The sequence below is a fragment of the Protopterus annectens genome, chromosome 8.part0, assembly GCF_019279795.1.
Source record: "Protopterus annectens isolate FY-2018-M chromosome 8.part0, PAN1.0, whole genome shotgun sequence".
Lineage (NCBI taxonomy): Eukaryota > Metazoa > Chordata > Ceratodontiformes > Protopteridae > Protopterus > Protopterus annectens.
Window position 1 is genome coordinate 284,375,804 of NC_056741.1, and position 144,179 is coordinate 284,519,982.

The window sequence follows — 144,179 nt, forward strand, 5'->3', positions numbered from 1 at the left end:
CAGAATATGACATATGGGGTGGGTGAACACAATTGACATGGACGGATGTTTGGAAATCACAAGCACATGAGCCCACCAATGGTAACAGTGGAACTGAGATCCCCACCCATGGGCAGTCACCACTGCATCTTCACAGCCCTGAGGGTGGCTGTGCTGGGGGTGTGTAGGAGGGGCAGGCTCACCCGTGAGTTGCGCCACTCTCGCCTTGAGCTGGTATAGGGGATCAGCGACTGAATGCTGGATCTCCCTACGCACCACAGCCCGGACCCTTCGGAGGGTGACAGGTGGCCCTTCTCCACCCACGCTTGCATGGGGGATGAGCCCCATCCCCTGCAGTGCTTCCACCCGAGGGTGGCACAGGACCAACGGAGGAGGGCTGGGCACCGGACCCGCTGATTCCAGGTACAATTGCCAGCTGAGGAGGGACAGGTGGGTCCGCTGGGACTGGCCTTCCCATACATTCTGTGTTAGGTATGTTTAATTAAAACATAGACAACAGCACTCCAAATTAGTTGTAACAGCATGCAGTAATATTCCCATTAACCCAACACACCAGGGTTCCAACAGTTGAACAGCAAGCATAACACATGCATATGTTGAACGACAGTGGACATTCCAACAGCATGCAGGGATGATTGGTGGCAACAGGCCACCAAGGTTGTGATGTTTGAACAGGGCACATGCATCAAAGTAAATGTAGATATTTATAGGACAACAGGACATATGTCCCAACAAATGTTTTGAGATTAGATATACCCATTGAGGTGTGGAATTGCATTGTTTATGCACATACAGTAGGGTGTAAAAAGATACCTCCATTAACATTTTATAAGTACTTTTAGTCTACACTACATTCCTATTGACTGCAGGTGTATATCCCCTACATGTATTATTACACTAGGCAACGTGCATTAGGTTGTGTAATGGGTTTGGCTAGTTCATTATATACCTGACCTATATCTGACATACTAACTGTCCAAGATGCAGATGTTACTGCTACATAGTTATATATTTTATTTATATTTATATATCTACATATCTGGATGTGTTCACATGACATTTTCAGTTATATTTCTACAGAAACCTACATTTCATGTAGCACACTCACATTTCTGGGGAACACATTAACAAGCAACTCATGTGCCAGATTTACCTTTGCATGCCAGCCATTAACCTACTGTTGAGGACTGTATATATGCTTCACATCTACTGGCACTTCCTTCATCCACTTTATATGGGACTGCCCAACTGTGGGTTGACAGCACTTAATACAACAGTACTATTTGTATAATGCAAGGGTACGACAACATTTCAAAGTAAGTGACACAGACACACTCCAAGTATTATACCTTTATTAATTACATTACACACTTTTCTACATGCTCTCTCATTTATTTGATATTACAGCGCATACAGAAGACTTATTCAATATGTATTATACCTTTATTAATAGGTTACAACACTCTTTGTCAGGCTCACTCACTTATTTTATATAACAGTACATGCAGAGATATTATTCCAGACTTATTTTACCTTTATTAATGGGTTACTACACTCTTTTTCTGGCTCTCTGACTTGTTTTATATAACAGTACATGTAGACCAATTATTCAGGGCATTTTATGGCTTTATTATTGGGCTACAACACTTTTTTTCAGGATCTCTCACCTATTTTATATAACAATACATGCAGAATAATTACTAACCTGCCTGGTGGCGCAGCCTTAGCAGCCTATCTGCATAGGCTTGCTGATTCACAGCACGGACACCTGCAGCTGTGAAGTAAATGAAGGGATATTGAGATATACCTATCCATTATATAGACTAAATTAGCATGTCTTACATACTTCATTCCATGGCTACCTACTCAGTAGTGGGGCATCTTGCATGTCACGGGCCTCCTGTATCCATCGGTTCAGTAGGTCCTGCTTCCATCTCTTCATGTCTGCATGGTGGTGACGGACCTGCTCACCAGTCTGAGGGACGCCTGTGGCACTGGTGAGCTCATGAGCTAACCGGTTCCAAGCCTCTGCTTTGTACTCCTTCCCTTGGAACTGGCCCTACAGGAGTCTTGACTCATGACGGTGGACAAGGAGCCAAACAATGTATTTTGACTCCTCGATGCCCCAGCATTGTGCTCGAAAGCGAGTACCCTCTCCAGCACCAGCCATTCTGACTGCAGATGGGAGCTACAATCAGTTATGGCGAGTATTCCCGCCTATGGAGCTTAAATATGCCGCATTTCCTGCACTTTTTTGTGATTGGCCGTTTTAGAAAATTCTCGGCTGACTGCAGATCTGCTTAGCAATGGTTAATCTTCCATTTATAAGTATATGTATGTTAACTGTGCATGTTTATCTTAAGCTGTCATGGCTTAGTGGTTCAGTACTTTGATTATGGTGCACAGTGTCCCTGGTTTGAACCTTGTCATAGCTTTTTATTTTACTACTGTCCAGACAGGCTAGGGGGTGTGTCTGTGTTTAGGCCACTTTGCACTGCGTTGCTGCACGTTGCCCGACGGTGCGCTGGTTAGCATGGCGCACAGCTCCGCACAAAGGTATTGCGCTAGGTAAAGTGCTACTTAGCTATACGCAATGATATTGAGCTAGATAAAACCTTGTTTATCTATGGGCAATTTTATTGCGCTAGGTAAAATGCTGCTTAGCTATGGGCAATTATATTGTGCTAGGTAAAACGCTGCTTAGCTATGGCCAATTATATGTCAATATCCTCAATGCTGCTCACCTTCTTATCTTTATATGTATACATTTTGTTCACTAATACATAGGCCATCTCAATGTTTTTTAATAAGATTTCATTCATATATGTCAGGAATTATTTTATATACTAATTTAAACCATAAAATAGGGGAGTGGTGGGACTAGAACTGGGAATGCCTCCTCTTTGTGCGAACGCTCTACCACTACGCTATTGTGATTTGGCTTTATTTGCATAAACATTTCTTATTATGCTCTTTGATGTCGAAATTGCTAACTGCAGTTAAGCAATGGGCACACCCGCGCAAACGCGCAATTACGGGCAGCTATATCGGGAATTATTAAAAAAAAATTAGTTTACATTTTACATTTACAAAGGGGTTTAGTATGTGGGGATGTGTACTGTTTGCTATGTGTACATTTCAGCTGACTCGTTCATTGCATTTGTCTTTTTCACTTTATATAGTTGCAGGGGCATCAATATTTGGACTGCTCTTCAGTCCAACACACCCTCTGCAGTCTTACATGCTCCATGTAAGCCTTCCAGTTGAGTCAGCGCCCTCATGCATATGCATGACGCGCTGACATCGTAGTCTTAAATGGCAGTCTCCGAGTAAGACTTGGTTAGTCTTACTTGGAGGATTACTGAATCCCGGCCAATATCTTTTTAATCTAGAGAGGTGGCGTTACTATTAACAAGCTTTTTTAGATTATTTAAACAATGTTAGTGCTTGGCTATTCCCAGATTTGACTTTTTTCATTTATGCACAGTTTCATCATCAGCTGGCCTTTGCTTTCTCAGTAATGTTAGTACATATTTAAAATGTACATCTAAATCAGATGTCAGAAGTCTGCCTTTTTTAGATGTTGTTTTTAAGCACAATAATAAATTATCAATGAAAATGTACAGAAAAAAGATATCCAAAATAATGCTTATTTAAACTATGCCAGCTTGCATTCCAATAGAATCAAGTACAATCTTGTGAAAGGTCAGCTTTTGAGACCATGTAGTCTCACTAGAAATAACCATGATTTTTTTTCTTCTGCTACAAGTTCCTGAATAGAGGCTAAGGCAGTCGAGCAAAATTCTGAGGATGTTTTAGAATTTACAGATAAACCCAACAGCGGTAATATTATTACCAAGAACCAGAAGTCCAACAATAATAAATATATGAAACTTAACACTTCTTAAACATAGTTTAGACCAAAGATATATTAAAAATATCATTAAAAACAATTAGCAAATTCTCAACAGTTTTCTGGATGTTAGAAAAGTAGTTGGTGAAAAAAACTTTACTTGTCTCTAAAAGAGGAAAGACTTTAAAAGATGTTTTCCAGTCTAGGTTAAGCCTCTCTTTTTTAATATGTGTAAGAAATCAGGGATGTTTAAATGTTTCAGTTGTAATTTCTGTCATTTTTTTTTACTTACTGAGACCACTAATATTACTGTTAACAATGTTAAGATCAACATCAGGGGTCATTTTAATTGTAAGTTTAGATTTATAGTTTATTTAGCTTTGTGCATGTCCTGCACTGTTTTTTATGTTGGATGTACTTTGAGGGAACTGAACCAAAGAATATAAAGCATAACTATGCAGTGACAGTAGGTGATTGTAAAAATTCCCTGAGTAAACATTATAGCAATAATAATGTATGCAAAGTTGCTTCTAGGTTCATAGTTTTAGATCGTTATTAATTATGAAACAAGACTTGATGCTAAGGATGAACTTGATTGGAAAGAGTATTTGTGGCAGGTCAGACTGGATACTAAGTTTCCACCTGTACTCAATGAGAGAAAATTTCAAAGTGTTTCTTAAATGGAAGAGAGTTAATCTTTAATAGTTTAACTGAGAGATGTAATTTATGCTGTTTTATAAATGTCTGTGTGTGTACAATTCATTCAGTTTGGTGAAGTCTTATGTTCAAGATGAAAGCACTTACTGGATACAAATAATGTTCTTTTTGAGTTTTATTTTCTGCAACGTTGTGAATTATTTTACTAGATAATTACTAGCTAAAGCAGGACAACATGAATTGGTGTTGATAATGGGTGACTTGAATGCACATATTGGGACCAACAGAACAGGATATGAGGACTGCCTGGGTCCACATGGGTGAAGCAAGAGGAATAAAGAAGGAGAAGTATTCTAGACCTCTGTCTGGCAAATGAATTGATAGTAGCCAACATACGGTTCAGAAAGAGAGACAGTTACAAGATCACATACAAGAGTAGCCAACATGCAACTCAGGTAGAATCCATGATCACAAAATCATCCCCAGTGAAACAGTCAGCCCACAGCATAAACCACTAGTTGCCACAATCAGCTGCAAGCAGTGATGAGACAAGGCTCTAAAGTCAGCAGAGACCAGACCGAAGACCTGGAAGTTGACTGGAGAAAAAGTACAACAGTTCAAGGAATTACTCAGGGCTCTAGCACCCCAAGAAGAGGAGGAAATAGGTGGAGATGAACAAGAATGACAGCACCTAAAAACAGCATGTATTAGAACTACAGAAAAGATATGCAGCCTAGCCAGGTATGGAGGTAAGGTACATAAGGATGCAGAAGTCCAGGAAGTCATCAAAAGAAAGAAGGAGTACAGAAAGAAGTGGGAGATAGAAAAGACTGACCGGGCTAGGAAGGACTACTGGTTGGCTAACAAAGAAGCTATGAAAGAAGTTGCAATAGCAAAGAAATAGGGCATGGGAGGCACTCTACCAACTTCTGGAAAGTGACTCAGTAAGCGGCACAGAGAAACTATATCAGGTTGCAAGGCAAAGACAGAAAGATAAAGAAGATATTCAGACACCCTTCATAAGGGATTCCAGCAACAACCTGCTCACCAGTCCAGAGGACATCAAAGGCAGATGGAAGGAGTATTTCCAGAAGCTTCTGAATGAAGAAAACTCCACAGAAGCTGTACTGCCCCAGAAACAGCCTATGATGAGAGAAGAAGAGGAGCCCACCCTAAAAGTAGTAAGAACAGCACTAAGGAAAATGAAGTCAGGGAAAGCAGCAGGCTCAGATGAGGTCACAGCAGATATGATAAAGATGCTGGGTGAGATAGGGGAGAAATGGCTCCTGAGGGTACTAATAGCAGTGTGGAGAGAAAGGCATATCCTAGAGTACTGGAGAATAAGCATACTCATGCCAGTGTACAAAAACAAAGGGGACAGCCGCAACTATGGGTAGTACAGAGGCATCAAACTCCTATCGCATTGTATGAAAGTTCTGGAAAGGGCAATTGATAAACAGATATTCATAGTAGTAGAATGTAAGATGAGAGATGAGCAGTTCTGATTCAGATGAGGATACAACACAATTGACCCGATGTTTGCAGTGAGACAGATACTTGAGAAGAAGCTAGAAATGAGGAGAGAGTCTAACTGGGCATTCCTAGACTTGGAGAAAGCTTATGACAAGGTCCCATGGAGCTGATCTGGGCAGTACTGCGGTAGTTTGAAGTCCCAGAAACATTGGTAGAATTATTGCAGGCTATGTACAAGGACCCAGTGACTCATGTACGAACAGTGTTCAGCCTCACAGTGGGGTTCCCAGTGGGAGTGAGTGTATACCAAGGTTCAACTCTGAGCCCACTGCTGTTCATACTGGTGTGATGGACTACATTAGTAAACAGTTCAGAGGGGACAAATCAACAAAGCTGCTGTGCAGACTATGGCATTACAGGCAGACTCTGAGCTAGAACTTCAGCAAAGGATAGGAGAATGGAATGCAAAACTGAAGGCACAAGACACATGGGATGAAACTAAGCACAGATAAGATAGTGGTAATGGCAGCAAACTGGGGATATCAGAAGAAACTGAGACTAGAGATAGAAGGGAAGATATTGGAACAGGTAAACATCTTCAAGCATCTGGGGGCGGTGGTTGAGGTGAAGGGAAGTCTGAATGAAGAGGTCAAAGCTAGAATCAGAGGGGCTGCAGCCAACTGGCATAGAGTGTCAGGTGTAGTCTATGACAGAAGAATTCCAATTAAGCTGAAAAGTAAGGTGTACAATGACCAGTACTAGTGTATGGTACAGAAACCTAGGCGATAAAGGCAGAACAGTTGAAGAAGCTAAAAGTGATGGAAATGAAGTGGTTGAGAAGGATGGTAGGATGCACACTGTGGGACAGATGAAGAAATGAGGACATAAGAGCAGCAGCCAAAGTAGCTCCAATTGCAGAAAAGATCAAACAGAACAGATTACAGTTGTTTGGGCATATGTGCAGGAAAGCAGAAGACAATCTGGTTGAGGAAGATTTGGGACAGACAGGAAGAAGGCTAGAGGAAGCGAGGATGTCCAGCAAAGAGGTGGATGGATTGTGTGAAGAAGATCTGCGACAGTCAGACATAAGTGTTGAAAAAGGCAGGAGTGTGACACTGAATCAAGAGAGTTGGCAACAGTTAGCATGATACCCTGAACCCATGTAGGAAAAATGGGAAAAAAGGGGGCTGATGATGATGATTCATGAATTATTTTATGGCTTTTTTTCTTTTCTGCTTCTTCTTACATGTAATCTAACAAACACTATAAGTACACTGTGGTCACCATCTTTGCTAGATTCAACATGGAACAGTGGGTAACAGTTGTCATCATCATGTTCAAAAACTGATGCCCCTACATCATCAGAATGACCAGTCACACTATCTTCCAAGGCTATACCATAAAGCACCTTATTCTTCCCTTCTGGGCTGGACATTGAAACCAATGCAGTGCCCAGGTGCCCATGGCCATACTATCAGAGTAAGGTACATCACATCCCACCTCAGGATCAGTGGATGAGGTATTGCAGGAAGCAGAAATTCAATGTATTGCAAGTACAGACAAATGAGACATATCATAAATACATTTACAGAAGTCAAATGCGGCAGGATATGACTGACATATTTGAACAAATATTGAACTACACTGACTAGCTATAAGGATATGTACTTTTCAGTGGTGTAATGACACTATATATCAGGCATAAGCCATATAAGACCCATTTTAAACAAGTATGAAGGATAGTGTTAAAACAAACGTACATGAAAACATATATGACATGTCATCCTCTGACTCCACTTCCAGTGGTGATGAGGGTTAAAATGACACTGTGATGTAAAAAGAGACACATATACAACTCAGTACTAAGCACATAGATGGCATGATGCAGCACTAAAAGTGATGTATACTATAAAGCATATAAGAGGTATGCATATTGGATGGCTGACAGTGTTTTTCAGACTGCAAGTGTCCTATGCAAGTGAAGAAGCCAACATTAGTCATGAAGGTTACTGTTGTACTTAATGATATTGCACTACAGCAACCATATAGACTACCTTACTGGGTCTGTCATCCCAGATGGGAAGCAATCATCTTGCATAGTGCAAAATATGTAGGTCATAGTGGAACACAAGCAGCAAGTGAGTATACATCTTAGTCATAACAGCAAGCAGTGCAAATCAAAGGCTATCCTGACTACAGAGACACATGCATGGCATGTGTTGATGACAGGCTGACGTTGAGGGCCCTGTGCAAGTGAACAATCCAACATATCATAAAAGGCACAGCTATAATTAATAATATTGCATTATAGCAACTATATATAGGTTCATATGTGTGTACTAGGCTAAAGGCCCTGGAGCCTTTCCAAGCCTAGCCCATAGGATTACCCTGGCAACATGCCACTCGACCTTAGTTTGCAGTGCCTCTGTTGAGTAAAGCCATTAGAGTGATTCCTGGGGTGAATTTTCTATTTCCCATCCACTCATCAAGATTTCTGTTGAAGAGGGCCAGTGAAGTGCTCTGTTTGACATGTATGGGAAATCTATTCCATAGCATGGTCAGTTTCTGGGTTATGAACCTGTCCCTCCAGCACGTTCTGTTGATTGTGATAATGAAGTTGAGGTCTCTGGAGTGTGTGGTGCCAAGGGATTGGGATTTCTTTAGATGTAGCATTTCTAACAGAGCTGGGTCAGACATGGCTTTATAAGTCAAGCAGAGATCGCCTCTAAGTAGGCAATATGAGACAGAGAATAGCTGGAGTTTTTTTGAGTCTGTCCATATAGGACAAGTGTTTAAGGCCTAGGATCCTCCTTGTGAGGTACTTTTCTGGCCTCTCCAGTTGTTGCAGGTGTCTAGTGAGGTACATGCCAAATGGGGCATTGTACTCGATGATTGGCCTAATGAGGGAAGAGTAGAGGGAGACAATGACCTCTTTCTTCCTGGATGCAAAACCCTTAGTAATGAGATATGCCACATAGAAGGACTTTCTGACCACAGTGGCAGTGTGGTGGTCAAAAGAGAGGTTGCTGTCAACCTGTGTTCCCAGATCTCTTATAATGCCTTCTGTGTTCAGTGGGTAGTTCATGGGAACTGGATTTTTCCTAAAGGGGATGACAACGCGTTTTTTGCCATTCGGCTTAAGGCCATGATTCTGACACCAGTCATTTGTCTCAGTGAGGCCTTTCTGTAGGATGTCAACTTCACTTTGGGAGTTAATAATGGCTCCCAACTTGCAATCATCTGTGAACTTTGTCAACCAGAGTCCCTTCGTGTTGGACTGGACTTCTGAGAAGTAGATACCAAACAGGAGAGGACCCAGGACCGATCCCTTTGGGACTCCACTCGTGACTGGTCGGCAGTCTGACTTGGAGTCAGCTACTTTCACACTGTGGGTTCTATCTGTGAGCCAGTTTGCAACCCACCTAGTGATATAGGGGTTGATGTCTATTGCCTAGCTTAGTGAGTTTTTCTATGATTCCTGAGTGGGGATTGGTATCAAAGGCCTTGGCCAGATAAAGGTAGGCTGTATAAGGCACCTTGCCTTTATCCATAGCTCTGATAGCTGACTCAAAGAAGTCGAGCAAGTTGAGCAGGCATGATCTACCCTTCCCAAAACCAAACTGTGTGGGATCCAGAGTTTGGAGATTCCCTATATCCTTGTTTATTAGGTCCATGATGATACTTTCCATAGCTTTGCATATCACACTTGTCAGGCTATTGGGGTGATAGTTCCCAGGGTCTGTAGTCACTCCTCCTTTGTGGAGATGGATGACTATAGCAGTGCACCATTTGGTAGGAACAAAGCCTGAGGTAAGGCTGTGATTGAACAGGGCACACAGGTGAGGTGCCAGTTCACTCTGTAGTTCATGTAGAACACAACTAGAGATATTGTCAGGTCCCATAGAAGCTGTATTCTTGGCTTTGGACAGTACTGTTTTAACCTGTGCAGCAGTAATACTGCATGCCTGGCAATCTACTGGTATTGTGATTGGTCCTTTGGGGGGGGGGTTGGTACTGAATCTGTCAGCCAGTATATTTGCAATATCTGTTGGCTCGGTATAGGAGGTGTCATTGTGCAGTAGCTCAGAGCAAATCTGGGTATTGCCATTGAGGTTCTTTACATAGCTATAGAAGGCTTTGTGGTTGTCTTTAGTATCTGCTACAATTCTGTTTTCATAGCTAGCTTTAAAGAATTTGATGAGGGATCTCAACTATTTGTTGAGGCTGATAAGGGAGTTTTTCCAGTCTTTGGACTTCATCTTATTCTGCATCAGTTTCCTCCTTCTGTTATAGAGTTTTATTATGGCAGGGGACCACCAGATTGGCTTCCTTTTTTTGGAGGAGAGCATCTTGGTTCTAGTGGATATGGCAAGATCCATGCATTTGTGTACATGTTCGTAGAGTGCATTGATGTATGATTCGGCGGTCATGCAACTATTCCCATTTGCATGGGCGCCATGAAGTTAGCCACCTCTCTTCTGAGGAGCTCAAAGTTAACTTTGGAAAAGTTTTTCATGGTGGTTACCTTTGCGGGGGGTGGAGGGGTGAGAGGGATGTGGATTTCCAAGGTGATTAGTTTGTGGTCGGATCTAACCAGGAAGGAGTATTGGTGTAGAGCAACAGTCACCCATGTTAGTAATGATCAGGTCAAGGATGTTGCTACCTCTAGTAGGGGTAAGAATGAGCTGGTCCAGAGCATTTGAATTAATGAATTCCAGGAAATGTTGGGCAAGTGTATTGGTACATGAGTAGTTTTCCCAGTTAATGGAGGAGTAGTTGAAGTTTCCCAGTATGAGTGTGTTAGGTTGGACCCTAATATTCTCCAGTGTGCTTAGGAATGTGGAGTGAGTGTCATAGGACATGGTAGGGGACCTGTAACAGGCTACGACCTGAATCGCTGTCTTACCCAATGTTAGCTGCACTTGAAGTATCTCTGATGCATTATGTTGGGCTACCAGTCTGGAGGTGTGCACATCCTTTATGAATATGGAAACATCACCACCTTTGGAGCTTCAGTCCAAGTTCTGGGGCCGAAACAGGTGTGGAATGAGTTATAGCCTGGTAGTGCAGGGGTGCTTTCTGCTGCCTTGAACCAGGTCTCTGTTACAGCACAAATGTCAATGTTCTCCATTTTAAGGAGTGCTTCGAGTGAGTGCATTTTGAGATTTAGACTTCTACAGTTGAGCAGCATGACCCTCAGATTGCATGTGTTTGTAGCTGTTACCGTGGTAATTTGATCTTTGGAACACTGCCTAAAAAGGCACTATATGGGTGGAAAGAGCATTGGCCAGTATCCGGAAGCCCAGGGGTGACAGATGCAGGCAATCTCTGCAAAGCATCGAGGTCTGTCAATCATGTCACCCAGGCAGACAGATACTGGATCCCTTTAGAATGACACCAGAAACTTAGCCAGTTGTTGAAATCAATCATTTTGTGCTAGTACTGTGGTATGATTCTGGGTGATGGTAGGATGCTGCTCTGGGCAAGGGTCATGCCTGCCTGGGCTACATAATCTGAGACCTCCTCCATGTCTCTTTTCATGCCATGCCAGGTCTGTCTTCCCCAGATGGGGAACAGATCATCATGCGAAGTGCAGAACCTAGAGGTTATAGTTGAACACAAGCAGCAAGTGAGTTTACATCTGAGTCATAACAGCAGGTAGATGTAGGCAAAGGCTATTGATCATCCTGGCTGACAACAGAGACATGTACCTGATGTGTCAATGTCAGACACTGCTAACACTGTCACCTAGGCATTCTTTAAGTAATATAACATGCTGATAGAATTACAGGTCTCCCCGCATCTGGGATGTTCAGGCGTACATGATGTTGTGCCACTGTGACATTCATAATAAAAGGCAAAAAGTGTGAATGAATGTAAGTGAATGACAACTGGATTATGCTGCCATGTTTTTGAATGGTGTACATACATGTACATCCTAAACACCTGCCTCAGTCCCTTCCCCATGTATATGACAGTCCTGGCTGGTGTTATGACGAGAGGCCAGGAAGATCATCATCTCATCTGGGGGAGATAATGGTGACCTACCTCCAGTGGCATTTCTCTCCCTCTCATAATGGTGGTGTCTGTTGGCTGCATGCAGGATCATGTCAAAGCAATGGTGATGACAGTTCTCCCTGGAGTGGTCGTAGCTACCCACAGCATTCACCATGTTGCCAATGTCCCACAATGTCTCTCCACACTTGTTTTCTACAGAATGTATTGCCTGTCCATCCACACAAATGTCTGCTATGTTACCACAGTGCCTCAAGAATCATTTTATTTTCTTGATGGGAAAATGTGTCTGATGACATCAGAAAAAACAGAGATTTGCAGATATCAGATGGTATGTAGGAATTGCACTTATTGACAGATCAACTTTTAAAGTATATGTCATTGTAATGCCCATAATATACATTATAATGCAAACCAAGAAAAATGCCATCATGTTTATTATTATTATGTACAGATAAGCATACAGACGTATATCAATTGCTAACCGTATGTCATAATACATAATGCCTACATGTGTAATGCAATTACCCCATTCCACATTACAAGGTATGACATATGTGTTCATGTCGTATTAGAACCCAGCTCTGTGGAAATGTTGACAACAAATCACATAAACACTGCACCACCAGCTCAGCATTACAATATCAACCATGTGGTATATGTCACAGATGTCAATATAGTCAGTAACAAAGATCACCACAATTGTGTCACGCCCACTAATCTTAAGAACATATGTAGCTGTCTATGTGAACAAGCAAATCTGAACAATAGCAGCATATGAAAATAAATATTTTAGTGCCAATGGCTAGTTATGAAAACAACAGACAAGTCGTATGCTAATCCATCTTGAGGTCCCTCTCAGGGTCATTGAAGGGCATAACAGCTTCCAATGCAGGAATAACCATCAGTGAATATCTGCGAACCATATTTGTAGATACTCACGTAAATCATTATTATCCAAAAACAGTTATATAGACATACAGGTGAAACAGCATTATGAATGAATATTGCCAGATTATTTCCATATCCACAGTTTATCTGTGCTGGTGTGTTCATAGACATTTACTTGCACACAGGGAAAACCTCAGTAGTAATGATAGACATGTATTTATATGCATGCATATTGCTGAGAGCTACCCCTAACCCATATGTAACTAACATATTTATGTGCAGGTGCTTTCACATTGAAAACTACATGAGATATGGCTTGCAAGGTGCACACAGGACACTATGAACTTAATCGAGTAATACTGAGCACAGTTGTTTAAAAGAGCACTACAAAAAGCTGACCTCATGACAGCTTATTACCTTATGGTTCTAACTTGCAGTTAGGCATCTATCCCTAACAGTGAAGTTAGCTCAGGGCAAACAGCTGTTAAGTACCATTTGGCTATACATAATTAATGAGGTTGATTGGCATACAATGGTTTGGAATCATATCAGCAAACACTTAAGTAAGTTCTTGAATCTCAGCACAATAACTAATAGCTCAACGTAAGTGTACAGTGTTCTATGTAGATTCCCAATAGTTATCATTACATGGGAATATATGGATCACATTCCTGATGCCCACCAATAGACTGCTACCACCCTATGTGCAAAACTTTTAAAATGTGAAATTGATACATTTTCTTATCATACCATTGCTACCCGCTAATTGAGTGGTATCTCAATGTGGAATTTTCAGAACGCATTTGTGTTCACTGCTTTGACCGATTGCAAGAGGAAGTTAACTGAGATGGGGCTGCGGTGCATCTGAGTACCTAACTGGACCAATAAGGAGTCCCAAAATGGTGAGAGTCTATGTGAAACATGAGCAGAAGATGCAGACATGCCAGGAAAACTGATGTATGGAACTGGATTGCGAGGGAGCTTCAAGGATGCACTTGAATCTATAGAACTGGCATACAAGTCTGCCATCAACAGGAAAGAAATTCAATGTTGCTGTTGAGCTTTAGTTTTCCTTGCATCCTTTCAACACACCTTTCCTGACCAAGACAGCACAGTAATAACCATTTAGGAAATAACTCAATTAAGCCAGGTGCCCTCAGAAGTCATAGGGGTTATAGTGTGTTTGGATTCATTTTAGAGAATTTTCCCAACCTTTTAATGCAGTGGTGGCTGTTAGAAAAATCTACATGCTGCCTAGAAAAATATATTTACAATGTGTGCTGCTTAGAAAATATATTTACATACATGCTGCCTAGAAAAATATATTTACAATGTGTGCTGCTTAGGAAGATGTGTATTTAATCATTCAAACATATATAAGTTGTGTGATCAAATATATAGAGAAATGTGTGCTTTAGTTAGGAATAAATGTACTTAAAATAAAGAATAGAGGTTAGGTAATGCATTTAATTCTGTCTTACTAGAATAATAGTAGAAATAAACCTGCATATTATTGCTTGAAGCACAAGCTGCAGTGTAATCAGAAATTTGACCTTGGCAGCTTGCAGATGCAGTCTGGCTCATGTCTTTCAAGTAAAGATTATTTTGCAAAGTTAGAAAATAATAAATCTGTTCGCATGTGTGTCCTCTTTCCTGCCTCCACCAGGAGAGTAGCCTTGTGCACTATCTCTGATAGTGCGCAGCTGGGAACAAGAAAGACAAAGGGAGGCTTTAAGGAAGACATACATCTATTGTATTTGAACTAATCAGAGAACCTTTGAATTGGCTACATCCTCAGGAGGTCATCGTGACTGACCAGCTGCTTGCAAGGCTGCAACATTCTCATGGGAAAAGGACTTTTTGAAAAACACAAATTCAGCACTTTTTATGAATTACTATGATGTAAAGACCCTGTCACTGACCACACCAGTAAGGTGGGCAAAACTGATAATGAAATGTATATAACCAATGTGTTTTGGTCAATAAAGCAGTCAAAATTCTATACAAACTTTGTGTATGGTTTTTTGCCTCCTAATGTACATTAGAACTTTAAGATACTCAAGCTCTCCTGCATTATTGTTTGTTATTAATTGACATTGTGTTTGAATAACTCAATGATTTTTACAGTCTGACTCTAACAATTTATTTAACATCTTGGTCCTAATCGTGCGGAATTCCCTTGGTAAGCTACAGGTCAGAATATATAGGTGGTATTGAAGTCTGCAGAAGAAGGAAAGACCTCCGACTGAATTGTCGTGCCTAAAGAGGCTGTCCACTTGTCTGATCTGTGGCGAAAGCGGAAAACTGGGTCCTAAAAAGCCTATCAAACATAAGCAGGAGGCTCGGGTAAGCAGAATTCCTCTCTTTGTTTTTGTTTTAGATCGGGGACCAGGTTACACTGTGCTATTGCTAAGGTTTGTGATAGCAGGGAGAGAGGTAGTCGAAGTATTGTATCTTGAGTCATAGATCAGGAAATAAAGCAAAACAAAGTAAACAGTCATTCTAGACACTACTGTGAATACGGGGAATAGAGATACCACGTGGTACAAGAGAAAGGGTTACGTAACAGTTCTGTTGTTTTTTTCTCTCTCTCTCTCTCTCTCTCTCTCTTCTTTTTTTCTCTTTCAGAGACATGGGAAATGAATGCACTAAAGGGTCACGTGACCCGCCCCTAACAGAAGATGCAAAATATATGCAATTACAGAGAGCAGATAATGTGAGATATTTTGCAACATGGGTTAACAAGTATGACTTTGATGGTAAATTGGATAAAATGTCATTAGTAAAACTTTTGAGACAGTTAAAATCTGACGCAGAAGGTCAGGCAAAAAAACAACGACAGTTGGGTGTTCCTCAAGCACATAGGTGGATTGAGGAAGCGAACCGAAGGGAACAGAAAAATAAAAATGCAAAGGCATTATTTTTAGACAAAGAGGATAATAATGTAATAGTAGCATCGGTCCCTCCCCTACCACGCCCACCGATGCCTTACTCAGAATATGAAGCGGGAGGGCGGGCTGACCCCCCTCCACGTTACCCAGAGACAACAGGGATATTAAGACAACCGTTTGTAAGAGAACCTATCGGGACTAGATCCCGAACACGCCAAACACTTGTAGATGTTCAACCAAGCGGGAATTTATTAGATGAGGGTGAGGAAATCTGTCCATTAATAGAAGTACCAAACCCGCAGGCAGGACAGGAGGGCCAGGCCTCAACTCTCTTAGTGTATAGACCATGGACACCGGAAGACATCCGAAAAGCTACAGAAGGAATTCCCCATCCAAAAATTAACTTTGAGAAATTTCTACAGGATTTACAGGGTATGAGATTGAGTTACCACTTAAATGGGGAAGAGGTAGAAAGAGTAGTTAGACAAATTTTAGGTCCAGACTGGCACATGATTTGTGGCACCTGGAATGCCCATGACGCACAACACAGGCCACTCCCACATAGTGACGCAGAACTAGATACTAGATTGAAGGGTCTTACAGACCGCATTACTGAAAAATGGAAACCTAGGGCAGATTGGACTTGCATTAACCAGTGTGTACAACGAGATAATGAAACTGTGGATGCATACTATGGTAGATTATTAGAATGTTTTAATAACCATAGTGGCATGCCTGTTCCTGAAAATCAAAAGAATGATAGTTCATATGAACAACAATTGAAGAATGCATTTTTGAAAGGTTGTATTGCCCCTATCAATAGCTTCATCACGAAGCACATGATAGATCACCGAACAAGTAGGCTTCAAGCCTTGTTAGAGTATGCTAGACATGCCGAAAAACATTTTAACAGTAAAAAGAAAAAGAAAACGCAGGTCTTCACAGCTGAAGACGGTGCGGAAGTTTTGTAGTACAAGCAGCCAAAAAGGGTAAGCAAAATATTCAGGGTAACAAACGCTCTGACAAAACTCAGAAATTTATGAGAGCAGAAAGAAAAAAGGTGAATGCTTCAATTGCGGTAAGAAGGGACATTTGGCAAGGGATTGCAGGAGCAAGGCACCTGCGGAAAAAAAGGATAAGGAAGATGAGGATTGACTATATGACAGTTATGCTGCTCAGCAGTTATCAGAAGAGACTAATGAGCAGGGGGATGATGTAAATACCTTAGAAGAAGCAGATGACATGCAACTGAATGTAGAAGTTGGGGAAAGTGAAGTTTTAGATCTGGCACTACTGAGCTTAGAACTCTATTTAGCAGACACGAAACCGGAAGTTACACTTCTGGTAGAAGGGAGAGAAATCAAATTTTTGTGTGATTCAGGAGCATCACGAACTTTGATACATCCTTCAAAGTTACCGGAACATTCTGAGTCACCTGATTACATATTAGTGAAAGCAGCAAACGGACAGTTGTACAGGGAACCATTTTCCCATGATATAGCAATAACTGATCCAGTCTCGGGCATGACCCAAAGAAGTAAAATAGTGCTTTCTGCCAAATGCCCCATGAACCTATTAGGAAGAGATCTTATGCAACTTTTTGGCATAGCAGTAGTCCCTACCATGAACGGTATGGAGGCACAGAGACAAACTGACACCTTTGTAGTACGGTCGGAGGGGAGGCTTATTATTGGTACAGCCAGGATCTGGTTACAACCGACCAGGGGCAGTGACCGAGGAACTGATGAATGTAGCCACCAGCAAGGTGCCTCCCTCGATACTGACCAGCAACATTTATTACATTGTACCCTATATTATTGTAGCACACCAGGACCTGATAAAGAATACGAACAAAAGTTGTTCAGGAATCCTGCAAATAGACTGATATTACGGACCCTATACTGGGACACTGAGGGCAACAGTGTGGTGAGTTGTTCGTTACCTCAGGAGTTTTTGGAATTGTACAAATCCAATAAACTACCACACGTTAGCCTAACCAAAAGCAAGAATGTTAGGTGGGTAGACTTGGGTGACAAAGTGACAGGATGGGAGAGACTAACTGACTCAGAATTATCAGACTTAGGAGTACAGAAACAGAAACTGAATTGGTTAACGCAAGCACGCCCAGCTGTACACTTACAACAGAGTGAAGACAGCTGAATGGCGTTCTTGATAGAAGAAGAAGAAAAAGCTTTGAGTGAAATACCAAATGTTCTTTGGTCAACAGGAAAATCAGATGTAGGACTTATTCGTACAGCAGGGCCAGTAGTTATTACACCAAAATCAGCCTTTAGACCAAGAAAAAGACAATATCCTTTGAGCAAGGATGCAGAACAGGGAATCAAACCTATTATAATGGCATTACTCAAGGAAGGGATACTGGTGGAATCTTTAGATTCACCATGTAATACTCCTCTATTTCCTGTAAAAAAAGCAAACGGGAATGGCGGATGGTACAAGATTTACAAGCTGTAAATGATGCGGTAATACCAAGAGCACCTACGGTGCCAGACCCACATACCTTATTAAATGATTTGAAGCCGCAACAGAAATATTTCACCGTGGTAGATATTAGCAATGCATTTTTCTCAATACCTATCCACCCTGACAGCCAGCATTGGTTTGCATTCACATTTCAGGGCAAAAGGTATACGTACACCCGACTACCACAGGGATATAGTGAAAGTCCAACGATATTCGCACAAGAGATGGCTAGCAACCTGGCAGGGTTTTCTCCACCAGGGGGCAGCCAAGTACTACTTTATGTAGATGACATCTTGCTTGCAGCCCCTACCCAGCAACAGTGTAGGGAAGACACAATAGCATTATTGAAATTCTTAGCTGAGCAAGGGCATAAAGTGAATAAACATAAATTGCAACTTTGGAAAGAACAGGTTAAATACCTGGGATATGTGATATCCAAAGAAGGCAGAACATTAGATGAAGAACGAAAAACAGCTATTTTACAAGCACCCAGACCAACTACCAAGAAGGAAATGATGTCCTTCTTGGGAACGACTAATTTTGTCGGGTTGGATACCAATTATGCTTTAGAAACGGCTCCATTGGCTGATTTAATATTTAAAACACCAATGGCAGCACAAGAAACACTACACTGGACTCCGGAGGCGGAGGCAGGCCTTTGCAGGCTAAGAAAACTGATAGTTTCATCATTAGTTTTAGGGCTTCCAATTACCATAAGAGATTTTTCCAAACTGTAGATTGTAGGCGGGGATATATGACGTCAGTACTGACGCAACAACATGGCGGCAAGCAACGCCCATAGCTTACTATTCATCACAGTTAGATCCGGTGGCACGATCATTACCACCCTGCGTACAAGCAGTAGTCGCAGCAGCTATGGCAGTGCAAGCTTCAGCCTCAGTGGTGTTGTTTCATCCTCTCACGTTGAGAGTACCTCATGCAGTTGCGATAATTTTACTGCAGGAAAAATAGCATTTTATCCCCTGCCAGACATCTTTCTTGCATGACCATACTATTGAGTCAACCCCATATGACAATTGAACGTTGTACAACATTAAATCCGTCGACATTGCTTCCAATTCCTGTGGATGGCATACCACACAGCTGCCTACAGGAAATGGAACAAATAACCACACCCAGACAAGATCTTACTGATGTACCTTTAGCTGACGCAGAGGTGACATTTTTTGTGGATGGGTCCTGTAGACGAGGTCCTACAGGGAAGAACCTAGTGGGCTATGCAGTAGTGACTGATGACGAAATCATAGAAGCACAACCCCTGCAACATAACCTGTCAGCTCAAGCAGCAGAATTGATAGCTTTGACACGTGCTTGCACTCTAGCGAAAGGCAAATGTGTTAACATATATACTGACAGTCAGTACGCTTTCTCTACAGTGCATGTCTTTGCACAACAATGGAAAACAGGGGAATGATAACATCTACTGGCAAGCCGATTAATCATGCGCAATTAATTCTGAACCTGTTAGATTCTATTCAGTTACCCACTAGAATAGCTATCTGTAAATGTGCAGCCCATACAAAACAACAAGACAGAATTTCAAAAGGAATGCTCGGGCTGATGCAGCTGCGGCAAGCTGCCTCAGACCCAGAAACTGTGCTTTTACATGAAGAACTACAACCTTCTGAGACTCTAGATTTAGAAATGTTAAAAACAATGCAGACATTAGCTACAAAAGCAGAAAAGCAAAAGTGGATAAAACGAGGAGCAATCCTTAAAGAGGGACTGTACATCTCCAAAGAGGAAAGCCCATATTGCCATCTAATTTATTTAGATATGCAGCTTTGTTGAGTCATGGGCAGAGCCATGTCTCAACAGGGGGGATGGTACAGTTAGTTAACAAAACATTCCAAACATATGGATTTACGAATTATACACAAAAATTTTGTGCAACATGTCATATTTGTAGCAAACATCATGCACAGGGAGCATTTAAACCAAAGCGAGGGAGTTTTCCAACACCACCCTATCCGCTCCATACTATTTGTATGGATTTCATAGAACTGAACAAATGTGAAGGGAAAAAATACTGTTTAGTAATCATAGATATGTTTTCAAAATGGGTAGAAGCTTTTCCAACTAGAAATCCGGATGCAGCAACAGTGGCAAAGGCCCTAGTGAAAGAAATCATTCCTAGATTTGGCATACCGGAAAGAATTTATAGTGACAATGGGACACATTTTGTTAACCAGACGATACAGCAGCTTGGGAGATTTTTTGGGATTTCTTTGAAAAACCATTGTGCTTATCACCCTCAGTCAGCAGGACTGGTGGAGAGGTACAATGGAATCTTGAAAAACAAGTTGAGAAAATTAATGAGTGAGACTCAAAAGACTTGGATTTGCTGTCTGCCTTTAGCACTGCTGAGCATGAGAACTGTTCCAAATGTAAAGGGCTTGACCCCTTTGAAATAGTGTTTGGAAGGGCATATTGTGTGCCACAATGGAAGGCCCTCATGCCTGCAGAGCTGGAGGCCGATGGCTCATTAGCTAGTTATATGAAAAAGTTATTAACAAATAAGACTGTTTTGCAGTTGAACTCTTTTCCAGATAAACAAGAAACAAAACCAGAAGCCGTGCTGACCCGGGTCCTGGATTTGGCTGAAAATCATAAAGAGAAAGAACTGGGCGAGTCCAAGGTGGGAAGGTCCGTACCAGGTACTGTTGGCAACACCCACTGCAGTGAAAATTGCTGAGAGATCATCTTGGGTTCATTTAACCCACTGTAAACCTGTTAAGAAATTCAGTTTGGACATACCACAGGAACAGGATGGCCAGAGGCAGAATGAATAAAATGTGAAACAACCCCAGAGACATTGGTTCACTGGCCTACTGATCATACACTTAATAACTATGTTTGTAGTAACCTTTTGTTGTTATGGTTTTTCTTGCATATAACTGCAGAAGTGAAATTAATAAAACGTGATGAAGGACTGGCTACAGACTGGCACCCAAACTTTAACACATACCTGGCTATGAAACGAGTTTATGTAGAGACTATGAACGCTTCAAATTGCTGGGTCTGTACTGCAATACCCACAGCATATGGAGGACTTTTGATGTCTGCTGTCCCCTTGGGAATAAATGCAACTTGGGAAAACCTGTTATTTGACACAGGCACTGTGAGATCACAAGACAAAGTGGCATTACATTTGCCTGTTACTCAGAAAGGAATCGTTTGTTTTGTTAAAATGATACACTCCAGGTTGGTTGGAGTAACTGTAACATAACTGTGTCTTACAAATGTTATATAAAACCTATAGACCAAGGTACTAGTTGCAGCACAATTATGATTCATATTTAAGCTTGATGAAAACAACATTGAGAAATGTGCAAAAATCTCCTGAAATATATAGACAATTCTCTGTTATAGATAAGAAAATGTTTCATTCAGGGTTAACCCGCATCAGTACAAAAGTAGAAAACTGTTATTTTGTTTGTGGGAAAAAGGCCTATAAATGGTTACCTGAGAATTGGTCCGCAGTTGTTTTTTGGGTTATCTGGTTCCAGCCATAAGACATACTGCAGAATTGCCCCTGGGTAAAATACGTAATGTAAGAGATGTAGCTCACCGAGCTGAAAATGCAGTCAGAAAACCTACTAATCCAGTGGGTAAGATTGAAGCAAGCTGGAAGGATCATTCGTCTGTGAAGGACAAAGAAAAATTGACCCATATGGACTTGAGTGATAGTGTTATATCCTGGGCTGGAATATTCCCAACCTATGGAGCAGTCAAATCGATTTGGGAATTGAGAAAATTGTCAAAACTTCTCGAAGTAATGAGCAATGCGACTTTTTTCGCTCTTGAACTTGTGACTGATGAGATGAATGCAATGAGAACAGTTGTATTACAGAACCGAATGGCTCTCGACTTCACCCTAGCGGCGAGAGGTGGTACGTGCGCGCTTATCAAAGAAGAATGCTGTGCGTACATTCCAGACAACCAGCATGAAATTAATGATCACCTGGAGGTAATACAGCAGGTGTCAGCAATGGCAGAACCAGGCCCAAACCCACTGACGAACTTTTTCCAGAATCTGTTTGGGGGGTGGGGGTCGGTCCTTATGAACATTCTGATTGCAATTTGTGTGGTACTGCTCATAATTGGAGCATGTGTCTGCTGCGGGATACCCTGTGTGAAAAAATTAGTTAAAGACTTAGTTGATGTATCAGTGACTGAAACTATGTACCAAGATATAGAATTTAATTTGTTGATACCAAGTGAAAGTCTATCTGAAATATAAAACAAATGACTTACTTAGCTGAAAGTCCTTGAAAGGAAAAGGCTAAGAAATGAACTAATACTGTTTATGTTTCACATAGTATTAAATGCATTAAAAGGAGGGAGAATGTTAGAAAAATCTACATGCTGCCTAGAAAAATATATTTACATACATGCTGCTTAGAAAATATATTTACATACATGCTGCCTAGAAAAATATATTTACAATGTGTGCTGCTTAGGAAGATGTGTATTTAATCATTCAAACATATATAAGTTGTGTGATCAAATATATAGAGAAATGTGTGCTTTAGTTAGGAATAAATGTACTTAAAATAAAGAATAGAGGTTAGGTAATGCATTTAATTCTGTCTTACTAGAATAATAGTAGAAATAAACCTGCATATTATTGCTTGAAGCACAAGCTGCAGTGTAATCAGAAATTTGACCTTGGCAGCTTGCAGATGCAGTCTGGCTCATGTCTTTCAAGTAAAGATTATTTTGCAAAGTTAGAAAATAATAAATCTGTTCGCATGTGTGTCCTCTTTCCTGCCTCCACCAGGAGAGTAGCCTTGTCGCACTATCTCTGATAGTGCAGCTGGGAACAAGAAAGACAAAGGGAGGCTTTAAGGAAGACATACATCTATTGTATTTGAACTAATCAGAGAACCTTTGAATTGGCTACATCCTCAGGAGGTCATCGTGACTGACCAGCTGCTTGCAAGGCTGCAACATTCTCATGGGAAAAGGACTTTTGAAAACACAAATTCAGCACTTTTTATGAATTACTATGATGTAAAGACCCTGTCACTGACCACACCAGTAAGGTGGGCAAAACTGATAATGAAATGTATATAACCAATGTGTTTTGGTCAATAAAGCAGTCAAAATTCTATACAAACTTTGTGTATGGTTTTTTGCCTCCTAATGTACATTAGAACTTTAAGATACTCAAGCTCTCCTGCATTATTGTTTGTTATTAATTGACATTGTGTTTGAATAACTCAATGATTTTTACAGTCTGACTCTAACGAATTTATTTAACAGTGGCCTAAAAATAATGAGTGAAAATAACATTTCAGTCTTATTTTGTTTTTCTTTCAAGAAAAACCTTACACATACCTTAATGTTCAAAGCTGACAAAATTGTAGCTCACAATAAAATAATAAGACAATTATTGTGAGGATACACGGGTCCTATCTGGGAACATTGCCTGCCTCCCTAACCCCCCCCCCCCAAAAAAAAAAAAGACAGTCACTGCAGCCCTCTGGTGTTACATTGGGATAAAAGGAAAGGTTCAAATGGCCACAGTCATGTATTTCAATTGACTGCTGCCATACATATACATCGCCTGCCTCCTCACACTTCACCATAAACCCCAAAGACAGCTACCTGCTTACATGCCTGATGTGCAATTGTGAGAAAAGTGAAAAAATAATGATTACTGTAATGTATTCTACTTTATTGCTTCTAGACAGCACTACCATTACACAAGCTATAGTAACCTTCTTTGTACAGCTCTGATGTCTGTGTCTGTGAGAAAAGTAAAAGAAACAATATCCACACTGTCCCTAGCCCAAACACAAGCTATAATGATCTCTTTAGGACACATTTAAGGTTTGATTGTAATAGGTTCATAGGTAAATACTAGACTATGAGTCTGCAAACTATTACAAGCCTAACTAATAACCAAGGGTCAGAATCAAACTCTGTACTTTCTGTCTGTGAGGTAATGACATTAACCATTATGCCAAGTGATGAAAATTAAAGAAGTAATAAACACACAATCCCCAGGATTCCCCCCCCCCTCCCCACATAGCCTGCAGTAATTTTCTGTACACACACATCTCAGCAGGGCTGGTTTTAGAATGGGAGCAGAGGCTATTTTATCAGTTTTATTTTAACATGGTCATAGCACAACCCTATTCAGGTTACAGAGAATAATCAGAAAATTAATATATTGTTTTCTCCTCATTTTTCCCCAACCAGCAATAGGTTTTGTGGGGCCCTCCACAAAGTCAAGGATGATTAAAGGGGCCTCACTGTATCCATTTATGTAGTCTGGGACTGGGGACCACCAGACTCCTAGAAGATCTAAGTGTCTGAATATTCTGTAATATATATTTTTTGCCTTACTTTTGCAAATGCAATTACTTTTAGCTGCATTTTTTACTGATACCCAGAATAATGTATGTGTCCTGGCAATATTGGGTGTATGCATAGATAAAAATCTGTGATATGTTTACACACACACACACACACACGCACACACACACACACACACACGCGCGCGTGCACGCGCATAAGCCATAGCAATAATTCCTTTGAACTTATTTCAGCAAATAGCAATGCATTGTGTAACACTGGTACTACCACACCAGAACAGTGACTGCCGTTTCCCAGTTTTTAAACAGTAGCAGGGGTAAGTCACCTTTATTTACCTGATTAAGGAGTAATGCATACCTCTCACTGTCTTGGATTTCACAAACCTTCCCTGATTTTGCCTCATAATTTTACTCTGTCCTCTGTAAAAAAGTTTGATTTTCTAGTAAATCATTCAGGATTACAGACAGTCAATAAATCCAGACATCAGATTTTTATACTCCACATTGTCCAAAACTGCATGTTGATGCAAAAGGTGTTGTTCTATTAACTTTTTAACTGAAGTAGAGTAACATTTAAAACATATCCTGATGTTAAGCTTTTATTCTGCTGTTATATTTGGCATTGCACAGAATTCTTGAGCAAAGAAGTTGAGAGTTATATTATCTGGTGTTCTTTCAGTATTTATGAAGATCGGAAGCATCAGCTCTTTGTAAAATCCAAGGTAAACACTGAGATCAGACACTGTGGGCTGCTGATCTGTGCTTAACTTGCTCATTGTTCATTATCAGCTGTATCCTAACATGGTCATATCATAGCCCTGTTCAGGTTAAAGAGTGTAATCTTGCAATTAGTACATTTTTTTCTCCTCATTTTTCACCGACTGGCAGCAGCTTTTGTAGGACCCCCACACAGTGAAGGATGATTATAGGCTACCTCCCCCCTTGCAGCCACTGGTATTCAGCTACTTAAAGCTGGCTATGTTGTTAGTTTTAATGGAGAAAATGTCCACCAGCAGGGTTCAACTAAGCCAGGAGCACTGTCACTAGTAAAATATTTAATGGAATTGTGAAGCCTGTTACTTGATAAAACACTGTTACTATAACCAGAAATATCTTTGAATTTTAATGGAGATATAAATAAGAGTTATTATTACCCACTTGGTTTATTAATTATACAAGATTGCTTTACTTTTTAAGCTGGTTTGACAGACATGTTACAAAATATCAAGATAAGATAACTTGCTGTAGTTGGGGTCTCCCAGAAATGGGGGGCCCCCAGTGACCACAGGGTTCACAGGTCCCTAAAGCCGGCTATGCCCTTACAGTACCATTACCCATACCTCACTCTTTTTCCATCTTACCCGATTTGATGTACTAGACATCACTCCACTCCCCTATAGCAGTGGCTCTGGACAAATTACTTTGTGCCAAAACTACATTAATCTGTGTAAAGATGTAATCCATATAGTCAAGTCCCATTATGATGTAAGTATTTTATAATGTTATATGTTCCCCATAAAGCAACATTAAACTCCTCTGCATTAATATCACAATATACAAGCATGCATATGAATGGTGAATTTCATGAAATCACATATTTTGCTATCTCAGCATATATTAGAAGTTGCACATATTACTGGTTTATCATTTCGCGTTACTGTTGTAATGACACCTCAACAAATATGTGTCTGTTAATAATTGTAGTCTGAATCTCTCTCTCAATTTCCTGTAATGGTGCTCACAACCTGCACAGAGTGGCTTGGCCTATTTGTAATGGTGTTTATTGCTGTTGATGTGCAGTGCTCCTATGTATGTGAGCTACCCAGAGGTATGACATGCTGCTACTTACTAACATGGATATGTAGCAACAGATGATGCCCTAATCCTCCTATGTCCTTTATTGTAATCTATGTTTTTTTGTAATTTAGTTTACCGTTTAGATGAGCAACTCAGTCATTTATATGTGTCTACCTAGACTGTTGTCTTCTATGCATAGTGATGATGTCATTGTTGCATACGACCTCATGTCAGGCATGAGAAGAACACAACCTATTAGCTTTTCTTCTGAATTTAGTAATCATCCTTATAGGACAGTAATATGACTCGCAATACATCCTTACAGGACAATAATGTTAGGTAGACAGCTGTTACACACATCCAATATCTTAATTGTTGCTGTTATTCATTGGATGTCATATATTTTATATTTATTTGTCTGCAGATGTTAATTAATTATACTCATTAGATGTTACAGCTGTCCTTGTTTAGTGATGTTTGCATATCTTGCTACATACTGTAGCTACATATTGTTACACAGCATTTATACATCTGACCATACTATTCCGTGCATCGTGAATTACATATAAACATATTACAATATTGATGTGTGTGTCCTCCTTTACAGGCAGTTTTATATACTGATCTGACATGTACTCTGATGGTTCATAGTTCTGTTACACTTCCAATATGCATATTATTATAGGCAGTCTTTCTTAAACAATGTTGGTAGTAGCAGACACTACACTGTCACATGACTACATGATATATGTTTCTATATATGGAGACAATGATACTGTCTGACAGATTTATTCAGTTATCTGACTGTATTACATATGACATGGCTGTATTGCAAATGTATTTATTTTTGTAACAATCTGAATTACATAATAGACAAGTTTGTAATACATTAATGTTGGATGCATTTCACATAACAAAAACAGTACAGGTGGATTAATGCTCATATTAATAACACATCACATACATAAGACTTAGATACCATACACAGTCTATGAATCATTAATATTGTTATACATATATACTGTACACAGTATATGAATCATTAATTCTGTAATACATATTGCTGATTTTTTAACTGTTAATGCTCTTTTAAGAATATTTAAGGATGTATAGCTATTCTCATGTTTAAGAGTACTGAACCCATGTCGGTTCATCCATCCACCATAGAAGACACTGACACACTTGACCGTTTTAAACAGAGTTGAACTCTGAGAACCAGGGAGATCACCAGGATGATGATGACCAGGACCAGCATGGGCAATCATTTCTGTGGAGCAACAGAACAGCAATCTCTACCACACCAGCCCAAAGACCCGAGGTACCAGATCCATGATATTGTCAACAATGTACTTCAGATGCAGATGAGAGACATGATAGGCACATTCTTCCAAGAGATGCATGGGTTATGTGGACTTCTTCTGGAAGATCGCAAGGGTGATCATTCGAGACATTCAACCCCATCAAGGAGATCCTCAGGAATGTAAGTATTGTCTGTCTTATCCAGTTATATAATGCTGCCATCATGGTGTGTTTCTACTAGGTTATCTTTCAGTAGTTTGCACACTCATTTGTGCTCATTTCCCATACTGCAATCATATGTTTCAATGTACCTTGTGATGCACACTTCACGTTAGGTCATTTAGGGTTATATAGTATTGATACTTTATGACACGTCAAAATATGTCACTGGCATTATCACCATTGTGTCACATGATCATCAGATGCCATCATTTCTGCAGACAGGGTTACAGAGTTCCAGAAAATGTATTCCTGCACTCTATATGTGACTTACCTCATCTGCATACAGTGGCCCATGACATTGTTATTTCTGATCCAGTTTGCCTTTGTATACTACAGATATATTTGATACAATTAGCTGTCTGCCAGTGTCACACAGTTGTCCTGCTGACAGTGCTTACATGACTACATGGAAAGATGATGATATATGCAGCACATTACACCTGCTAAGTTTAATAATATTCCACACACATACCACTGTAGTGCAATCCTCCTATACTATATGCACATGACTGATATATGTGTATAGTTTGCACACGGTTTTACAATGTTGGTTTTTGGTATGCCTTTTTACATACATGACATTTCATACTTACAAAACACTAAGAGGAAACAGCAGTCCAGGAAAACTATCTGAAAAGTATATCACCAAAGAGAAACAGGTACGTGTAAGAAGAAGGAAGAGTGTACAACAGAACTAGTCATTGGACAGGTAGGATTTCATCATACAAAGTTATGTCATAGAACATTCCCATCCAGTAGCCATACCCACATGAAAAATAAGGGCCATGATGTATATGGCAATGCACTGGCATATGCATACACAAAACACTGGCTGTACAGTAACAGTGCTACCTCACCTACACATGGTGTCACTGCACTGTGTGCCATTTCCATGTAATATATGTGCATATACGCAGAGCAGCAATGACACTGACCACACAACATACCTGCAACATACATCCATGTTGCTGATACAGCAACATATGTATATTTACATCTATGTGCAGATTCTGTCAGATATGGGAAGGCATGTGTGTGAAGTACAAGTTAGCACAGTGAATGAAAATGGAAACAGGTACACAGAAAGGCAGTTAGTTCTGGTGTTAGGCATGTGCAAGATCGTATTAAAATTTCATACATGACATAGGTATGTTACAGAGGCATAGCTGTACATGTATGAATGGTGGACAGCAAGGCAAACTATAAAGAAAACATCAATCTTATCTGTTCACTAAGAAAGATGCAAACATTAAAGCATGACATCAAGTACTGCATTATTGTTGTCAGTGTCATCGCTAACATATGTCAATGTGAATCATGTAATACATATTCACAAAAGGCTCTGTTCACATATGTCATAAAATATAAGAAACTTCTGTGGCATCAGACATGTCAACAGACAGAAATATTGCTGTGTCAGTGGTCAGCACAATGTTCATCTTTGTGAGAGGGTCAGAATGACAGAACAGGACACACATTGGATCAACAGTCAGTGCTACACTGACACAGTCAGGGGCACCTATGAAGAGGGCTCACACTGCACTCCTGGCTGGCCCTGATGTGTCTGGAAATACTCAGTCAATGCTGCTCAGTGTAGGAGCTGGATGTAGTGATACCTTCAGGTGTAGTGCAGGATGTAACATGATTGTGATGTGACTATCTGGATGTGCCAGCCGGGCTCACAATGGAGTTGTTATCAGTAGATGTGTGTCCACACTGCACTAAAGACATCAATGTCCAAGGGGGCCAGCTTATGCCCACTGAAGGTACTCTGCTTAGTATAGCTAGAGCAGTTATACATAGTTAGAACTATTTCATTGATCTAACTTCACTGTAAAAATACTTTGAATGAAACATGCAACAGACAACACACTGTCATGTCAATGCAGCCATGATCTCACTATGACTGTCCTCCTGACCTTCATGTAACAAAAGCAGCTGGTGTGCTTCACCATCAGTTGCACAGACAAGAACATGAAGGTCAGTTCCATGATGTCAATGGGAACATTTATTTGTCTATGATAGTAGGTTGACACCCTCTGACACACATCCATACACAGCAGTAACACTCACATGTGCCCTGTGAAGGGCAGTATCTTTCAGTCATGGGGAAGAGTCACCCTTATCATTTGACTCTGCATAGGAAAATGGCTGATGGACATCATAATGTCCAGCAGCTGCTCTACCATGTCATAAGAATGTCCGGTCACATCATCCTCAATATCTGAGAATACAGCATGATCCATACTGCTGTCCCCTTCTGGGCTGGACAATGAACCCAAAGTTGCGGTCTGTGTGCTATTGACTGTGCTATCACAGTTATTCACATCACATTCCATCTCAGGACCAGTGGATAGGCTACTGGAGAAGGCAGGTAGTGGAGAGGTACAAGAAGAGAAAAATGACACAGGTTAAGGTTAATTACATCACAAACAATACATGATGCAGGTTAGTAATGATTTATGGGCCAACTATATGACTATAATGTTAATGTGAATATGGACTTACCAGGACGTTGTGCTTGGGCAAGGTTCATGGACCCTATATATCAGAGAGATTTCATGTATGCTTCATTTTGCGCACAGATGACAATTAGGAATAAATAAAATAGTAAAACATACCTGTCATGTCCTGGTGGGACTCCACCCCCAGAAATGTGGTTTGAACTTAGACTGTCATGGAGAAACATATACACCAATGCATCATAGTAAGCAAATAAAGGCCATCATGCTGCATTCCAACAGAGGTATAACACACACAAGATACTATAGACACACGCTTTTGTCTGAGGCTGATGTGAAGGCTGCTGTTGTCATAGGTAGGTGATAAAGAATACAGTAGTCAGGAAGTCCACAGACATGATCATCAATACTGAAATGCATTAAACATATGGATTGTCTTGCCATTTATGTCATCCTTATTTGCATTTTATCCAGGGAGCTGCCAGCTACTAATTGCTTGCAATCCATGTTTCTAGAATAACAACTAACTTGATGCAAAGGTAAGTTTCTGTGTTTTTACAAAATGTTGTATTTCAACCTTAGTGATGGATTACATTTCATAATACACCCATAGCTTAGTGTATTCATTGTCTGCCCCTTGCTTTTGGCATAGGCATGTAGATCAGTTATTTCTTACATTGCAAAAATTTTTGAAGAATGTAACATGTCATTATGTTACATTTTCTATGCCCATCTGGCAAGTCATTGCAGAAAAGTGTTGTATCACTTTCTAGCAAAGCCTGGGGTTTGACATTTGTAGCACACAAATGTGTTAAGTCTGTGATACATGAATGACCTCCTTGCAAACAAGTGGACATCCAAGAACACTTTTTTTACCCATTTGCACTGTAAAAGTGTACATTGCTTTATTTAATGCTGCAATGTACTACTCAGTTACACAACATTGTCCTCATTATGTGACCTGTCCACTTGCCTTTCATTTTCTTTACTTTTTTTTTGGGGGGGGGGTGTATTTACTTGTGAGTACTGATATGGAGCTTTAATTATTTACTTATTTTTGTACATTGATGTTGGCTCTGACATTGAGAACAACACCAGGGGGTATACTGCAGAACTTTCAAGTAGTCAATACAATTCAATAATTTGAATTCACTTCTTTGGTGTTAGGTTTGTCATTGTGTATTCTCCCCCATGAGCACCTTATAGGTTCATAGGTTCATAAGATGATACTAGGCTAATGGCCCAGAGGCCCTTATAAGCCTAGCCAAGAATTTCATCCATGTTCCTTCAAAGTTAGCACCTGTTTCCCCTGTCCAGCAGGGACACAGGTGGGATCTCAGTGGTATATTTTCTGTTTCCCATCCAGTCGTCCAGGTTCCTCTTAAACAGGACTAGAGAGGTACTCTGCTTGACATGGAGAGGGAGTCTACTCCACAGACGGGGGAGTCTTTGGGACACAAATCTATCCCACCAACAAGTTCTATTAATGTCACAGACCAAGTTAAGGCCTTGCATGCTGGTTGCGTGAGTGGAGTTTGTCTTATGGATATGCAGCAACTCCATCAAGGCTGGGTCTGAAATGCCCTTGCATGCCAGACACAGGTCACCTTTAAAAAGTCTGTATGAGGCTGAGTAGAGGGACAGAGCTTTAAGCCTATCTGTATAGGATAGGTGTTTGAGACCGTGGATTTTCCTTGTCAAGAACCTCTGTAGTCTCTCCAACTGCTGAATGTCCTTGGCAAGGTACATGCCAAAGGGAGCATTGTACTCGATAATGGGTCTGATAAGGAAGGAGTACAGGGATGTTATGGCCTCCTTATTCCTAGATGAAATACCCTTATTTATGAGGTAGGCCATATAGAAAGCCTTCCATACAACGGAGCCAGTGTGGCAGTCAAAAGTTAGGTTGCTGTCAACCTGGGTGCCCAAGTCCCTCACGACTGATTGCATGCTTAGTATGTTGTTATTAATGTGATAATTAGGGGGGATGACATTTTCTCCAAAGGGGATAATGATGCATTTTTTGGCATTCAGTTTGAGGTCATGCTTCTGGCACCAGTCATTAGCTTGGGTAAGGCCCTCTTGGAGGATGTTCACATCACTAGGGAAATTTAAGACAGCATCCAGCTTGCAGTCATCTGCAAACCTGGACAGCCACTGACCACTGGTTTTGGCTTGCACCTCAGAAAAGTACATCCCAAATAGTAGAGGTCCCAAGACTGATCCTTGGGGTACACCTCTCATTATGGGTCTACTACTAGAGGTGGCATCCCCTACTTTGACTGAGTGGGTTCTATCAGTGTCACTGGCAATGACTGTGGACTGCCCTTTGCATATTTTAACGTAGTTATGGTTCCATATATGTGTGTGGGAAAATAAAATGCTTGATGCACATTATTGTGTAAAGTCCATAAGTGGATGTTGCAGACATCACTCATACATTATTACTGACATTACTGTACACAAGACATATAATAACCTGCATATGGAATTAAACAGTCAGCTTTTTTTTTTCCAAACAGGTTCCACAGTTACCTTGGGCCTCAGATGAGGATGGGAGAGATGTGTGCATATGATACTGTTTCTCTGTCTATCCAGTTTGCTGTACAATTTTCTGTGTCATGAAGTCCATACTAAGTCAAACAGGATATAAAAACCCTCCTTCCTCTTGGCAGAGATCTAGCAACAGCGGCGGCAGCAACTTTAATTAAAGGTTGTTACAAGTGTAGCTTTCTAAAGACAACAGCAACTGCTAACATGTTTTTTCTAAGTGTAATCATGGCTACGACCAAAAGAGTTTTAGATTTCAGGGCAAATAGCTACACTGAGTGTAAAGATTGTTTTTTTGCTTCCTGAATAGCTCAGCTATGTCGGATTGATTAATTAGCATTTAATTTAACTACTTATGTTTTCCTTAGCATAGTATACTTTTACCTTTGTTTGGCAGTGCTACACTAAGTGTAGAGCCATTTAATGAATACAAAATAGCGCAGTATTGTGTGTGAGGTATGCCACATTATGTGCACTATAGCTACACTTAGTGCAGCTGTTAATGAATCTTGGATTGATTTGCAAAAAATAATAAAAGGATTTTGGGAAAAATTTAAAGATAAATATAGATAGGAAAGGGTTTAAATTCATAAATACGATAATAATATTATATGGGAAGTAAGATAAAGTAAAAAAAATGTGACATTGAGGAGTTAGATAAGTACTGTTCGTGACAATATGGGTGCTGTGAAAAAAATGTGAACATTTGTTATATGACAAAAAAATGGAAGAGGATGATATATTGGCTGAAATAAGAAGTTGGGTGTGGAAGAAAGGGTATTTTCCTTGTTTTTTTTTCCTTCCAAGATATTTTGCAATACATTTCCCTGCACTGAATCTAAGCTAATGTATATTCATTAATTCCTGCAGTTTTGTGAAACCTTATTTCATGTGCTCCACAATGTGGAATAGCAAGAAATGGCGACAAAAGCACTGAAAAATAGTGGTCAGCTATTATGGAACACCATTCACTGCAAATCGTGAATTGGCAGTGGTGACGGGCACCAGCAGCCTGTGAGAGCAACGACCTAGCTGTGCTTAGGCTCATCCGGTCCCCTTGCAATGTCTCCATCTTTCCTTTCACCTCTCCCCTTTATAGTGTGAAGAGATTGTTTTTGCAGACACTTTACAGTATTCTAGTGAGGACGGGGAACACAGGGAGGGAGAAAACAAATAATGTTTAACGGACTCACAGTGTATGTTATTTTACTACAGGCATTATATTTTAGCAAGTTCTGAAAGTGTGTGAAATTATTTGTTAAACATTTAATGGGGGTGTTTTCCCATATTTATTTTGCTATATCTAGTAAAACTCAGGTATGTCTGCTATCTAATAGTTCAAATGGTTTGACCCCAGCTGAGACTTGGGGTACTTTTGTTAAGCCAAAGAACTTTTATGGAAGTATTTGGTTGTAGTTTCTCCCATCCAGTTGTATAGCCTTTCATAATACAGGGTTTATAGTTTTATTGCTCATCTAGCTGTCTGTTTAAGTGTGGTATACAGGTATTTTAGGCATTTCACTTAAAACATGATCAAGTTCATGTGTTACTCTGGACATGAATGTGTTACCTTTGTCAGTAAAAATTTATCAGGAATTCCTACTCTTGAAATCTATGGATTTTGCATCAGCTCATCATATGGGTAATATCTCAGAAAATGTTGTTGCATAATCAGTGATTAGCAAGATATATTGTTAGCCCTAACTCAAGTTTTATAAGTAGACCTTTTCCAAAAACTGATGAATAAAACTTCCAAAACTCATAAAAGACAAAAGGCAACATGACTGGAACAACTACTCACAAATTTATTATTAAGCGCTTTTCGTCCAAAACATATGGTTGAACTTCATCAGATAAAAAAAGACATTTACCATACTAGTTTAAATAAGTCATGTGATTTCCTAGCCTTTCAAAATTTAAAGAAACAACACTTTAAAATCCTGATTAAATTGTAAAAAAAGTCTTCTTTCTTTTTTGTTTCTTATTGTTAGTTTAAACCTAAGCAGCAGCAATACCATCTTAAAATACATATAAAATATAAGAAATGTGTATAATAATCACATATTGTATAGTAAAATAAACAATTCATCTTAATAAGCTTTTCAGTTTTAAACAGCATGCTATAGAGCACATATCATTTAAACCTGGAAAATTATATGAATTTAGGCGAATTTGCCATAAAAGCTCTAGTTTTTCTAATTCCACTGTAAATGGACCACCCCTTGGATTAATTTCTACTTGGTCCAAGATCCAAAATTTAAATGTGTGTTCTGGATAGAAGTTGATATGTTTTGCCAAGGCGTTATATAATTTATGTTTATTAATACAATATATATGCTCATACGCCCTATCTCTAAGTCTACGCTCATTTTTTCCGACGTAGAATGATTCTCAACATTGATATTTAGCCACATAGACTATCATTTTGGAATTACAGTTATATTTCTTCCTACTATTTAGATGTAGATTATTTACATATAATGAGGAACATACCACAATGTATTTACAATAAGGACAATCACCACATTGCCTCATCCCTATTAAATTAGAATGTATTCTCAATTCACATTCAAGAAGATCTTTTAGGTTTCTACCTCGTCTAACAATAAATTTGGGTTCAATACCTAGTTTATCCACTAGTCCCTTATCCTCCATAAGAATATTCCAGTTTTTAACAAGAATATTTTTTATATAGCGATAATCTAGATTAAATGTAACAAAACTAGAAGTAAAATTAGTTCCAGTTTTATCCACAACCACACTAGATTCATACTCAGATCTACCTATTACTGAGTTTATTACACATGGAGGACTGGGATTTCTAGTGTTACTAAGAATAGGTCTGTAAAAACCATTAAGTCTTTTATTTTTGACCTCTTAAATTATACTTTCTACAAAGGTACTAGGGTATGCCCTTTTAATAAACAATTGTTTCTGATCCTGGCATTCATTATAAAAATCTTCATCCATGGTAACCATTCTGGCAGCTCTCACCAATTGTCCCTTTACCACTGATCTTTTTTTGGTGGTAGGGGTGTGCACTTGTAAAATGTAAGAATGTATTAGAATAAGAGGATTTTCTATACATTTTTGCTTCATGCCTCTTATCTACATAATTCTTAATTAAATGTACATCCAAAAATGAGGTTTCATGTTGGTCAAATTTATATTTGAATTCAAGAAATTCACTGGTTTGGTTAAAATAGTTGGCCAGATTTTCTGCTTCTTCTGTGTTACCTCTAATTAATAGGAAGATATCATCCAGATAGCATGCAAAGTACACAATTTTAGAAGCAATCTCATTTATATTAAAAATATGAGTGCTCCCAATAACTCATCACTAAGTTAGCAAAGCTGAATCCGCAAGTGGACCCCATTGCTACTCCCTTTCTTTGAAGATAGAAATTCTCCTTGAAATATATATAATTATTAGACAATACAATATCAAGGAGTTCTTCTACCAAGCCTATATCATGTGGGGGGCACCCTTACTTCTAAGTGTGTGACTAATCCACTCAGTCCCCAAACTTTGTAGTATTGATGTATATAAATCTCTTAAGTCCACCGTAAGAAAATTATGATACTCATTAAATTCTAATTAATTTACTTTTTGTAAGAAGGACCAAGAATCCTTACATATTGCATTTTCAGTTGACACATTTTTTAAGGATGGAGTCCACCACTTTTGCACATGCATATGTGGCAGAACTCCTACCATCCACAATGGGTCTAAGTGGGGGGGTTGATATACTTTTGTGAATCTTAAGGACTCCAAAAACTAACAATAAGAAACAAAAAAGAAAGAAAACGTTTTTTTTACTATTTAATCAGGATTTTAAAGTGTTGTTTCTTTAAATTTTAAAGTGCTAGGAAATCATGTGACTTTTTTTAGTCTTATTTAAATGAGTATGGTAAATGTCTTTTTTATCTGATGAAGTTCAACCATATGTTTTGGACAAAAAGTGCTTAATAATAAATGTGTGAGTAGTTGTTCCAGTCGTGTTGCCTTTTGTCTTTTATGAGTTTTGAAAGTTTTATAAGTAGACCTACAGCATCCATTCTTATTCTTTTCAATGGGATTTGCAAGACAAGTAAGTGTATCAAAGGGCTGTTAAAGCCTGGGATGGGTATTGTCTTTTGAAATTCTGGGAAAATTGCATAAAAGTTTTCTATGTCCTGCATAAAACCAGCATAGTAAAATCTAGCTAAAGTATTAGATTTTGTTGTCTTCATTCCTAATTGATCACACAGAATATGGCTATGTGCTAACTTCATTACGAGTATCATAAAAGGCCTTGGAACTAATAACTGGCTCAGTGCCTAGACTCTGTCATTCACTCTCCTGTGGAGCAGGTCATGTGTAGTTCAAAGTATCGGTATGCAGTGGGTCTGTTTTGTTCTCTTGTTTGCTCATCTACTCGTTATACTCTCTCTAGCTCTGCTTAGTGTTTTGTTTTTTCAGTGAACTTTCTTGAAGTTGATATGGCTTATCTGGAATTTAGCCAAATCTACAATACTTTCAGCAGCATTCTGATGTGAAGTGAAGACCATGACCTCTTTTCCTAAAAATGCAGGTATAGCTTACTCTTCTTCATCTAGCCCATCCTCTATAAATGCTAAATCACAAAAATAATTTTCGTCTACCAGTGATAGAGGTAATTTCCACCAAGTTTCTTAGAAATAAACAGCTTATACTATTTACATGAAGTTCTAGATGCAGTTTCAAAGTGCACTTCAAATCAATCGTTTGTTACTTTATGTTATCTTACTTTATTTACCGTTACAGTATTTTCTGATAGTTATCTGTTTTGATTTAGCAGACAGAGGATTAAGACTCCTAGCTCCCTTTACATTTTCTTCTGTATGGGATTCATCTATTTCTTCCTATGGGCCCTCCTCTTTCAGTATCCGCTCACTGACCTTTTTTATTAGTTTAACAACTGAATTCTTCCGGTAAGACTCAGTTTCAGAAATATATAACACTTCCATCTGGAACCAGACCTTAGCCCCTTTTATGTCTTCCTCTCACATGGAAGATAAGCATTTCTAGCAGTATATTGGGGTGAATCTCCCCCATGTCTTCTATACCTCTTTGGATTGTGAAAGTTTTTGACCAATTATCTCATCATATGTTGAGTAAGCTGCTACTGTGTGGAACATGTTACCACATGTTGAGCATTCCCTTTTTTGTCTCCATGTGCACATATTACTTTGTCTGCTTCAGGACTGTTTTATGCATATAAATAATGTATGATGTAACTAATGTGATAATGCTCTCAGAGTCAAACAATCCTTGCATTTATTTTCCTTCTAACACTCTTACATTTAACAAAAGTTTGGTAAAAGTGCAATGACAAAAAGACAAATTCTACAATTTCAGGTGTCAAAAATCACATTCTATAAGCTAACATTAACATTTTCTATGGGTAGAGCATTACTGTCAGAAACTCTTCAGTACTTTTCTGTATGATCTTTTCTAGAGAATTTAAAATAAAACTAAATCAGATGGTAATTTTTTTTTTCTGATTGTAAGCAGAAAAACAAGCTTAGGTGTTATTAATACTTGACACATGCAAGTCTGCATTGGGATCTACAGTCTTAGTTGACAAGAGGGTTTCTTTTAAAACAACTAGCTATTCACAAGTTTTAAGGTCACTGAAATACCCACTTTCTTCAGTAACTATGGAGTGCTCTTTTAAATGTATTTTTCACCAAGGTTCTTAGAATGCTGCTTATACTATTTACACAAAGTTCTAGATGCAGTTTCAAATTGCACATTAAATCAATCATTTGCTACTTTATCTGTCTATCTATACTGAACATCCAGCTGTAAAACATAAGGAACTGTACTTCTGGTGAAACCCCACCCCTAGCCAGAAATTCTTGTTTTAGTTTTTGGCACTTGTATGTATAAGCATCTTTAAGTTCCACATATGCTTTTAGCAAGCCCTCTATAAGATGAGAGGACAATATTCTGGCGCATTCAGCTTGGAGACAGTTTACTCTAGCTGCATAGCTCTCAAATAACACTAAACAATCATCCATGTCATCTCCTGCAATGAGCTTTTGAAGGTCTGTAATCAGTTTAAGGATTCCCAGTTAGGTAGATGGCTGGTACATCATTATGATTATCTGTTGTTAGAGCAGGATCTAGTCATTGCCTGCTCATCATTCCTGAAGGAAAAAAGAGCAGCTTACAGTTTCAGAACACTTTGATGTTAAGTTGTCTATCTCGCCTTCGTATCTTGCTTGTTGGGATCAAAGCTGATCCTCGTCTCTGACTCGGCCATCTTCTATAGCTCAAGAGCTGTTTACTGGCTTGAGGCTACCCCTTTTCTCATGATGCCTAGCGCTAGCTACCCAGATCTTGTTTGCCGCTTCAGCTGCGAGGTTCATTGTTACTGGCTCAGGCTCGTATAAGTTTTATTGTACTACTTTTTCGATCAGATTAGGGTTCTTTTTTGATAGCTTATAGTTTTCAACATAGTCGTTAATTAGTTTGTTGTTGTATTAGTGTAATTGTAGTTTTCCCTTAGAACTCATTTAAGTTAGAGAGTTCCCCCCCCCTCCATATCCCTCTTGTAGGTAGCGTTTTAGTTTAAGCCTTTCTTCTTTTTACCTCCTAGGTAGCCGTTTAAGTTAGAGGCCTCCTAGTTTAAAAAAAAAAAAAAAACTTCTTAACTGAAGTTTATTGAGTTTTTGGTTAGTGCCTGTAGTTTTTTGCTGTTCAGCCCTTTGGCCAAAAACAATTTAGTGTAAGGTTACTTGAATATGTCTAAAGAATCCAAGGTGTCTGGATTCAAGAAGTGTGACTCATGCTATCAGAAAATGTCTCTGACAGATGGGCACACTTCTTGTGTCTATTGCTTAGGTGCAGTGCACCTGCAGGACTCTTGTTCTGCATGCCATGCATTCAGCCCAAGGGTTCTGCAGGAGTGCAAAAATAAGCTTATCTTGAGGGGTCTTCTTAAGCCCCAGGATTTACCGGCCAAGGCTCAGCTGGTGAAATCTCCTAAACCAACCAAATCGTCGGCTCCCAGCTCAGAGCCGTCATTGGCCCAAGCCTCACCTACTACTTCGGTTCTGGCTGGAACTGAGGAGACTGCCTCCCCGTCGACTCCACCAGTACCTTCGGAGCCATCTCGGACCCACAAGAGACTGAGGTACCCTTCTCTAGAGTCTATACATTCAGCTCCTCGGTCTCCCCTGTTGCAGAGTGACTGCAGTCACAGATCCTCCCATTCTTCTTGGTCCTCTAGACTCTCGGATCATGATGTGGAGAGAGTGGTCAGTAGGTTGTTGAAGTCGCAGGCACTGGCCAAAATTTTATCCAGCCCTCCTCAACAGGTGTCAGCTCTGTCCGCTTCCATTGATGTTCCTCTACTGACTCCATTGAGCTTGGAGCCGGAGTTTGTTGGGGTTCGAATTGTGGAACCGTTGGCACTGATAACGATTTCCCCTTCAGTTCTGTCATCGGCTCTGATTCCCTCGATGGTGCCTTCCATCGAGGGATCTGGGTGCCGAGACTCCCTTGTCAGCTCTGAGGGAGCGAGTGGCATTGGACCCTTGTCTGACACCATTCTCCCTCTCGGAGCGTGGGTGCAGGTGAGCTCGGCTCCTACATTGGCCTCAGAGCCATCTTCCTTGGTGCAGAGGAGGATTCCGATTTCCTCAGAACTGAAACCTTCTTTGCATTGTGGCAGGGATGCCTTCGATGTCATGAGGAGTGTACTGGCCTCTGAGTCAGCTCCATGTTCGACCCCACTAGCTCCGTCCCCTGTAGTGCCTGCGTCAACCTCTGTCCCTCCTCCAGACCCCAAGCATGGGGAACCGGTGCTCCAGAGCACCCCATTGGGTATTTCATCTTCTTCTGAGGCCTCCCCTGTTCATTCAGAGGAGTCCCCTTGGAAGAGGAAGTGCAAGAGGAAGTGCATTGACTCCCCTGAGTCTGTCACTTTGGATACAGATTTGGATGAATTGGAAGTGTCCCTGAGATCACCCTCTGAAGATGTTTCCTTTTCAGACATCCTAGAAATGCTTAAGCAGAGGGGAAACTGGACTGCCCTAGCCCCTACTGAGGATGAATCTGTATTCCTGGATGCGTTCGGTTCCCGACCTTCCACCTCCTGGGTGTCTCCGCCCTTCGATCCACTAATGTCAGTGATGGCTTGAAGGGCTTGGTCAGCCTCGGATACAGTGGAACCAACCCCGAGGAGACCCGGCAAGTTTATCACTGCACCTCCTGATAAACAGTTCCTTACCAAGGGTGTTCCCGTAGATGCCATGGTAGTAGCAGTGGCCACTAAAAAGGAGTTAGCGGAAATTTCTTCCTCTGTCCATCCTCCTAACAAGGAGTCTAGGACCATGGATAGATGCGGGAAGCATATGTTTGCTTCAGCGACATTTTCTATGAGGTCGCTGAATTACTTATGCCATTTTACCAGGCTTCAGAGGGATCTCCTGAAAGAGCTTGGAGATACCCTCCAGGATCCATCAGCTGAAGGGGCTCAAGCTAAAGTGGCTTCTCAGCTGGTGACCCTTAATTTGGTAGTTAACTCTTCCATGAGGCTCATTTCCTATGCAGCTGATGGTGCGAGTGGAGCCACAGGTACAGGCGTGGCTCTTAGGAGACATGCATGGATGTGGCTATGTAATTTTGCGGTACCTTTTAAAGCGTCGTTCACCAACACTTCCTTTGATGGTTCATTTCTCTTTGGACCACAGGTGAAAGACACTCTCACTAGGTGTGAACAGGAAGGCAAGACTCTCTCTGGTGTGGGAGTCCATTTTTCCACTCCTTCCAGACCATATCCCAAAGGTCAGAAGAGTGGTAAAATGTGGTTTCAGAAATCCCAGGGAGCCTCACCTGATACACGTAGTGATTTTTCCTCCAGGGGCAGAGAGGAAACAACAACAACAGATGCCGCTCTCAGGGCAGAGGGGGTCCGCAGAACCAGGGCAGCAGAGAATCCTTCTCTGACAAGCCTTTCCAGCATCCCTGAAGGGTTGCCCAGCTGCCCGCCTCTGGAGGCAGTTGGGGGTAGACTTTCACTGTACCCAACAGCCTGGCAAAACATAATGCGAGACAAATGGGTACACTCAATCATATCCGGAGGCTATATAATTCCCTTCTTCCAACCTCCCTTACCGTCAGGCAAATCCCTTCCAGATGTTCCACCCAGTCTGAGGGACAAGCAGTCATAGAAATTGCAAGACTGCTAGAAAAAAAGAGTCATCCACGAAGTCCCAGCAGACCAACTCGGATCCGGAACTTACTCAAGGTTCTTTTTGGTACCAAAAAAGACAGGGGGCTAGAGACAATATTGGATCTCAGCAGACTAAACAAGTCTGTTCAAAGAACAAGGTTTTGGATGATCACACTACAGTCCATTCTACCCTTTTTGGGTTAGGACAATTGGATGTGCTCAATAGATCTTCAGGATGTGTACTATCACATCAAAATGGACAGGTGCTCCAGGAGATTCCTTTGCTTCTGGCTGGGAGCCAGTCATTATCAGTTCAGAGCTCTGCCCTTTGGTCTCACCACAGCCCTCAGGGTGTTCACCAAATGCATGGCAGTGATCATGGCTCACCTGAGGCATCAAGGATTCCAGGTGTTTCTTTATCTAGATGAGATGACTGGCTCCTTGCTGCTACTACCAGGCATTAACTCCTTCAAGCCAGGGACTATACAATCACAATTTGTGCCCAGCTAGGCATTACTATAAATTTCGAAAAATCTGCCTTGTTGCCTTGTCAATCTATTACCTATATAGGAGCAGATTTAGATACAAGAAGTATGTTCGTAAGGCTACCATCAGACAGGGTGGCCACGATTCGGCAGCAAGTTCATATCCTCATGCAATGCAAAAGGGTACAAGTCAGGTTGGTCCTTCAAACTCTGGGTTCTATGGCAGCAGCAATTCTTCTGATACCCCTGGCCCATTTTCACATGAGAATCCTTCAGTGGCTTCTCTTCACACAGTGGTCCTTTCAACAGCTCCCCATGTCTCACATGATCATGATTACAGAAACATGCAAAAGACACCTTTCCTGGTGGATGGTCCCCCCACTAGTGTCTCAGGGCAGACCATTCATCCAGCCCCCTCCGGTTGCCACAGTGACCACGGATGCCTCACTGATAGGGTGAGGAGGCATTATCAGGGCAGGACAGTCCAAGGCACTTGGCAGCCTCACGAGTACCTTCTGCACATAAATGTCTTGGAGATGAGAGCCGTGCTCCTAGCAGTCCAAGCACTTCAGGACTCCCTCCCTCCTGGGACCATTGCAGTTCAAACGGACAACATGTCAGTAGTGTGGTACATCAACAAGCAGGGCGGAACCAGGTCCTACCCCCTATGTCGAGAAGCACTCAGACTCTGGCAGTGGGTGATTTCCTCCCATTGATTTCTGATTGCGACGCACATCCCTGGGAAGTCCAACGTCATAGCAGACAGGCTCAGCAGAGCTATTCTCATGCCTCATGAGTGGTCTCTAAATCAGGTAGTTGTGGATCTGATCTTCTGCAAATGGGGACAGCCTTGCTGTGATCTGTTTGCCACTCCCTTCAATACTAAATGCAGCAACCACTTCTCCCTTTTACTGCTTCCCGGTCACCCTCCCAGAGATGCTCTAGTCCACGATTGGCCTCAGGGACTTCTTTATGCCTTCTTGCCGTTCCTGCTTATACCCAAACTCATACAGAAAGCTATATCGTTGGGTTGCAAAATGATCCTCATTGCTCCCTACTGGCCTCGACAGATTTGGTTTCTGTTCCTGCACCGCTACCTCCTCGAGCAGCCCTGGACTCTGGATCCTATTCCAGACCTGCTGATTCATCAATCAGGAGAGCTGCATCGATCCCTCCAAACACTCCAGCTCACAGCTTGGTTGATCCAATTCCAACCCTAGCCAGGCTTCCCAGCATTTCCCCGGCTGTGCGTGAGATTATTGTCTCCTCTCACAAATCTGCTACTAGGAAGACGTATGCTAGCAAATGGAAATGCTTCTCTTGTTGGGCAGAGGCTAGGAACATAGATCCCTTTTCAGCCCCAGTTCACGAAATCTTGGAGTTCCTAAAAGAGCTTTTTCATTCTGTTTCCACTTCTGCCACAATCAGGGTTCAACTAGCGGCCATCTCTAACTTCCATATTGGCTTTTCCAATCTAAATATTATGTCTCATATGCTGTGCAAAGCTTTTCTCAGAGGGACTACACTCCTTAGGCCCCCGTGAGAGATCCCCCTCCTCCTTGGGACCTTAATTTGGTACTAACCTCCTTGATTATGCCCCCTTTTGAGCCAGCAACATCCTGCTCCCTTAAGTTTTTATCTTGGAAAACTCTCTTTCTAGTAGCTATTACCTCAGCCAGACGTGTCTCAGAACTTCAAGCAGTAAGTGTTCCTCATCTGTACTTAGTTTTTCATAAGGACAGAGTTGTTCTGAGAACCAATCCCTCCTTCCTTCCCAAAGTCTGCTCAGAAAATAATCTAAACCAATCCATAGACCTTCCAGTGTTTTTCCCTAACTACATCAACAAGGCAGAATACAAATTACACCTTTTGGATGTTCATAGACAACTGCATTTTTATCTGCATAGAACGAAGGATATAAGAAAGTCAGATCAACTTTTCCTTTCCTATGCTAGGGGCAAACAGGGTCTCCCAGTCTCCAAAGTGACCCTGTCCAGGTGGTTGTCTCACATTATTACCTTAATCTATCAACTAAGAAACAAAGAATTGTCTACCAAACTGAAAGGTCATTCTACTAGGGTTTTGGCCACTTCTGTAGCCTTCCAGTCTAGGTTGCCCATGGACTCTATCTGTGCCACTGCCACGTGGGCAAATCCTCATACCTTTATTTCTCATTACAAGTTAGACATGGTCTCCAGGAATAGAGCTAACTTTGATTCCACTGTTCTGAAGAGTCGTTTCCAATGAGCTGCCCAGGATCATAGGTGCTAGGGACGCTGTCCCAACAAGCAAGAAACAAAGGTGAGATAGACAACTTAACATAAAGAAGTTATGTACCTACCATAATGTTCCATGTTAGTTGTCTTCATCTCGCCTTATTTCTTGTGTCCCCCCCCTCCATCCCCCTGTCCTATTGGACCGAGAGGAGTTCAGGTTTCACTGGCTGAGTGTTTTCTGGTCTGTTTCCTCTGCTGACTTAGAGAGTATGACAGGTATGCTCAACCTGTTAGTTTGGACAGGTTGATTTTTTGGCTATGTCTGGGGTTAGCTATTACAAACGAGATCTGGGTAGCTAGCGCTAGGCATCATGGGATAAGGGGTAGCCTTTAGCCAGTAAACATCTCTTGAGCTATAGAAGATGGCCGAATCAGAGCCGAGGATCAGCTCCGATCCCAACAAGCAAGAAAGAAGGCGAGATGAAGACAACTAACATGGAACGTCATGGTAGGTACATAACTTCTTTTTTTTCTGTATTCATTTTGCCACAAGGCTCCTTTTTGCCAGAGCAAATCCATACATGGGTGTAAGAGATTTTGGCTCCGATCCCAGCAAGCAAGAAAGAAGGTGAAATGAAGACAACTAACATGGAACATCATGGTAGATACATAACTTCTTTTTTTTCTGTATTCACTTTGCCACAAGGCTCCTTTTTGCCAGAGCAAATCCATACATGGGTGTAAGGGATTTTTATGCTTTGTACACAGTTTATCACTCAAGTTGTGTGGAGACACTATCCCTGGTCAGTTTTTAGCCAATAAGTATGACTTTAAGCTGTCGTATTCACTGAGGAATGCTACTTTCCTTTCTAGGGTAGGAAAAAAAATCAAAGTTTGTAACAAAACTAATTTTCTGCCTGTTGCACCCACCAATACAAGATATAGCAGAAGTAACAGTCTTTGCAAAACATTTTTCCATTTTTAAATGGAAGTTTATTTATAAGGAAATCACAGCATGAACAGTAACATAAAGAGCAACTGTTCCTGTTCCTTTTCCAGTTTCAGAGACTGCTTCCAGACTGTCGTTGCCTTTTACTTTTTATTCTTTATAACTCTCCTCAGCTCAGAGGCTAGGAATATCACCTCCTTCAGAGGTAGTGATCCTAGCATATCACAAGAGGTAACTACTCCCATTTAGTTACCATGACGCATATTCTAAAAGACTCTTGCCATCACATGCCCTGCCTTCATTCCTTTTGCATCCTCCTTTACTGGATTAATTTCTGAGATCATAATTATGTGAAGTTATTTTCCTCACCCTGATGATATATTTTGTCTCCTCTCTCTCTCTCTATATATATATATATATATACATATATATATATATATATATGTATATATATAATGCACTAGAAAGCCTATTTAGAGGGATAATAAGCCAATTCTCATACCAATACTTTTTACTAGATTCATAAGTGTCCACTATACTACTCCTATCATATTTTAAAGTATGCCATTAACCCATAAGTGCAGTCTCTAGTAGAGTTTGTCTACTCTCCTGTTGTTTTGTTCCTCAGTTGTGCCTGGGTTCTCCCAAGATGCTTGTCTTTGCCCCATAGTCTCCCTCAGTGTATTCCCTCAATGACAACTCCAGGTGTATAGAGGGATAATGTCCTGACTATGGTCTCAGCAACTGTGCTTTGATTAGTGAGACGTGCGTGACTGATGGAGCTGCAGGGAGGGATGCGTATGCCCATCCTAGGGGAGGAGGCATTTGTCAATGATGGTCCCCAAGGGGATGCATGGTCCAAAGGGTTAGTTACCCTTGGACATGTGTTGATGAGCACAGTGGAGGGGGTATGGAATGTGGGTAGGTCATGCATACCTACCCCAGTTAGCAGATGGGCAGCAGACTCTCCAGGACTCTCTTAGGTTCCTCTCTGACCCCAGGTTAAATTCGGGCATTGGGCTGGGGAGTGAACTGGAGTGCTGTTAGACCCAATGTATGACTTGAGATCGCTGTCTCCTTACTTTCCCTGCTTTTCTCATTATTATCCTTCATTTATGAGCCCTTCTTTTTCAGTTTTATTAAAGTTCTTCTTAAAAGCTCTTCAGTAAATTACACGGACGCCATGTACCCTCCTTCTAACATTCATGGTAGTAGATCCCCCATCTATACCCTTCAGTCACTTCAGCCATTTTTGGTATCAAACTATAGGTACCAGTAACCTTCTCCATGAAGTAGTCTTTGTGATGTGTGCATGTGTGTGTGGGTGTGGGGGTGGGGGGGCACTAAGTAGAATAAAGTGCTCCACAAAAATCTAACTGAAATAGTCTTCCAGATCACATCATATAAAACTCAATTAGGGGAATAAACATTTGCATGCGTTAACTTGATACACGTATGTTTAAAGGAAAGGAAGGGGGCAAAACTCTTTAATTTCGAAAGCATTTATGCAGTTTCTTTAGCTGTCCTTAGTACTAGTAAAAGAGTAAGTTCAGAGATGAAATCACAGAATAAAGCAGCTATATCTGCCTAGACACTTTTTTATTTGTAAATCATTACTGTCCATATAGCTATCCTGAAATATGCCACAGTCCTACCATATGCTCTGGTCCTACTTAAGGTCACACCAAACTATAGCAATATATTATTCCTTAAATAGAAGGCCATGGTCCCTCCACTGTGGCAATTAAGAAACATGGATCTAACATTCATGTTCTACTCTGATAGCTAACCCATGAGGGCCAGCATCTAAATTTTGAGCATCCAGCAAAGCTCATTGATTAGTACTAAGCTAACTGCCCTTGCAAAGCACTGTAAGCCTAGTTAATTATTCCTTGGGGGGCTCAAACGCTGCACCTTGTATTTGTAGGGCAAACACCTTAACCACTAGGCCACCCTCTGAACACATCAATATTGCCTCATTTTCTTCTTTAACTTCCAACAGCCAAAATTCCAATGTTGAACTTAGCCTCTGGGTTTTCCAAGCAAATATAGATTAAAGCACAGGAATGAAAGGGCAGGTGTTTACCATAAGACAAACAAATAAACAAACAAACAAAAATATCACAGAAGGAAAAAGCAAAATCTACCCTGATTTTAAACACAGGTTGTACCATCTCCTAAGTATCAGTCTTTGATACAACTTCAGTTTTAGTCTGTAATGCCATATGACAACTGTTCGACTGCCTCAAAAAAATAAAGAAGCCAGAAATAGGAGATATAGAAGGAATGGATGTTCCTACCTTAAATCTTTCCATCTAAGAACTGGAACTTATAAGCAAACTGGTGGAGAAGGAAGAACTACTGAAGATATGTTGCTGCACTGGCAGATGGATGACAACTACGTGATATTTTTGTGCGCCATCTTTATATCTTCTCTCTTGCTGCTACCCATTGCTTTCTGATCAGCTAAGGATGTTAGAGCCAGGAGAGCAAATTCAGTGAATGCTGTGTGGCATCCTCTAATAGACAGTAGGCAGATGGTAGGAGGAGGCAGGGAGCAACAACTCAAACGATTCTGTGGAATTACTGTTAAATGAGTTTTATCCTAATATTTGACCTATAGCAGACCTACTCATTTAAAATGATTTGCCTTTTTTTCTTCACTGTAATTTGATGGTATGACTAATAATCTCACTTTATAGTAGGCATGTGGTTTAGAAGACACTTAAGGAGCCTAGGTCAATTTCCCAACTACCATAGAGCACTGCCTGGTTAAGTGGCTAAGAATCACACTGTACACAAATGTAGGTTAAGGGAATCAAACCCTGGACTGCAAGAATCAGCCTATTAACTGCTCATAGCTTTAATCCGTTGCATTAACTGCCAGATAATAACTTTAGAGATGGCTACTGATAATAGCTGTAAAAAGAGATATTCCCCACTCATACTGTATGTCAAGAGGAGTGTTAATCCTCTCCATTAAACAAGTTAATGTACATATAAGCAGTATGTTAAACAGAAATGGTGGAATTGTAGACTAATGTGCATATTAAACCTGTTATTTTGACCAACTGCAAAGATATTTAAACGTGGACGTGATATATCACTGGTACTACACGTATTTTATTTCATCCAATGCAACTATTTTTATAGCTGAATTCAATTATGTTGTGATAGGATAGAAAGTAACTCTTTCCTTGGCTGAAATCCACTGGGTAGAAATTAAATGTTTTGGCCTGTGGAGCTCCACTTGTGTACTAGGCATATATGAGTATCCTAGTGGGTACCAGTTAAACAACAACATTCAAACAACATCTGGATTGCATGCATTTGTGTGTGTGTGTGTGAATGTGTGTATGTGTGCGTGTTTATGTGCATGTGTGTGTGTGTGTGTGTGTGTGTGTGTGTGTGTGTGTGTGTGTGTGTGTGTGTGCATGCGTGTGTGTATGTGTGTGTGTGTGTGTGTGTGTGTGTGTGTGTGTGTGTGTGTGTGTGTGTGTGTGTGTGTGAGAGAGACGCACCTGCACAAAACTCAGATGCAACATTTTTTGCATTACACAGCTCCTGTATGGTTAGACATAATTCCTTCCATAAATGACCTGGGGTACAGGTGGTGGTGGTGGGGCCTATCATTTTATGAATAAAGATTACATTTTATTTTGTCTTTTAAGGGTGGCAATGTTATAATAAATAAAACTAGTTTAGGATTCTACAAGCCACACAAAATATGTCTGTTATACCCTGATAGTAGTCACTGTTCCTCCTTTAAATGCCCCCATGTTCTATAGAAATAATGCATTCCCTGAATGCTACAAAGGCCAAATGTGCCAAGAAGAATAATGACAAGCCTTAGTTTCAGCTCCCTCAATATTTAACCTATTGACTTGCATAGATAAGGTACCACAAGTCCTTCAACTATATCAGTGAAGTTCATTTGACCCTGAATGAACCCCCCTTATCTATTCTTTAGATTACTGTTGCAGTAGTCACTTGAAATAAGCCTAATTAGGCCTGTTTCTACTGTTGCACTCTGCAATGGGTGTTTCACAGTACAGGTAGACATTCTAATTAGCCCTGTTTCTACTGACCATCAATCGTATGGTCGATTACTTGTTGCTTGACTCGTTGTTGCTCAAGGTTCATTGCTTAGTGTAGCTTACTCTTAATCATGTTTGTTTGTTTCAAGCACAAGGGATGTGTTTTACTTAGATTATAGTTTATTTTCACTTCACTAAGAATGCAGGCTCCCAGAGAAACAGCAAGGTACTTTTGCATTGTTTTTAATTTTTTGTAACTTGTCTAACATGCAGTAACATCTAGGTGAGAATATTAATGGTGGGGAAATGAGGGAGGTGAAGCCTCACATAAGGGGGGCAGTGGAGTTTTCTCCTCTGTGTAAAATGCTTTTATGGAGTTTTTATCACATGTGAGTGCAACAAAGCTTGTCTCACCCCACCCCCAAAAAAATGTTTTTATGAAATTTTTCTGTGTGGCACATTTGCTGCTAAATTGGTACCTCATGCACATTCATTTGAGTATATGTGCACTTGAGCTGGCAGTTGTGAGGACCTTGTTTTGGACAACTGTGTTTTAATCTGGCCTGCTTTAAGCAGATGAAATGGATCTGCTACTACTACATCTGTAGTTTAAGTTTATTTATTTTTTCAATGTCTTTGCTAATAGTCAGCTGTTCTGTTCCTTCATGTATAAGGTGGGCCTGTTACCTTATTATACAATTGTACTCCTGTCTACTGGTTTTATACATTTTGTAGTATTATATGGTGGGTAATGTAAAGCAATCTTCTGAGACCCAATAAAAATACAGTTCTAGCAGGAGATTTCCTTGTAGTAGTCTCCAAAGAAATTATGCAACAGAACAGATCACATGGAATGTGAAAGGATTGGGAATATTTTTTAAGATAAATATGTTCTTGTCGCCAGCTCTGTAAAACAGAGGGATGGAGCTAAGACTATAACCAAGGAAAGTTAAGTTAGAGTCAGTAAAGGGTTAGGGGTGAGCTGCATTTTTGTCAGCTGATGCATCCTGGGAAAGGGGTGGGATTTTCAGCCAATGGCTTTCAGTTCTCATTGGACACCATGGACTCTAATGCAGCGGCATGTGCATACTTAATGACTGAGCATTGAGTGGGACAGTGCATGGGACATACCAAAAAAAGACTTCTACAGCTGTCCGGATGGCACAGTACTTTATGCTCTCTCTGTCCACTTCCCCAGTCACCTGCACTAAGATCTTTCTGCTTGCATAGCCCAAGTTCATTACATAAGCTTGGCAGGTACTGCAGAAATTTGTTGCAAAGACTGAGGAGGGACTCCATGTCACAGATGATGGCAGACAACTGTGGGAAAAAAGGGTAAATGTGCTCCTACCTGTTTTATTTATTTAACATTTGTTTACTGGGAAAGTCTAACTTGGAACAAAGCCAATTTTCAGCAGAGGCCCAGGGAGAAACACTCCAGATGCATGTTTTTTTTGGCATGGGAGGAAACCCACACAAACACAGGGAGGACATGCAGACTCCACACAGAAGGCACTCCAGCCAAAAATCAAACCAGAGAACCTCTTGCTGTAAGGCAATAATGCTACCACTGTGCCATCAAACTGAAAGCACAGGTGGTGTTATTACATGAGATTACAGGAAACCAGACAGTAAATGAGTGCTCTAAACAATGTTTACAAATACTGTAATGAATGATGGTTTTAGAGCTTCGGCAGAAACGACAAGAGAGGTGCACTTATATTGCTTCATCAGCAGTTATATTGGATAAAGTTATAAGAATGTTGTCATAAGCAGGGAAGGTTGGTAATCTGTAAGGTTCAGACACACTACTAATGACCTTGTAGTGAAAAACGTTTATCTGTTGAATGAAGATTACAGTAACTCCCCCACAGGAACATATCTCTCATAGGTTCATAGGTTCATAGGTTCATACTAGGCTATCTGCCCGAGGGCATTTACAAGCCTAGCCCATAGTTTTGTGGCTTACGCCACCCCTTTAGTATGGGGAACTATACCCATTATTTTGCTGTGCCTCTGTTGAGCAGTGACACTGAGGTAATCCCTGGGGTATATCTGCGATCTCCCATCCATTGGTCAAGATTTCTCTTGAACAAGGCCAGCGAGGTGCTCTGCCTCACATATACCGGGATTTTATTCCACAGCATAGGGAGTCTTTGGGTGATGAATCTATCCCTCCAGCACGTCCTATTAATAGCCGTGTCGAGGTTTAAGTCTCCCGCCCTTGTGGCTCTGATGGATCTAGATTTTTTGAGGTGAAGCATATTCATCAAATCTGGGTTTGACATGGCCTTGTATGTTAGGCAAAGGTCACCTCTGAGCAAGCGTAAGCGACTGAATAGAGCTGGAGTTCTTTCAGTCGGGCAGCATAGGACAGATGTTTGAGACCCTTTATCCTTTTGGTAAGGAACTTTTGTGGCCTCTCCAGCTGCTGCAAGTGTCGGGTCAGATACATTCCGAATGGGGCATTGTACTCAATCATTGGTCTGATGAGTGATGAGTATAGGGAGACTATGACCTCCCTTGATCTAGATGAGAATCCCTTCATGATAAGGTGGGCAATGTAGAAGGTCTTCCTAACTACTTTAGCTACATGGGTGTCGAATGACAGACTACTATCAACCTGGGTCCCCAGGTCCCTGATAACTTCTTCTGTACTCAGTGGATTGCCACCTATTTGGTAGCTAGGGGAGACCTTCTTTTTCCCGAAGGGTATGACTATGCATTTTTTGGCATTTAACTTTAGGCCATGGCTCTGGCACCAGTTATTCGTTTCTGTGAGACCCTTCTGAAGGATATCTGTGTCAGATATGTTTTCTACTATGGCGCCCAGTTTGCAGTCATCTGCAAACTTTGTCAGCCATAACCCTCCTGTGTTTGCTTGTACTGGAAAAGTAGATGCCAAACAAGAGTGGGCCCAGGACTGAGCCCTGTGGTACACCACTTGTGACAGGCTTTGAGTCTGACATGGCGCCAGCAACTCTGACCCTGTGGGTTCTGTCACTCAGCCAGTTTGCAACCCATCTTGTGATGTATGGGTTAACATTTAAGCTGATGAGTTTTTCAATGATACCCGAGTGGGGTATTGTATCAAAGGCCTTCGCCAGATTGAGGTAGGCTGTATGGACTGCCTTTCTCTCATCAATGGCTTTGGTGACTGTTTTGAAAAAGTCAACCAAGTTTAGAAGGCATGATCTGCCTTTGACAAAGCCAAACTGGGATGGATCCAAAGTCTGCAAATTCCCTATGTCTTTATTTATGAGGTCCATTATGATCCTCTCCATGGCTTTGCAGATAAGGCTTGTCAAGCTAATGGGCCGGTAATTTCCAGGGTCGGTGGAGGCACCGCCTTTGTGAAGTGGGACCACAGTTGCAGTGCGCCACTCCCTGGGTACGTATCCAGAGGTAAGACTATGATTAAACAGCTGTCCTAGCTGTGGGTTTAATTCCTCGTTGAGTTCGTGGAGCACACAGCCAGGGACACCATCAGGTCCCATGGATGCTGTGTTTTTTGCTTTGGAGAGAGCAGTTCTCACTTGGGCGTTGGAGATGTTTGGGGGCTGCAATCGCTTGGTATAGCTATCTCTCCTTTTGCGGGGGGGGGGACGTTTGCACTGAACCTGTCAGCCAGTATGTTGGCAATGTCTGTAGGATCAGTAATCTTCACATCATTTTGAACTAGTTCTGAGCATATCTGGGAGTTTCCTCCCAGGTTTCTAACATAGCTAAAGAAGGCCTTATGATTGTCTTTTGAGTCTTTAGCTATTTTTCTCTCAAAATTTGCTTTGGATGATTTTATGAGAGCTCTTAGTTTTTTACTTATAGTGATCAAGGGTGTCTTACCTTTTAAGGATTTTGCTCTATCTTGTAGTAGCTTCCTCCTTTTGTTTTAGAGTTTGTTTATGGCTGGGGTCCACCAGAGTGGACGCTTGCCTTTGGTACAAAGAGTCTTTGTTTTGCTTGGGATTGCCTTATCCATGCAGTCCTGCAGGTGCTGGTAGAAGGCATTTGTAAGTGATTCAGCGGCTTGAGTACTGTTTTCCGTCGGCTCGGGGGCCTTAAAGGAGACCACACTAGTCTTTAGAAGTGTGAAGTCGGCTTTCAAGAAGTTCTTTACTGTGGTCTTTTTTATTTCAGGTGGGGTGGGATGAGGACCTCCAGCGAGATTAGTTTGTGATCTGATCTCACCAGTGAGGGGTATACTTACGGTGTTGAACATTGTGCTCCCATGTTCGTGATGATGAGATCAAGTATGTTTTCTCCTCTTGTGGGGATGGTGACTAGTTGTTCCATGGCATTTGAGTTTATGAATTCCAGGAACTTTTGGGCTAGGGTATTTGGGCTTGAGTAGTGTTCCCAGTCTATATTAGGGTAATTGAAGTCACCTAGTATGATGGTGTTTGGTGATACATTTATCCCCTCTAGTGTTTTCAGGAAGGCCATGTGAGGTTCCTGAGTTTGTGAGGGTGGCCTGTAACATGCTACAATTTGCAGAGCAGTCTTGCCTATGGTTAATTGCACCTGGATGGTCTCCGATGCATCGTGCATTGCCACCAGTCTTGAGGTGTGGGTGTCTTTGATGAATATGGATACCCCCCCTCCTTTCTTGGTATTGTCCGGATTTTGGGGCCGGAACGCATGATAAGAGGTAAAACCTGATAGTGCTGGGGTGCTCTCAGGAGCCTTGAACCAGGTTTCTGTCACTGCACAGACATCGATGTTCTCCATACTGAGAAGGGCCTCGAGTGCGTGCATTTTGAGATTTAGACTTCTGGCATTGAGCAGCATTACCCTTAGTTTTTTCCTTTTTGTGTTCTAGGGTGGTAGGTTTAGAATTTGAGCCTTGCCTAAAAAGGCACTATGGGGTGGCAAGAGCCTTTGCCAATATCCGAATCCCAGGGTGACAGGTGCAAGCCGTCCCTCATGAAGCAGCGTGGCTTGTCCAGCATGTCATCCCAGGCAGACAGACAAGATCCCCTTTGAATGACACCAGAGTTTAAGCCAATTGTTAAAGCTAATCATCTTATCTCTGTATTGTGGCATCATTCTTGGTGAAGGTAGGATACTGCTCAAGGTCAGGGTCATACCTGCCTGGGCTACATAATCAGAGAGCTCCTCAATGTCTCTTTTCATGTAGTCCAAGGAGGTACGTCTCAGGTCGTTTACACCAGCGTGGACAATGACTGAGTCATATTTGTACCTGCTGTTGAGAGACCTGAGTGCTTGCGTTATGTGGCGGATTCTAGCGCCCGACAGGCAGCTTACTGTGACCTTCTCCTTACTCAGTCTGGTGAGCGGGACGTCAGTGTGTCTGACTATGGAGTCACCAATGACTAGTGTGTCTGGCATTGTGTTTGGCCTTAAGGGCTGTGACTGTTTGACACTCTGACTGTGAGGTCTATGTGTTGCAGGTGTTGTGTTCTGAGGTGGTGGTTGTTTGGGTGTCTGCTTTGGTGGCCTCTGCTGTTTTGGTAGATTTTGATCAGAGCCGCCAGTATGTCTTTCTGTGTTTATGTGTATGATTTGAGGTTGTGATGGTACTATGTGAGACTGGGTCTATAGTGTGTGTGGTAACCTTCTCCTCCTGACTGGTCTTGCCAGTCCTATGTTGAGAGAGCTCAGCCTCCAGTTTGGCCGTATAGTTGCATCTCTCGCATGTATTTGTGTTTTGTGGGAGGAGGAGAGGGTTGTCTGTGTACATGAGGCAATTGTAACATTGCCTCAATATTCCCAGGTTCACCAGCTGAGCAGGAGAGGACACTAGCAACTGATCCTCGACATGCTAGAAGGACTAGACAAAAAACTTTAAAAGAGATTCCGGACGTGAGTGACCGAGAAATGGGGGTTTGCCTTTTGGGGTGCTATCTATAAGAGTGCCGTATCAAGGTAATAAGTACTGTAGGAGCAAGTGCTAGGTTTAACAGATAGAGAAAAGTCTACTTGGAGTCAAGTAGAGATGATCTTTTAGGTATTAGAGAAAGTGCTAGTAACAGGGATGCTTAAAGGTAAGATTGAAAAGAATGCACTCTGCAGTGTGCACTAGAGAAGTTAGATATGAAAGTAGGTAACTTGAGTTTTACCTGTTTAAAAAGTTAAGGTTTAGTGGAGAGTTACTATTTTTAAAACAGCAAGATGGACTGAAAGGGGTGGTTACTTTTGTATTTTGGTACTATGAAATACTGTAGGATGGTCAATAAATTTAAATAATTGAAGGGTGGATTTCAAAAGTGATGGTTTTGTGATTACTCACATAAGCCAGTGAAAGTAGAGAGAAATTAGATATATGGTCAGATTAACATAAGAGGCGGGCAACTAGAAAGACAGTGGTATTTAACAAGACAACTTAAATGGGTGGGAGGGAGAGGGAAAATTCTGCCTGACTCAGAACAGAGAGAGCTGTGGTCTCTTTTGAAGTTTTAATATGCTGTTAAACAGAATGCAAGCAAAACACAAGGTAAAGAAAACAAACTACAGTATTCAAAATATAGGAAGGCAATACAGAAATACAAAAAATAACAGCAAACTAACCTTTCCTTCACAGCAAAGTGTAGCAGAGTCTGGATGAGCCTTTCTGGTAAAGCTCTGAAATGTTTCACAGGGCATTTAGTAGGGAAGAACAATCCATCTGTCTTTTTAATTTCTCTTAGTCCATCTGTCCTAAGTGGGTGTTTTAATGTAGCAGTAATCTTGATATTGGGGCTGTACCTGAAATTGTCTGGGCTGAACCTTAAAATTTCTGAATATTATTATTTATTTACATTTGTTTACTGGGAAATTCCGACTGGACACAGGTCCTTTTTCAGCAGAGGCCCGGGGAGAAAAGTTCCACAAAACAATAAATGAGCAGCAGAGTACATGAAGAACAACTGATTATACATACAATAGCAAATAATATGTACTATAGCAAAACATTATTTATACATACAATATGAAACATAGTTATGAATATGCTATGCCAATATCTAGCTAGAGACTAAGAATAAAGGTAGAATGTATATACAGATAATGCTAAGTTAAAACAGATACAGTTATGAACTCATATATCTATGACTTATATACAAATATGGCTATAAATTCAAACAGAAACAAAGCAGACATTCCACTAGAGGGTGGAATAAGCCAGGAGGGCTAAGAGGGATGGAAGGGGGAAGATAGAGGAGTAATTGAGGAGACTGAGTAAGTAGTAGACGTGGTAGTGAGAGGAAGGTAGGTATAAGTCAGCTGGGAGATATATTTCGAGTGGAGATGAAGTGAGGTAATTAAGGATGTTATAAGAGGGTCTGAGAGATTGAGTGAGTAGGGTAGGGGAGGGCCAGAGCCCACAGAGGAAGGTATGCAATAATCTGATGGTGTGAGGCAGGGTGGCTAGGGGAGGTGAGAGGAAGGGGAGGTTAAAAGGTGGGTCACTAGTCAGGACTGGTGCATGGACATAACCAGTGACTTTTTAAGTGAGTTTTTAGTGCAGTCTTGAAGTGATTGCAAGAAGGTAGTGTGGTTATAGGGGGGGTGTTCTTTAATCTAGATATTATGCAGGAAAATATAGCTTCTCCAGCTGAGTTCTTGGCTTTGGATACTAGAACTAGATTTTTGCTGCTGAAGCATAGTGGTCTAGTGGAGCAGTAGGGCTAGAGAAGGTTTTGAAGGAGTGGACTTTAAGAGGATAGTTTACTAACTTGTGGGCAAGAGAGAGTTGATTCAGGTGAAGAAGTTGAGGGAGTTCAAGCCAGTCAAGTTCTCTAAGTCAGATACAGTGGTGGCTGCAATAAGATGCACCAGCGGCAAACTTTAGCAATTTTGTTGTAGCAAGCCTCGAGCTTGTTTAGGCTGTTTGTCTAAGGTAGGTTAAATATAGAAGAGGCGTAGAGTAAAGTGGAGATTAGGTGGGAATTGGCAGCAGAAAATCTGCCTGTCTTGGTGAGGAATTGTTTGTTTCTATACAATGCCCCTAGTTTTTTGTGAACTTTTTTTATGGTAAGAGAAATGTGAGGGTCAAATATGAGATTGTTATCAATCTCAACACCAAGTAGTTTGGTGTGTTCTGTTGGGGAGATGATGGTATTGTCTTTGGCTAGAATATTAATGTGGGGGTTAATTGGGTTAGATTTGTGGGTTGGAAGATAAGGAGTTTAGTTTTGTTCGGGTTGAGTAATAACTGGGCATGAGATAGCCAGATTTCTACAGAGAAAAAGGCTTCCTGTGTGATGTTGTGAAGTTCAGGTATAGTTGGGGCTCAGCAGATGAGGGTGGAGTCATCTGAATACTGTGTAAGAGAAACATGCTTGGTGGCTGTAAATACATCACTGGTGAAGAGTGAGAATAGTAGGGGACCAAGGATGGAGCCTTGGGGAACACGGAGTGTTACAGGAAGTCGAGGAGCTAAGTCATTATGCCAGACAACTGATTGTTGGCAGCCAGTTAGATAGTTGTGAAACCAATCAGTAGCCGATTGGGAAAAAGATAGGTTAGTAAGAACAGAGATTAGTAATTTGTGTGAGACCATGTCAAAAGCCTTGGATAGATCCAGAAATATAGCAGAGGAGAAAAGGCCATTAGTTTTATGATGAAGGATAGCATTAGTGAAAGAGAGCAAGGTGGTAGTAGTGCTGTGGTATGGGCTGAAGCCATGCTGGGTGCTAGAGAGGAGGTTATTAGTTAGGAGGTAGTCTAGGACTTGAGAATGGATGCATTTCCCAAGTATTTTGGAGAGTGGAGACAGGATGGCTAAGGGGTGGTAATTGGAGAGTTCGGTGGCGGAGCCACCTTTATGGAGGGGAATGCTGTGGGATATTTTCCACAGTGTGGGGACATAGCTTTCTGATAAGGACTGGTTTATTAATATAGAGACTGGATAAGCTAGGATTTCAGCTGCTATTTTTAGATATTCACAAGGGAGATTGTCAGCTGCTAGTTTTGTAGGCATAAGTTTTAATAGAAGTTTTTTATATAGGAGGCTGGTATTGGTGAAAAAGAAAAGACTATGGGCAGAGTATTTGTTTTTGATGTGGAAAGGGTGTGTAGGAAGTTGTGTTGTTTAGACAGAATGGTTTCAGTAAAGTATTGAATGAGGCAGTAATACTGCTGGGGGAAGGGAGACTGGTAGGTGGGGATATTGGGGATAGGGTAGGAATAGTGTAGGAATATTGATCAGTGAACTATCCTGATAAACAAATATATATAAATAAATAAATATAGAAGGAGAAGGATTCATCCTGAAAATCATGAAAGTTCTGCTGAAGGTTTTCTCTGTTGAGTGATGTATGGCACCCAAAGGTCCAAGAATTTATATTTCTAGGGTCAATTAAAGTGACTGCCAGAATGTCAGCTCACACTGGTTTATTACATTTGAGACTTTTACCAGAGGCAATGCCACCAGATGGACAAATAAATTCTCTTTTAAGATCCCTGATTTATTACATGAGATGGTAAGATTAACAGGCCCTCTCCTTTTGTACTGTAGGGGTTCAATCGGCTGTTTATGAAACAGTTACACAAACAGGGAGTATACTGTACTGATGCAGGTATTTTAGTCAGGTAAAATCCCTACAAGGTATTTATATGGGAATTAGGACTATCACCTAAGACCCATAAACTGTAAAAGTCTATACTGAAATTTGTAAGGGATAGCTATCCACCATAGTTATTAAGTAAGCTGATGACTACAACTAAGAAGGGAGGCCTAGAACTGCATAACTTACACTTTTATAGAGTTGCAGCCTGCAGGCTACAACACATCCTAGGACCGAGACCAATAGGTCTTGTTCTAGAATTTGCAGTGATGCAAAGAAAGACAAGTTGACAAAATTAAGGAAGAAACTGAATGGAGGACCCAGGGAAGAAATTTTGTACGGTATTTGTAAAATACATGACAGAAAGAAGTAACTAATGCAATATGAGTAGAATTTTGACTCTGTATTAGTAGTGACTGAATCTAGCCCAATTTATTGGCTATTTGACTATTTATTTGGTTGGCAAATATCAGGCCAGGGACAGCAGTTTTTTATCATTCGCACAATGTTTAAAGAAAAGTATGCAAAATAATCTCTAACACTGGCAATTCATACACATTAAATCAATTTCCTATGTTCAAAACCTAGATCCATATCCCTCTCAAAGGGAAACATTATCATAGCGGAGCAGCGAGCTGCTCAGATTACACAGAATGTTCACTTTTTGCATTGGGATTTATCAAAGTCTACATAGCTGCTAGTCCACAGCATGTGACACCCTGAGATAAACAAAAACAATAATATATCTTACCAGGTATGGCAACAAATATGTATCTATAGTTAGTCTCTACAAGATTTAAACTCATTGGAAAGTGGCATCTTATACCAGTAAGTACTATGCATGGGATATTACTTCATGATAGGCTTGTTTGGAGATGAGTCAACACACAGCAATTATTTACACATGGTTTGAGAGTGCTCTCCAGTTAAGAGCAACTGAGACAGAGGGAAGGAGGGAAAATATTCGCTCCTGTATCAACCTTTTCCCTTGATGGATGGCAAACGTTTTTGGTTCCTAGTACTCCCCACAACTCAACTAAATTTATACAGGATAGCACTCTAATAGCTAAGGTACAAGTGTACAGTATAGTACAAAACCTTCCACATTTAGTTTGTAAATGTAATTGATGTGTTAACTCCAATAGTATTCTGGAGTAATAAGATATTGTGCATGCCACAAACAGACAACTGGATTTTTATATGCAAATGGTTCTCTGGATTGTTGTAACTTGTTATATGACTGTTATTAAAACTATCCCTGTCTTCTCGTTGATTCAATGAAATTAATTGGCAAAAAGTAAATACTTTTATTTCTGGGAACACATCTAATATAGGTCAGTGTTATATGAGGCTGGGAAACACTTCAGAGAAATGATGTTGGTCTGCATCAACATTGCTCCCTTGTCATCCCTGAAAAGGGACTTTGTGTCCAGTGGATCTACCTGGTTAACAAAGGGTGGCACATGCTGGTTATTAAGCTTTATCCTGGACAGAGGCCAGTGGTGCAAAGGCTGTGTGCATGAAATCAGAATACTGCAGCATCTCTTCTGCTATCATTCTGGGATAAGCTCTTACAATCTTCCTCAGAAGCTCAATAGCACTTTTCTTATCCCCTTAACACAACCTTCTGTTATATAAAAATCAGATCAGACTATATAACTATGTAATAGTGGGATTTTTCAGGGGTCACCATTCAGTTTCCTATGTGTACACCAACACCAATTGCCTGTTACATCACCAGAAATGTATCTTCAATCCTTGCATTCCCTGCCTTCTTGCTTTGAACTAATTTATTAAGTAGATTTTTTTTTTTGAAATAAGATGTTTTCTGTCTCTTTTAAGACTCCTAGTTAGTACATCACTAGCAATCTGTACTTTATCAAAATCTTACTGTCTTCATTTATCACATGCCCTTATTTCTTCTCTTGTGAACCTTCCCTTACATGTCATTCACGGTACACTATTTTTACCTTCCTTTGACACTATGGAGCATCGCGTTTGCCATAAACCTTTCTATTCCACCTTGAACTTAAGTTTCTAATTTAGCAATATTAATATATTTCATCTTCTTACTCTGTCATTTTCAGCTTAAGTTTAATCAAATTTCCTGCCATTGTGAACAGTTTTCTCTACTGAAATCCTGCAACCCCCTCAAACTCTCACTTATCTTAATGGATTCTCTCTCTCTCTTGCTGTCATTTACCTGTATGGTGCACTTTACTGTATTCTGAATGCCTTTCCCTGCCCCAAAATAGCATACATACGTGTTCCTGCTGTGTAAAATTGAGATCAGTGTCTCTCTAAGCTTTCCTGGTGTACCTGCCATGCATACTCCAGAGTCTCTCACCTTGTGTATATTATAGGTATACTTTGTTCCTTGGCAGCTGCTATGTAAATAGCTGTGCCATACATGCCCTCTGAAACTTTTCTTTTTTCTGGTGGGTATTGGGAAATTGCAGATGATGTTGCTGAAATGCATCAATTTACAATGAATCCATTTATTTGATCACCAAATACATAAGTAAAATAAAAAAAGCTAATGTAGAAACCCAGCTGCAATTATTAACATAACTGGAGAATATTTCCAAGATTCATGGTTTTGCAATACCTGTGCTGTCTATGAAACAGATTCAGCAAAAGCTTTTTTTGACTCATCTAATGGAAGCATTGTATACAAGGCTCCTCATTTTAACTGTTTCCTGAACCTTGTTATTTATTTTATTCCAGATAAATAATCATAAAAGAAATATCGCTTCTATATTTGAAAATATACTACTCCATTTATTGTAATATATGCTTTACAAAGGCTGCATATAGTATAAATTCTGAACTCAAAACTGCATTTATTAAGGCCTTCAGGAAAAGAGGAAAAAAATTCTGCAAGGGTCTATAACATTTAAATGCATCAAAATATAAGGTTATCACTATCCATAATTCTACACAGATACATAGCTTGTTTCTAGTTCATAACATGCTAGTCCAATAAAACTTTATAATTCGTATTTCTGTAATTGTATGTTTTCAGATTATTTTAGGAAATGCTCCCATTATGTGTGTGCTTGTTTGTATGTATGCATGGGCATGTAAATGCATATGTATGTATTGCTACTTACTAAAGGCCGTTTATCTTTGGCATATTGATCAAAGCACTTGACAATATTAATTGCATCACTTCAAAATGATCTCATTTTCTGCCAATTTAAGTGGAAGGGACAAAGGCACAGAGAGGAGAAAGATCAAGTTACTGATTGCATTTTCTTCTTCTTCAGTCTGTTGATCTTAAGAATTCAAACAAGATGCCCTTCTCTTCCCTTTGTGATCGTTATTATAATTTGTTCTTCTATTGGAAATCAAACACTAGTCACATACAGCCTACCCCATTAAATAACGTCTACAGACGGAGCAACAACTTGGAAAAGAGAAAAGAAATCAGCAGGCGGGAAGATGTCAATTGAAATCAGAAGACTGAGCTTCAGGCCGCTTGTCGCAATAATGCCACGCTCCCCATGGGGAACGGGGTGAGGGCTGACAAATGAAAACATGCCAGTCTTATTGCTGTGATCTTGCTTTCAGTGATGACAAGAAAAGAAGTTTCAGGGCTATTTTAATGTTAAAACGAATGTGCTGAGTGCTTATTAACACTTTGAATCTGTTCTGAGGTAAATTATATCCATGACTAAGCAGAAGCTAAACAGCAAGCAGGCCAGGTGTACTAATAGCTCTGTTAACTAATACTAGGAAAGAATTTGCCTGTGGGCTAAGAGTAATGATAAAAAAGTTAAGACCTAAGTTCCTGTCATCAGCCATTTTATTGTTTAGGCCATACTGCAGTTATACTGGTGTACATTTCAGCTATTCTTGGCTAGGAGTTCAAAATGTTCTAATAGTTATGTACATTAGTTTTGTTCAGTTTACACTTGCAAATATTTAATGTTTTAAACCTCGGTTCATATTTATTTTCTTTTTCTAGGGAATGAGCACAACTGAAGGCCTTTAAACAGACTTGAAACACTGCAAGTGTCAGCTTTTACTTAAAAGGCAGTATTGAGTTTGGATTTTATGAGCCTGCTTCTGACTCATGAATGTTTGGGGTAACAACACAGAAAGTTACTTTTAAGTTCATCTAAATTCACACTTTAATGAACCCAATCAAATCTGATATTTATTGCTGTTTCATAATTGTCCACCAGAGCTCAAATTATGTGCAGTTTGAGAGATGAAGTGGGTCTCTGTTAATTCACACTGTAGAAACAGCGTTGTGGAAATATTGTACTGCAATGATTTATTCTACTACAGAAGGCTGCAAAAACTACTGCGAGTTGTAATTATGCAAAAAACATGTAGTGATGGCTATCGGAATGTCATTATCTGAATCTGAAGGTAATTACAAAAGGTCTGCACCACTTCCAGCTGGGTAAGTTAATGCATTTGCTACTGCAGAACACTTAGAGAAGAGCGGCCTTACACAGCTAATGCCTTCTATGTGAAAAAAAGAGTTTTAGTGCTCTGAATACTATGGCTGCCAGACTGAATGAGATGTTGTGAATTTATGTATTACAAGCTAAACAAAAGAAAAAAATAAATAAATTAACTGCCAACATCCTACAAAACTACTTTGATCCAAAGCTATTAATGACTGCAAGGCATTTTAGACTACCATAAGAGAATCTAATAAGGAATAAGAGTTTTCAGAACATGTTATATAGCTGCGCAGACTAGTCAAACTGTAATTTGAGCGGTAGACAAACTGTGAGTCAGATTGTGCATGGCATATACTGAGAATGCCGAAACAGCTTTGTTAGACAAATATGATGTTAGAGCAAGTAGTGAATATAGCACTGTCCATTAGTTGCGAAATGCATCATGATAGGTTAAGTGCACATTAAATACAATGCCTATCAAGTCTCCAAATAAACAAACATACCTTTAGTGTAGCTGAATGTGACATGAACATCTTAACTGATGATTTAAGTAAACATGGTGCAAGTGATGTCATAAAAATGCTTCTGCAGTAGGACTATAAATGAACAACTGATAAAAGTAGGTTAGATGATAAAGCAAAGTACAGAATAGCAGGTGTAGAGAGTCAAAATGGTAGGTACTTAAACCTTATTTGAGTTTATATAAAACGGGGATGGTAAAGAGGGATTGATAGTGACTCTAAATAGAATTATTTGATATCCTTAAATTATATACAATGACTGAAATGTTTGGAACATTCTAGAAGTGATTTAGGTGAAATGTAAAATGGAGCAACACATGGGTGCTTTAATGTTGAATAATTCTGTGCAAGAGATCACAAAAATGTCTTGTGCTAAAAAACAAAAAATAGCAATATCCAAGGAGGAAGGCAACCACTTAAGACAAAATGAGTGTAGCTGAGGAATATGACCGAAAGACCTAGTCACTGGATTCATATGTCTGTTAGTGGTAGGCTACCCTCTGCTGGCCAAGAGTGGATAAGGAAGGCCAAACTGATATTCCAAACTTGGGTTAGAAGTAAGATTGATATAGCTGAAAAATTATCAGTTACTAAAGTTATTAGCAAATGCAGTTTTCCAAATAATGGGGAAGAATTAAAGGAATCAGGTCTGTAAATAAGCTGGAGAATAATGCTAGTTATAAGTTTCTGAAGGTCAGGTAATGCATTATAAACTTTGGCCTAAGCTGAAGGCAGGCATACAGAAGATGGAAGATGCCAGAATGCATTATGGAGAAAAATAGAGGAAAGAGGCTGCACCGATAGTACCAATGCATAAGTGAGGCAAAACAGAAGATGATCACTATCCTCATGCACCCCAGTAAGATTGTTAACTCAATACTGCAGTTCATGTACCATTTCTTGTCTAGGCTAGAACATGGCATTTGAATTCCCAATACTTATCTACAGATGTAGCTGAAAGAATCTGCTAAACACATTTAATCATCAGATCGCATACAGGACTATTTTGTAACAATTGGCTGTTTTATGAGTGATATCTGCATTGGTTATTTTGCAAAAGGCAATGGAGCAAGGGCTTCAGAGAATTATGAACACACAGAAACTAAATTCTGAATGTGCATGTCAGAATGATGGCTATCACTGGACCAACTCCAAAAGGTCCTCGGCAAGATAAATGAGCTACAGAGTTATGACAAGTATGAGTGAAAGATAGGCTTTCTCACTGTGATCATGGCACAAATGGGGGCTATGCTGAAAGGACCAAGGCTTCACTGTATATTAAAAGTGAGACTGCATCTGAGGTTGGTAAACTGCTACCATATATAAATTGATAGTTTCATCGATTGTTACTAGGCTAATGATCTGGGAGGTCTTTCTAAGGCTAGCCAAGTTTTCCTGAAAGAATAATGAAGTCCTGTATCCAAATAGAACATTGAAGGCCAGGCATTTATAAGCTACCTGTGTCCATAAGGGACTAAACCTGAACCTTGGAGGTTTAATCTCTGTGCCTCCACTGAAAATGGACTATACCCATCTGGCCATTACCTGTTAATAATTTCAAATAAATAAACTGACCTGTCCACTACCCAATACCTGGTTAATTCATTGCTGCAGAATGGGACTGCATGAAGGGGGATGGAAGTTGTGACAAAGACACATCACATCAGATGAAGATCTTACTGACTTTGATCCCTGGCTACCAGTAAAGCTGGTAGGTTCACCATACAAATTGGACTGTTTTATTTCTCTTTGTTGTGGTCTGACATCATAAATGATTAAGGCTAAAAACTGTTAACTATCTGCTTCCTGTATTCCAGGGTTTCAATCCTTTATTTGTCTACTGTGTGACTCTCAGCAAGTCATTTAACCAGACAGTGCTCCTTGGCTCAGTTGAGAAAGGTCCATGTGGATGTCCTTACATTCAATGCTGCAGTATTCTTAGCAAATGGGATTCCCTGCCATGGAAGCCTGACATCTGGACAGATTACCAAAGACTACTGTTGCATTAAGGTACGCCGAATGTCCTCAAAACACTCCTTGCATAACACAGGGCATAAAGGTGACTTTCAGGCCTATCATAATCAGAACCTCTTTGCCACCAGTCTGAATGTATCTTTTCACTATTGGTCTGTTTACCCGCATCCATTTTCCACCAGATGAACACATTTTCATTCTCCAGTGACTACCTACACCTATTTGCTGAATTCTAGCAGTTGCAGATAAGTGCCCCTTTGGGCAGTTGTTTTTTCAAAAAGTCTTCCCTGTCTCCTTCTCAGAATCATGTTTTTCTGGGTTGCAGGATTCAGACTGTGCCAATACTTAGGTTCATAGGTTCATAGGTTCATACTAGGCTATCTGCCCAAGGGCATTTATAAGCCTAGCCCATAGTTATGTGGCTTTCGCCACCCCTTTAGTTTGAATAAAAACTATGCCTATCATTTTTCTGTGCCTCTGTCAAGCAGTGACACTGAAGTAATCCCTGGGGTATATCTGCGATCTCCCATCCATTGGTCAAGATTCCTCTTGAACAAGGCCAAGATTCCTCTTGAACAAGGCCAGCGAGGTGCTCTGCCTCACATGTACCGGGATTTTGTTCCACAGCATAGGGAGTCTCTGGGTGATGAATCTGTCCCTCCAGCACGTTCTATTTATAACCGTGTCAAGGTTTAAGTCTCCCGCCCTTGTGGTTCTGAGGGATCTAGATTTTTTGAGGTGAAGCATATTCATCAAATCTGGGTTTGACATGGCCTTATATGTCAGGCACAGGTCACCTCTGAGCAAGCGGTATGAGACTGAATAAAGCTGGAGTTCTTTCAGTCGGGCAGCATAAGACATATTTTTGAGACCCTTTATCCTTTTGGTGAGGAACTTTTGGGGCCTTTCAAGCTGCATCAGGTGTCTGGTCAGATACATTCGAACGGGCATTGTACTCAATCATAGGTCTAATGAGTGATGAGTACAGGGGGACGATGACCTCCCTTGATCTAGATGTGAATCCCTTCATGATCAGGTGGGCGATATAGAAGGTTTTCCTAACTACTTTAGCAACATGAGTGTCAAACGAAGACTACTGTCAACTTGGGTCCCCAGATCCCTGATGACTTTTTCTGTGCTCAGTGGATTGTCACCTATATGGTAGCTAGGGGTAACCTTGTTTTTCCCGAAGGGTATGACTATGCATTTTTTGGCGTTTAACTTCAGGCCATGGCTCTAGCACCAGTTATCCATTTCTGTGAGGCCCTTCTGGAGGATATCTGTGTCAGATGTGTTTTCGACTAGTTTGCAGTCATCTGCAAACTTTGTCAGCCATAACCCTCCTGTGTTTGCTTGTACTTCAGAAAAGTAGATGCCGAACAAGAGTGGACCCAGGACTGAGCCCTGTGGGACACCACTTGTGACAGGCTTTGAGTCTGACATGGCTCCAGCAACTCTGACCCTGTGGGTTCTGTCACTTAGCCAGTTTGCAACCCATCTTGTGATGTATGGGTTTACATTCAAGCTGATGAGTTTTTCGATGATACCTGAGTGGGGTATTGTGTCGAAGGCCTTTGCCAGGTCGAGGTAGGCTGTATGGACTGCCTTTCCCTCATCAATGGCCTTGGTGACTGTCTCGAAAAAGTCAACCAAGTTTAAGAGGCAGGATCTGCCTTTGACAAAGCCAAACTGGGTTGGATCCAAAGTCTGCAAGTTCCCTATGTCTTTATTTATGAGTTCCATTATGATCCTCTCCATGGCTTTGCAGATAAGGCTTGTCAAGCTAATGGGGCGGTAATTTCCAGGGACTGTGGAGGCACCGCCCTTATGAAGTGGGACCACAGTCGCCGTGCGCCACTCCTTGGGTACGTATCCTGAGGTGAGACTAAGATTAAACAGCTGTCCTAACTGTGGGTTTAATTCCTCGTTGAGTTCATGAAGCACACAGCCGGGGACACCATCCGGTCCCATGGATGCTGTGTTTTTGCCTTAGTGAGGGCAGTTCTCACCTGGGCGTTGGAGATGTTTGGGGGGCTACAATCCTCTGGAATAGATATCTCTCCTTTTGGGGGGGGGGGAGTTTGCACTGAACCTGTCAGCCAGTATGTTAGCAATGTGTGTAGGTTCAGTAATTTTCACATCATTTTGAACTAATTCTGAGCATATCTGGGAGTTTCCTCCTAGGTTTCTAACATAGCTAAAGAAGGCCTTATGATTGTCTTTAGAGTCCTTGGCGATTTTTCTCTCAAAATTTGCCTTTGATGATTTTATGAGAGCTCTTAGTTTTTTACTTATAATGATCAAAGGTGTCTTACCTTTCAAGGATTTTGCTCTATCTTGTAGTAGCTTCCTCCTTTTGTTGTAGAGCTTGTTTATGGCTGGGGTCCACCAGACTGGACGCTTGCCTTTGGTACAGAGAGTCTTAGTTTTGTTTGGGATTGCCTGATCCATGCAGTCCTGTAGGTGCTGGTAGAAGGCATTTGTAAGTGATTCAGCGGTTTGAGTAATGTTTACCACTGGCTCAGGGGCCTTAACGGAGTCCACACTAGTTTCTAGAGGTGTGAGATCGGCTTTTGATAAGTTTTTCACTGTGGTCTTTTTGTTTCAGGTGGGGCGGGATGAGGACCTCCAGCGAGATTAGTTTATGATCTGATCTCACCAGTGAGGGGTATACTTCCGGTGTTGAACATTTTGATCCCATGTTCGTGATGATGAGATCAAGTATGTTTTCACCTCTTGTGGGGATGGTGACTAGTTGTTCCATGGCATTTGAGTTTATGAACTCCAGGAATCTTTGGGTTAGAGTGTTCGGGCTTGAGTAGTGTTCCCAGTCTATATTAGGGTAGTTGAAGTCACCTAGTATGATGGTGTTTGGAGATACATTTATCCCCTCCAGTGTTTTCAGGAAGGCCATGTGAGGTTCCTGAGTTTGAGAGGGTGGCCTGTAACATGCTACAAATTGCAGAGCAGTCTTGCCTGTGGTTAATTGCACCTGGATGGTCTCCGATGCATCGTGCGTTGCCACCAACCTTGAGGTGTGGGTGTCCTTTATGAATATGGACACCCCCCCTCCTTTCTTGGTGTTGTCCGGATTTTGGGGCCGGAACGCATGATATGAGGTGAAACCTGTTAGTGCTGGGGTGCTCTCAGGAGCCTTGAACCAGGTTTCTGTCACAGCACAGACATCGATGTTCTCCATATTGAGAAGGGCCTCGAGTGCGTGCATCTTGAGATTGAGACTTCTGGCATTGAGCAGCATTACCCTTAGTTTTTTCCTTTTGGTGTTCTAGGGTGGTAGGTTTAGAATTTGAGCCTTGCCTAAAAGGCACTATGGGGTGGCAAGAGCCTTTGCCAATATCCGAAGCCCAGGGTGACAGGTGCAAGCCGTCCCTCATGAAGCAGCGTGGCTTGTCCAGCATGTCATCCCAGGCAGACAGACATTGATCCCCTTTGAATGACACCAGAATTTAAGCCAATTATTAAAGCTGATCATCTTATCACTGTATTGTGGCATCATTCTAGGTGAAGGTAGGATACTGCTCAAGGTCAGGGTCATACCTGCCTGGGCTACATAATCAGAGAGCTCCTCGACGTCCCTTTCATGTAGTCCAAGGAGGTGCGCCTCAGGTCGTTGACACCAGCGTGGACAATGACTGAGTCGTACTTGTACCTGCTGTTGAGAGACCTGAGTGCTTGCGTTATGTGGCGGATTCTAGCGCCCGACAGGCAGCTTACTGTGACCTTCTCCTTACTCAGTCTGGTGAGCGGGACGTCAGTGTGTCTGACTATGGAATCACCAATGACAAGTGTGTCTGGCATTTTGTTTGGCCTTAAGGGCTGTGACTGTTTGACACTCTGACTGTGTGGTCTATGTGTTGCATGTGTTGGGTCGTGAGGTGGTAGTTGTTTGGGTGTCTGCTTTGGTGGCCTCTGCTGTTTTGGTAAATTTTTGATCAGAGCCTCCGAGTATGTCTTTGTGTGAGTATGTGTATGATTTGAAGTTGTGATGGTACCATGTGTGACTGGGTATGTATTGTGTGTGGTTACCTTCTCCTCCTGTCTGGTCTTGCCAGTCCTATGTTGAGAGAGCTCAGCCTCCAATTTGGCCGTATAGTTGCATCTCTCGCATGTACTTGCATCTCTGCCTCCTCCAAAGGCCTTAACTCTCATTTCTTTCTTTCACACTCTTCTTTCTCTGGCTTCCATTATTATTAGGGAGTTTCTGAGAGCTCTGGGTTTCATGGCATCCACAGTTCTGATGCTCCCTCTGGCCAAACTTCACATGAGAAAGTTTCAGTGGTTTCTGAAGTCAGTGTGGCTTCAACATGTACATCTTCTAAATTTTGTAGTACCTCTTCTTCCTTGTCTCAGTCAGGAACTTCACTGGTGGATTCAACAGTTATCTCTGAATCCAGGGATTTCTTCTCATCCCCTACTTCCCTCTCAGGAATTGTTTACAGATGCTTCAGACATGGGATGGGGAGGGTGAGATTTGGCTCCCTAAATGTACAGTCACTTCATCAGCAGAAGGAGCACATCAGTGTCAAAGAGATGAGAGCTCTTCTGCTGGGTCTTCAGGTCTTTCATCCTCTTTTTTTCTCCAGGGCCTCTCGAGGTATTCACAGACAATATCACAGTGATGTGGTATATCAACAAACAGACAGGAACAAGATCTTATCTCCTTTGCCGGTTGACACTTCTGGTATGGGATCTGGCTGTCAAGTATCAAATGACTCTTCAGGCAGTTTATATCCCTTCCAATCAGAACATTGTGGGAGACACTCTGAGCAGGTCCTTAACTCAGTCCCACGAATGTATGCTTCACAGGGATGTGTTTCTGGATATTATCCACCAGTGGGGTACTCTTCAAGTGGATCTTTTTGCCTCCCTTCTGAACAGAAAACTTCCTCTGTTTTGTGCCAGAGTCCAGGTCCTCTAGTGTGGAAGGTGGATGCCCTCTCATTTTTTTGTAAGGAGATGTTTCTTTAAGCATTCCCTTCTCTCCTCTCATTCTAAAAGTCCTTTTCAACATTCAACAGGATGCTCCCAAAATCATGTTTGTGACTCTCTTTTGGCTGTGACAGCACTGGTTCCCTCTACTTCTACATCTAGCCAGGGGCAGTCATTGTAAGTTACCTCACAGGGTGGATCTAATCACACAAGCCAGTAGATCTCTCATCCATCTGCACTTGTCCACACCTCAAATGACATTGTGGGTGATAGGATTTTGATTTCTCATAGACACTTTTTTTCCTGAGGACATCCTGGAAGTCCTGGAGAAGGCCAGGAAACCTACTACTAGGAAATCTTTCTTATCCAAATGGAAGATGTTATGTATTTGGTGTCTCTTGTAAACTGGGCCCACTTACTGTGGATGGTCCTTTGGTTCTGTCTTATTTATGTGAGTTACTCAATGCTGGTTTGACCTATTTTTCTATTAAGGCCCATTTATCAGCTCTGTCTGCTTGTCTGCCTGTTTCTCCTACTTTAACTTAATTTGAGGTGAAACAATTTCTTAAAGGCATCCTTAATATTAGACCTCCTGGAAGCCTGTCCCTCCTGCCTGGGATCTTAAATTTGTTTTGGAAAAGTTGACTCAGGCTCCTTTTCAGCCTGCTGCTTTGACTTTGCTGCAACATTGTTCCTGGAAGATTGTTCTTTTGCCCTACTTCTGCCAGATGGGTGTCTGAGTTGCAGGCCCTTATGGCCTGTCCTCCTTTTTTATCTTTCATGAGGACAGGGTATTCTTACATGCTGATCCTTCTTTTATGCCTAAGCTGGTAAATGAGCTTTCACTGAATCAGTCTGATCTTCCTACTTGTTTCCCCTGTCCACAATCTGACAGTGACAGGGTGCTGTATACTTTGGACATACATAGGCAACTCAGTATTTATTTGGATAAGACTAAGGCTATTAGAAAATCTGATCAGTCATTTGTTTCTTTTCATCCTAGATCTTTGGGACTTGCTGTATCCAAGCAAACTACTTCTTCTTGGATTTCTAAGGCTATTTCCTTTTTGTTACACTTTTTATGGCAAGAGCCTTTCTTCTTCAGTTAAGGCTCATTCTACTAGCACTGTGGCTTCTTCTGGTGCTTTTTTCAAGGGCTTAGATACTAATTCTATTCTTGAAGCAGCTACCTGTACTTCTGTGTATACCTTTAACAAGCACTACAAGTTAGATAGTATCTCTAGAGCTAGGGCTAGTTTTGCTAGTGCCATTCTTCATGGCTTTTTAGGGGTCTCTTCTGCTCCTTCCCCCTCCCAAGTTTCTTCTAGAGCTAGGATTGGTTTTGCTAGTGCCATTTTTCATGGCTTTTTAGGGATCTCTTCTGCTCCTTCCCACTCTCAAGTTTCTACTTGAGCTAAGAATACTGCAGCAGTGAATGCAAGGGCCTAGTGCAGTTCTGTAAAATCTTACCATAACAGTAGATGTTCTTGCCTTCACTGCTGCAGTATTTGCTCCCTCCCTCCATCCCCTTAGTCCTTTGCCTTCCTGGATGTACAGATTACCTCTTGGGTTCCTTGGACTGGTGTTCCTACTGGGGCAATCATTTCTGATTGTGGTAGGCCTGAATGTCACCTTTCTGCCCTATGCTACGCAAGGAACATTTGGGCGATATTCGGTGTACCTTAAAGCAATAGTAGTCTTTGGTAGACTGGCTGAATGTTGGGCTTCCACAGAAGGGAATCCTATATGTTAAGAATACTGTAGCAGTGAAGGCAAGGAACTCTACCATTATGGTAAGATTTTACACAACTGTACTATCTGTGCTCTACCCTGGTGAAAAATATAAATAAACATTTTTCAGAAATGATTCAATAAGCTACACTTTCTGCATATTTTATTCATTTCAGGACAAGCTTTGCTCACATGCCTGTTAAATTGTTTGTCTCTTATTTTTAGCTGCCTTCGTGCTACTATGTGATTTCTGCACTGCCTCGCATTTTAAGTCGAAATAGTCTCATTTAATTAGTTTAACTGTCTTCTCTGTCTAGGTGTAATCTTATACACATCCATTTCTTCAGCAAGCTGCCTTATGTTTACACTGAACTTGTTTTGCTCTGCACACATTTACAGCTTTATCTAATGTTAAATATGTTTCATTGAAAACTTAGGTGCTCAGTTTATGATTTTTTTATGTCAGCGACAGTTTTTTCTGAGTAACAAACTATGCAGTTTATATTCTTTAGCTCTTTGTCTCTATGCAGATATGCATCAGTCATTCTTAAACTCCTTGGTTTCATATATCAGATTTTTCTTACAGTTATAATGCTGCTTGAATATGCCTTCTTTGACTACTAAATCAATATTTTGCTCATCAGTAAAACCAAATGTATCACATACCTTTATTACTATGTGAAGAATGTTGTTGTTGTCTTTCTGCTTTTCCTGGTTAGAGGCCGCCACAGCGGAATTTCTGTCTGCTAATGATTGGCAGTAAATTTTCACGGTGCCGAGTTGCCAGCTCGATGCCCAACCTTCCACGAAGGCATGCCCATTCACGTATGTCTTTCAGAATGCCACTCGACCTGCGAGGAGGACATGCAGACTCCACACAGAAGGCACTCCCCGCACACGAGCTGAGAATTGAACAGGAGAACCTCTTGCTGTGAGGCAACAACGCTACCACTGCACCACCACGGATTACTATGTGAAGAATATGGCTACTTATATTTCTTTACTTTTCTCTGCTATGCCAAATACAACACAGAAAAGATTAAACCTATGTAGCCATTGATTCCAATATTCTGTCAGATTCCACTGCCGCACCAAAGATTTTGGTGAGTTAAATGGAATACAGGCTGCCACAGTGAAAATTCCATTGCTTAGTGTGTAATAATGTTCCTTTTGCAGATTCTTGCACAAATATCTTGTTTTCACAGATATTTCTAACTGTATAATGACTCATTGAATGATAAACTTCAGGATGATCTGTTTCATATACTGCTGTGCTCATTTTGTTATTAATTTTATTTGGATTGTTTAGCTTCATTTTATTGGTATCTGTAATAAAATCACAGAATTTCATGATTGGTTAAGTCAATACACCCCACGTATCATGGTAATCACTGAAACTTGGCTAAAACTGCATATCGATGATACCGAAATAACACCTACGGGCTATAACATACACAGATAAGACAGAACCAACAAAAAAGGTGGTGGGGTAGCCTTAACCTATCTCAACTCCATCACAATCTCACCTTTCCCTAAAAAAATACTAACTTTTAACAATAGGTAAATAAGAGCTCCCAGCAGAATAAACACCCATCGGCTTAAAAGTATAGATAAACTGCAAATGCTAAATAAATACGCAGAGAGGTGGCCACAGAACCATTCAATCGCCAGGTTAATCTCGTCTCCAAGCAATGCTGATATTCAAATAATCCAAACATGGAAAAAATGCTATTAAACGTAGTAACTTCGTATAAAATAAAAACGGAATATTTTATTAAAGCATGCTACAGGTTGAAAAAAATGCTATTAAACGTAGTAACTTCGTATAAAATAAAAACTGAATATTTTATTAAAGCATGCTACAGGTTGGAAAAAATGCTATTAAATGTAGTAACTTCGTATAAAATAAAAACGGAATATTTTATTAAAGCATGCTACAGGTGGAAAAAATGCTATTAAACGTAGTAACTTCGTATAAAATAAAAATGGAATTGGTGTAGCATGCTTTAATAAAATATTCCGTTTTAATTTTCTACAAAGTTACTACGTTTAATAGCATTTTTTCCACGTTTGGATTATTTGCGTATTTATTTATTTAGCATTTGCAGTTTATCTAACTTTTAACAATGCTGAAATTAACAAAATAACTATGCATTGTTGGTCTATATATACCCCCTGGGAAAAACAGTCAAACTATGGAAGATATCCTCTCTTGGATATCTGAAAACATCAGTAACAAGACTATAATTATGGGAGGTATCAACATTAACTGGCAGGATCTGATGACTGACTCCCCTACTAACAGCATAAACCTCTGTGGTTATACCCAGCTCATTACCAGTGCCACCCGTATGCATAACAGCAATACCCTAGGTGCAACTCTTGACTGGATACTTGTTTCTAAACCAGACAAATACTCTACTTCCCACACTCTACCAAATACTCTTAGTGACCACATATTCATATAGAGATCCACACCACAAACTACAAGATCCCACACATACAAAACTACCAGCAATATTAGAAACGTTGACCAGCAAAAGTTTAATGAAATACTAAAACTCACTAACTGGAGCCCACTTAAAACACTACCACTAGGAGATGCCCTTGAATACTTCAACAATATATTTCTAAACACCCTTGACAGCTAGCCCCCCTCCGGACCAAAAGAATCAAAATTACCCATGCTCCCTGGCTAACAAAAATTACCAAACAACTCCTACAAGATAAAGATAAAGCATGGAATGAATGGCACAATAACAAATATAATGCCAACATAATCAAATATAAACAGCTATGAAATAAAGCAAAAAAAAAAAATAGTGAACTTAGATAAAAAAACACACTTATCCAATCAAGTGGCAAACCACAAAAACAACCCAAAACTATTTTGGAAACACATCTCAAACCTGCTTACCCCAGGCTCTAAACAAACTTCATCACCATACCCTGAAAACAACCCCTCAGAGATAGCCAACCTGTTTAACCATCACTTTATAAACAGCATCAGCAAACTGTTAACAAATCCCACCTCCACAACTACCTCAAGCCACATCTCTGATCCCCCTCTACCCTTATCTCAAGACTCCTGCATAAACAAATAAAAAAAAAAACTCTTCACATTCCCAACAAACCAGTACTACATCTTCTATCCCCTTTTCTCTTAAATGTGTCCCTACCCCTCTCACTCAAAAAATATTTCAAAAACTAAAACCATGCTCCCTCTCCTCTGACAACCTCCCCCCGAATACTTAAAACTTGCTGCAGAAGCCATAGCATATCCTATCAGTATTCTTATAAATTGCTCTATAGCAGAGTCCACTGTCCCCACCCTCTGGAAAAAGTCTATCATCACCCCTTTACATAAAGGGGCAAATTCATTGAACTATCCAATTATCGATCAATCTCCATCCTCTCTCCTCTTTCCAAACTCCAGGAAAAATCCATACATAAGCAACTGTTGTACCACCTCATCCAAAACAAACTAATTACCCTGCCCAACATGGTTTTCGCCCATCACACAGCACTACCACTGCCCTAATCTCCTTCATCAACACTATGTCCAAATCCATTGACTCTGGTAATATCACTTCTGATTACTACTAGACCTATCAAAGGCATTTGACACAGTGCCCCACAACAAACTTCTTCATCAGCTATCAATTATAGGCTGCACCCCACTATCCCCCCAGTAGTTTGCAAGCTACCTATCCAACCACCAACAGTGTATCAAATGGCAAAATAAATTATCCCAATATCAAACCAACATTGTTGGGATACCACAAGGGTCCATACTTGGACCCTTACTATTCAATGTTTTCACTAACAACCTTCATTCCTCAACACGCCTTAGCTCCATTATCCAATACACAAATGACACTACCATAATTTCCTCCTCCAGTAACATACAACAACTCCAGCAACTCACCCAAGCCACCTTCACTTCAATAGAAACATGGCTGAGAGAAGCCCAGCTACTTTTAAATCCTAAAAAAACAAAACTCCTGCTGTTTTCGACAAAGCCAGTCCCATCTGACTTTAAAATATTCTCACAGGATAGCACAGAAATTGAAACAGTTCCCACAGCTAAGCTTCTAGGTGTAAGCATAGATAAACTAACTTTAGAACACCACAACTGCAACAGCATTAAAAAACACACATCAAACTAGGAACACTCTACAGACAAAAAAAACGTTTTTTGATAGCTCCACCAGAAAAACCCTCACCAACACCTGTTTGCTTCCCCTCACTCTTATATGCAGCCCCCTTATACAACAATTTACAATCTTCTCTTATAAACAAGCTCCAATCCTGCTACAATAAAATTGCCAAATTCACCACAGGTTACCCCTACCATTCCCACCACTACCTAGCTCTGAAAGAATTAAATTGGTTCGAACTCACACAACACCTAAGCTTAGTACAGCTGTCTTCTGCACATACAATGATATGTACACCTGATAGCTGCCCAGCCCTCAAATTTATCCTAAAACCCTACATACCTACAAGAGCCCTCCACTCTGAAAACAAACAACTCCTAACCATCTACATTCCAAACAAAAGAGCTGGACAGTGTCTATACTCTCATGCCACTGCCAAGCTCTGGGACTCTCTGGCAACAGACATTACTACCACTGAGAGCTTTAACAACTTTAAATACACCCTAAAAAACATTTTCTATGTCACCAGTTCTGCCCCTGCTCTCCCTAACAGGTGAACTCCATTCACTCTCTAGGGGCTTTCCTTTATATTCCTAAAACAGGAATTTCATCTACTAACCACTAGCATATTGGATTAACAGACTTTCCATATTTCTACACCCTCAACTTTCCCATCCTTTAAGCATCTACTTGCATCTAATGTTCTGATCCCCATTATTTAACTTACTCCTTCCTGCAATCTACCACTTCACTTTAATTTAGTACTTTTTATTATTTTACCTACCTCTTTACACTTATTTTGTATTTATTATTGCATCTACCTCTCTGTGGTTATTTAGCATTCAATTATTATCAATGAGCGCATTAACATTTGTTTTTTATCTTGTTCATGTAAATTGTCTTAATTTCTATGTGTCATTTGGAGCTTTTCTCCCCAGTCCATCACTGAAAATGGGTTCTTGACCCAATCGGACTTTCCCGGTAAACAAATGTTAAATAAATCAAATACAATAAAAATAAAATTGGTAATTCATTTTCATTTTTATCAATAAATTTCAGCTGGAGGTCCACTGGCTATGATGTACTAAAATTTTGGTGTTTCATCATTCGTAAAAAAATAGTAACCTAGTTGTATTCTGCCATCTCATCTTGTCTTCTAAAATGTATTTTTCTTTTTTTGCTCAAACATCTATGATGAGGGCTTAAACTAGGACCAAGCTTAATCTACACTTGTTTTACCCACCATGTGATGTATCTGAGTTTGTTTTCCGTACCACCACTGCCTTAGACATTCAAATAAAGATATGTAGGAGAGCAGAATATATCTATCTACTGACATGTCAGACAACTGGCTGAATATGTATGTACAGGCACAGACTAGTCTTATGGGTATCTTAAATAAGCAAAACAGGTTTATCTTATTTTTCCAACTGAAGAAGAAAATAAAAATTTGCTTTTTATCATATAAGAGTGATTGACTATTGTTTTTTTATGTAATATTCATTTTTTTGTGCACCTGGGATATGATACTATTCCATTCAATACTTTTGGATAGATACAAATTTGTGTGTGTGTGTGTGTGTGTGTGTGTGTGTGTGTGTGTGTGTGTGTGTGTGTGTGTGTGTGTGTGTGTGTGTGTGCATGTGTGTGTGTATATGTATATATATATATATATATATATATATATATATATATGTGTGTGTGTGTGTGTGTGTGTGTAGATAATTATCGTTCATTTGATCTAAAGCTGATATGCTTTAGAAAAAAAAAAGAATGGTACATTTGTTCCAAAAATCACTTCATTAAAACCATAGAACTATGAAACTCATTTTACTGAAAATGTCACATACACTAAATATACCTCCAAAAGTCTTTTTTGTAGAGCAGGACAAGTCCACTCCTCCACACTTAAATATACAAAATCCACAGTTGCACAACTGTAAATAAAAGAGAATACTCCTGACATACTGAATCACTGTTGGCCTGAGACATAACTGGCTCAGCCAGTACCTTGTGTCATTCCCAGCATCTAATACCTCACTGCCACAGCTCTTTAAGTGTCTTTGGGCTTTTAGGGGTCGCCACAGTGGAACTCCGGTCCGCTTATGATTGGCAGTAGATTTTTACATGCTGTTTTGCTGGGCCTAACACACATCCTTCAACGAAGGAACGCCCAGTCATGCATGTCGCCACACAGAAGATGGTCTAACTGAGAATCGAACGGCAACGTCTAACTGTGAGGCGACAACGCTACCGCAGCACCACCACTGCGGGTCAAAATTATTAGATGTTCCATTACAGCATGATACTTTGTTTGGTGTTAAAGCAGAAGAGGTGTTGAAGAAAATGGAGGACAAAGTGACATCTATGCAGACAGTTAAGGATTTATTACAGGTGCAGCCACCCAGATTTAGCAGGAACTGGCCTACAAAGAATTGGTCCTTTCCATTGTAGACAGGCCACAAAGAGGCAGATACAGACACCCCAGAGGCAGATCCCAGCCCCAAGGCTCATACAGGCCTAAACAATGGGGGGCTTTTACCTCCAAAAGCAGAGAAGACAAATCGCAGCCATATAGGAAAGAGTCCCAATGACTTTCCTCTGCCAGCACCAAGCACTTATCTTTTGGCAGCCTCCTTAGGGGGAAAACTAGCACTTTTTTCACAAAATTGGCACATGATCACCCAGGACAAATGGGTCTTGAACATACTGTCTCAGGGCTATAGAGAGACAAAAAAAAACTCCACTTCTGTTAAAGCCATACCAGATAGGTGGCCATATACATGCCCCTCCCTCTGCCCTAGGTCTTCAATGGAAGAGCAAATGCAACAAGAAAAAAAGGTCTACTACATGCACTGGCACACCAAACTGGTGGCAGATACATATCCCATGGCTCCTGTCCCAGCTGTTCAGTGATAGAGAAAAAAAAAGTTCACAATCAGATATCTGAGGTGCAATCACACTGTATTTCTATATCTTGTCCTTGACTCTCCTTCCTAACATAATACAAAAAGGAAAGAAAAGAAAATTTTTTTTTTCTTTTAAACTGCAGCAAACTACTTGCTACAAATGTTGCTACACTTTATACCCCACATGGAGCACTACAGCACTGAGGCTTTAGTTAACAAAAAAAAATGATTCTTTTTACTTTTAAAACTGTAACAACCTGTGACCTGGTTTTCTGCCTGCTACAATGTAGACCACTAGATCACTCAGGCATATCTCTCAACTGTCCAGATTTTCACAGAATGTCCAGATTTTTGCCTTATATTTTTAGTCTGTTCCTCAAAACAAATGTGTTTTCCTAGAAAATCATTGAGGATTGAAGCCACTAAATAATGACAGGCATTTGAGTTTCAGACTTCATATCATTTAGAAAATGCAGGTTAATGCTAAACCTGTTATTCTAGTAACTTTCTAAGCTTATAATAGCAATATTTAAATTCTGTCCCTAGTTTTTAAACCTTTGGGCCCCCATTAGTTTTACCTTTGTCCAGATTTGATAGGATAAGAGGTAGAGAGGTATGCACACAGTGAGTAATATAGCACTCACATTCGACCGGAAATGCAATACCAGCTCTTAAAAGTTGATATGCATTAAACAGTAATTGAGATCAACTGACTGGACCCCCAACACATTGAACACGGGACAGATGCATCCTTTGCCCCACCCTTGCTACACTATTGCTGCTAGAGCACATAGACAAACTTCTAGATATGCCGATATAACTTAAAAGTGGACATTAACAACGAGCTAATAATAATTAACACTAATTTGCATTATAATTGCATTATAATTCCTATGCTCCAAAACCAAACCCGGAGTCATTTTCTACAGGATAACATAGTTTTCAATCAAATGTGATTCAGTCATTAGTGGTTTCGATCAATGCATTTTTGATCAAATGAGCACTGTTTTAGATATATTATATATGTTTACATTGCATTTATCCTTGATAAAGATTGTCATCAAATGACAATAAGGAATGAACTAGTGCTGATTCAAGTGTAGAACCTGTTCCTAAAACGGTTTCTTGAATGTGACAAGTATCATATTCTGCTTTTGCAACAAGCTGCCCTACAACACGGATCCAGGATAGCAATCTTTGAGAAAGTATATTCCAGGTTCACACAGAATATACATGGGGGATATCTAGAAACTATATAGGTTCATAGGTTCATAGGTTCATACTAGGCTATCTGCCCTAGGGCATTTAAAAGCCTAGCCAGAGTGTGTGTGGCTTTCACCACCCCTTGGGATGAGAATACTATACCCATTAGTTTGCTGTGCCTCTGTCCAGCAGTGATACAAAGATGATTCCCGGGGTAAACCTACGATCTCCCATCCACTCGTCAAGATTTCTCTTGAACAGAGTCAGTGAGGGGCTCTGCCTCACATGGACTGGGATTCTGTTCCATAGTGTAGGGAGTCTCTGGGTGATGAATCTGTCCCTCCAGCACGTCCTATTTATATCCGTGTTGAGGTTTAAGTCTCTTGCTCTCGTGGCTCTGGTGGATTTGGATTTTTTGAGGTGGAGCATGTCCATTAATTCCGGGTTGGACATGGCCTTGTATGTCAAGCACAGATCACCTCTGAGCAGACGGTATGCGACTGAATAGAGCTGGAGTTTCTTCAGTCGGGCATGACATATGTTTGAGCCCCTTTATCCTTTTGGTGAGGAACTTTTGGGGTCTTTCCAACTGCTGCAGGTGTTGGGTAAGGTACATTCCGAATGGGGCGTTGTACTCAATCATTGGTCTGATAAGTGAAGAGTACAGGGGTACAATGACCTCTCCTGATCTGGATGTGAATCCCTTCATGATCAGGTGGGCAATGTAGACGGTCTTCCTAACCACTTTGGCAATGTGAGTGTCAAAAGAGAGGTTACTGTCAACTTGGGTCCCCAGGTCCCTGATAACTTCTTCCGTGTTTAATGGATTGCCACCTATGTGGTAATTAGGGGTTACCTTGTTTTTCCCAAAGGCTATGACTATACATTTTTTGGCATTTAGCTTAAGGCCATGGCTCTGACACCAGTTATCCATTTCTATGAGACCTTTCTGGAGGATGTCTGTGTCTGATGGAGTGTCAATTATGGTGCCCAGTTTGCAGTCATCTGCAAATTTTGTCAGCCACAATCCCCCTATGTTTGCCTGCACTTCAGAAAAATAAATGCCGAACAAGAGGGGGCCCAGGACTGAGCCCTGTGGGACACCGCTTGTGACCGGCTTAGAGTCTGACATGGCACCAGCAACTCTAACCCTGTGTGTTCTGTCCTTGAGCCAGTTTGCAACCCATCTTGTGACATATGGGTTTACATCTAAGCTGGTGAGCTTTTCTATGATGCCCGAGTGGGGTATTGTGTCGAACGCTTTTGCTAGGTCAAGGTAGGCTGTGTGAACTGCCTTACCCTCATCAATGGCCTTAGTGACTGTTTCAAAAAAGTCGACCAAGTTCAAGAGGCAGGATCTGCCCTTGACAAAGCCAAATTGGGTAGGATCCAGTGTCTGTAGGTCCCCAATGTCTTTATTTATGAGTTCCATTATGATCCTTTCCATAGCTTTGCAGACAAGGCTCGTCAAGCTTATGGGGCGGTAATTTCCAGGGTCCGTAGAAGCACCGCCTTTGTGGAGTGGGACCACAGTTGCCGTAAGCCATTCTTTGGGTATGTATCCTGTAGTAAGGCTAAGATTAAACAGCAGCCTTATGTGTGGGTTTAGTTCCTCATTGAGTTCGTGTAGCACACAGCTGGGGACACTGTCCGGTCCCATTGATGCTGTGTTTTTTGCTTTAGAGAGAGCAGCTCTCACCTGGGCATCTGAGATGTTTGGGAGGCTAGACTCTGGTGGGATAGATATTTCTCCTTTTGGGGGGGAGGGAGGGGAGAAATTTGCACTGAACCTGTCTGCCAGTATGTTGGCAATGTCTGTGGGTTCAGTGATTTTTTTATCATTTTGGACTAATTCTGAGCATATCTGGGAGTTTCCACCCAGGTTTCTAACATAGCTAAAGAAGGCTTTATGATTGTCTTTTGTGTCATTAGCGATTTTTCTCTCAAAGTTGGCCTTAGATGATTTTATGAGTGATCGTAAGTTTTTGCTAGTATTGATCAGAGATGCCTTCCCATTTAGGGATTTTGCTCTGTCATGTAGTAGCTTTCTCCTCTTGTTGTAGAGTTTGTTTATGGCTGGAGTCCACCAGACCAGGCGCCTGCCTTTGGTGGAAAGGGTCTTGATTTTATTAGGGATTGCTTGATCCATACATTCCTGGAGGTGCTCGTAGAAGGCATTTGTAAGGGTTTCAGCAGCGTGGGTTGTGGTTTCCACTGGCTCGGGGGCCTTGAAGAATACCACTCGTCTTAAGAAGTGTGAAGTTTGCTTTTGAGAAGTTCTTCACTGTGGTCTTTTTTGCTGGGGGTGGGGGCGGGATGTGGATCTCCAGTGAGATTAATTTATGGTCTGATCTCACCAATGAGGGATATACTTCCGTTGTGGAGCATTTTGTCCCCATGTTTGTGATGATCAGGTCTAGTATATTTTCTCCTCTTGTGGGAATGGTGACTAGTTGTTCCATAGCATTTGAGTTTATGAACTCAAGGAACCTTTGGGCTAGGGTGTTGGGGCTTGAGTAATGTTCCCAGTCTATGTTTGGGTAGTTGAAGTCACCCAATATGATGGTGTTTGGAGAGACATTCATACTCTCCAGTGTCTTCAGGAAGGCTGTGTGGGTTTCCTGAGTTTGAGAAGGTGGTCTGTAGCATGTTACAAACTGTAGGGCAGTTTTACCTATGGTTAATTGCACCTGGATGGTCTCCGATGCTTCGTGCGTTGCCACTAACCTGGAGGTGTGGGTATCCTTTATGAATATGGATACTCCCCCTCCTTTTGTAGTTCGATCCGGATTTTGGGGCCGGAACGCATGATATGAGGTATAACCTGATAGTGCTGGGGTGCTCTCAGGAACCTTGAACCAGGTTTCAGTCACAGCACAGACATCGATGTTCTCCATACTGAGGAGGGCTTCGAGGGCGTGCATCTTGAGGTTTAGACTTCTGGCATTAGAAGCATTTTGTGATGGCTCAGCATAGATTGCTAGATCAAATACTTCACAATAAAAGACATACTGCAAGTCGAATGTTCCAAAAGGCACCACTGCAAACATTATTGCAGAGACGTGCAGTCCTGAGAAGAACCTTCGACTGGATGACAGTAAAATGTTGTACTCATTTTTATTAGCAATATTTTCATGAGTGCAATGGATGCACATTGAAAAGCATAAAAGGTTGAATGTGTAGGTTTTAAAACTTCTGAAAAGGCAGTATTTGTTTATTACATTTGTTAATCAGGTAGGTGGGTAGGCAGCTCAATGGGGTCTTTTCAGCCACAGCTTGAGCCAGGAAGACAAGTATACAGTTATATCATAATGAAAACAGCAGTACAGAAGCATTATTACAATAATTACAGATAACATAAGCACACAGAATTAGAAATCAAGTCAAGAGATTGGACCTACAGTAGTTACAAGTGTAATATAAGAAAATTTGATGTGATACCTAGAGGTAGGAGTAATTTATATGTGTAACATGATAAAAAATAGTAGTAGAATTTACAATCTGCAAATTAAAAAAGGAAATAGTTCTACAATCTACAGTTAAACTCATATGTATAAAATAAGTGCACACATTGTAATACCTCTATGAATTCAGCAATCATGCCCTCAGGAAGGCAGCTACATGGTTGAGCAATTAAAGAAAGCACTCTGTCATGTAAATCAACATGGTCACCCCCACTACATCATTGTAGAATGACCACAGTAGAGAGACACCACTAGACATGAGAGATTACTTTAAAAGTGCCATAACAGCACCAACATCAAAATGGGGATCAGGGGTGGAGATAACAATAGTATACCAGGGGTTAATGTTCAAAGTGTTGTACCAGCACCAACGTTACTATGGGGATCACAGGATAAATGGATATGCACTCTATAGTGTTGTACCAGCGCCATCGTAACTATGGGCATCACAAGATACAAACTCTAGAGTGTTGTACCAGCACCAATGTTACTATGGGATCACAGGGTAAGTGGATATACAATCTACAGTGTTGTACCATCACTAGCGTTACTATGGGGATAACAGGATAAGTGGACATACACTCTACAGTGTTGTACCATCACCAACATTACTATGGGGATCACAGGGTAAGTGGATATACACACAAAATACCAGAAAAATTGTAGAAAAAACGCCACCGGGGCAGAGAAAAGCTGAATAATATCCTTTAATACATAGATCTGGTACCTCAGCTGTTTGCCTTCATCTAATCCAAAAAATGGCCATCTTAAATACATTTCAAAAAAAACCCTAAACCATTTGTTCATTTAATTTAATTAGATTCAATTAATTACAATTGATTTCAATTAACATCATCCCAAAATTTGAACCTAAAAATACTAACAATTACTATTTAATATTTTAAATTATTTAAATTATTACTTAAACAAGCTATCAAAACTGCATTTTATTACAGAACCTTACAGAACCTTAAGAGTGTTTTGGAGGTGAAGAGAGTGTTGGATAGAGTGATGTTTATGAAGCTGGAAATTGATGGTGCAATGATGAATGTTGTTAGTGCATATGCTCCACAAGATGGGTGTGTGATGGATGAGAACGAAAAATTTTGGAGTGAGTTGGATGAAGTGGTGATGGCTGTACCAAAGGGTGAGAGACTGGTGATTGGAGCAGATTTCAATGGGCATGTTGGTGAAGGGAACAGAGGGGATGAGGAAGTGATGGGTAGGTATGGTGTTAAGCAAAGGAATGCAGAAGGTCAGATGGTAGTGGAGTTTGTGAAAAGGATGGACATGGCTGTGATGAATACGTATTTTAACAAGAGGGAGGAGCATAGGGTGACATACAAGAGTGGAGGAAGATGCACACAGGTGGATTATATCTTATGTAGAAGGGCCAGTCTGAAGGAGATTGGAGACTGTAAAGTGGTGGCGGGGAAAGTGTAGTTAGGCAGCATAGGATAGTGGTTTGTAGGATGACATTGGTGATCAAGAAGAGGAGGATGAGTGTGAGGGCAGCACCAAGGATCAAATGGTGGAAACTGAAAAAGGGTAATTGTGAGGTGATGTTCAGGAAAGAGTTAAGACAGGCACTGGGTGGCAGTGAAGAGTTACTGAATAGCTGGGTAACTACAGCAGATCTAGTAAGGGAGATGGCTAGAAAGGTGCTTGGTGTGACATCTGGAAAGAGGAAGGAGGACAAGGAGACCTGGTGGTGGAATGAAGAAGTACAAGAGAGTATACAGAGAAAGAGGTTGGTGAAGAAGAAGTGGGATTGTCAAAGAGATGAAGAAAGTAGACAGGAGTATAAGGAGATGAGGTGCATGGCAAAGAGAGAGGTGGCAAAGGCTAAGGGTAAGGTGTATGAAGAGTTGTATAAAAGGTTGGACACTAAGGAGGGAGAAAAGGACCTGCACAGTTTGGCTAGACAGAGAGACCGAGCTAGTAAAGATGTGCAGCAGGTAAGGGTGATAAAGGATAATGAGGGAAACATACTCACAAGCAAGGAGAGTGTGTTGAGCAGATGGAAAGACTACTGTGAGGGGTTGATGAATGAAGAGAATGAGAGGCAGAGAAGGTTGGATGATGTGTGGATAGTGAATCATGAAGTGCAGTGGATTAGCAAGGAGGAAATAAGGATAGCTATGAAGAGGATGAAGAACAGAAAGGCTGTTGGTCCAGATGACATACCTGTGGAAGCATGGAGGTGTTTAGGTGAAATGGCAGTGGAGTTTATAACTAGATTGTTTAATGAAATCTTGGAAAGTGAGAGCATGCCTGAAGAATGGAGAAAAAGTGTTTTGGTACCGATTTTTAAGAATAAGGGTGATGTGCAGAGCTGTAGTAACTACAGAGGGATTAAACTGATCAGTCACAGCATGAAGTTATGTTTAAGAGTAGTGGAAGCTAGGTTAAGAAGGGAGGTGATGATTAGTGATCAGCAATATGGTTTCATGCCAGGAAAGAGCACTACAGATGCGATGTTTGCTTTGAGAGTGTTGATGGAGAAGTACAGAGAAGGTCAAAAGGAGTTGCATTGTGTCTTTGTGGATTTAGAGAAAGCATATGACAGGGTGCATAGAGAGGAGTTGTGGTACTGTATGAGGACGTCGGGAGTGTCAGAGAAGTATGTAATAGTGGTGCAGGATATGTACGAGGGTAGTGTGACAGCGGTGAGGTCTGCAGTGGGAGTGATGGATGCGTTTAACGTGGAGGTGGGATTACATCAAGGATCAGCTCTGAGCCCTTTCTTATTTGCAATGGTGATGGACAGGTTGACAGACGAGATCAGACAGGAGTCCCCGTGGACCATGATGTTGGCAGATGACATTGTGATCTGTAGTGTGAGTAGGTAACAGGTGGAGGAGACCCTGGAGAGGTGGAGATATGCTCTAGAGAGAAGAGGAATGAAGGTCAGCAGGACTAAGACAGAATATATGTGTGTGAATGAGAGGGAGGATAGAGGAATGGTGAGGATGCAGGGAGTTGAGGTGGTGAAGGTGGATGAGTTTAAGTACTTGGGATCAACAGTTCAGAGTAATGGTGAGTGTGGAAGAGAGGTGAAGAAGAGAGTACAGGCAGGATGGAGTGGGTGGAGAAGAGTGTCAGGAGTGATTTGTGACAGACGAGTACCAGTAAGAGTGAAAGGGAAGGTCTACAAGAGTGTAGTGAGACCAGCTATGTTATATGGGCTGGAGACAGTGGCACTGACAAAAAGGCAGGAATCAGAGCTTGACGTGGCAGAGTTGAAGATGTTAAGATTTGCATTGGGTGTGACGAGGATGGACAGGATTAAGAATAAGTATATTAGAGGGTCAGCCCAGGTTGGAAGGTTTGGAGACAAAGCCAGAGAGACAAGATTACGTTGGTTTGGACATGTGCTGAGGAGGGATGCAGAGTATATTGGGAAAAAGATGCTTAGGATGAAGCTGCCAGGTAACAGGAAAAAAGGAAGGCCTAAGATAAGGATTATGGATGTGGTGAGAGAGGACATGCAGGTGGTTGGTGTGACAGAGCAAGATGCAGAGGACAGAAAGAAATGGAAACAGTTGATCTGCTGTGGCGACCCCAAATGGGAGCAGCTGAAAGAAGAAGAAGATTACAGAACTTTACAAAATCAATGAAAAAGAGAGAACAGTGTAGCCAACATTATGTGATACCTTCACTTTACACTTAATACACTAATTCCACTTCCAAATTAAGGACCCTGGGTGAAAGTGTCCTATTATTTAAAATTAACATGTTCTCCAAATCTAACAGTTTTCTAACTACATCACCCCCCCCCCCTTAACTAAAGGCTGAGCAAGAACAGAATAAAACAAACCTGACATATTTCCACCATGCACATTCAAAAAATGTTCAGCAACTGGACTTCTTAAATTCCCATTCTGAACATCCCTGAGATGTTCCAAAATCCTAGTTTTTCTAGGCCTTTTAGTCTGCCCCATGTACCATTTACTTTCAACTAATTGCAACCAATAGCATATACTGCAGCACAGGTGACAATTAAACTTCCCCTTACATACACATTTTCTGCCATTGATTAGAGCTCCTGAGATGTTCTTAACATGAGCACAAACTTTACAATGGCCCCAAGAAAACATGCCAGATGCTTCTTGTTGAACACCACACTGAGCCATATTCAGAAGCTCCTTCAAATTTGTATAACGTCCATATGAGAATCTAGCATATGTAGGGAATAACTGTCCCACATGCGCATCCTCACATATTACGTGCCAAGATTCCAGAATAATTTTCCTAATTTGTTTTCAGAGAACCCAGAGTATATACGCGGTGGTGGTGCTGCGGTAGCGTTGTCGCCTCACAGTTAGACGTTGCCCGTTCGATTCTCAGTTAAAGCGTCTACTGTGTGACGACATGCGTGAATGGGCGTTCCTTCGTTGAAGGTTGTGCGTTAGGCCCGGCAAGCCAGCATGTAAAACTCTACTGCCAATCATTAGCGGACCGGAGTTCCGCTGTGGCGACCCCTAACCGGGAAAAGCCGAAAGACACACACAGTTTTCAGAGAACCCAGAGTATTTGGAAGCAAAAAAGATTTCCCTATCCTCCTGATTACCCAAAGTACCATTGTCACATTTCCTTCTACCACCCCTCAAAGTATGTTTATTACTTGAAACTTCACCTAAAGCCTTGCTTAATACTTTCTCATCATAGCCCCTTAAACTCAACCTCTTTTTAGTATTCAAAAGAAATTCCATTTTACATGCTTCATCAGAGGCATTACGAGCTATAAATTTGAATTCGCCCTGGGTAAAGAATCAAGTAAATGGAGGGGGGGGGGTGCATACTTGCTGCATGTAAGGAATTATTTACAGCAGTTTCCTTCCTATAACTTCTAAACTGATTTTTTTTATTTGAATTCACATAAAACTCAACATCCAAAATTATCACTTTAGAAAAGTCACCCTTTGCCATAGTAAATTTCAAACCATGCTCAGTGGCATTTAAATAGGAAAATAAATCATCAAACTCCTTAGATCACCTCTATACAAAAAATAAGGTCATCAGTGTATCTTCTGAAAAATACAACATGGTTTTGGTAGAAACTAATACCATAAATAAATCTTTTTTCTAAAAATCCCATGTAGAGTATAGCATAAGTGGGAGCATAAGATGCTCCCATGGCCGTTCCCTTGTGCTGTAGAAAAATATCCTTTTCAAAAACAAAGTAATTGTGTCTTAAAAAAAACTCCAACAACCTTACCACGAAGGCTGTTTTGGGACCTTCCCCCATGATCTCCCAGATTGCTTCTAAACCCCATCTCAACTGGATATTAGTATACAAGGAGTTAACATCTACCACTAACCAATAGTAATCGTCACACCAGGGAATACAGTTTACCTCCTCACAGAGGTCTGCTGTATTTTTCACATGTGCAGGGACTTTGACCTAAAGTTTTTTTAGAAGAGAGTCAATAAATAAACCTACATTCTGTAGGTAAGACCCTATACCCGAAACAATAGGTCTTCCTGGGGGATCTAATAAACTTTTATGTACCTCGGCAGTGCATAAAAGAAAGGATCACATAGTTTCTTAATATACAATTTCTTTACATTTTACCTGCTTAAGAAACCCAATCTTTCACCATGCCCTAAAAGCTCCAGCAACTGCCCATTATACTCATGTAAAGGATTCAAGTCCAACTTCAAATAGTCCTCCTGCCTCCGTAATAAATCATACACCATTTTATTATATTGCAACCTGGACATAATAACCCAATTCCCACCTTTATCTGCTTGTTTGAACACAAATTCAGAAAGCAGCCTCTTAATGAATTCAATGTTTCCCACTCATCCTTAGAAATATTATACTGTTTATCCTTTTTAACAAATTTAAAGAATTCAAGCTCAGCTTTCTTACATAAAATTTGCTCAAACAACATAACTGCAGCAGACAACTTGGGGGTAGAAACCTACTGGGTGCAGGTAGAAAAGGAACAGTCAGTCTACTATAACCAGTATCAAAACATTCAACACTCTCTTCCACATTTTCATCTTCAACAGAATAGTCATATATAGAAACATTTAATAAACTATCATCTCCTTCCAAAAATTCTGCATCAGCATTAACACTTAAACAATTGACATTATTTGTATCATTCAGCTTTCTTCTATCAAAATAGACAATTAAATGTAACTTCCTACAACATTTTTTAATGTCCAACAACAAATCTGCCAGTGTAGGAATCTTAACTGGCACAAATTTTGTCCCTTTAGAAAGCAAACCACAAATCGTCTCAATTAGATACAAATGAGATAAATTACCAGCACCAATGTTACAATGGGGATCACAGGGTAAGAGGATATATACTCTAGAGTTTTGTACCAGCACCAACGTTACTATGGGGATCACAGGGTAAATGTATATACATTCTACGTTGTTGTACCAGCACCAGCGTTACTATGGGGACCACAGAGTAAGTGGATATACAATCTACAGTGTTGTACCAGCACAAAAGATACTATGGGGATCTCAGGGTAAGTGGGTATACACTCTATAGTGATGTACCAGCACCATCGTAACTACGGGGATCACAAGATATAAACTCTACAGTATTGTACCAACACCAACGTTACTATGGGAATCCCAGGTTTAGTGGATATACACTCTACAGTGTTGCACCAGCACCAGCGTTACTATCGGGATCACAGAGTAAGTGGATAAACATTCCATAGTGTTGTACAAGCACCAACGTTACTATGGGGACCACATGGTAAGTGTATATACACTGTACAGTGTTGTACCAGCACCAATGTTGCTATGGGAAGCACAGAGTAAGTTGATATGCACGCTACAGTGTTGTACCAGCACCAACATTCCTATGGGGGTCATGGGGTAAGTGGATAGACACTCTACAGTATGGTACAAACACCAGTTTTACTATGGGGATGACAGGGTAAGTGGATATACACTCTACAGTGTTGTACAAGCACCAACTTTATGATGGGGATCACAGAGTAAGTGGATATACACTCTAGAGTGTTGTACCAGCACCAATGTTACTATGGGGATCACAAGATATACTCTACAGTGTTGTACGAGCACTAACGTTACTATGGGGATCACAGGGTAAGTTGGTATACACTCTACAGTGTTGTACCAGCACCACTGTTACTATGGGGATCACAGGGTAAGTGAAATACACTCTACAGGGATATTCCAGCACCAACGTTACTATGGCGATCACAGGGAATGTGGATATATACTCTATAGTGTTGTACCAGCACCAACGTTACTATGGGGATCACAGGGTAAGTGGATATACACTCTACAGTGTTATACCAGCACCAACATTACTATGGGGATTATGGGGTAAGTGGATATACACTCTACAGTGTTGTACCAGCACCAACGTTACTACGGGGTTCATAGAGTAAGTAGATATACACTCTACAATGTTGAACCAGCACCAACTTTACTATAGGGATCAAAGATATAAACTCTATAGTGTTGTACCAGCACCAACATTACTATGGTTCATAGGTTCATAGGTAGGTACTAGGGTATCGGCCCTGGGGCCTATAAAAGCTCAGCCAAAAAGGTACCCTGGCTTTTGCCATGCAAGAAAATTATTCTCCTGTGCCACTGTTAAGAAAAGTCACAGGGTAAGTGGCTATGCACTCAACAGTGTTGCACCAGCACCAACATTACTATGAGATTCACAGGGCAAGTGGGTATACACTCTACAGTGTTGGACCAGAACCAACATTTCTGTGGTATCACAGGGTAAGTGGATATACATTCTAAAGTGTTGTACCAGCACCACAATTTCTATGTGGATCACAGTGTAAGTGGATATACACTCTACAGTGTTGAACCACCACCAACATTACTATGGGGTTCACACGGAAAGAGAATATACCCTCTACAGTGTTGTACCAGCACCAGCGTTACTATGGGGATCACAGGGTAAGTGAATATACACTCTACAGTGAAGTACCAGCACCAGCGTTACTATGGGCATCACAGGTTAAGTGGATATACACTCTACAGTGTTGTACCAGCACCAATGTTACTATGGGGAATCACAGGTTGATTGGGTATACACTCTATAGTGTTCTACCACCACCATGGTAAGTACAGGGATCACATGATATAAACTCTACAGTGTTGCACCAGCGCCAGCGTTACTATGGGGATCCCAGGTTTTGTGGATATACACTCTATAGTGTTGTATCAGCACTAACGGTACAATGGGGATCACAGAGTAAGTGGATATACACTCTACAGTATTGTACTAGCTCCAACGTTACTATGGGGATCACAGGGTAAGTGGATATAAACTCTACTGTGTTGTACAACATCAAAATTAATATGGGAATCACAGAGTAAGTGTATATACTCTCTACAGTGTTGTACCAGCACCGACGTTACTATGGGGAATCACAGAGTAAGTGGATATACACTCTACAGTGTTGTACCAGCACCAACGTTACTATGGCGATCACAAGATATAAACTTTACAGTGTTGTATCAGCACCAGTGTTACTATGGGGATCACAGGGTAAGTGGATATACACTCTACAGTGTTGTACCAGGACCAGTGTTACTATGCGGATTGCAGGGTAAGTGGATATACACTCTACAGTGTTGTACCAGCACCAGCGTAACTATGGCAATCACAGGGTATGTGGATATACACTCTACAGTGTTGTGCCAGCACCAGCATTATTATGGGAATCACAGGGTAAGTCGATATACACTCTACAGTGTTGTACCAGCACCAATGTTGCTAAAGGGATCACAAGGTAAGTGGATCTACACTCTACAGTGTTGTACCAGCAACAGTGTTACTATGGGCATCACATGGTAAGTGGATATACACTCTACAGTGTTGTACCAACACCAACGTTACTATGCAGATCAAAGAGCAAGTGGATATACACTCTACAGTGTTGTTAGCAGCACCAACGTTACCATGGGTATCACACAGCAAGTGGATATACACTCTACAGCGTTGTACCAGCACAATCATTACTATTGGGATCATAGAGTAAGTGGATATACACTCTACAGTGTTGTACCAGCACCAATATTACTATGGGATCATAGGGTAAGTGCATATACACTCTGCAGTGATGTACCAGCACCAACGTTACTATGGGGAAAACAGTGTAGGTGGATATACACTCTACAGTGTTGTACCAGTGCTAACATTGCTATGGGAATCACATGGTAAGTGGGTATACACTCTACAGCATTTTAACAGCATGAACATTACTATGGGCATCACAGGGTAAGTGGAAATGCACTCTATAATGTTGTACAAGCACAAACATTACTATGGGGATCACAGGGTAAGTGGATATACACTCTACATATTGTACAAGCACCACCCTTACTATGAGGATCAGAGAGTAAGTGGATATACACTCTAGAGTGTTGTAACAGCACCAACATTGCTATGGGGATCACAGGGTAAGTGGATATACACTCTTAAATGTTGTACCAGCACCAGCATTACTATGGGGATCACAGAGTAAGTGGATATACACTCTACAGTGTTGTACCAGCACCAAAATTACTACGGTGATCACAGGGTAAGTGGATATACACTCTACAGTTTTGTACCAGCACCAGCGTTACTATGGGGAATCACAGGGTAAGTGGATATACACTTTATAGTGTTGTACCAGTACCATCCTAACTATGGGGATCACATGGTAAGTGTATATACACTCTACTGTGTTGTAGCTGCACCAACGTTACTATGGGGATCACAGGGTAAGTGGATATAGACTCTACAGTGTTGTACCATCTCCAACATTACTATGGGGATCACAAGATATAAACGCTACAGTGTTGTACCAAAACCAACATTACTATGGGGATCACAGGAAGTGGATATACACTCTACAGTGTTGTACTAGCACCAAGGTTACTATGGGGATCACAGTGTAAGTGGATATACACTCTACAGTGTCTTACCAGCACCAACGTTACTATGGGGATCACAGGTTAAGTGCATATACACTCTACTGTGTAGTAGCAGCACCAACCTTACTATGGGGACCACAGGGTAAGTGGATATACACTCTTCACTGTTGTACCACCACCAACATTACTATGGGGATCACAGGGTAAGTGAATATACACTATACAGTGTTGTGCCAGCACCAATATTTCTATGGGGATCACAGGGTAAGTGGATATACACTCTACAGTGTAGTACCAGCACCGTTACTGTCGGTATCACAGGGTAAGTGGATATACACTCTACAGTGTTGTACCAGCACCAACATTAAAAATGGGGATCACAAGGTAAGTGGATATACACTCTACAGTGATGTACCAGCAACAACGTTGCTATGGACATCACATGGTAAGTGGATATACATTCTACAGTGTTGTACCAGCACCAACATTACTATGGGGAAAACAGTGTAGGTGGATATACACTCTACAGTGTTGTACCAGTGCAAACATAACTATGGGGATCACATGGTAAGTGGGTTTACACTCTACAGCATTGTGCCAGCATGAATGTTACTATGGGCATCACAGTGTAAGTGGATATGCACTCTATAGTGTTGTACAAACACAAACGTTACTATGGGGATCACAGGGTAAGTGGATATACACTCTACAGAATTGTACCAGCACCAACGGTACTATGGGGCTCACAGGGTAAGTTGGTATACACTCTACAGTGTTGTACCAGCACCACTGTCACTATGGGGATCACAGGGTAAGTGAAATACACTCTACAGGGTTATTCCAGCACCAACGTTACTATGGTGATCACAGGGAATGTGGATATATACTCTATAGTGTTGTACCAGCACCAGCGTTACTATGGGGATCACAGGGTAAGTGGATATACACTCTACAGTGTTGTACCAGCACCAACATTACTATGGGGATTATGGGGTAAGTGGATATACACTCTACAGTGTTGTACCAGCACCAACGTTACTATGGGGTTCACAGATTAAGTAGATATACACTCTACAATGTTGAACCAGCACCAACTTTACTATAGTGATAAAAGATATAAACTCTATAGTGTTGTACCAGTACCGTTACTATGGTTCATATGTTCATAGGTAGGTACTAGGGAATCAGCCCTGGGGCCTATAAAAGCTCAGCCAAAAAGGTACCCTGGCTTTTGCCATGCAAGAATTTTTTTTTCTCCTGTGCCACTGTCAAGCAGAGTCACAGGGTAAGTGGCTATGCACTCAACAGTGTTGCACCAGCACCAACATTACTATGGGATTCACAGGGTAAGTGGATATACACTCTACAGTGTTGGACCAGAACCAACATTTCTGTGGTATCACAGGGTAAGTGGATATACATTCTAAAGTGTTGTACCAGCACCAAAATTTCTATGTGGATCACAGTGTAAGTGGATATACACTCTACAGTGTTGAACCAGCACCAACGTTACTATGGGGCTCACACGGAAAGAGAATATACCCTCTACAGTGTTGTACCAGCACCAGCATTACTATGGGGATCACAGGGTAAGTAGATGTACACTCTACAGTGAAGTACCAGCACCAGCATTACTATGGGCATCACAGTGTAAGTGGATATACACTCTACAGTGTTGTACCAGCATCAATGTTACTATGGGGAATCACAGGTTGATTGGGTATACACTCTATAGTGTTCTACCACCACCATGGTAAGTACGGGGATCACATGATATAAACTCTACAGTGTTGCACCAGCACCAGCATTACTATGGGGATCCCAGGTGTTGTGGATATACACTCTATAGTGTTGTATCAGCACTAACGGTACTATGGGGATCACAGAGTAAGTGGATATACACTCTACAGTGTTGTACTAGCTCCAACGTTACTATGGGGATCACAGGGTAAGTGGATATAAACTCTACAGTGTTGTACAACACCAAAATTAATATGGGGATCACAGAGTAAGTGTATTTACTCTCTACAGTGTTGTACCAGCACCAACGTTACTATGGGGAATCACAGAGTAAGTGGATATACACTCTACAGTGTTGTACCAGCACCAGTGTTACTATGCGGATTGCAGGGTAAGTGGATATACACTCTACAGTGTTGTACCAGCACCAGCATAACTATGGCAATCACAGGGTATGTGGATATACACTCTACAGTGTTGTGCCAGCACCAGCATTATTATGGGAATCACAGGCTAAGTCGATATACACTCTACAGTGTTGTACCAGCACCAATGTTGCTAAAGGGATCACAAGGTAAGTGGATCTACACTCTACAGTGTTGTACCAGCAACAATGTTACTATGGGCATCACATGGTAAGTGGATATACACTCTACAGTGTTGTACCAACACCAACGTTACTATGCAGATCAAAGAGCAAGTGGATATACACTCTACAGTGTTGTTAGCAGCACCAACGTTACCATGGGTATCACACAGCAAGTGGATATACACTCTACAGCATTGTACCAGCACAATCATTACTATTGGGATCATAGAGTAAGTGGATATACACTCTACAGTGTTGTACCAGCACCAATATTACTATGGGATCATAGGGTAAGTGCATATACACTCTACAGTGATGTACCAGCACCAACATTACTATGGGGAAAACAGTGTAGGTGGATATACACTCTACAGTGTTGTACCAGCGCTAACATTGCTATGGGGATCACATGGTAAGTGGGTATACACTCTACAGCATTGTACCAGCACAAACATTACTATGGGCATCACAGGGTAAGTGGAAATGCACTCTATAATGTTGTACAAGCACAAACATTACTATGGGGATCACAGGGTAAGTGGATATACACTCTACATATTGTACAAGCACCACCCTTACTATGAGGATCAGAGGGTAAGTGGATATACACTCTAGAGTGTTGTAACAGCACCAACATTGCTATGGGGATCACAGGGTAAGTGGATATACACTCTTAAATGTTGTACCAGCACCAACATTACTATGGGGATCACAGATTAAGTGGATATACACTCTACAGTGTTGTACCAGCACCACAATTACTATGGGGATCACAGGGTAAGTGGATATACACTCTACAGTTTTGTACCAGCACCAGCGTTACTATGGGGAATCACAGGGTAAGTGGATATACACTTTATAGTGTTGTACCAGTACCATCCTAACTATGGGGATCACATGGTAAGTGGATATACACTCTACTGTGTTGTAGCAGCACCAACGTTACTATGGGGATCACAGGGTAAGTGGATATAGACTCTACAGTGTTGTACCATCTCCAACGTTACTATGGGGATCACAAGATATAAACGCTACAGTGTTGTACCAAAACCAACATTACTATGGGGATCACAGGGTAAGTGGATATACACTCTACAGTGTTGTACCAGCACCAAGGTTACTATGGGGATCACAGTGTAAGTGGATATGCACTCTACAGTATCTTACCAGCACCAACGTTACTATGGGGCTCACAGGTTAAGTGCATATACACTCTACTGTGTAGTAGCAGCACCAACGTTACTATGGGGATCACAGGGTAAGTGGATATACACTCTTCACTGTTGTACCACCACCAACATTACTATGGGGATCACAGGGTAAGTGAATATACACTATACAGTGTTGTGCCAGCACCAATATTTCTATGGGGATCACAGGGTAAGTGGATATACACTCTACAGTGTAGTACCAGCACCGTTACTGTGGGTATCACAGGGTAAGTGGATATACACTCTGCAGTGTTGTACCAGCACCAACATTAAAATGGGGATCACAGGGTAAGTGAATATACACTATACAGTGTTGTGCCAGCACCAATATTTCTATGGGGATCACAGGTTAAGTGGATATACACTCTACAGTGTAGTACCAGCACCGTTACTGTGGGTATCACAGGGTAAGTGGATATACACTCTGCAGTGTTGTACCAGCACCAACATTAAAATGGGGATCACAGGGTAAGTGGATATACACTCTACAGTGATGTACCAGCAACAACGTTACTATGGGCATCACATGGTAAGTGGATATACACTCTACAGTGTTGTACCAGCACCAACATTACTATGGGGAAAACAGTGTAGGTGGATATACACTCTACAGTGTTGTACCAGCACAAACATAACTATGGGGATCACATGGTAAGTGGGTTTACACTCTACAGCATTGTACCAGCATGAATGTTACTATGGGCATCACAGGGTAAGTGGATATGCACTCTATAGTGTTGTACAAACACAAACGTTACTATGGGGATCACAGGGTAAGTGGATATACACTCTGCAGAATTGTACCAGCACCAACGGTACTATGGGGATCACAGGATAAGTGGATAAACAATCTACAGTATTGTACAAGCACTACCCTTACTATTAGGATCAGAGGGTAAGTGGATATACACTCTAGAGTGTTGTAACAGCACCAACATTGCTATGGGGATAACAGGGTAAGTGAATATACACTATACAGTGTTGTGCCAGCACCATTGTTTCTATGGGGATCACAGGGTAAGTGGATATACACTCTATAGTGTAGTACCAGCACCATTACTGTGGGTATCACAGGGTAAGTGGATATACACTCTACAGTGTTGTACCAGCACCAACATTAATATTGGGATCACAGGGTAAGTGGAAATACACTCTACAGTGATGTACCAGCAACAACGTTACTATGGGCAGCACAAGGTAAGTGGATATACACTCTACAGTGTTGCACACCAACGTTGCTATGCAGATCACAGAGTAAGTGGATATACACTCTACAGTGTTGTTATCAGCACCAACGTTACCATGGGTATCACACAGCAAGTGGATATACACTCTACAGTGTTGTACCAGCACAATCATTACTATTGGGATCATAGAGTAAGTGGATATACACTTTACAGTGTTGTACCAGCACCAATATTACTATGGGATCATAGGGTAAGTGCATATACACTCTACAGTGCTGGTACAACACTGTAGAGTGTATATGCACTCTACGGTGCTGGTACAACACTGTAGAGTGCATATACACTCTACAGTGTTGTACCAGCACCAACATTACTATGGGGAAAACAGTGTAGGTGGATATACACTCTATAGTGTTCTACCAGCACAAACATTACTATGGTGATCACATGGTAAGTGGGTTTACACTCTACAGCGTTGCACCAGCATGAACGTTACTATGGGCATCACAGGGTAAGTGGATATGCACTCTATAGTGTTGTACAAACACAAACTTTACTATGGGGATCACAGTGTAAGTGAATATACACTATACAGTGTTGTGCCAGCACCAATGTTTCTATGAGGATCACAGGGTAAGTGGATATACACTCTATAGTGTAGTACCAGCACCATTACTGTGGGTATCACAGGGTAAGTGGATATACACTCTACAGTGTTGTACCAGCACCAACATTAATATGGGGATCACAGGTTAAGTGCATATACACTCTACAGGGTTGTACCAGCACCGATGTTACTAAAGGGATCACAAGGTAAGTGGATCTACACTCTACAGTGTTGTACCAGCAACAATGTTTCCATGGGGATCACAGAGTAAGTGGATATGCACTCTACAATGTTGTGCCAGCAGCAATTTTACTATGGGTATTACAGGGTAAGTGGATATACACTCTACAGTGTTGTACCAGCACCAACATTAATATGGGGATCACAGGGTAAGTGGATATACACTCTATAGTGTTGTACCAGCATCTACATTACTATGGGAATCATAGCATAAGTGGATATAAACTCTATAATGTTTTACCAGCACCATTGTTAGTATGGGGGTCCCAGCTTTAGTGGATTTATTACTCTAGAGTATTTTACCCACACCAGCTTTACTATGGGGATCACAGGTTATGTGTATATACACTCTATAGTGTTATACTAGGACCGTTACTATGGGCTTCACAGGATAAGTGGATATACACTCTACAGTGTTGTACCAGCAATAACATTACTATGAGGATCTCAGGGTAAGTGGACATAAACTCTATAGTGTTGTACGAGCACCAGCATTACTATGGAGATCACAGGGAAAGTGGATATACACTCTCAAGTGTTGTACCAGCACCATCGTTACAATGGGGATCACAGGCTAAGTGGACATACACTCTACAGTGTTGTACGAGCACCAACATTACTATGGGGATCACAGGGTAAGTGGATATACACTCTACAGTGTTGTACCAGCGCCATTGTTACTATGGGGATCACAAGGTAAGTGCATATACACTCTACAGCGCTGTACCAGCACAAATCTTACTATGGGGATCACAAAGTAAGTGTATATACACTCTACAGTGTTGTAACAGCATCAACATTACTATGGAGATCAAAGCGTAAGTGGATATACACTCTACAGTGTAGTACCAACACCAACATTACTATGGGGATCACAAGGTAAGTGGATATGCACTCTACAGTGTTGTACCAGCACGAACGCTACTACGGGGATCTCGGAGTAAGTGGAAATACACTCTACAGTGTCTTACCAGCATTGTTACTATGGGGATCACAGGTTAAGTGCATATACACTCAGCTGTGTTGCAGCAGCACCAATGATACTTTGGGGATCACAGGGTAAGTGGATACACACTCTACAGTGTTGTGCAAGCACCATTGTTACTATGGGGATCACCGAGTAAGTAGATATACACTCTACAGCATTGTACCACCCCCAGTGTTACTTTGTGGATCACAGAGTAATTGGATATACACTCTACAATGTTGTACCAACACCAACGTTACTATGGGGATCACAAGATATAAACTCTACAGTGTTGTACCAGAACCAGAATTACTATGGTGATCACAGGGTAAGTGGATATACACTCTACAGTGTTGGACCAGAACCAATGTTTCTGTGGTATCACAGGGTAAGTGAATGTACAGTCTAAAGTGCCGTACCAGCACCAACATTTCTATGTGGATCACAGTGTAAGTAGATATACACTCTACAGTGTTGTACCAGCACAAACGTTACTATGAGGATGACAAAGTAAGAGGATATACACTCTATAGTATTGTGGCAGCACCATCATAACTACGGGGATCACAAATTATAACTCTGTAGTGTTGTACCAGCACCAACGTTATTATGGGGATCCTAGGTTTAGTGGATATGCACTCTACAGTGTTGCACCAGCACAGTTACTTTGGGGATCACAGAGTAAGTGGATATACACTGTACAGTGTTTTACTAACACAAATGTTACTATGGGGATCACAGTGCAAGTGGATATACACTCTACAGTGCTGTACCAGCACCAACGCTACTATGGGGATCACACGGTAAGTGGATATACACTCTACATTGTTGCACCATCATCAATGTTACTACAGGGTATCACAGAGTAAGTGGCTATACACTCTACAGTATTGTACCAGCACCAACATTACTATGGGGATCACAGGGTTAGTAAAATACACGCTACACTGTTGTACTATCACCAACATTACTATGGGGATCACAAGATATAAACTCTAAAGTGTTGTATCAGCACCAATGTTACTATGGGGACCACAGGGTATGTGGATATACACTCTACAGTGTTGCAAGAGCACCAACTTTACTATGGGGATCACAGGGTAAGTGGATATACACTCTACAGTGTTGTACCAGCACCAGCGTACCTATGGGGACAACAGGGTAAGTGTATATACACTCTACAGTGTTGTACCATCATCAACATTACTATGGGGACCAAAGGGTAAGTGGATATACACTCTACAGTGTTGTACAAGCACCAACATTACTATGGGGATCACAGGGTAAGTGGATATAAACTATACAGTGTTGTGCCATCACCAATGTTTCTATGGGGATAACAGGGTAAGTGGATATACACTCTACAGTGTAGTACCAGCACTGTTACTGTGGGGCTCACATGGTAAGTGGATATAAACTATACAGTGTTGTGCCAGCACCAATTACTATGGGGATCAAAGGGTAAGTGGATATACACTCTACAGTGTTGTACCAGCGCCAGCATTAATATGGGGATCACAGGATAAGTGGATATACACTCTATAGTGTTGTACCAGCACCAACGTTAGTATGGGGATCCTAGGTTTAGTGGATATGCACTCTACAGTGTTGTAAAAGCACCGTTACTTTGGGGATCACAGAGTACGTGGATATACACTATACAGTGTTGTACCAGCATGAATGTTACTATGGGGATCACATGGCAAGTGGATATACACTCTACAGTGCTGTACCAGCACCAACGTTACTATGAGGATCACAGGGTTAGTGAAATACACCCTACACTATTGTACCATCACCGTTACTATGGGGGATCACAAGATATAAACTTTAAAGTGTTGTATCAGCACCAACATTACTTTGGGAATCACAGGGAAGGTGGATATACACTCTACAGTGTTATACCAGCACCAACTCTACTATGGGCATCACAGGGTAAGTGGATATACACTCTACAGTGTTGTACCAGCACCAACGTTACTATGGGGATTACAGGATAAGTGGATATACACTCTACACTGTTGTACCACCAACAACATTACTATGGGGAATCACAGGGTAAGTGGATATACACTATACAGTGTTGTGCCAGCACCAATGTTTCTATGGGGATCACAGGGTAAGTGGATATACACTCTACAGTGTAGTACCAGCACTGTTACTGTGGGTATCACAGGGTAAGTGGATATACACTCTACAGTTTTGTACCAGCAACAACATTAATATGGGGATCACAGGGTAAGTGAATATAAACTCTATAGTGTTATACCAGCATCAACATTACTATGGTAATCATAGGGTAAGTGGATATAAACTCTATAGTGTTTTACCAGCCACCATCGTAACTATGGGGATCACAAAATATAAACTCTTCATTGTTGTACCAGCACCAATGTTAGTATGGGGATCCCAGCTTTAGTGGATTTATTACTCTAGAGTATTTTACCCGCAGCAACTTTACTATGGGGATCACAAGGTAAGTGTATATACACTCTGCAGTGTTGTACTAGGACCGTTACTATAGGGATAACAGGGTAAGTGGATATACACTCTACAGTGTTGTACCAGCAATACCGTTACTATGGGTATCTCAGGGTAAGTGTACATAAACGCTATAGTGTTGTACGAGCACCAGTGTTACTTTGGGTATCACAGGGAAAGTGGATATATACTCTAAAGTGATGTACCAGCACCAACGTTACTATGGGGATCACAGGCTAAGTGGACATACACTCTACAGTGTTGTACGATCACCAACGTTACTATGGGAATCACAGGGTAAGTGGATATACACTCTACATTGTCGTACCAGCACCATTGTTACTATGGGGATCACAGGGTAAGTGTATATACACGCTACAGTGCTGTTCCAGCACAAATCTTACTATGGGGATCACAAAGTAAGTGCATATACACTCTACAGTGTTGTAACAGCACCAACATTACTATGGGGATTAAAGTGTAAGTGGATATACACTACAGTGTAGTACCAGCACCAACATTACTATGGGGATCACAAGGTAAGTGGATATACACTCTACAGTGTTGTACCAGCACGAACGCTACTATGGGGATCTCAGAGTAAGTGGATATACACTCTACAGTGTTGAACCTGCACCAAGGTTACTGTGGGGATCACAGTGTAAGTGGATATACACTCTACAGTGTCTTACCAGCACAGTTACTATTTGGATCACAGGTTAAGTGCATATACACTCTACTGTATTGTAGCAGCACCAACGTTACTATGAGGATTACAGGGTAAGTGGATATAAGAGGATATACACTCTACAGTGTTGTACAAGCACCAATGTTACTATGGGATCATAGGGTAAGTGCATATACACTCTACAGTGATGTACCAGCACCAACATTACTATGGGGAAAACAGTGTAGGTGGATATACACTCTACAGTGTTGTACCAGCGCTAACATTGCTATGGGGATCACATGGTAAGTGGGTATACACTCTACAGCATTGTACCAGCACAAACATTACTATGGGCATCACAGGGTAAGTGGAAATGCACTCTATAATGTTGTACAAGCACAAACATTACTATGGGGATCACAGGGTAAGTGGATATACACTCTACATATTGTACAAGCACCACCCTTACTATGAGGATCAGAGGGTAAGTGGATATACACTCTAGAGTGTTGTAACAGCACCAACATTGCTATGGGGATCACAGGGTAAGTGGATATACACTCTTAAATGTTGTACCAGCACCAACATTACTATGGGGATCACAGAGTAAGTGGATATACACTCTACAGTGTTGTACCAGCACCACAATTACTATGGGGATCACAGGGTAAGTGGATATACACTCTACAGTTTTGTACCAGCACCAGCGTTACTATGGGGAATCACAGGGTAAGTGGATATACACTTTATAGTGTTGTACCAGTACCATCCTAACTATGGGGATCACATGGTAAGTGGATATACACTCTACTGTGTTGTGGCAGCACCAACGTTACTATGGGGATCACAGGGTAAGTGGATATAGACTCTACAGTGTTGTACCATCTCCAACGTTACTATGGGGATCACAAGATATAAATGCTACAGTGTTGTACCAAAACCAACATTACTATGGGGATCACAGGGTAAGTGGATATACACTCTACAGTGTTGTACCAGCACCAAGGTTACTATGGGGATCACAGTGTAAGTGGATATGCACTCTACAGTATCTTACCAGCACCAACGTTACTATGGGGCTCACAGGTTAAGTGCATATACACTCTACTGTGTAGTAGCAGCACCAACGTTACTATGGGGACCACAGGGTAAGTGGATATACACTCTTCACTGTTGTACCACCACCAACATTACTATGGGGATCACAGGGTAAGTGAATATACACTATACAGTGTTGTGCCAGCACCAATATTTCTATGGGGATCACAGGTTAAGTGGATATACACTCTACAGTGTAGTACCAGCACCGTTACTGTGGGTATCACAGGGTAAGTGGATATACACTCTGCAGTGTTGTACCAGCACCAACATTAAAATGGGGATCACAGGGTAAGTGGATATACACTCTACAGTGATGTACCAGCAACAACGTTACTATGGGCATCACATGGTAAGTGGATATACACTCTACAGTGTTGTACCAGCACCAACATTACTATGGGGAAAACAGTGTAGGTGGATATACACTCTACAGTGTTGTACCAGCACAAACATAACTATGGGGATCACATGGTAAGTGGGTTTACACTCTACAGCATTGTACCAGCATGAATGTTACTATGGGCATCACAGGGTAAGTGGATATGCACTCTATAGTGTTGTACAAATACAAACGTTACTATGGGGATCACAGGGTAAGTGGATATACACTCTGCAGAATTGTACCAGCACCAACGGTACTATGGGGATCACAGGATAAGTGGATATACACTCTACAGTATTGTACAAGCACTACCCTTACTGTTAGGATCAGAGGGTAAGTGGATATACACTCTAGAGTGTTGTAACAGCACCAACATTGCTATGGGGATAACAGGGTAAGTGAATATACAGTATACAGTGTTGTGCCAGCACCATTGTTTCTATGGGGATCACAGGGTAAGTGGATATACACTCTATAGTGTAGTACCAGCACCATTACTGTGGGTATCACAGGGTAAGTGGATATACACTCTACAGTGTTGTACCAGCACCAACATTAATATTGGGATCACAGGGTAAGTGGAAATACACTCTACAGTGATGTACCAGCAACAACGTTACTATGGGCAGCACAAGGTAAGTGGATATACACTCTACATTGTTGCACACCAACGTTGCTATGCAGATCACAGAGTAAGTGGATATACACTCTACAGTGTTGTTATCAGCACCAACGTTACCATGGGTATCACACAGCAAGTGGATATACACTCTACAGTGTTGTACCAGCACAATCATTACTATTGGGATCATAGAGTAAGTGGATATACACTTTACAGTGTTGTACCAGCACCAATATTACTATGGGATCATAGGGTAAGTGCATATACACTCTACAGTGCTGGTACAACACTGTAGAGTGTATATGCACTCTGATGCCGGTACAACACTGTAGAGTGCATATACACTCTACAGTGTTGTACCAGCACCAACATTACTATGGGGAAAACAGTGTAGGTGGATATACACTCTATAGTGTTCTACCAGCACAAACATTACTATGGTGATCACATGGTAAGTGGGTTTACACTCTACAGCGTTGCACCAGCATGAGCTACTATGGGCATCACAGGGTAAGTGGATATGCACTCTATAGTGTTGTACAAACACAAACTTTACTATGGGGATCACAGTGTAAGTGAATATACACTATACAGTGTTGTGCCAGCACCAATGTTTCTATGAGGATCACAGGGTAAGTGGATATACACTCTACAGTGTTGTACCAGCAATAACATTACTATGAGGATCTCAGGGTAAGTGGACATAAACTCTATAGTGTTGTACGAGCACCAGCATTACTATGGAGATCACAGGAAAGTGGATATACACTCTCAAGTGTTGTACCAGCACCATCGTTACAATGGGGATCACAGGCTAAGTGGACATACACTCTACAGTGTTGTACGAGCACCAACATTACTATGGGGATCACAGGGTAAGTGGATATACACTCTACAGTGTTGTACCAGCGCCATTGTTACTATGGGGATCACAAGGTAAGTGCATATACACTCTACAGCGCTGTACCAGCACAAATCTTACTATGGGGATCACAAAGTAAGTGTATATACACTCTACAGTGTTGTAACAGCATCAACATTACTATGGAGATCAAAGCGTAAGTGGATATACACTCTACAGTGTAGTACCAACACCAACATTACTATGGGGATCACAAGGTAAGTGGATATGCACTCTACAGTGTTGTACCAGCACGAACGCTACTACGGGGATCTCGGAGTAAGTGGAAATACACTCTACAGTGTCTTACCAGCATTGTTACTATGGGGATCACAGGTTAAGTGCATATACACTCAGCTGTGTTGCAGCAGCACCAATGATACTTTGAGGATCACAGGGTAAGTGGATACACACTCTACAGTGTTGTGCAAGCACCATTGTTACTATGGGGATCACCGAGTAAGTAGATATACACTCTACAGCATTGTACCACCCCCAGTGTTACTTTGTGGATCACAGAGTAATTGGATATACACTCTACAATGTTGTACCAACACCAACGTTACTATGGGGATCACAAGATATAAACTCTACAGTGTTGTACCAGAACCAGAATTACTATGGTGATCACAGGGTAAGTGGATATACACTCTACAGTGTTGGACCAGAACCAATGTTTCTGTGGTATCACAGGGTAAGTGAATGTACAGTCTAAAGTGCCGTACCAGCACCAACATTTCTATGTGGATCACAGTGTAAGTAGATATACACTCTACAGTGTTGTACCAGCACAAACGTTACTATGAGGATGACAAAGTAAGAGGATATACACTCTATAGTATTGTGGCAGCACCATCATAACTACGGGATCACAAATTATAACTCTGTAGTGTTGTACCAGCACCAACGTTATTATGGGGATCCTAGGTTTAGTGGATATGCACTCTACAGTGTTGCACCAGCACAGTTACTTTGGGGATCACAGAGTAAGTGGATATACACTGTACAGTGTTTTACTAACACAAATGTTACTATGGGGATCACAGTGCAAGTGGATATACACTCTACAGTGCTGTACCAGCACCAACGCTACTATGGGGATCACACGGTAAGTGGATATACACTCTACATTGTTGCACCATCATCAATGTTACTACAGGGTATCACAGAGTAAGTGGCTATACACTCTACAGTATTGTACCAGCACCAACATTACTATGGGGATCACAGGGTTAGTAAAATACACGCTACACTGTTGTACTATCACCAACATTACTATGGGGATCACAAGATATAAACTCTAAAGTGTTGTATCAGCACCAATGTTACTATGGGGACCACAGGGTATGTGGATATACACTCTACAGTGTTGCAAGAGCACCAACTTTACTATGGGGATCACAGGGTAAGTGGATATACACTCTACAGTGTTGTACCAGCACCAGCGTACCTATGGGGACAATAGGGTAAGTGTATATACACTCTACAGTGTTGTACCATCATCAACATTACTATGGGGACCAAAGGGTAAGTGGATATACACTCTACAGTGTTGTACAAGCACCAACATTACTATGGGGATCACAGGGTAAGTGGATATAAACTATACAGTGTTGTGCCATCACCAATGTTTCTATGGGGATAACAGGGTAAGTGGATATACACTCTACAGTGTAGTACCAGCATTGTTACTGTGGGGCTCACATGGTAAGTGGATATAAACTATACAGTGTTGTGCCAGCACCAATTACTATGGGGATCAAAGGGTAAGTGGATATACACTCTACAGTGTTGTACCAGCGCCAGCATTAATATGGGGATCACAGGATAAGTGGATATACACTCTATAGTGTTGTACCAGCACCAACGTTAGTATGGGGATCCTAGGTTTAGTGGATATGCACTCTACAGTGTTGTTAAAGCACCGTTACTTTGGGGATCACAGAGTACGTGGATATACACTATACAGTGTTGTACCAGCATGAATGTTACTATGGGGATCACATGGCAAGTGGATATACACTCTACAGTGCTGTACCAGCACCAACGTTACTATGAGGATCACAGGGTTAGTGAAATACACCCTACACTATTGTACCATCACCGTTACTATGGGGGATCACAAGATATAAACTTTAAAGTGTTGTATCAGCACCAACATTACTTTGGGAATCACAGGGAAGGTGGATATACACTCTACAGTGTTATACCAGCACCAACTCTACTATGGGCATCACAGGGTAAGTGGATATACACTCTACCATATTGTACCAGCACCAACGTAGCTATGGGGACAAAAGGGTAAGTGGATATACACTCTACAGTGTTGTACCAGCACCAACGTTACTATGGGGATTACAGGATAAGTGGATATACACTCTACACTGTTGTACCACCAACAACATTACTATGGGGAATCACAGGGTAAGTGGATATACACTATACAGTGTTGTGCCAGCACCAATATTTCTATGGGGATCACAGGGTAAGTGGATATACACTCTACAGTGTAGTACCAGCACTGTTACTGTGGGTATCACAGGGTAAGTGGATATACACTCTACAGTTTTGTACCAGCAACAACATTAATATGGGGATCACAGGGTAAGTGAATATAAACTCTATAGTGTTATACCAGCATCAACATTACTATGGTAATCATAGGGTAAGTGGATATAAACTCTATAGTGTTTTACCAGCCACCATCGTAACTATGGGGATCACAAAATATAAACTCTTCATTGTTGTACCAGCACCAATGTTAGTATGGGGATCCCAGCTTTAGTGGATTTATTACTCTAGAGTATTTTACCGCAGCAACTTTACTATGGGGATCACAAGGTAAGTGTATATACACTCTGCAGTGTTGTACTAGGACCGTTACTATAGGGATAACAGGGTAAGTGGATATACACTCTACAGTGTTGTACCAGCAATACCGTTACTATGGGTATCTCAGCGTAAGTGTACATAAACGCTATAGTGTTGTACGAGCACCAGTGTTACTTTGGGTATCACAGGGAAAGTGGATATATACTCTAAAGTGATGTACCAGCACCAACGTTACTATGGGGATCACAGGCTAAGTGGACATACACTCTACAGTGTTGTACGATCACCAACGTTACTATGGGAATCACAGGGTAAGTGGATATACACTCTACATTGTCGTACCAGCACCATTGTTACTATGGGGATCACAGGGTAAGTGTATATACACGCTACAGTGCTGTTCCAGCACAAATCTTACTATGGGGATCACAAAGTAAGTGCATATACACTCTACAGTGTTGTAACAGCACCAACATTACTATGGGGATTAAAGTGTAAGTGGATATACACTCTACAGTGTAGTACCAGCACCAACATTACTATGGGGATCACAAGGTAAGTGGATATACACTCTACAGTGTTGTACCAGCACGAACGCTACTATGGGGATCTCAGAGTAAGTGGATATACACTCTACAGTGTTGAACCTGCACCAAGGTTACTGTGGGGATCACAGTGTAAGTGGATATACACTCTACAGTGTCTTACCAGCACAGTTACTATGGGGATCACAGGTTAAGTGCATATACACTCTACTGTATTGTAGCAGCACCAACGTTACTATGAGGATTACAGGGTAAGTGGATATAAGAGGATATACACTCTACAGTGTTGTACAAGCACCAATGTTACTATGGGATCATAGGGTAAGTGCATATACACTCTACAGTGATGTACCAGCACCAACATTACTATGGGAAAAACAGTGTAGGTGGATATACACTCTACAGTGTTGTACCAGCGCTAACATTGCTATGGGGATCACATGGTAAGTGGGTATACACTCTACAGCATTGTACCAGCACAAACATTACTATGGGCATCACAGGGTAAGTGGAAATGCACTCTATAATGTTGTACAAGCACAAACATTACTATGGGGATCACAGGGTAAGTGGATATACACTCTACATATTGTACAAGCACCACCCTTACTATGAGGATCAGAGGGTAAGTGGATATACACTCTAGAGTGTTGTAACAGCACCAACATTGCTATGGGGATCACAGGGTAAGTGGATATACACTCTTAAATGTTGTACCAGCACCAACATTACTATGGGGATCACAGAGTAAGTGGATATACACTCTACAGTGTTGTACCAGCACCACAATTACTATGGGGATCAAAGGGTAAGTGGATATACACTCTACAGTTTTGTACCAGCACCAGCGTTACTATGGGGAATCACAGGGTAAGTGGATATACACTTTATAGTGTTGTACCAGTACCATCCTAACTATGGGGATCACATGGTAAGTGGATATACACTCTACTCTGTTGTGGCAGCACCAACGTAACTATGGGGATCACAGGGTAAGTGGATATAGACTCTACAGTGTTGTACCATCTCCAACGTTACTATGGGGATCACAAGATATAAATGCTACAGTGTTGTACCAAAACCAACATTACTATGGGGATCACAGGGTAAGTGGATATACACTCTACAGTGTTGTACCAGCACCAAGGTTACTATGGGGATCACAGTGTAAGTGGATATGCACTCTACAGTATCTTACCAGCACCAACGTTACTATGGGGCTCACAGGTTAAGTGCATATACACTCTACTGTGTAGTAGCAGCACCAACGTTACTATGGGGACCACAGGGTAAGTGGATATACACTCTTCACTGTTGTACCACCACCAACATTACTATGGGGATCACAGGGTAAGTGAATATACACTATACAGTGTTGTGCCAGCACCAATATTTCTATGGGGATCACAGGTTAAGTGGATATACACTCTACAGTGTAGTACCAGCACCGTTACTGTGGGTATCACAGGGTAAGTGGATATACACTCTGCAGTGTTGTACTAGCACCAACATTAAAATGGGGATCACAGGGTAAGTGGATATACACTCTAAAGTGATGTACCAGCAACAACGTTACTATGGGCATCACATGGTAAGTGGATATACACTCTACAGTGTTGTACCAGCACCAACATTACTATGGGGAAAACAGTGTAGGTGGATATACACTCTACAGTGTTGTACCAGCACAAACATAACTATGGGGATCACATGGTAAGTGGGTTTACACTCTACAGCATTGTACCAGCATGAATGTTACTATGGGCATCACAGGGTAAGTGGATATGCACTCTATAGTGTTGTACAAATACAAACGTTACTATGGGGATCACAGGGTAAGTGGATATACACTCTGCAGAATTGTACCAGCACCAACGGTACTATGGGGATCACAGGATAAGTGGATATACACTCTACAGTATTGTACAAGCACTACCCTTACTATTAGGATCAGAGGGTAAGTGGATATACACTCTAGAGTGTTGTAACAGCACCAACATTGCTATGGGGATAACAGGGTAAGTGAATATACACTATACAGTGTTGTGCCAGCACCATTGTTTCTATGGGGATCACAGGGTAAGTGGATATACACTCTATAGTGTAGTACCAGCACCATTACTGTGGGTATCACAGGGTAAGTGGATATACACTCTACAGTGTTGTACCAGCACCAACATTAATATTGGGATCACAGGGTAAGTGGAAATACACTCTACAGTGATGTACCAGCAACAACGTTACTATGGGCAGCACAAGGTAAGTGGATATACACTCTACAGTGTTGCACACCAATGTTGCTATGCAGATCACAGAGTAAGTGGATATACACTCTACAGTGTTGTTATCAGCACCAACGTTACCATGGGTATCACAGCAAGTGGATATACACTCTACAGTGTTGTACCAGCACAATCATTACTATTGGGATCATAGAGTAAGTGGATATACACTTTACAGTGTTGTACCAGCACCAATATTACTATGGGATCATAGGGTAAGTGCATATACACTCTACAGTGCTGGTACAACACTGTAGAGTGTATATACTCTGCTGGTACAACACTGTAGAGTGCATATACACTCTACAGTGTTGTACCAGCACCAACATTACTATGGGGAAAACAGTGTAGGTGGATATACACTCTATAGTGTTCTACCAGCACAAACATTACTATGGTGATCACATGGTAAGTGGGTTTACACTCTACAGCGTTGCACCAGCATGAACATTACTATGGGCATCACAGGGTAAGTGGATATGCACTCTATAGTGTTGTACAAACACAAACTTTACTATGGGGATCACAGTGTAAGTGAATATACACTATACAGTGTTGTGCCAGCACCAATGTTTCTATGAGGATCACAGGGTAAGTGGATATACACTCTACAGTGTTGTACCAGCAATAACATTACTATGAGGATCTCAGGGTAAGTGGACATAAACTCTATAGTGTTGTACGAGCACCAGCATTACTATGGAGATCACAGGGAAAGTGGATATACACTCTCAAGTGTTGTACCAGCACCATCGTTACAATGGGGATCACAGGCTAAGTGGACATACACTCTACAGTGTTGTACGAGCACCAACATTACTATGGGGATCACAGGGTAAGTGGATATACACTCTACAGTGTTGTACCAGCACCATTGTTACTATGAGGATCACAAGGTAAGTGCATATACACTCTACAGCGCTGTACCAGCACAAAGCTTACTATGGGGATCACAAAGTAAGTGTATATACACTCTACAGTGTTGTAACAGCATCAACATTACTATGGAGATCAAAGCGTAAGTGGATATACACTCTACAGTGTAGTACCAACACCAACATTACTATGGGGATCACAAGGTAAGTGGATATGCACTCTACAGTGTTGTACCAGCACGAACGCTACTATGGGGATCTCGGAGTAAGTGGAAATACACTCTACAGTGTCTTACCAGCATTGTTACTATGGGGATCACAGGTTAAGTGCATATACACTCAGCTGTGTTGCAGCAGCACCAATGATACTTTGGTGATCACAGGGTAAGTGGATACACACTCTACAGTGTTGTGCAAGCACCATTGTTACTATGGGGATCACCGAGTAAGTAGATATACACTCTACAGCATTGTACCACCCCCAGTGTTACTTTGTGGATCACAGAGTAATTGGATATACACTCTACAATGTTGTACCAACACCAACGTTACTATGGGGATCACAAGATATAAACTCTACAGTGTTGTACCAGAACCAGAATTACTATGGTGATCACAGGGTAAGTGGATATACACTCTACAGTGTTGGACCAGAACCACTGTTTCTGTGGTATCACAGGGTAAGTGAATGTACAGTCTAAAGTGCATTACCAGCACCAACATTTCTATGTGGATCACAGTGTAAGTAGATATACACTCTACAGTGTTGTACCAGCACAAACGTTACTATGAGGATGACAAAGTAAGAGGATATACACTCTATAGTATTGTGGCAGCACCATCATAACTACGGGGATCACAAATTATAACTCTGTAGTGTTGTACCAGCACCAACGTTATTATGGGGATCCTAGGTTTAGTGGATATGCACTCTACAGTGTTGCACCAGCACAGTTACTTTGGGGATCACAGAGTAAGTGGATATACACTGTACAGTGTTTTACTAACACAAATGTTACTATGGGGATCACAGTGCAAGTGGATATACACTCTACAGTGCTGTACCAGCACCAACGCTACTATGGGGATCACATGGTAAGTGGATATACACTCTACATTGTTGCACCATCATCAATGTTACTACAGGGTATCACAGAGTAAGTGGCTATACACTCTACAGTATTGTACCAGCACCAACATTACTATGGGGATCACAGGGTTAGTAAAATACACGCTACACTGTTGTACTATCACCAACATTACTATGGGGATCACAAGATATAAACTCTAAAGTGTTGTATCAGCACCAATGTTACTATGGGGACCACAGGGTATGTGGATATACACTCTACAGTGTTGCAAGAGCACCAACTTTACTATGGGGATCACAGGGTAAGTGGATATACACTCTACAGTGTTGTACCAGCACCAGCGTACCTATGGGGACAACAGGGTAAGTGTATATACACTCTACAGTGTTGTACCATCATCAACATTACTATGGGGACCAAAGGGTAAGTGGATATACACTCTACAGTGTTGTACAAGCACCAACATTACTATGGGGATCACAGGGTAAGTGGATATAAACTATACAGTGTTGTGCCATCACCAATGTTTCTATGGGGATAACAGGGTAAGTGGATATACACTCTACAGTGTAGTACCAGCATTGTTACTGTGGGGCTCACATGGTAAGTGGATATAAACTATACAGTGTTGTGCCAGCACCAATTACTATGGGGATCAAAGGGTAAGTGGATATACACTCTACAGTGTTGTACCAGCGCCAGCATTAATATGGGGATCACAGGATAAGTGGATATACACTCTATAGTGTTGTACCAGCACCAACGTTAGTATGGGGATCCTAGGTTTAGTGGATATGCACTCTACAGTGTTGTAAAAGCACCGTTACTTTGGGGATCACAGAGTACGTGGATATACACTATACAGTGTTGTACCAGCATGAATGTTACTATGGGGATCACATGGCAAGTGGATATACACTCTACAGTGCTGTACCAGCACCAACGTTACTATGAGGATCACAGGGTTAGTGAAATACACCCTACACTATTGTACCATCACCGTTACTATGGGGGATCACAAGATATAAACTTTAAAGTGTTGTATCAGCACCAACATTACTTTGGGATCACAGGGCAAGTGGATTTACACTCTACAGTGTTGTACGGGCACCAACACTACTATGGGTATCACAGGGTAAGTGGATATGCACTCTACCATATTTGCCACCCCCAACGAAAAGGGTAAGTGGATATACACTCTACAGTGTTGTACCAGCACCAACGTTACTATGGGGATTACAGGATAAGTGGATATACACTCTACACTGTTGTACCACCAACAACATTACTATGGGGAATCACAGGGTAAGTGGATATACACTATACAGTGTTGTGCCAGCACCAATGTTTCTATGGGGATCACAGGGTAAGTGGATATACACTCTACAGTGTAGTACCAGCACTGTTACTGTGGGTATCACAGGGTAAGTGGATATACACTCTACAGTTTTGTACCAGCAACAACATTAATATGGGGATCACAGGGTAAGTGAATATAAACTCTATAGTGTTATACCAGCATCAACATTACTATGGTAATCATAGGGTAAGTGGATATAAACTCTATAGTGTTTTACCAGCCACCATCGTAACTATGGGGATTACAAAATATAAACTCTTCATTGTTGTACCAGCACCAATGTTAGTATGGGGATCCCAGCTTTAGTGGATTTATTACTCTAGAGTATTTTACCCGCAGCAACTTTACTATGGGGATCACAAGGTAAGTGTATATACACTCTGCAGTGTTGTACTAGGACCGTTACTATAGGGATAACAGGGTAAGTGGATATACACTCTACAGTGTTGTACCAGCAATACCGTTACTATGGGTATCTCAGGGTAAGTGTACATAAACGCTATAGTGTTGTGAAAGCACCAGTGTTACTTTGGGTATCACAGGAAAGTGGATATATACTCTAAAGTGATGTACCAGCACCAACGTTACTATGGGGATCACAGGCTAAGTGGACATACACTCTACAGTGTTGTACAATCACCAACGTTACTATGGGAATCACAGGGTAAGTGGATATACACTCTACATTGTCGTACCAGCACCACTGTTACTATGGGGATCACAGGGTAAGTGTATATACACGCTACAGTGCTGTTCCAGCACAAATCTTACTATGGGGATCACAAAGTAAGTGCATATACACTCTACAGTGTTGTAACAGCACCAACATTACTATGGGGATTAAAGTGTAAGTGGATATACACTCTACAGTGTAGTACCAGCACCAACATTACTATGGGGATCACAAGGTAAGTGGATATACACTCTACAGTGTTGTACCAGCACGAACGCTACTATGGGGATCACAGAGTAAGTGGATATACACTCTACAGTGTTGTACCAGCACCAAGGTTACTATGGGGATCACAGTGTAAGTGGATATACACTCTATAGTGTTGTACTAGCACCAACATTACTATGGGGATCACAGGGTAAGTGGATATACACTCTACAGTGTTGTACCATCATCAACGTTACTATGGTGATCAGAGGGTAAGTGGATATACACTCTGCAGTGTTGTACCAGCACCATCGTTACTATGGGATCACAGGGTAAGTGGATATACACTCTACAGTGTTGTTACAGCACCAGCATTACTATTGGGATCAAAGGGTAAGTGGATATACACTCTACAGTGTTGTACCAGCATCAACATTACTATAGGGATCAAAGGGTAAGTGGATATACACTCTACAGTGTTGTTACAGCACCAGCATTAGTATTGAGATCAAAGGGTAAGTGGATATACACTCTACAGTGTTGTACCAGCACCAACATTACTATAGGGATCAAAGGGTAAGTGGATATACACTGTACAGTGTTGTACCATCATCAACGTTACTATGGTGATCAGAGGGTAAGTGGATATACACTCTGCAGTGTTGTACCAGCACCAACATTACTATGGGGATTACAGGGTAAGTGGATATACACTCTACAGTGTTGTACCATCATCAACGTTACTATGGTGATCAGAGGGTAAGTGGATATACACTCTGCAGTGTTGTACCATCACCAACGTTACTATGGTGATCAGAGGGTAAGTGGATATACACTCTGCAGTGTTGTACCAGCACCAACATTACTATGGGGATTACAGGATAAGTGGATATACACTCTACCGTATTGTACCAGCACTGACATAAATATGGGGACAACAGGGTAAGTGGATATACACTGTACAGTGTTGTACCATCATCAACGTTACTATGGTGATCATAAGTGGATATACACTCTACAGTGTTGTACCACCAACATTACTATGGGGATCACAGGGTAAGTGGATATACACTCTACAGTGTTGTACCAGCACCAACATTACTATAGGGATCACAGGGTAAATATACAGTACAGTGTGTACCAGCACCATCGTTACTATAGGGATTACAGGATAAGTGGATATACACTCTACACTCTTGTACCACCACCAACATTACTATGCGGATCACAGGGTAAGTTGAAGTACACTCTACAGTGTTGTACTAGCACTAATGTTACTATGGGGATCACAGGGTAAGTGGATATACACTCTACCGTATTGTACCAGCACCGACATAAGTATGGGGGCAACAGGGTAAGTGGATATACACTCTGCAGTGTTGTACCAGCACCAACATTACTATGGGGATTACAGGATAAGTGGATATACACTCTACACTATTGTACCACCACCAACATTACTATGGGGATCACAGGGTAAGTGGATATACACTCTACAGTGTTGTACCAGCACCAACATTACTATGGGGATCACAGGTAAGTGGATATACACTGTACAGTGTTGTACCATCATCAACGTTACTATGGTGATCAGAGGGTAAGTGGATATACACTCTACAGTGTTGTACCAGCACCAACATTACTATGGGGATCAGAGGGTAAGTGGATATACACTCTACAGTGTTGTACCAGCATCAACTGTGGTTACTATGGTAAAGATATAAACTCTAAAGTGTTGTATCAGCACCAACTTTACTATGGGCATCACAGGTTAAGTGGATACACACTCTACAGTGTTGTACCATCATCAACGTTACTATGGTGATCAGAGGGTAAGTGGATATACACTCTGCAGTGTTGTACCAGCACCAACATTACTATGGGGATTACAGGATAAGTGGATATATACTCTACCGTGTTGTACCTGCACTGACATAAATATGGGGACAACAGGGTAAGTGGATATACACTCTACAGTGTTGTACGGGCACCAACACTACTATTGGGATCACAGGGTAAGTGGATATACACTCTACAGTGTTGTACCAGCATCAACATTACTATAGGGACAAAAGGGTAAGTGGATATACACTCTACAGTGTTGGACCATCATCAACGTTACTATGGGGATCTGAGGGTAAGTGGATAAACACTCTACAGTTTTGTACCAGCACCAATATTACTATAGAGATCACAGGATAAGTGGATATACACTCTACACTGTTGTACCACCTCTTACATTACTATAGGGATCACACAGGGTAATTTGATATACACTCTGCAGTGTTGCATCAGCACCAATACTACTATGAATCACAGTAAGTGGATATACACTCTACAGTGTTGAACCAGCACCAACGTTACTATAGGGATCACAGTGTAAGTGGATATACACTCTACAGTGTCTTACCAGCATCAACGTTGCACTAGGGATCACAGGTTAAGGGCATATACACTCTACTGTGTTGTAGCAGCACCAGCATTACTATGGGGATCACAGGGTAAGAGGATATATGCTCTACAGGGTTGTAGAAGCATCAGTGTTACAATGGGGATCACAGAGTAAGTAGATATACACTCTACAGTGTTGTACCATCACCAACGTTACTATGGGTATCACAGTTTAAGTGGATATACACTCTACAGTGTTGAACCAGCACCAACGTTACTATAGGGATCACAGAGTAAGTAGATATACACTCTACAGTGTTGTACCAGCACCAATGTTACTATGGGGATCACAGAGTAAGTAGATATACACTCTACAGTGTTGTACCAGCACCAATGTTACTTTGGGGATCAAAGAGTAATTGGATATACACTCTACAGTATTGTACCAGAACCAACATTACTATGGTGATCACAGGGTAAGTGGATATACACTCTACAGTGTTGTACTAGCGCAAACATTACTATGGGATTCACAGGGTAAGTGGATATACACTCTACAGTGTTGTACCAGTGCAAACATTACTATGGGGATCACAGAGTAAGTGGATATACACTCTACAGGGTGGTACCAGGACCAGCGTTACCATGGGATCATAGGGTAAGTGTATATACACTCTACAGTGTTGTACGGGCACCAACACTACTATGGGATCATAGGGTAAGTGTATATACACTCTACAGTGTTGTACCACCACCAATGTTACTATTGGGATCACAGGGTAAGTGAATATACACTCTACAGTGTTGTACCATCACCAACGTTACTATGGGGATCGATATACACTCTACAATGTTGTCCCAGCACCAACGTTATTATGGGGATCGTAGGTTTAGTGGATATGCACTCTACTGTGTTACACCAGCACCGTTACTTTGGGGATCCCATAGTAAGTGGATATACACTATACAGTGTTGTACTAGCATGAATGTTACTATGGGGATCACAGGGCAAGTGGATATACACTCTACAGTGTTGTACCAGCACAAACGCTACTATGGGGATCACAGGGCAAGTGGATATACACTCTACAGTGTTGTACCAGCACCAATGTAACTATGGGGACAACAGGGTAAGTGGATATACACTCTACAGTGTTGTACCATCATCAATGTTACTATGGGGATCTGAGGAAAACTGGATAAACACTCTACAGTTTTGTACCAGCACCAACATTACTACTGGGATCACAGGATAAGTGGAGATACATTCTACACTGTTGTACCACCTCTTACATTACTATGGGGATCACAGGGTAAGTGGATATACACTATACAGTGTTGTGCCAGCACCAATGTTTCTATGGGCATCACAAGGTAAGTGGATATACACTCTACAATGTAGTACTAGCACCATTACTGTGGGGATCACAGGGTAATTGGATATACACTCTACAGTGTTGCACCAGCACCAACATTAATATGGGGATCACAAGGTAAGTGGATATAAACTCTATAGTGTTGTACCAGCACCAATGTTACTATGGGGATCCTAGGTTTTGTGGATATGCACTCTACAGTGTTGTACCAGCACTGCTACTTTGGGATCACAGAGTACGTGGATATACACTACACATTGTTGTACCAGCATGAATGTTACTATGGGGATCACAGGGTAAGTGGATATACACTCTACAATGTTGTACCAGCATCAATGTTACTACGGGGATCACAGAGTAAGTGGATATACACTCTACAGTGCTGTACCAGCACCAGCATTACTATGGGAATCACAGGGTTAGTGAAATACACCCTACGCTGTTGTACCATCACCAACGTTACTATGGGGATCACAGGATATATGGATATACACTCTACAGTGTTGTACCAGCACCAACTTTACTATGGGCATCACAGATTAAGTGGATATACACTCTACAGTGTTGTACCAGCGCCTACTTTACTATGGGGTCACAGGGTAAGTTGAAGTACACTCTACAGTGTTGTACTAGCACTAACGTTACTATGGGGATCACAGGGTAAGTGGATATACACTCTACACTATTGTACCACCACCAACATTACTATGGGGATCACAGGGTAAGTGGATATACACTATGCAGTGTTTTGCCAGCAACAATGTTTCTATGGGGATCACAGGGTAAATGGATATACACTCTACAGTGTAGTACCAGCACCGTTACTGTGGTTATCACAGGGTAAGTGGATATACACTCTACAGTGTTGTACCAGCACCAATATTAATATGGGGATCACAGGGTAAGTGGATATACACCCTATAGTGTTGTACCAGCACCAACATTACTATGGGAATCATAGGGTAAGTGGATATAAACTCTATAGTGTTTTACCAGCACCATCGTAACTATGGGGATCACAAAATATAAACTCTTCATTGTTGTACCAGCACCAGCGTTAGTATGGGGATCCCAGCTTTAGTAGATTTATTACTCTAGAGTATTTTACCAGCACCAACGTTACTATGGGGATCACAGAGTAGGTGGTTATACACTCTACAGTGTTGTACCAGCACTAAAGTTACTACGGGGATCTCAGGGTAAGTGTACATAATCTCTATAGTGTTGTACTAGCACCAACATTACTATGGGGATCACAGGGTAAGTGGATATACACTCTACAGTGTTGTACCAGCGCCATCGTTACTATGGGGATCACAGGATAAGTAGATGTACACTCTACAGTGCTGTACCAGCACAAATCTTACTATGGGGATCACAATGTAAGTGGATATACACTCTACAGTGTTGTTACAGCACCAGCATTACTATAGGGATCAAAGGGTAAGTGGATATACACTCTACAGTGTTGTACCAGTGCAAATGTTACTATGGGGATCTCAGAGTAAGTGTATATACACTCTACAGTATTGAACCAGCACCAACGTTACTATGGGGATCACAAAGTAAGTGGATATACACTCTACAGTGTTGTACCAGCACTAATGTTACTATGGGGATCACAAGATATAAACTCTACAGTGTTGTACCAGAACCAACATTACTATGGGGATCACAGAGTAAGTGGATATACAATCTATAGGGTTGTACCAGGACCTCTACAGTGTTGTACCACCACCAATGTTACTATTGGGATCACAGGGTAAGTGGATATACACTCTACAGTGCTGTACCAGCACCAACGTTACTATGGGTATCACAGGTTAAATGGATATACACTCTACAGTGTTGAACCAGCACCAACGTTACTATAGGGATCACAGTGTAAGTGGATATACACTCTACAGTATCTTACCAGCACCAACGTTACTCTAGGGATCACAGGTTAAGTGCACATATGCTCTACTGTGTTGTAACAGCACCAACGTTACTATGGGGATCACAGGGTAAGTGGATATATGATCTACAGGGTTGTAGAAACACTAATGTTACTATGGGGATCACAGAGTAAGTAGATATACCCTCTACAGTGTTGTACCAGCCCCAATGTTACTATGGGGATCACAGAGTAATTGGATGTACACTCTACAGTGTTGTACCAGCACCAACGTTACTATGGGGAATCACAAGATATAAACTCTACAGTGATGTACCAGAACCAACATTACTATGGTAATCACAGGGTAAGTGGATATACACTCTACAGTGTTGTACCCGCGCCAACATTACTATGGGATTCACAGGGTAAGTGGATATACACTCTACAGTGTTGGACCAGAACCAACATTTTTATGGTATCACATGTTAAGTGGATATACATTTTAAAGTGTTGTACCAGCACCAACGTTACTATGTGGATCACAGTGTAAGTGGAAATACACTGTACAGTGTTGTACCAGCACAAACGTTACTATGGGAATGACAAAGTAAGTGGATATACACTCTACAGTATTGTGCCAGCACCATCGTAATTACAGGGATCACAAGATATAACTCTACAGTGTTGTACCAGCACCAACGTTACTATGGAGATCCTAGGTTTAGTGAATATGCACTCTACAGTGTTGTACCAGCACCTTTACTTTGGGGATCACAGAGTAAGTGGATATACACTATACTGTGTTTTCCGAGCATGAATGTTACTATGGGGATCACAGGGCAAGTGGATATACACTCTACAGTGTTGTACCAGCACAAACGCTACTATGGGGATCACAGGGCAAGTGGATATACACTCTACAGTGTTGTACCAGCATCAATGTTACTAAGGGAATCACAGAGTAAGTGGATATACACTCTACAGTGTTGTACCAGCACCAGCATTACTATGGGGATCACAGGGTTAGTGAAATAGACCCTACACTGTTGTACCATCACCAACGTTACTATGGGCATCACAAGATATAAACTCTAAAGTGTTGTATCAGCTCCAACATTACTATGGGGATCACAGGGTATGTGGATTTACACTCTACAGTATTGTACCAGCACCAGCTTTACTATGGGGATCACAGGGTAAGTGGAAATACACTCTACATTGTTGCACCAGCGCCAATGTTACTATGACGATCACAGAGTAAGTGGATAGGCACTCTACCATGTTGTACTAGCACCAACGTAAGTATGGGGACAACAGGGTAAGTGGATATACACTCTACTGTGTTGTACCTTCATCAGTGTTAGTATGGGGATCAGAGGGTAAGTGGATATACACTCTAAAGTATTGTACCAGCACCAACATTACTATGGGGATCACAAGGTAAGTGGATATACACTCTATACTGTTGTACCACTACAGACATTACTATGGGGATCACACGGTAAGTGGATATACATTATACAGTGTTGTGCCAGCAGCAATGTTTCTAATGGGATCACAGAGTAAGTGGATATACACTCTACAGTGTAGCACCAGCACCATTACTGTGGGGATCACAAGGTAAGTGGATATACCCTCTACATTGTTGTACCAGCACCAACATTAATATGGGGATCACAAGGTAAGTGGATATACACTCTCTAGTGTTGTATCAGCACCAATGTTACTATGGGGATCTTATGTTTAGTGATATTCACTCTACAGTGTTGTACCAGCACCATTACTTTGGGGATCACAGATTAAGTGGATATACACTATACAGTGTTGTACCAGCATGAATGTTATTATGGGGATCACATGGCAAGTTGATATACACTTTACAGTGTTGTACCAGCACCAAGTTACTATGGAAATCACTGGGTAAGTGGATATAAACTCTACAGTGTTATACCAGCATCGGTGTTACTACAGGGATCACAGAGTAAGTGGATATACACTCTACAGTGTTGTACCAGCACCAACGTTACTTTGGGGATCACAGGGTTAGTGAAATACACCCTACACTGTTGTATCATCACCAGCGTTACTATGGGTATCACAAGATATGAACTCTAAAGTGTTGTATCAGCACCAGCGTTACTATTGGGATCACAGGGTATGTGGATATACACTCTACAGTGGTGTACCAGCACCAACGTTACTATGAGCATTACAGGGTAAGTGGACATACACTCTACAGTGTTGTACCAGCACCAACTTTACTATGGGGATTACAGGGTAAGTGGAAATACACTCTACAGTGTTCTACCAGCACCAACGTTACTATGGGGATCACAGGATAAGTGGATATACACTCTACCGTATTGTACCAGCACCAATGTAACTATGGGGACAACAGGGTAAGTGGATATACACCCTACAGTGTTGTACCATCATCAACATTGCTATGGGGATCAGAGGGTAAGTGGATCTACATTCTACAGTGTTGTACCAGCACCAACGTTACTATGGGGATCACAGGGTAAGTGGATATACACTCTACACTGTTGTACCACCAGCAACATTACTATGGGGATCACAGGGTAAGTGGATATACACTATACAGTGTTGTGCCAGCACCAACGTTTCTATGGGGATCACAAGGTAAGTGGATATACACTCTACAGTGTAATACGAGCACAGTTACTGTGGGTATCACAGGGTAAGTGGATATACACTCTACAGTGTTGTACCAGCACCAACATTACTTTGGGAATCATAGGGTAAGTGGATATAAACTCTATAATGTTGTACCAGCACCATCGTAACTACGTGGATCACTAAATATAAACTCTTCATTTTTGTACCAGCACCAACGTTAGTATGGGGATCCCAGCTTTAGTGGATTTATTACTCTAGAGTATTTTACCAGCACTAACTTTACTACGGGGATCACACAGTAAGTGGATATTCACTCTACAGTGTTGTACCAGCACCAACGTTACTATGAGGATCACAAGACGTAAACTCTACAGTGTTGTACCAGCACCAACATTACTATGGGGATCACAGGGTAAGTGTATATACACTCTACAGTGTTGAACTAGGACCGTTACTATGGCAGTTACAGGATAAGTGGATATACACTCTACAGTGTTGTACCAGCACCAATGTTTCTATGGAGATCACAGGGTAAGTGGATATGCACTCTACAGTGTTGTACCAGCACCAACGTTATTATCAGGTTCACTGGGTATGTAGATATACACTCTACAGTGTTGTACCAGGACCGTTACTGTGGGGATCACAGGGTAAGTGGTTATACATTCTACAGTATTGTACCAGCACCAACGTTACTATGGGGTCACAGGGTAAGTGGACATACACTCTACAGTGTTGTACGAGCACCAGTGTTACTATGGGGATCACAGGGTAAGTGGATATATACTCTACAGAGTTGTATCAGCATCAACATTACTATGGGGATCACAGTGTAAGTGGATAGACACTCTACAGTACTGTATCAGCACCAACGTTACTATGGGGATCGCAGAGTAAGTGGATTTACACTCTACAGTGTTTTACCAGCACCAACATTACTATGGGGATCAAATGGTAAGTGGATATACACTCTACAGTGTTGTACCAGCACCAACGTTACTATGAGGATCACAGGATAAGTGAATATACACTCTACAGTGTTGTACCAGCACCAACGATACTATGGGTATCTCAGAGTAAGTGGATATACACTCTACAGTGTTGTACCAGAACCAACGTTACTATGGGGATTACAGGGTAAGTGGATATACACTCTATAGTGTTTTACCAGCATCATCATAACTATGGGGATAACAGGGTAAGTGGATATACACTCTACAGTGTTGTACCAGCACCACCGTTACAATGGTTTCACAGGGTAAGTGGATATACACTCTATAGTGTTGTACAAGCATCATTGCAACTATGGGGATCACAAGATATATTAAAACTACGGGGATCACAAGATATAAACTCTACAGTGTTGTACTAGCACCAGCGTTACTATGGGGATCCCAGGTGTAGTGGATATACACTCTACAGTTTTGTACCAGCACCAGTATTACTATGGGGATCACAGTGTAACTGGATTTACTCTACAGTGTTGTACCAGCACCAATGTTACTATGGGGATCACAGGAAAAGTGGATATACACTCTACAGTGTTGTACTAGCACCAATTTTACTATGGGGATCACAAGGTAAGTGGATATACACTCTGCAGTGTTGTACCCGCACCAACATTACTATGAGGCTCACAGGGTAAGGGGATATATACTCTACAGTGCTGTACCAGCACCAACATTACTATAGGGATCACAGGGTAAGTGGATATACACTCTATAGTGTTGTAACAGCACCAGCGTTACAATGAGGATCACATGGTATGTGGATATACACTTTACAGTTTTGTACCAGCACCAATGTTAATATTGGGATCACAGGGTCAGTGGATTTACACTCTACAGTGCTGTACCAGCACCAACATTACTATGGGGATCACAGGGTAAGTGGGTATAAATGCCACAGTATTGTACCATCATCAAAATTCTAATTGAGTTCAGCGGGTGGGCAATACACACTCTACAGTACAGTACCGGCACATACGTTATTAAGGGGAATGAGGGAGTCAGAGTAACCACTGGAGAACAGTGAAGATTTTAAGTGCTGTGATGGCATTGACTTTACAGTAGGGAGTGGTGGAGGTACACTAGACATCAGTGATTCACCTTTAAAGTGCTGTAATATCACCAAAGCTACTGGGTGGTCCGGTTTCTGGGGGAATACATTAGACACCGGGGAATACTCCATAAAGTGCCCTAAGGCACAGAACAGCATAATGAGGGTAAGGGTACCCCTGGACACATTCTGAAGTTCCATAATGTCAACAACAGTAATACAGAGATGGGGTAGGGGAATGCATCAGGGATACAGTGAAATGCTGTAACAGTACAGACTTCATAAGCGTGATGGGGGGATGAGGGAACCACTACCAGGGATGACTCTAAAGTGTTGCAATGGCACTGACATTGTAACATAATTGGGGAGTAGAGGGATACACTAGACCCTGAGGGCCTAATACATATGTGCTATAATGGCACTAAAGTATTATGGAGGTGGGAAGAAACACAGGAGGGTAGTGACACATATAGGGACTGTGGTGCGAGAGTGTGTGTGTGTTGGTGAGAGAGACTGGTGGGAGGATTCCAATGCCTGCATGAGTAACAGGCTCATACCATGACTTGATCTGCAAATTGCTGTAATAACTATGATCCAGAAAGCATGTAAAATGACAATTTTGTTTTCTTTAGATTGAAATAAACAGGTGTCTGAGTAGAAGACAAAGAAATGCTCAACCACCTCCTCAAGAATAGCCTTCTAGCTGACACTCAACATGGTTTTAGACCTGATCACAGTACTACTACAGCTCTTCTCTCCTTCACCAACACTATTAACTTAAACCGTAACAACAATAAACTTACATCTTCGCTTTTCATAGACCTATCAAAAGCCTTTGACATGGTTAATCATACACTTCTCTTGCACACATTAAAATCTCTGGCCCTGGAGCCTTCTTCCCTTACCTGGTTCTCTTCCTATCTTGCAAATCGTCAGCAAGCTGTACTCTGGAAAAATTCTCTCTCTACTCTCCTTCCTATCTCTTTAGGAGTACCTCAAGGGTCTATCCTAGGCCCACTTCTATTTTCTATCTTTATTAATGACCTTCAATCATCTTTACCCAATACTACCTGCATACAATATGCAGATGACTCCACTATAATTTGCACTGCCTCTTCTCAAACAGAACTCCAGTTTCAAACACAATCAGCCTTCTCAACTGTTGAACAGTGGTTCTCCAATCGCTGTCTACTCCTTAACCCCAAGAAAACTAAATTATTACTCTTCTCACCTACCCGTAAATCTACTTTGATAAACTTCTGTATTACTGCAACTGACAACACCATAATCTCTCCTGACTCCTCAACTAAACTTCTTGGTGTTATTATCGATAATAATCTCAACTATGATTGCCACATCAACACCACAATAAAAGCTGTTAATAAAAAGATTGGATCCCTATACAGAATAAAGCCCTTCCTCACACCTGAAGCTAGGATAACCTTAGCCCAAACACACCTTATCTCTACCCTTTTGTATGCTTCCTCTGTTTACACTAATCTATCTAAAAGTAACCTTAAGAAACTTACTACATCTTACTACAATATTGCCTGCTTTGCCACCACCTCCCAATTTAGAGCTCACCACTGTCTAAACCTAAAACAACTACACTGGCTAGAACTCCCTAACAAGCTCATTTTTCAACAACTCTTAATAGCACACAAAATTCTATACCAACCTTCTAAAATACCAGCTCTTTCTAACCTCCTGACTCCTTATATCAACCTGAAACAACTACGTTCCTCTGATAAATCACTTGTTAATATTACCAAAATTATGAATTCTGCAGGCAATTGCCTCTTCTCTAACTCAGTAGGTAAAATATGGAATAATCTTCCATCTGGTTTGTCCTCTTTGCCTACTCTCTCACTATTTAAGAAACAACTTTTAATACATCTTAATAAATTCTGGCTTTGCTCTTGTACCAACCCAGACTAGCCTGTTGGCACCCTTATGTTTGTTATAAACTTTTTTTATCCACTTGTATTTCATCTTCTACTTCAACTGAGATATTATCCCTTTATTGTAAATATCACTTAACTCACTAGAAAAAAAAAAAAAAAAAAAAAAAAAAACACAGGAATTGTTTGTGTTTATGATTTGATACCTTATTATATTGTTTTGCTAGTTGCTAACCTCTGACCTCACTTCTTACTGACCTAGAATGATTCTGATTAGTTAAGATCTTTAATATTTGTACTTACATTTTTTTCCCTTTGTATAATACATTTGTACTTCGTCTTTTTATGTATTTCCAATAACTGTTTTTAACCTCTGGAGCTTTTCTCCCCGGGCCTCCACTGAAAATGGACATTAATCCAGCTGGACTAGCCCGGTCAACAAATGTAAAATAAATAAATAAATAAAATAAATAATAATGAGCCTATATTCAAGTATGTGAAAAAGTACATTTATAGCAAGAGAATGTCTAGTTCCTACAGTGAGTAAGGTTGACATTTTATAATATAACCTTAGTAAAAAGATAAATGAGGGTCAGGGATGATTGCTAGGTATTTTTGTTTCTTGTTTCATGGAAGGTGTTTTTTTCCTAGAGATCTTTAATAATGTAGGGTGTATGTTCATGTTTTTGCAGAGTACCATATAATGTGACTTTTTTTTCTGTGTTGAAGTTAATTTGTTGTTATGAAGTCAATTCCATATTGATTTAAAATCATCCCGCAAAACAATGGGAAAAGTGTTTTTTTTTTTTCCTTTGGTGAGCACTGTATCAGCATAAAGAAAGCAATTAGTCTGTGAGATATTCCAGATGAGGTTATGATGAGTGAGAAAATTGAGAAAAAGAGTGGTCCCACTACCAAACCATGAGGGACAGCTTTTTGTATTGTTCCTGTAATGGAATGTTTCTCCTGGACAAGGAATCTGAGGGCACTAGCAGTAAGATACATTTGGTACTACTGCAAAACATCACTAGAGAACCGAGTATCATCTAATCTGTGAAGTAGGACAGCATAGTCTGCAGTATCACTAGAGAACTGAGTATCATCTAATCTGTGAAGTAGGATAGCATAGTCTGCAGTATCACTAGAGAACCGAGTATCAGCTAATCTGTGAAGTAGGACAGCATAATCTGCAGTATCACTAGTTAACCGATTAGCAACTAATCTGTGAAGTAGGATAGCATAGGCTGCAGTATCACTAGAGAACCAAGTATCAGCTAATCTGTGAAGTAGGATAGCTAGTCTGCAGTATCACTAGATAATGGAGTATCAGCTAATCTGTGAAGTAGGACAGCATAGTTTGCAGTATCACTAGAGAACCGAGTATCAGCTAATTTGTGAATAAGGATAGCATATTCTGCAGTATCATTAGAGAACCGAGTATCAGCTAATTTGTGAAGTAGGATAGCATAGTCTGCAGTATCACTAGATAACCAATTATCAGCTAATCTGTGAAGTAGGACAGCATAGTCTGCAGTATCACTAGAGAACCAAGTATCAGCTAATCTGTGAAGTAGGATAGCATAGTCTGCAGTATCACTAGATAACCGAGTATCAGCTAATCTGTGAAGTAGGATAGCATAGTCTGCAGTATCACTAGAGAACCAATTATCAGCTAACCTGTGAAGTAGGACAGCATAGTCTGCAGTATCACTAGAGAACTGAGTATTAGCTAATCTGTGAAGCAGCATAGCATAGTCTGCAGTATCACTAGAGAACCAAATATCAGCTAATCTGTGAAGCAGCATAGCATAGTCTGCAGTATCACTAGAGAACCGAGTATCAGCTAATCTGTGAAGTAGGACAGCATAGTCTGCAGTATCACTAGAGAACCAAATATCACCTAATCTGTGAAGCAGCATAGCATAGTCTTGTCACTAGAGAACCAAGTATCAGCTAATCTAGGATAGCATAGTCTGCAGTGTCACTAGATAACCGAGTGTTAGCTAATCTGTGAAGCAGCATAGCATAGTCAGCAGTATCAAAGGTATTTGTGTCATCAAGAAAGATTGTGCCATTTAGCACATCTTGCACAATTGTTATGAAAATATGGTCTGTTTGTTCAGCTGTAGATGACAATCAGGGTGCTAACGTTTGATATGAAAATCATATTGCCTGTCACAAGGGATGTAACATTTTGTGAAGTATTCGGTTATCTGTTCATAGATAATCTTCTGTAGTAAGTGGGTGCAGGCTCCTAATTGGGTTCTAATCACTGACAGTGGGTGGGGAAGAGTTCTGGGTCAGTGATATGATAATAGTACATTTGAAACTATAAAGCAGGATATTTAGTGGTGAGGGTTAGATTATAAAAGAAAGTGAAAAGTTTATCAGTGTTAAGGGCTACATGTGCAAGAAATAGACTGCATGAGCAAACTGATTGTTAATATTTGAGGTTCATATTAGGCTATTGATCTGATAGATCTTTTGCAGCCTAACTTCCAGATTTCATTTCATCACTTTCCTACAACAAGAAGTAACTAATACTTAATTTTATCTCCTTTCAGTGAGGGTTTGAGAGGGCCTGGTGAATTTACTTCCCACCCATTCATTCAGGTGAAGATGATGAGGGACATGCTTAGTTTTACGTTTATGTGAAGTCTATTCCACAGAGGAAGATTCTTTCAGAGCGATCTCTATCTCACTAGTAGATCTAGTTGTGATGGAAGTTTGTTTAGTTTTAGTGAATGTTGAGGGTGTTGTCTGCTTTGTGGATGTGCAAAAGGTCACACAGGACTGGATCCTTCAAAGGTTTGTAGGCAAGGCAGATGTCCTCCCTCAAGCTTTAAAGGAAACCGAAAAGAGAGAAAGTGCTCAGAATTCACATCAGAAGAGTTTTAAACATTCCTGAAACAGTATGGTATTATTCATTTTATGCCTGCACCCCTACCATCCTGTCATAATTAGATATTACAGTGAACTGAATAAGCATTCATTGAGGATATGAACACTGTTAGCCTAAATAACATTGTGACATTAAGTGGATAATCATCTGTCAGCCTTCTGAAATGTGAGTCACACAATCATAAATGCAATATATGCCAGCTCCATTGGAGTAGGATGATAAATCCCTGACTATAACCCAAGTTTGAGTAGTACTTCAGGCACCTTCTGGAGATGGTGTGAGGGAACAAGAGTGTGAAAGCTTAGCTGTCTCCCTTCTCCTTAGGGTAAGGGTGTGGGGGCACATAGCAAGGGTGCACATTCCTATGGATAAATCCCTGATGTAGGCTAGTGACCAAATGGCAGCAGTAGCTTCAAGGGATTGTGAGCCTGTCCTAACCCTTTATGTCACACACTTAAGCAAGTAACATGCCCTCAATGATGCACACTGAATCCTGACCCTGTTACTGGATATTTACAGTGGAATAAGGCTGCAAAAGGAAACAACAAGCCAGCACTGATATCGCCTAGATGGCGTTCCCTCTTGATTGGCTCTTGTACTGGTAGGTGGGCAATTAACAAGCAAAACAGAGGTCTGATAGCAGGCAGGGGGTTTCAAAATAATAAATAAGTTAATGCAACAGTTGCCATGTTGTTTCTGAACCAAAGTTTAATGTCATGAAATATTTGCTGAAACTTGGACTTGGTTTTAGGAAACATGTGGAAGGCAAAGGGCTTGTGAGTTGATGGTCCCTGACAGGTTTTGCCAGAAAGATAATGTGCTAGCTAGAGTACTACAAAATAGTAAACTGGCACTGGACATGCCTTCATAAAGCATTTGGATCAGATCAGGAGTGTTAACTAACCTGATGGCTTGTCAGGTGTTACCAAGTACCTGAATTTTCAAAAGTCTGTTTATGGACAATCTCTTACCATACTGAATATGAGGAATCAGTGCCATATCCAAAGATGGATGACCCACAGCAGACCTTAAGATCAGAAATTACCAGACACATTTCCAAAGAAGGAAGGAAAAGACCCATAATTCATCAGGAATGCCAGGTCATTTTCAGTCATAAAGTATGATGCCCAGGCCTCGTCTTCAGTGATAATCCAGGAATGCAGAAAGCAGTGAAGTCCGAACAAAGGGTTCATCCAGAAAACAAGCTTGTCTTTGTTTTGAAAGTCCTGTAAAGGTTTGACTTACAAAGGGCGGAATGTGTTTTAATAAATAATTTAGAATCAGGTACTTAACTCTAGAGTTAGTTCAAGGATGCTGGGCTGGAAGAGAATAATGCCAAATGTAAATTAAATATCATGTAGCTTTCAGGAAGTATATCATTAAAGAATATGTCTCCGTTGTTGTATAAACTGATGTATGTGCCTGTTACAGGTTTATATATTCATTTTCTCTTTATGACTAATTGTAAAAAGAGAGCAAACCTAGAGTACATATGTAAAAAACTCCTGCATGTAAATATATTTGCACACAAGTGGTGGTGTATGCTGATGCCTATCCAAGAATCTTGTAAAAGACGACTGCTACAGTTACCATGGCATTTAACTGTTGTGGGCAAATAAACAGCAAAATATCACCACAGAAAACTAGAAGTAGCATCTAAGGCTGTCTAGAATAAGGGTGTAGCCAGATGTGTACAATGTACAGCACACCAAATAATTAACTTGGTTTTTGCAATGAGATGTGCTAAAATTTAAAGGAAAAAGTCAGAATATTTACCATTTTTTTACATCATATATTTTTTTTAAGAATGCCTAGTTGGCTAAATGATGTAATTTTATTTTATTTATTTCATTCTTTATTGCTGAAGCCAGTCATATTACTCTTGGAAGTGGCTAGTTTATTGATGCGTTAATTCAACCTGGATTACAGTTTGTTCAGTTTCAAAAATACTGGTGGTTCTCCACTCTACAGTGAGTGATCCCTTCACAGGATATATTGTGCTAGCTCACCAATATGCTATATTTTTTATGTTGGCAAACATTTTTATACTGTAATGTTCTTGCAGGAGAATTAATGTATCAGAGTTACATCCTTTACATTTTTTCTTATTATTTTTGGAAAGCTATATTTACACCAAATCCTAGGCTCATACCAGTGACACTTGTGACATAGATCACTAAAGGCCTGTCTATGTCCCAGCTGAGCCAGGTGTGATTAGTGGCTTTGGTGTCTGCTGGAGTGACAGGAAGGGATGGACATTTGTCAATTATGATCCTTAAGGGAGGTGTGGTCCGAAGAGGGGAATCACCTCAAACATAGTCAACAAGTGTTGGGCAGGGAAAGGGAAAAGTGGGTAGGGCATCTCAAAATGAACCTCCCCAGATGGAAAAGAGACAATTGAGCCCCCCAGGATGTCCTTACAATCCAGGGGGGATAGCAGGATAGCTTGTAGGTCCCACATGGATGTGGGGTTCCAGGGGTCTGCCTGTACTATGAGATCTGAGAGAACCATAAAAATAGGCTCCTATCATACACACAAACAGAGCAAGTCTTCCAAAAATAGGGCTTCTAAGTAGAAAGACATTTCCTCGGATTTCTAAAATATGTGCATGTCCTGAGAGCCAGAATAGAGGACTAAACCTTTTATGTTGGGAGAAGATTTGTTTAGTTTCTTTTAGCTCCCTCGATCAGCAGCCACCTGCACCTGTTCTCATTCCTCAACTATACCAGATCTGCTTTAGCCTCCCACAGGCTATTCCTGCCCCAGTACAGGGCAAACGAGGAGGTCGAGGACTCTGGCACAGTTTCTCACAGCTGCCAGTCAGTGTTTCTGTTATTAGCTAACCTTCCCTGTCCCTCTGCACACCCTTGTTAAGCATCTCTGGTTAGACATGCAATAGGGATGTGCTGCGGTATCATCCTGCCTCTGTGGTGATGCAGTCAATGTCCCTTCATCTATTCCTCCTTAGGGCCACACCCTCTCCATGTGTCCCTAACCTTTGCCAAAGACCAACTGCAAGATGCTCGTAGGTGCACACCCTCTTCCCATTACAGACACCCTTTCCTGCTACCACCTTAGGTGTCTGACACATGTATAAAAACCATCCCCTTCACCATAGTGCTTTATCCTGGAGACCGCACTAGCACTCGATAATAATTTTTTCTCAACTGATCTGGAATGTGGTTAAGGACAGCAAGATGCTGCAACTTCCTGGGTGCTGCAAATAAATACTGTATTATATTAGTCACAGTTTTGTGTTAATATGTGTTTTATTTTCAGTTTTTGTATTTTAAATTTTGAAGCAGTATTATTAATATCGGTTGACTGGACAACATTTTCCTTCTAGGCATGGCAGCATTAACGTGAGTTAATTTGTGAAACCAGTCTAGTGTCATGAATCCTCTGGAGCACCCTGCATGTTCAGTCTTATTAATCAACTCTACAGGGAGTGTATATCAATAAAGAAAACTCAGGATGCTTACTGAATTTCTGACAAATTTTGAAAAGTACATTTTAGATAAAACTAAGGCTACCTGGTTCCCAGAATCTAGGGAGATTAGGCAGTCTCTGATACATTACAATATTTTTTTGCAAGTATAACTTGAAGTCCTAAGAACTATATGCCTTTTTCATTGTTATAAAACTGAGGTTGTTGTAATCTAGGCATTATCTTAGCACCCTCTTTTCCACTCTCAAATGAATATGTCTGAAAGACTTGGATATCTCCTGCTTCTCCATCTTTCTCAGAAATATTGAGCCCCATAAGCGATTTTTAATGTTGCTAGAAAACAGATGAACATCAATAGTTGATCAGAGGCTGCTAGAGGGATATAACCTTTCTGTTTTATAAAGAAAATGACACAGGATTATTGTTGTCTAAAGGCCACAACTTATTGCAGACATGGACAGCAGTTTTTCGTTCGTACCTCCACCAGCAGGTTGGGGTCAGACTGTGAGTGATGCCTATACAGCTTTGCTCCCAGGAAGGATAGCTACCATTGGATGTTCAGTATTTCTGTTTCTGATTGCACCTTGAATAGTAGAGAGCTGTTCTTGAACCCAAGCCATTCAGTTCACAGAGAGAAATTCAGCTGTAGTGCTAGAGATGAGCAGGTCTATAAGCATCATGATTCATTGTCTCATAGCTGGCTGAGACTCATCTTTAAGTCATCTGAAAGTCAACATGTTTCCAGATTCTCTTAAAAAATACAGAGTGAAATACAGATCTTTCACATTTAAAAAAAATACAGAAATAGAGCTTGTCATATAATCAGTCACTTTTTTCTTATTTAGTAATTTGTTTATTGAATAGATGTGCTAATCCCTATAGCCACTCTCAGTTACTACCTTGCCAAACAGGGAAGGCAATATCAATCATTAATAATCTAGCAGAGGTATGAAAGACAAAATACAGTAAATAGAGTTATGAAAGCAGAACAGTACACAGAGTTATCAAACAGTGCAACGTGATATAGAACCAAAGCATTGTAAACTAAGTGTTACAATATATGGTAACAGGTAACACTGTATCTATCTATAAATAAGAATTCCATTAAAAAAACAGCAAAACTAAGATGTGTACTGTAAAACAGCACAAAGGCAGTGTGACATGCATGCATGTGGTGTCTGCAGATGGTTTATCTTGGTTTACCACCAGGTGGCACTGTCAGATGCTCATATAGCACTCAAACATTCCCAAGAAAAGGGGGACTGGGAGCTGTAACTTTTGCCAAAACACTGTGCTCAAGTCAAAGAAGCTTGGGCACAGTGTTTCACAACTGTTGTTTGTACCAAGAAAAAAAAAAGGAGAAAGACAGTCACTTTATTTTTGTGAAAATAAAATATGCATTTGCCTTTTCTCATATTAAATGAGAGGTTAAAATAAGCAGCAAGAGGTGTGGAGGCTAGCTGCCACAAAATAAATAAATAGGTGCATAGGTGTATACTAGGCGGATGACCACTGGGATATTTATGAGCCTAAGCAAGCATCCCAATGGCATCCTGCAAAAAAGTTTGTGTGGCTTAGAGGTTATATTAAGGGGTATATGTAAACTAGAGCAAGATATACAGGCTTCCTCTGTCCATTAGAAACATAGGTGCCAGACCAGGGGTATACTTCCAATTACCCATCTACTGGTCCAGATTTCTCTTGAATTGGGTTAGGGAAGAAACACTGCTTTACATTGATGGAAAGCCTGTTCCAGGTAAGAGGAATTCTCTGAGACACAAACCTGTCCCTCTGACATGTCCTATTTATGTCACAAGCAAAGTTTATATCCTCAATTGAGTATTTCGTATGCTATGCATTTTGCGGATATGCAAAAGGTATATCAGAGTGGGATCCAAGGATGCCTTGTATGCCAGACATAGATCACCTCTCAACAGTCTGCAGGAAACAGAGTACAGAGATATGGCTTTCAGGCAATCTGTACAGGACATGCTGTTTCCAACCTGTATTCTTTTTGTGAGAAACCTCTGTGGACATTAAAGTTGTTCCATGTGCCTTGTCAGGTAGATACCAAATGAGACATTATACTCAATACTAGATGCCATGCCCTTGCTTGTAAGTCGAGCAGCACAGAATGATTTTCTTACTACTTTAGACACATGTTGGTTGAAAGCCAGGTTACTATCCACATATGTCCGCAAATTCCAGACTACCAGTTCTATTCTTATTGGTGTGCTATTGATGTGGTAATTTAATAGGGTGTCTGACTTCCCAAATAGTTCTATTATACATTTCATGCCACTGAGGTTTAATCTGTGGCTTTAGCACCAGTCATTTGTCTGTATTAGTCCTTCCTGTAGGATATTAGTGTCTTGGAAGATTCTGTGACTGCTCCTAGTTTGCAATCATCTGCAAACTTGGTCAGCCAGAGGCCCATGACATTGGCCTTGAAGTTCAAGAAGCAGATGCCAAAAAGGAGTGGATCCAGTACAGAACCTTGAGGGACTCCACTAGTAATTGGACTGTTGGTGGAGGTAGTCTCTCCTATCCTAACTTCCTGGGTACTACCTGAGAACCTGCTGGCTATCCAATTTGTAACATATGGGTTTATGCCAATATCCATACGTTTGTTTAAAATGCTAGTATTAAATGGCTTAGCCAGGCCAAGGTAGGCAGTATGCACCATTTTGTCCTCATCCATTGCCTTGGTAACCTTCACAAAGAAGTACATCAGGTTGAGTAGGAATGATCTGCCCTTGGCAAAATCAAACTAGGTTGGGTCTAGTGTTTGAAGGTTATCTATGTATTTATTAATCATTTCCATGATAATTCCTTCCATGGCTTTGCATATGGGACTAGTCAAACTTATGGATCTGTAGTTTCTGGGGTCTGTTAATGACTCACCCTTGTGCAGAAGGATAACTGCTGCAGTTCTCCAAAGTAAAAATGAAAATAAAATAAAATAAAATAGTTTTAAACATAAATCTTTACCACACATGCAGTTTGCTATGAGACTCTTGATGTATCCTGCCCTGTATTTCCCACCAATAAATTTGACTTTAGGGCTCAGCCCTGCATAGTGACATATTACATCTTCAGGCCCAGCTCACTGTCTGCCATTGATAATATTTGGGATCCCCAATGAATAAAAACATGCAGCTTAATCAGAATTTGAGTATTCAAACACAAAATGTCTAAAACCTTGGAGGTTGCTAGTCAGGACAGCAAAACTCCCAAGGTTACAAAACAGTAAAAATGGTTTGGGGTAGGAGCACCCCCCCCCCGTGTGCATGTGTGTGTGTGTGTGTGTGTGTGTGTGTGTGTGTGTATGTGATATTGCACAAATCTGAATAAGATGGAGATAGTGAAGACAACATAAAACTGTAACATTTGTCTTCTAACTCTTAATACAAGTCTAGCTGACATGATAGGAAATTTATGCTCCTTTAGGTTCAATGTTCTAAACAATCAACTGGCCAGTGACGAAATGTATGACTGCTGATATTTGGATAACCTAACTTCTAAACAATGACCTATCTATAAGAATTGTCAGGCTTTATATATTTTCCCAATTTCACTGCCTGTACCAATCTGTATGAAAGTCGTATTAGAGGTCATAACAGCCACAAATAAATTTACTTCTCAGAGTAGAGCGGCTTAATGTGAAATCAGATCTCCATACCACCACTGTAGTGTGGCTTAGCTTGTTTTTATTTTATTAATGTCTTTCTCCTTCCCATGGATCATTTAAAGATGCTTGCCTATTTTCCTGAATGTAAAAGCTGTCTTCCAATTTGCTTGTTCACACAACATCCAGACTTTATTGAAAAACTTGTTCAGATAATTAAGTGTGTACAAGCTCAGCAGCCAGTGCTAAAAATGCTGCCAACACCCAGAGGCAGTCAGGTCTATATTTGCACATCGAAAAAAAATTACAGCAAACAGCTAATAATCGAATATTAAACAGCAAAAGTTTGACACACTGAAAAAGCTTAACAATGAAAAATAATTTATTGAATGGCGATAGTTGACCAACAACCAGGAAGTACAGTGCTGCATAAGGAAGTGAAGGAAACCTTTTTTAAATTTGCCCCATTCCCCACTGTAGCTTAATCTTGGAGTTGGTATATATAGTTGGGGGTATGGGGGCAGGAGCACCCCACCTTGGTTGGTTATGTTCACGATGTTGGCCAACTATGGCCATTCAGTAAATTATTTTTCATTGTTAAGCTTTTTCAGAGCATTAAACTTTTGCTGTTTAACATTTGAGTATTAGCCATTCACTGTAATTTTTTTTCGATGTGCAAACAGACCCAGGCAGTTAGTGTGACAAGGACACCTCATGTGTAAAACAAGAAAGAAATGCTGCAGGTCAAATGTTTCCTGGCACTTCCTCAATGTGTGACTGTCCCTTTTATAAACTCTGAGCCTCCCTCAGATTTTGTAGAGTAAAGATCACTGGCAGTCCCTATACAGAAAAAAATGATGCAGCTTCCTGCTGCTCTTACTTTGAAAAATCAAGAACAATTTAACATTTTAACAATAATCGTATATTTATCTGAAGTCATAAAAGTATACTAGTCTCCAGTGGTAATTGGTTTAAATGACAGTTAATCATGAAATTTTACATTATCAATAGGGCATATGACTCATGATGTTTTTTATATGCTTTTTACGTCTATGCCTGCCAAACGTCAGGCTTTGTTCGGCAGTCTGTACCCCATTCACTCATCTGTACTGGATATCCCTAGCAAGGAAATGAGAGCTACCTGGAATGGCAATCGTCTAAGCAGTCACATACGTTGTTACTGATTTCAATGATAAATTTACAATGACAGCTGGTGGATAACATGAGAACCTGCATCACCACAGGGCTTTGTACATCCTCCAAGTGTGGACATGCTTCTACCCAAATGTCACTGGATGACACCTTCACCATCTTGGGATTTATAAGTGCATGTCCATGTGCCTGAACATTTTTGGTGCTGTGAAAGCCTCTGCTTGTATGGTGGTGAGTGACCAAACACACTTCTCAACCCTCACCACCCCAGACGAGCGAGGTGACTTCAACTCTTCACTCTCATCCTCTCCTTGAATCTTCTGTTTACTGAAACAGATCATCTGGGTCACATGCTTTCATCCATGTACATCACAGAGCTATGATAACTATCATTGAAAGTTCATATAAACTAAATAACACAGTATTATCATCTGAGCTATTTTCTCAGAAAATTGCAATAGCAAACTACTACCAGTCTGTTTAACAGTATTTGACAGACAAAACATTAGCATTTTTTGTGAAAAGATGACTTTAAATATGTAACAGATGTCACTTCAGCTTTTGAAGTCAGAGCTGTTGGCATCAGTACCTGAACACTTCTTTAGGTTAGGTGAGCATTCTTTACAATGCTCAAATTGGTATCATTACTAATTGTTTGCCCCATCACTGTCTTATCATTCTATGCAAATCATTAAACCTAAGACCACAAATTGCCCTGTAAGAGCTTGAGTTTAATAGATGATCCGTATGGATACTGAGTTCAGGTAAGTAGTTTGCATTGCTGAAACTTAGGTTTAAATACTAAAGCTGAGATTGTATACTTCATATATGTATCACACATGCTTGTTTGAAATGGGGATCTAATAAACAGTCTGAGGCAGTGGACGGATAGGCAGTACTCAAAGCTACATAAGAATATAGGGACAATACTAGGCAAGGAATCACTGGGGCAATAAGATGCCTAACCATATAAACCTGTATGTAGGCACATTATACTTTGTAACACCTTTTGTGAACACTTAATAGTGTTCTCCACTCAAACTGATAAGGGCCAGATATGATAACTCTGGGCTAAATTTGTGTTTACCCATCCAATAATCAAGAGTAGTCTGAAAGATAGCTAAGGCAGTACTATGTTTTTCATTTTTTTTTTTTTTTTTTTTTTTTTTTTACTTTTGTCTCCCTACAGCTATCCATCAGCTTTCCCCATTTCCTCACATTGCTCACTGGATGTACCAGACATATTTTAGGCTCCCTCAGGCTAAATCCAACCCTCCCCCATCCAGGGCTATTGAGGAGATCAAGAATGCTGGTGCAGTGTTATACTGCTTGCTGTGGAGTATTACCCAAATCTTGCTCCCTTGTGGCAGTTCTGCCAGCACCATGATCGATGACCTCGGGAGGTGCATGCACAGTTGCATAGGTGTGCAACCACCTGACTGAGTAGCTCACCACTCATGTAAAATGGAGCTGACCAGGCTCATATGCAGCATATTGAAATAAGTTTAGGCTGCCTCCCTTCTCCCTGGATGGTTGAGTCAACACCGTCCCCTCGCTCATGTCCTTCCCCTGTGTGCTGCTAATCAAATACTGGTGTCTGGGGTGCAGTAAGGGCTTTATTTCTCTGTGCCATGGGACTGCTCAGGTCTTGTTTATTTGTTGGTTTTTATTTAAGCCCCTTATTCGGGTGTTTGTAGAGTCATTGCTTTTGCAAAGAAACAGGAGGTCCAATAAGACTTGAGTTTTTCATAGCTCAAAAAGTGAGACATACTTCATCTTGGAGAAGCCAGTAGGCTAACAAGTATAAGGAGATTCATGATAATCTCTCAGATGTTAATGAGCTGCATCATGTAACAAGGGTACTAGGTTTGATTCCTACCACCTCCATGTGCTTATTGGGTAAACAAATCACTTAACCAGACTTAACCAGGCAATGCTCCTGGGTCACTTGTGAAAAGGGAAAACTATCAGGATACTTTTCTTGTTTATAAATCATTTGAGCCTTTCCTTGTGAGAAATGTACTTGGATCTGTAAATACCAACAAAGTATTGTACTCAGTAATGTATCTGATAAGGAAAGAGTGCAGCTGTATGATGACTTCCTTGGATCTTGAATACATTCATTTGGAAATTAAAAGATACAGACAGAAGAATTTCTTTGTGATGATCTAATGAGAGAGAGTTATTGACATAAGTACCAAGTTCTTTTAGGTTCATAGGTTCATAGTTATATACTAGGCTAATGACCATCAAGGCCTTTATAAGTCTAGCCCTGCAATCCAACCCATTTGTGTCCCTATGTATCATGAGAATTTATTAGGAGGGGATATATTAGTTAGGAAGTTTCTAGAGGTTATGTTGGGGGGAGCTATGTTAGTTTTGGAATTACTATCTGCTCTGTCTATCAGAGACATGGACATGGTGCAAGACCAGGGGTGAATTTCCGATTTCTGATCTATTGATCAAGATTACGCTTAAATAGGGTTAGGGATGGACTCTGCTTCAGTTGGATGGGGAGCCTGTTCCAGAGCATGGGGATCCTCTGAGACATACAGTATGTCTATCTATCCAATGTGTCTTATTTATGTCACAAGAAAATCTTTGGATCTAGTGGTTCTGCTGCTGTTCATTTGTGGATGTGCAAAAGGTCCATCAGAGCATAGATTGCCTCTCAGTAACCTGTAGAAGAGAGAGTTTGCTCAAAGAAGAGCACCATTTATAAAGTATGAAGTGGGAGCAGCTTTTTCTGTTTGTTAGTCTGTTTTTGCCAAGTGCTACTACACTGCACTTTTTTGATTTTAGCATGATATAATTTTCAGTACACCAGATATATATATATTCCAGCCTTTACTGGAGCTGCTTAGGATTGGTAAATGAGAGGACAAACAGGGCCTAGCTCACAGATAGGGCTTAGCTCACAGTCACCAGCAAATGTTTTCAAACACACTACAGGGGTGTTGGCTTAGGTGACTGCAAAATGTCACAAAGGAAAAGGTCCAGCAAATTAGCAAAGAACCCTATGCTGCCCCATTAATTATAATGTCAGTTTCAGGGAAGGAACCAGAACCCTTGACTACATGAAATCTGTTTGCAATGCAGTGGGCTATGCAAGGATTTATGTTGATTATCTAATTTTATAACAATAGCAGCATGGAGGAAAGTGTCAGAACCATTGACCAAGTCAATATAATTATCGTGCACTGAGCAACCACTGTCCCCAGCCTATGTATCCTTTTAAAAGATGCATACGAGGCAAAGAAGACAGTACCGATCCTTCAGTTAACTGAGCTGATTGTGGTCTGGATAATATTTGTTGTCTATGTTTGCACTAATGAGTTCTGATATGAAATTTTAGTGGCTTTGATTATATGGCTGTTGAGACTGACTTGCCTATAATTACTTGGGACTGCTGAGGGGGCCATCCTCAGTGGTTAATCTTCAGGCATCAGGCACAAACTAAGTGGACAGGCTGAGGTCGAGCAGTTTAACCAGAGTCTCAGGTAGTGCACATTTAGTACTGATGAGAATTCAGTCTTTTATGTTTTCTGGACCCAGTAAAGTATTATTTTAGGCCTTTAGCGAGGGTTGTGAGATGTGTTCCAAAGTGATTTCAGGGCAAGCTAATTGTTTTGGGGATAGTGGGGGCAAAAGTGTAGGTAAGCAGAGTAACAT